Below are 125,128 nucleotides of genomic sequence, written 5' to 3'. Positions count from 1 at the left end.
TCGGATAGTAGATGGGTGTACCTGGGTCCCACTGGTTTCTGCCAGTTCTGAGCTGATGGCACTGCTTGACATCTTCCGATTTCGAAATAAGTTTGATGTGTTTTTCATCTGCTGCACTGAGTTTCCTTGGCCGACCACTGCGTCTACGATCCTCAACGTTGCACATTTCTTTGTGCTTCTTCAAAAGAGCTTGAACAGCACGTCTTTTGTCTGGGAGAGACCTTGCTGATGCAGTGTCACTACCTTGTGTCTTGTTGCTGTGCTCTTGTCATGGTGTATGACCTGTGACATGAACCTGTCTTCCACAGCCTCACCTTGGTAGCAGAGTTTGGCTGTTCCTCACCCAGCTTTAAGCCTCCTACACAGCTGTTTCTGTTTCAGTTAATGACTGTGTTTCAACCTACATGTGAAATTGATGATCATTAGCACCTGTTTGGTATAATTGGTTGATCATACACCTGACTATAATCCTATAAAATCCCTGACTTTGTGCAAGTGTGCAGTGCGGCCGCTCCCACATGTGGGATCGCACACGCGTGGGAGGGGCTACGCGGTCACTCCGGTCAGCCAATCGTGGCTAAGGTCTAACCTTTGAATGGCAAAATGGCTCGTTAAAACGAAACAAACTTTACCAACGTGGTTCAGAAACACTTTACAATAATAGAAATTGACTGCAGAGATAAAATATGTCCCCTTTAAATCAGTGAGCGGATGTGTCTCCAGTTCACATTTATCTCATGTATAACTATGTATATATTGGATTCAGATTTAATTCTCCATAAACATGAGTCAGGTTTAGTCCGTTCTTTCTGCTAATAACCTCCACTGAAATGTGACAAGGCTGGAATCTGCTCTTCAATCTTATCTGACAAGAACTACTTTGCCTACATGGGTATTTTTCTGACATTTTCCTCAATCAAAAGCCTAAAGTCTGAATAAGTCAAAGTGTTTTTTTCCTCTCATGTAAATCTCATCAATGCTGCCGGATGCCTGCTGTTTTCTCTGCGCTGTTTTGCTCCCTCTCTCCCGCTCTGCTTGGCTCTGATTCTCACATGTCAGTTTGAGTCCTCTTGACAATATTTCATTATTTGTGGCTGACTTCATCCAAGAAAACAGATCAAAGAATTGGCCTGAATTTTCCAGTTGCCTGCTGCTTTCCATCAAGTTAAATTCAGTCCAAGAGTATGGCAGAAATGTTATCAATTTTTCCTAAATAGATTTTTAGATTTCCTCTGCTATCAGTCGGAAACTCGTGGCTTCAATCACTGATGGCTGATACACTGTCCATAACTGTGCTTCTGGCAACACAAAGAAAGAGCTGTCATATCCCACCAGGATCACTTGTCCTTAATCTCTTTTTTCTTTTAAGTTACAATTAGGACAGCAGATTTTTTATTAAAGTCAGAAAATATTAAAGTCACTCGAAAGGCTTTCATTTCACAAAGGGGACAAACTCTGAAGACACTGATCGAATCAACCTCTACATACTGTAACTGTCCACACGCTAAACTTGGTACTCAGACAGCCACATGATAACACGGTGTGACTGTGCTTGATGGTCAAATGATGTCATTGTTTCCACTTCACCTGGAGCTATGGATGAGGCTGTGAGTGCGTTTCATGTGATCCCTGAGCAGTATAGAAAGGCTTTTATATCGGGGCCTCAGAAGGAGCCGTGTCTGAAGATCAGGAGCTGTCTCATGTCACTTTTACGATGCCACCGCTGCTGCACACTTCATGGGAATGAACACAGATGTTAGAGCAAAATTTAAACCAGTTACATCATTTTCTTCATCGAACACTCAAAACAACAGAGCAAATATTTATTGCAGCCATTTGTAGTGGGAATGACACATGGCAAAGGGCAGACCTCTAAGCTAAACTGGTGCCCCATGATTTTGTTATATCCAGATCAAATGACTTAAGCTTGACGTAAAACATGATGTGCCCTTATCTGTCCGGATATGTCAGGTCTCCACTTTGAGCCTAGCTTGAGTGGAAGATACACGGCTATAGGTATGGACGTTAAAAAACGTCAGTGTGACACAGTCCCCAAAATACATAATTTCATTGCTATGACATCTAAGTCCTACAGTCTTGATGGCACAAAATAAAACTTCGACTGAACTACAGAACGGAAATTGAAAAAAAGTGTAAACATGAAACATCTTCAGAGTTGGCGACCATATCCAAATCACTAAAACATCTTTAAATATTATCCCCTTATATCATTTTAATAATGCAACATATTAAACTTCATCAATAAATTATTCACCTCTGACTGTTTATTCTTCCTAAACTGAAAGTTAGGCCTGCTGAACTGAAGTTTAAGTGTCACATGGTGTCTTACAGTTATTACATCCCACATCAATACAATTCAACTTTAAAGATATAATCTCAAAGATCCTCATTTCAATAAATGTCTGTTAAGTCTCTATCTATCGCCGAATGAGGGAACACAATGGTGATTGAGCCGATGGCCCTCTGATGAAAGCCTTTGCATTTGCAGTATTACAGACTGGGTGTCTGTGGCGACTTTAGCAGAAAAAAATCACAAGCAGCGCCCAGTTAGTGACGCATTTTCCATCAGCCAGCAGTGGTTGGTCTGCCAGAGAGGGTAGGCAGATCTAAGCGGCTGCTTTTCCCATCTCTGCAAGTGTTGCGAGTAAACAGTAATTTACTATGGCTGAACAAACTAAGAAAAGATCGATGACTACAGATACAACTTCAAAAATAAGTGAAAATCCAAAGAAAAAGAAACAAACTCGACGCTCAGATGAAGCAAACAGTCTGAAAAGGAAAGCGACCGTCAGCGAGGAAAATCAAGAGTTACAAGCGGAGCCAACCGTGGACGTCACACATGCAACACTGTCTGGATATCTGGGAAGTGTGCTTCCACAATTACCGTTGATCCCCATAGGTGCCGCAAAAGAGAACAAAACTGAGATCTTCCAGATTATATTCTTAAACATTAACCAAATTCAAAAACATATATAAAATAACCCCTAAACAACACACACGTACATTAATATAACACAGGCCTTATGGTCCCTGTCACAGTCAGCACTCACACAGGACTACTAACACGCACAATAAGCATTGTAAAAGGCTTTGAAATGTTTTAGATGAAGTAGCCATTAAAATAATGTTAAAAGAATAGCTTTAGGTGCCTTAAACCACATTTAGACACTTAAACGTGCATAACAAACACTAAAGTGCTCTTTAAATGATTTTTAGTCGCAAACACGTAAATGACTTAAATTTTTGCTTTATTTACTGCAGAATCTGACCCCATTGTCTTGTCAGATCTGTTTCTGCTGTTTGAACTAATTGTGGAGTCCAACTCAGACAGTCAGGATGGCTTCTTTTATGTTCTGGAACAATGTACACATATTTCCCATACTAACCTCTGCATTCTGTGCACTCCAAAACAGCTTCAGAGATAATGATTCCCATGATAATAAGACAGCTGCTTGATTTTTTGAGACAGCTGAAGGGTCACATTGTTTCAGACTAAATTATTTATTCTACAGAACAAGAACTGTGCATTCTGTCCTCTACTGCTTAATTTGACTAACAAGTAGTTGTAAGGTACACTAAGACTAAGGTGACCATATGCCCCGATTTAATCGGGACCGTCCCGTTTTCAAGCTCCGTGTCCTGAGTCCCGACAAATATCTCTAAAACACTAATGTGTCCCGGTTTTGAACAGGCCCTGTCCCGGTTTTGACCAATTGAAATGGTAACGATGCACCATGCTTACAACAGTGATTTGTCTGTCAAGGCTGTTGCTGTTTTAACCAATAGAAATCATCACTAATGCACCACCATGTAATTACATGATGTACTTTAATTAACGTGTCTTACCTTTGCCGAAATTTCAACATCATGATGCAGATTAGTAAAAAGTAAAATTGGAGCTTTGTCAGGTCTGTCCTCAAGAGGAGAACAAAACTACTTTTAAAATGCTCGTTTGTTGAACGGAGGTCGGCTCAATATTCTGATGATGCATTCAAGGAGGTCGGGAAATCTGAACGCTGATCGGCTTTCAAATAGGCCTAAAGTTTCGGTTGATCTTGGGAGACATGATTTTTCATTTGCTGAGGCACTTTCCGTGGTGTTGAAAGGTGCACTGATGAAATATCCAATTGTACCATGAGGTCATACATGTGGGTTTGTGGTAAAATCAAAGTGTCCCTATTTGGAGGTTTGAAAATATGGTCACCCTAACTAAGACTGTGAACTTTTCCTTTAGTAAGTGAATGATTGAATGGGATTCATCAGCAGGCTCACTGTGTGTACCGGCTTTGAAAATAAAGTGCGTTTTAAACCTCGTGGCACAGAAGTTTCCAGCGCGCGCTCACAAGTGGTGACACCGTTACGCATTGTGCGCACAGGTGTGCTTTGGGAGGGAGAATCTATTACTGACATTAATATTATTTAAGTAAACCACACTCGTAAGATAATAGGACACCGTAGCATTTATTCCAAACAAATATGTCGAAAGGTGAAAAACTAGGCTGAACATCGCTGAACAAAATAAAATTATCATCGCGCAGCTTTCCTCATTTTTTTCCCAAGCAGTTATTTTTTCAGCCCAGCTGACGTTTGCGCGAGAGGAGGAGTCACCTGAAGACCCTGAGCATCACTAAGAGAAATGTTAAAGAGAGTCACAGTCTCGATTACCAGGGATACCAAAGACACTCTGTTCACCGTCACAGTGCTGGTTAGAGCAGTCTGAAGTGACAGAAGGAGCTTTGCGCAAGGGTAGGTCGGGCGGCTTCAGAGAGTGAAAAACATGAATTGTGACCGCAATATTATGATGGAGAAGGGATATGTATGGATCTCCGTGTTGGATAAGTCGCAGCCATAGAGGCAAAGAGACGCACTTTTCACCTGGACTAACGCGCCAACTCCCCGGACTGCTGTGGTGCGTAAATGTGACCGAGCAGCCAATGAGTATTTCTTTTATAAATAACGTTTCATATACCTTTTGTATGAATGACGCTTTGTGGATTTTTGACAGCCAACTTGTTGATATGCTCAACAACTAAACAACTTTTCGGGCGAGTCGACTGATTGTTTTCTATTTGGCTGTGGCGCAACGTGTGACCGTAACAGCTGAATCCTTCAAACCACCGATTAAACTATCTCTCTGTTTGGCACAGTGCTGCACTAAGATCCAACAGCTGACAATCAGACAATCATCTTAGAATCCAGACATGGATTTGACCAACAGGTCCCACCATAACCCCTCCATCCTCCATGTGGAGTTCAGCCCGCTCAATGACTTCATGGAGGAGAACGACACCAACTCCACCGCCGGAGAGCGGAACTCTTTCAGCTGTGTGCAGATCCGGATCCCTCAGGAGCTCTTCCTCGCGCTGGGGCTCATCAGCCTGGTGGAGAACATCCTGGTGGTTGTGGCCATCTTCAAGAACCGCAACCTGCACTCGCCCATGTACTACTTCATCTGCTGCCTGGCCGTTTCCGACATGCTGGTGAGTGTGAGCAACGTGGTGGAGACGATATTCATGCTGCTCAACGACCATGGCCTGCTGGACGTGCACCCCGGCATGCTGCGCCACCTGGACAACGTCATCGACGTGATGATCTGCAGCTCAGTGGTGTCCTCGCTCTCCTTTCTGTGCACGATCGCTGCGGATCGCTACATCACCATCTTTTACGCGCTGCGCTACCACAGCATCATGACCACGCAGCGCGCAATCACCATCATCGTGGTGGTGTGGCTCGCCAGCATCACCTCCAGCATCCTCTTCATCGTGTACCACACCGACAACGCCGTCATCGTGTGTCTCGTGACCTTCTTCTGCATCACGCTGGTGTTTAACGCTGTGCTCTACCTGCACATGTTCCTCCTGGCTCACCTGCACTCCCGGCGCATCGTTGCTTTCAACAAAAGCAGGCGCCAATCCACGAGCATGAAAGGCGCGATCACCCTCACCATCCTGCTGGGAGTCTTCATTTTATGCTGGGGGCCCTTCTTCCTCCACCTCATCCTCATCCTCACGTGCCCCACTAGCCCCTTCTGCAACTGTTTCTTCAGAAACTTTAACCTCTTCCTCATCCTCATCATCTGTAACTCGCTCATTGATCCGCTCATCTACGCGTACCGGAGCCAGGAGCTGCGTAAAACCCTGCAGGAGCTGGTCCTGTGCTCCTGGTGCTTCGGCGTGTGAAACTGTGTATGTACAAGGAGGAAAATGAGAGCATCAGGTTATAGACAATGTGGACTACCTCTACTTCCTGATATGTTGCAAAGGTTGTTGTAAACCTTGACTGATGCGCGCGTTTGGCAGATGGTGACCATGCGCAATACTGTACATAAGAACCTTTGAACGATGAACTCTTTTGAAGACCTCATCGTGGATTATTTCCACGCACTGTTTAATTTGTGGGTCTATTTATGGTTGCGTTGCGAAATATGTGGACAGTTAATGGCTCTCTCCCCTTAAAGAAAACCTTTATTGGAATCTTTCCATGTAAAAAGAGTCAGCATGGTTGCTTGATAACTGACAAGCATTTTATTTTTGTTGAAAACAGTACAAATCTTTGTCTCTTCCTCTGTAATTTAACTTGGATTTTCTTGTATATAAAGAGCCCCTTGTTGTTGGTCAGGTTATATCTTGTTCAACTCTGGCTTTAAAAGCTGTTGACAGTTAAATTAATGAAGGAAATAAACTGGACACATGCACTGGAAATACTGAATTTGACCGCAGAGCTAAATTTCTTCCTAAATGTAATTAAGACTGAATCTTTGTAAGTGTACTGAGGGCATGTTTTGTATCTTATTGCCCTCTGGTCTCCCTGCAGCTCGTCAAATATCAAGAAATAAACCAGGCCTATAATGAGTCACCTAACTTACTTAATCCTGTACAGATGCGTCGGCAGAATCCAGAGGATTCACCTATTTCTTAGATTTAAACTCAACTAAATTATGAGTTGAATATGCGATATGAAGCGGCTGAAACACATTATTAACTTCAGTTAGAACTGGCAGGAATGTGTTGTTGAAGCGAGGTGCAAGAAGAGATGGATGGAAGAAGATCAACGTGTTAAAATGATATAAAGCGTATCAGAAATGCTTGTTACAGACTATTTGAAAGCTCTGAGTGTGAACGACTGCACCAAAAATAAAAGTCTGGATTAAAGGAGGGAAAAAGGATCACATGCACAGCCTCGCTTAGTGGAAGGCCCGGTGCCCAGGGCATCGCAGGCCCAATGAAAGGAGGCCTATAAGTTATAGACGAGGATGTTTGTCAGGATCTCTGAAATGTGCATAGGAAGCGGTCTTTAAAAGATTGGGAAGCTGATTTCAGTTTTGTAGATCCATCAAGTGAGACTCTGATTGCCTGTGGAGGAGTTTTGAAAGATTCACTGCTGGTAGGTAGGTCAATTTATATAATTCTGTCCATGCAACTGGTGCAGATACCTGAGTCCAGAGCATAGGGCCTCTATGGAACCACCAAACAACGTATACATGGACCTGCTTTGCTTTATATTCCAAAAGATCAAACTGTCCTGAGATACTTTACTTGCTGTTATTTTATTCTTTGATGTCCTATTTCTAAGAATAAGCTGTTAACAGAGCATCACTTTAGACTCATCACCATCTCTTTCTTTTTCTGTATTTGAGCCATGAAATTCAGATTTGTCCCCCCCCTGCACCGTGGCTGAGTATCAGCATTGGGCTTTGGCACAGTTGCTTCCAAAATAGAAATAACTCAGAGACCCCATGATCAGGCTGCCTGCCCAGACAAAAGTAAGAAATTGTTCATGGTTGGATGATGGTGACCATGTTGCGTGAAATGTGCATGTGAATACTGAAAATAATGTTGACTGTTTTATACGTAAAAAATGTTTGACTGAGTTTTTGCTGCTGAGTAAAAGTTATGTGATCCCTGCTGTTATCATTAGTTATTCTGTCATCTCTCTAATGTTTCTCAGTTATAACTTACTTATGAGGCTTTTTTGTGTTTGTTTTTGATCTTCATTGCATCATTATCTGTATGTTGTTCTTGTAGCCGTGAGAGTTGTTACACTGGATTGTGTATGTACAGGTTTGCGGTCGTCTTGTATCACATATATGAATCTATCAATATAAGCTCTATTAAAGTGAATGAGACTGTGGTTCTAGGTGCTGAGTGAGGTACAGATAATTCAACACATAGTGTAATTGCTGTGAGCTTAACTTGAAAAAAATGTGTCTCTGTTGTTACTTTATAGAAGGAGCCTGTTGTATGTGTAATCCTTGGAACTGTTATCATGTTATATATTGTCTCAAATAAAGAGGCCAACACACCCTGAGTTTGTTTGTGCTAAATGAATGATCAATCGACACCCCTCCAATATGTCTCCTCTATAGATTGTTTCATTACATTATGCAGTGTTGCTTTGTTAGCAACTATCTTTGAGTATTTGGAGGCTGAACATCAACACATTTCGGCCCATCCAGTCGAGGCAGATGGCTGTTCAACATGAGTCTGGTTCTGCCTGTTTAAAGGACGTGTTTCCTCCACACTGTGCCAGATCTAAGTGCTGCTCATGGAGGATTCTTGTTGGGTCTCTCTCTAAATCCGTTGTTCTCAACTGGTGGGTCGGGACTCAAAAGTGGGTCGCCAAGCTGTTTTCAGTGGGTCGATGTGTGCTTGGAAAAACAAAAAAAAGTTGTGGCAAAAACTCAAAGCTGCGCTTTTATTTTGAAGGGCATGGGTTTCCTATGATGTGTGTGCAGCAGTAGTGTGGTTTATTCACACTCCATGTATCAGCCGATTGGGTAATCCCAGATACAGTGGTTGCATTTATTATGCACTTTTATTCTCTTGACAAAAGGCAGCTTATTGAATGATTTCTAGAGGGAATATTTTCCTCTTCTACACCGCTGGTGTTTTTTCTTGACTATTATACTGTTGTGTTGTGTGATGTTGACACACTGTCATGGTTTTGTTCTGTCTCAGGTCCAGACTGCACCCTTTTTCATTAATGAAATTTAACTGGTAGTGAAGGGTCCTGAGGCGAGGCCAGTTGAGAACCACTGCTCTTATTAATATAAACAAAGAGTACGGTCCAGACCTGGGGTCCGTTTCACAAAGAAGGTTCAACAAACTCTGAGTCTAACCCTGAACTCTGAGTTGATCAACTCTGAGATAGGAAACTCTGAGTTTTCGGTTCCAGAAGAGCTGATCAGAGTTAGTTCAATCAACTCTGAGTAGGTTCAGCCGGAGTTAAGTGCGTGCACGCTGACTGTAAAAAGCCAGCATTAATGGAGCCCCGACACCACGATTCACCATGGCAAGGGTACACAAAAAGAGGTCCTCCTACGTCACACCAGTGGAGCTCGAAATCCTCACGCGGACGTTCAGCGAATACGAGCATGTTTTTAGAAAAATAAAGTAACACGGCTGCAGCTGCAAAAGAGAGAGAAGCGGCGTGGGAAGAAACTGCTGCTCGAGTAAATGCGCAAGTTTAAACTGGTCTATTTATTTAATACTTAATCACGACCGGAAGCTAAAATTTATATTAATTTAGGAGCAATCCAGCGGGAGAAAAAAACATACATGGAAGCACTTCAATCATATTTTAAATATTAAACTAATGAAATATCATTCAGTGGCTGTTTTAATGTGCATTAGCTTTATCCCTAACATGATGCTGACTTCACATACATTATAATTCATGTTGATTAAACTGAATGTGTTAGTTTAAAAAATAAAAAAATCCAATAACTTACGGCGTCTTATTTGAGTGCTCTCGGCAGTGGTGGTGGAAAATCTAAAAATGATGACTTTGACACAAATTTGTCTTTTGATTTTTTTTTAATCATAAATATAAAAGACTTTTGCAAAGCGGTCAGAGCACCACAGAGACGCAACGTTTCTTCTTTTAATTCGGTAACCGCTCGAACACACGCGTGAGACGGGCTGAATGAATGAGGAAGTCGAAAAAGGGTTTTATATTCTAGAGGGAGGAGACAGAGAGAAACTCTGAGTTTCCTGAAGAAAACCTGCTCCCGACCAGGTTAGGTTCATAGAGTCTGTTACTACGGTAACTGACCGAGAGCTTAAGTTACCTCTCTCTGTGAAACAGGCTAGAGTTACCCCTCTTTCTCTGGTTTGAGTTACCTCCCTTTGTGAAACGGAAAAGTGAGAGTTTCCCTCATTTCAGGTTTAACAGACTCAGAGTTTTCAATAAACCTGCTTTGTGAAACGGACCCCTGCTCTTTTTGTAAAGTGTCTCGAGATAACTTGTTATGATTTGGCGCTATACAAATAAAATTTGATTGATTGGTTTGCTCACTTAATGATCAGCACCCTGTGATGTGTCATAGGGGCCAAAGAGGTAATCGATATAGGCCCTAGAGGTTATCAAATGATGGCTGCTGTTCATAATTTCAAATGTAGAGGTCTCAATGTTATTAAACCTTATCCACTGTTAAACCAAGACAGAAGACTAAACGTTATCCTTGAACTTTAAGATACATGTTGAAAAATAGAACAACATTTTCCCCCTGCAGACAGAGGAGCCTTTGACATGAATCTCAACAGAGACATGTTTGAAATGTTCAGTTTTTAAACTCATGATCACTTTCAGTCACTCTGCTGAAAATAACATAATTAAAGGCAGGGGGGATTTCCAACTCCTCATTCAGTCCTCAGGGGGAAAAAATGTAAAAATCTTAAATATTTCATGCCTTTCCATTGATCATCCACGTGGCCATCACTGGGAAAATATTAAAATGTTTCATTAGTTTTAGCAGTTTAGGAGAGAGAGAGAGCCAAAGAGCAAACCTGTTTTTATAGGTTACTTCTGTTTCTCATTCTAGTTCCTATTTGTAGTGACTGTAATGTTTGTGTTATTATCCATAATGTTGTAACTGTTTTAGCTTTTGTTGGTTGATGAAATTACGGAGGGCTTAAAAACTAAGTCATATATGAGTGAAGAACCCTATAGTGTGATGACTGTTGATCTGTGGCTTATAACCTATTTGCCCTAATGACCAAATAATAATATGTGGATGGTGTTTGCTGCAGAGATTTTTGCCCCTTTAAGTTTTCTGTTTACACTTCTTGTATATAGGCTAACTGTAGAGCCCTGGAGGTGTAATGCTAATGTGCTCTCGATTCTAAAAGTGTTCGACCTCTTTACTTCGTTCCATAACTTCAGTCTTTATTGTGTTGAAACAGCGCTTCCAGTACTTTTATGCAACGCACTCTCTTCTACATCCTGACCGGGCTGATGTACCCCCGACACTTAAAAAGAAAAAAAATAATGCAACATAGCCTTTAAATAGGCTGATTAAAAGCATCAAGTTTAATAATCAAGATATTCATCATGTATACAGATCACAACAATGCGCTCTTACATTCGTAAGATGGGGAAAATGCTGTCATGTTTTCAGCCGCATTCAAGAAAAATTGAATCGAGTTACGCAACATAGCGGTTACGGAAATTAGAACATCAGTAGCCTAATTATAATCAAATTTCAATAAAGTTACACACGATCCACCAAGTAAAGAAAAATTAGATTGACACATGCAGTGGCTCAGAAACTGATCACATGGACAAAAAGCAGATCCATTTGAGGATTTTCAAGTGAAAAATCCCACTTGATGAAATAAATACACCATTACATTTTCCTCCCATGCGCACCCCCTAGATGTAGCTCACCCCACTTTGGGAATCCCTGTGTTAGATCATAAATATTCCTTTTATCTTAACTTTGCTGCATAATCTATTTATTTGTATTTATTATTCTTTAATTGTAGCGATCACACACTACAGTGATGATCAGAATGCCCTGAGCCATCATGTACATGGATTTATAATATAACTAAAGTATGCTAATTAATACATCGTGTCTGACCTTGTAAAAGTTGATCACTAATTCCAAGAGCAGAGACCATGTGATGTGTTTAATTCAATTAAAAATGGTTGCTTATAATATTTGTACATGTAGTGAAAAAAAAACAGACCCAGGTGCAGACAGGCAGAGGGAAGTGAACATGCAGGTAATTATTGTAAAAGGTTCTGGAGTTGTAGATAAACTGAAGAGGGGGTTGACAATGGTGGTAGTCAGGTGAGCATGCAAACAGGCTGGCCGAAGAAGTTCCAATCCGAGATGGCATGTTCTCCCCGTGCATGCGTGGGTTTCCTCCAGGTACTTCCTCCCACATTTCAAAGACATGCTCGTCAGGTTCATTGGTGACTCTTAAATTGCCCGTAGGTGTGAGTGTGAAAGGTTGTCTGTCTCTATGTGTCAGCCCTGTGACTGACTGGCGATCAGTCCAGGTTGTATCCCGCCTCTCGCCCAATGACAGCTAAGACAGGCTCCAGTCCTGAACACGATAAGCAGAGGAGCACGGGGAAAGAAAACACAAGGGAAAAAGATGAGAGTCACAGCCTTGGCCTTGACAATTAACTTCCTCACATAATTTCCACTCATAAATTTGTTACACAATCTGTAATAGATGTAACAAATATTTGAAATAAAAATGTCTGAAGTTCCTTCACATGTTTTTGAGTGTTTTTTTGATTTGTTTGTCTCATAGGGAGGACTAAAACCAATCAGAATATTGAAAATCAAATGATAGATTAATGTCAAACTGTTTAACAAGTAAATCATATTATAATATTTCTTTATTCTGGTGTAATTTGCTTCCTATTATTGAATTATACTAATTGCGGTCACATTGACTGTTTTTATTACATTATTTAATACCAAAGAAGACCATAAGTCAAGGTTGTTCCTCCGTACTGGGCATGAAGTAGCAGGCTGCTAATTGATCACAGAAACCACAGAAAGTGTTGATTTTCAGTGGTGTAGAGGTAAAACCTCACTGTTAAAGACAAAGACAGACCCATTTCTGCTTCCTGATGGGCCTTCCTTAGGAGCATCAAAGATTGTACTAAATCCTGGCTTTCCTAGCTTTTTATTTAAAGAGAGACTCAGACATAGATAATGTGCGGTAACTGTTGATTAGTCCAAAGGATGTTCAAAGTGTGACAGTATTACTTGCAGGCAGCAGCACGTAATCAGTCAGGAATAGGGTTATGACTTCTTCCTTTATTAAGCGCATAAAGCAGCTCTGTTCACAGCAAAACACAGCTGCCATCCAAACAACAAACGCAGTCAAGTTAGAATGATTCACATACAGTACATATGACTAAAACCAAGGCTCTGACCCTCAGGGATACACGGAAATATCACACTATTAAAACATTACTTTGATACAAATAGCAATTAAAATACTGGATAAAAATGTTCCCCTCCGAGAAATTGTAATTACTGAAACAAATGAATAAATAAAATGAAAGACGCCAAGAGTGGCAGCTTTTGTTGACGCTGCTGTCTCTTAAAGCGGGAAAAAAACACTTACTACCACTCATGACTTTTTTACAGCTTTGTTGTCTTGTTCCTCTCTCTACTTTGTCCCAATGCTCGCTCTGAAGCAGGACGATTCCTCTTGATTTGTTTGATTTACATCGATCTTACCATTGATTTGTCTGGATTCAGGAGCTGTCTTTCACTCTACAGTAGATGTCCAGCCATAGCGGTGGTCACCCATACCCAACATGATCACAACTTCCAGGATCTGCCAGTGTTGTAGATGATAAAAGTATTTTTTAAGACATCAGAATGTTTCATGTTTTTTTTACTGTGGAAAAAACGACCCATGACAGACTGTCCTCTAGAGACTGTCAGCTGCCGATAAGGATGTTCTTACATTGCATGAACATGCAGGAAGTCCCCTGCAGCTTCCAAACTTCTGAAGTCTTTTTACTTAATTTTAGTTAAGTTATTTAGTGATATTGCACTGAATTGTTATTTTGATTAGCAAAGAGGAGAGGTGAGGAATCCAATGTGTGCACAATAGTTATTCCTAAAACATTTGAATCATAGATACTTTGTATCCTGGACATAAAATACGTTGAATCAAGACACTGAGTCGTCACTTTTCGGTCTATTTCACAAGGTTAGTAAAGTTAGTTCAAACTGAAGATACAGGAAAAGATAAACTGATGTATTGTAATGCAATTTGTACTGTATTCACTGTTTTGAGTAATTTAATATATTGATGTTCTTTCTTACAAATCACATGGCACTGTTGTTCCCAACACCAATCTGCTTGGAGGTTTGAAGAGAAATATGGCCTTTGACTCCCCTGGGACTTCTCTTCTGTGATCACATTATAAGTTTGATACTTGTGACTCTACAATCCTGTTTTTCTTGTTATTTAGTTTATTATAAGTATTAAAGATTGGAACAGGATTTTATAGGGAAGGATAATAACAAATTCACCTTAGATTAGCATTCTGTTATTCTGTTAGTACTCTGTTATATCCAAGAAGGGGAACAAAATGTTACATTAAATGTTTATGTTGTGATCAATATTACCAATGTTTATTGTTTCTATAAGGAAGGTTAAGCACCACGGTCACAAAAATGACACTTGTCAAACAAAACTCCCGTTTAGTTTGCTTTTCTCTCACCAACCACATCCACCCTAACCTCTGACCCCTGACAGGATTAGTGTGCATAAAAAAACCAAGACCAAATTACAGGGACAAACAAAAACAGAACTACAGTCTATCCATTCCTCCCAACCCCACCAAACTGCTATCCATGATTGCCATGACCATTATAGACATAAAAAAAAAAAGCATTCAACTGAGGAATTAAATGATTATGCTAATTTCCTCCATCATCGCTCTACAATCATGTCGTTAATAGTAAAGAGTTACAGTCTCTGGGAAAAAAGCAGAAGGTCTAGATTCAGTGTTGCACAACGTCCTATAAAACATACAGCAGTAATCTTTATTGTAACACAGTAATCAAGATGTATTACAATATGTGTTTATGATTTTATCTTGAATTTGCGTTTTTAATTGAGAGGGAAAGAGACCCAACATAAGGTAAGTTTATTTTCAAAGTAAAAGCATTACACACATCCATAAAAGCATATAGTTTAATAGGCAACATTAAACGAGATAATAATATCTGATAAAACACAATTTATCTTTAAGTAGACATTATTATCAAAAAATAATAATTTCAGCATATTTATCACGCAACGCTACTGCATGTTAGGCCCAAAGGTTTTTATTTTGAAAATACCAACCAGAAGTTGGCCTATTAACAACATATGACTTGACACTTCTAGCCTTGTGATGATGACAGAAGGAAAACAACACGGGGACGATTGTTTAAATTAGCCACAAGCGTTGAATTGAATTTTATCTTAGCACTGCCGTTTCATTGATGACAGATAGGGTCAACAACGGGGTAAGTTTCCGACCACACCGAGCCGTTAAATTAGCTAACGTTAGCATCTGAACACATGACTGGTTTGTTTTTAACGCCTGTTAGCTAGCTAGCGCTTAGCTGGCTGTTGACATCTGTGTATTGATGCTGATGTCCCCTTTTAACATCGATAAAAAAGATCTTCAGTTGATACTATTTATGCATGTTACAATACATGTTCGCAGTAGCGTCAGTCTCAAAGCATAATCGTGGTTACCGTTTTATAGAGGACTGTCAACAGCAGCCCTGATTGGTTAGAAGCGATGAGGTTCGCCCTCAAACTGTTCGTTGTTTATCTTAGGCTTTGCTTTGTTTTCTTCCTTCAACCCGATGGTAAAGTGCATGATAACACTTTTATGAACAGTGAATTAAATGTCTGTGTCTGGATAATTATTTAGAAACGTTATATAACATATATAACTTCCTGTTAATTAGATTTGCACCCTGCTAAGTGTTGCCCAGTGTTGTTATTGTCCATCTGGTTGGTGTAATTTGATTGTTATAGGAGGGTTTTAGTTTTAATTTAATTTATTTTCCATTTTAATTGACACCCATCCTCAAAACACACACAGCATTCTGTTAATGACACACATCCTTTTGTGAACAAAAAAATCAGGGTGAGGATTTCCCTTGTGGTTTCCTGTTATAACAATAAAAGAAACCTCAATTCCTTGATCTGATCATAAAAAAAGCCATGTTTTGTTTTAAGCTGTGGCTCAGTTCCTAAATCTCTTGACATGGCAGCTCTTGAGTGTTTTGCTGTTGAATAATCATTTAAATAATATAGTGTTAAAGTCTAATCAGTGCAGGATTAACATTGTATAGTTTCCAAACAGGGTCCAGATTAGCTTTATACAGAACATAACCCTATAAGAAGACGACGAAGTTTTAACAGAAGACTGCATTACAACAGGGCTAAGCAGCTTCATTGAATTTGAATTTGAATGGGGAAATAGCAATAACCATTCACACACATTTGCTGTCTGGCTGCCATGAAAAGATCCTAAAAGTTCCTCATTCCTTCTTCAATTCATAAACACACGAGAAGGCAAAATAATGAGTTTGACTGCAATGTGTTTTGTTTTTCTTAGATGTAGCCAATAAAAATGGCATTTGATGAGAGACCTGCACATTTCCGCCAAACCCGCCTCAATCCCTTTGATCGCAGTGAGGAAGGAGATGGTCCCCATGGAGGCAAGACGCCCCCACAGCTCGGTAAAGCTCTTCACAGTGTGGAAGATGACCTCACCTTAAGGTTGATTTGACAGGCTTAGTTCAAGGCAAATACAAATTTTGTATGGTTCCAGTGGCTAGCGAATGGGTGTAGTCTGCTTTGGCAAACATCCAGATATAGTTTCAGTATTCTGTTTAGCTTTGAAAAGATCTTCTGATGTAGACTGATGTGAAAAGAGGCCAATTAATGTAGGATTTTAGCAGCAATTGTTGTGTAAAAATTACTGATGTTCCCCCGCTTGTAGATTGTCACAAGGAAGAAAAATACTGCTCTGTCCTTTAGTTGTTTGCTGTAGGCATAAAAGGATAAACAACAAAATATTTTATTGATTTATGGTTGGAAACAGGGTGTAATAATATGCCTATCATGAAGATCTAACTATTTCTTTTACCAAACAGATTCTGCTTTTCTAAATGTCACTTACTTCAAATTTGCATGCAGGGGAAATACGGAGAGATGCTTATAAACAGGGACCCCTTATAAAACTGTTTTTATGATTTTGATCACTTCAGTCCCTCAAAAATTAACACAGCTTAATCTGTTCTCTTCCAGTCTAATGCATTGAGAACAATAACACTGGACTATTGTGAGTAACTGTAAGTGTATGGATAAGGAAGTTGGAAATGTCTCTAAACTAGAGGAATTGAAAAGCATTACTGTAAGCAGTACCCGAGTTACACTTCCTGTATTTTAGATTTAAGCTGCTTGATTAAAGTCGTTTTGACTCGCAGACCTGACACACTGTTAGCTCTGCTGATTTCTGGTGTCCTTCACTGTCCGCTTTGTGTCTGGCACTGAGACGCCGATTCGATCAACATGTTTTGTTCTGAGGTGTACGCAGGTAACAAACGTTTGTCTGCACTTTTTCAGTAAGATGGAGAGTAAGGCTGCTAAAGTTTGTGTTAATTGTGGTTTACTGTGTATTATTTGAAGTATTCGAGATGTAAAGCTTGTAAGTCGTCTCTAACTCATTTCCTTCTACGTACCTTCTGCATGCATTTTCACTTTCATACTTTAGAATTACTGCATGCAAGGTTAATACTGAGGACTTGATGAGGGTTGTGATGAGAGTTTAAATGTGGACCCAGATTCTATTTTACTAGTCTGACCATGTATTGTATATTGTGTTGCCATTTTTAATTGTGTTGTGGCCCTTTTCTATTTTAGTATTTTCTTCTAGACACACAAAACAACAAAAAAAATGTAATAACCAAACTTAACTTAATTGAAAATGAGCAGAGATTTAGCAAAGTCAGTACACTTGATTAAGTGGCGTTTATTGTGATGTTATTTTATTGTGCTAGCTGCTCAAATAAGTGGAGCATTTAGCAGCCTGAGAGCTCAATTTCTTAATAGATGCTACTTCCACTTTTATATACAGCCTATGGTTGCAGCTAATATGATCACAAACATCAGCAAGCTCATCTCCATGTGGTAACAAGGCTATGCCTCTCCTTAACCACTTCCTGCTAGTGTTATTATCTTTGACATTATGATGATATTATAATCTTAACTTAAAATATGTCTGTGAATAGTTTCACATTAGCAGAATAAAAGCGCTGTCATTATACTACACCAATGCACATAGCACTGATACTCTGTACTGCACCAGAGGTGAAACACAGAAATGGTTGATAGCATAGTTGTTCATATAAAGATGAAGAATATTAGCACTGTGGTTTCATTGATTGTGCAGCATATGAATGATTTATGAATGATTATGCAGTAGATTGTTAACATGTTCATCAGATACCAAAGTGATCAGCACTTCAGAGTTCACTCAGCTTGTTGAGCAGCAGCTTTAAAGACACAGTCGGAGTCTGTCAGCAGGCTTTGTTACACATTAACAGAACTGATAAGACAATTACCTCCATAACTGATCCCTTCAGTTGTTCATTGTGAGCTTTTGTTCTTCTTCTTCTTCTTCTTCTGGAGTGTTGACTCAGGGTGTAAGGGTTGTCTTGAGTGGCTGCAGTCATGTGTGTGAAATTAACATGTATGACTGAGTGCACTTGCCAGACCATAGTGTGTACCCTAACCAGAAGAACACTGCTTTATCCCACATTGTCCTCCTCTCAGAAGCACGGCCCGAGCTGTTCTCTGGGAACAGAACCCACAGCTCAGACCGGACCATGGACCTGGGACTAGCTGAGGATCACTTCTCAAGACCTGTGGTAAGCACCCACCTCTACTCTGAAAAACCTATTACACTAAAAGTGTTTCATGTGGTGAAACTGATAGTGCTCACATACAGAACTTTTTTGCTCTTGTTCCCTTGTTCCAGGGTTCGTTTGTGGCGTCTGACATTGAGCAGTTGAAACTGGCCATAGAGGAATGTAAAAAGCTGATCCTGGAGCTGCCAGAGCACTCGGAGAGACAGAAGGACACTGTGGTGAAACTGATCCACCTCCGTCTCAAACTGCAGGAGCTTAAGGTTGGAACTGAGGAGTGAATTAAGAAGTGGATGACATGATGTTGTTGTTGATGCTTGATCAGAAAGATTCAGAATTCATAACGGATTTATTTTACGTGCATGATTTAATTTTGTGGAATGAAGCGCTGTTCACGGTTGTTTGCAGATAAGGGTGCATTATGAAAAGCCTTTTTACTGTGTTTCAAGAGAGGCTGTTCCTCAAGCAATGTTGCATTCAAGTGCACTATGGAAGTAAAGCATTTAGGGGTTAATCAGAAATGAATGGGTTTAATAGTTTAGGAGGAATTCTATTTTAGGTGTCCGGTATCTCAGAAGTAATACGTTGGAATCAGTGTAGAAGTAATTGAGAAGACTGTTCTGCTGGGCCTATTGTGTGCCAAAAACACATTTAATTGGATCACTGTTAACCTTTTGGCCTCCGCCCTGCATGAGATAAATGAGAGCAGGCATTGCAGACATTCTTGGCGACTGATAAGTTGATAAACATGTTTGATAAACATGTGTGGAGATCGGCAACATCCTGCAAAGCTCCTTGTCTTTCACATAACACACTCAGTCTGTTGTGATTTTCTTGGTATAACAGAAATAACAGTATTATTTCCGGTCTAGTGTCTTGCAGGAGAATCCAACACATAAATGACTTAGAAGGTCAGTCAGGATTTGAATGCAGTTAATTGAAAAGAAAATGTTTATTCATTCACTGATCTTGTTTCTTAGAACCATTTTCTGCTTTCATGGATGATTTTCATAGATATTGTGACAATTTGAACCCTATCATGTGAAGCAGCTGAATATCATAAAGAACACTGCACACTATGTTATGTAAAGATGGAATCAGTATGTATAATTGCCTGATGCAAGTTGAAAACGCAGCCTGATGCTTCAGGGAGGATCACACAGCAACAGAAGGACTAAAGAAATATTGTGTAAATTATTGTATTTTGTTTATAATCAGATCACAGTTTTTAGGCAAATGCACATACTAGCTTTAAACTGACAATCTCAAAGATTTCAGTTTTGTTCTCTTGGGCGCCCCCGAATGGCAATATACGGTAATTGTAGGAGGACGCGTCCCAATTTTACCAGACGTATACTGCTGGCTCCCTTTGTAACAGTTTTAACTCTTTGATTTTCCTCGCTGACGGTCGCTTTCCCTTTCAGACTGTTTGCTTCATCTAAGCGTCCAATTTGTTTCTTTTTCTTTGGATTTTCACTTATTGTTGAAGTTGTATCTGTAGTCATCCATCTTTTCTTTGTTTGTTCAGCCATAGTAGATTACTGTTTACTCGCAACACTCGCAGAGACCGGAAAAGCAGCCGCTTAGCTCCGCCTACCCTCTCTGGCAGACCAACCACTGCTGGCTGATGGAAAACACGTCACTAACTGGGCGCCGCTTGTGATTTTTTCCGCGAATATCACCAAAGACAACCAGTCCATAATAATACTATATACTGTAAATGCAAAGGCTTTCATCAGTGGGCCATAGGCTCAATCACCATTGTGTTACCTCATTCGGAGATAAATAGTGACTTAAAAGACATTTATTTACATGACAATCTTCGAGATTATTACTTTAATTATGTATAATGTACATGTACTTTTTCTGTGTTTGTTTCCATGGTGAGTTTTTGTTTTCTGAAATGTGTCCCCTCAAAGGACCCTGAGGAGGATGAGCCTAATCTGAGAACTCTCCTGGAGCACCGTTTCTCCAAAGAAAAGAGCAAGAGTGTCAAACAGACCTGTGACAAGTGTAGCACTATCATCTGGGGCCTGATCCAGACCTGGTATACCTGCACAGGTGAGACACACTATGCAGTGTATCAGTCAGCGATAGTACTGTAGAGGTATTGTCGTCCCGAAAATTTTAAAACGTCCCATTTTCCCCCCCAACACAATTTTTTTTAATATTCAGACTTCTTTGATCAAGCCAAAGCTCTCTGTGTGCTTCTAAAGCATCACGCGCATGCTTACAATACAGTAAATTGTTTGACACCGGCAGGGAATTTATTCTCTGAACAGTGGAGCATTGGAGCGTATTTGTACAGCTCTTTGAATCTGTTAACCCAACATTCATATGGGACCAGTTAAGTATAAATATAGAGCCAAATAAAGTTTCATGCCCTGTGATTTCCCCTCCTTTTGTTTCAGGTTGCTATTATCGTTGCCATAGTAAGTGTATGAACCTGATCACCAAGCCCTGTGTCAGGTCAAAGGTCAGCCACCAGTCGGAGTACGAGCTCAGCATCTGTCCTGAGATCGGACTGGACCGGCAGGATTACCGCTGTGCAGAATGTCGCACACCTATATCACTGAGTGAGTGCAAAATACTGTGTTGTTTTATGTTAGGCAAGGTAAGTTGGGGGAAACGCTGCATCAAAAAGATAATATGTCGGCTGTTTAAAGTGATCAAACTTACAGGCATGTTGTGGAGGAGCCATCCAGATATGACAAAAAAAACATGGAACATTATTTTCTTTATTTTATACAACATATCTTATAGCCAAAATGTTTAATGAGGGTGTTGCATCTTGGTTTCAATTGTTTCAAAGTTTGATTCACTATATTTATCTTGTAGGGGGCGTGCCCAGTGAAGCCAGACAGTGCGACTACACGGGTCAGTACTACTGCAGCACATGTCACTGGAATGACACGGCCATCGTACCAGCTCGGGTCATCCACAACTGGGAGTTTGAACCACGAAAGGTACCCTCAACAGCCTCACAGAACAACATCATGTTCATCCCTTCATCCTCTTAAGTTTTTACACCTCATGACAGTGTTGTAGTCAAGTCACCAAACCTCGAGTCCGAATTGAGTCTCGAGTCCCCAGAGTTGCTGTCAATGAGCGAGTCAGAGTCCAAGTCCGAGTCATCACTGCTCGAGTCCAAGTCCAGTCGGATTCCAGTCCGAGTCCTGGACTCGAGTACTACAACACTGCTTCACAATGCATATGAATCATTTGATACTGTATTTAACTCTGCATTTGCACTGTAGCAAGGGACACAAATCTGCAACTGTACTCCTCTAAACTGCTGCACATCAGATTACATTACAGAAATCAATTTACTGGTCATGAGGTATGCTACAGCCTGTTAACACAATTTCCTTATTTCTTCTGCTGTTTGAGAGCTGCAAGCATCAATTATATATTTCACAGTCCAATCTCTGATAGAAATGTTTAATGAAAGCCATTCAGCATCGTATCAACTCTTTAGTTCATACAAGGTTGGGAAGGTTGTTTTGATTCCAGGTCAAGTGATTTACACTGATCTTACAGGCTGGTCTAACCCATGTCACTGTCTCGCTGTGAAAGTGTTATAAAGAGTGACTTCACTTTGGTATTCTCCAAACGGCAATCTGTGTTCTGACAGTGTCTCTCTTTTCCAGGTTTGTCGCTCCTCAATGCGCTACCTGGCCCTGATGATACCCCGACCTGTGCTGAAGCTGAAAGAAATCAACCCGCTGCTGTTCAACTTTGTGGAGGAACTGGTCGAGATCAGGGTTAGTACGTAGGCTTCACTTTATGTGAAGAGTAAAGATAGTCATAGTGTAAATAGAAAAGGGTACCTCGTTTTAAACCTTCATTGTAGTTACAGTTGTTACCCAAACCACCATAGCAGTTTGTCACTCTGTTATGCATTAGATGCAACTATGCTGACGATCAAATAACTATTGCTAGCACATGCAGTGAGATGTTAAATCAACAACGACTCTGTGCATTAGATGTGACTGACAGGAATGTGTATGTGTGAACTTCTCTTTACACAGAAACTCCGTCAAGATATTCTGCTGATGAAACCCTATTTTATCACCTGTAAGGAGGCCATGGAGGCTCGGCTATTACTACAGGTCAGCAGCTCTTTACATTATCTACACAAAAACAACTATTCACGGGCATGTCATGATGATACGCGACCAACAATTATTATAGTACAACAGCGCCATCATGTGGTGGAAGTGTAATATGTGTTTGTTTAGATTCTGTAAACATGCTTGTCTTTTCTTGGTAAAAGTTCAGTATCAACACAAATACTTTATATAATTTTTATTATAAATAGTTTTTAAGAACTTCACTATACATGCATCTATATTTAGTAAATTGTTAAAAATACTTTCCTTTTTTCTGTCGTAAAATTGGGCGTATAATATATTTTCTTTCATCTAAAAAGTGGGCTGCATCCTATAAACCGGTGCGATCAATATATCAGTATGAAATGCAGAGAGTGTTTTATTGTGTTGCGGTATTTTACCCAAACAATGGCGCTATAATCTAGCTAAAGCTTCGTCACAGACATGCGCCATCATGACCGCCAGTGAGGGGTACTTGGCCGCTACCCTCACAACAATCAATGTTAACGTCGGCTGCTAGCTACTGCAACAGTAGCTAACAGGATTTCAAACTCAACATGTCGAAAACAGATGTTAGGCTTTAATTTGTGTGTGTTTTGAATGTGTTTTAAATGAAAATAAGAATATTAAAAAATAGTATTGTAGTGACCTTTTTTCCTCTGGGAAACCCTCAAAATCAGACGCGTCTTAGGTGCAATGTATACTACAGGTTTTACGGTTGTAGGATTTCACAAAAAGTATTTTAGTCTATATTTTTTCTCACGGTATACTGGCTGGATATGTTTCACTCAGCAGTAATACATTGTCATAAATAGTTTTCTTTTGTGTTCCCCAGCTACAAGACCGACAGCACTTTGTGGAGAATGACGACATGTACTCACTACAGGATCTGATTGACATCTCCAGTGGCAGACTCAGCTGCTCCCTCACAGAGATCCACACCACATTCGCTAAGCACATCAAACTAGACTGTGACGTGAGTTCATACCTAAAAAGAAATCAGTAGAATTTTTATTAATGCTTGTTAGTAGATACTACAAAATTAAGTTAACGTGATTCATAACCAAGCAATAAGCTTACTTACAGCTAATATGCACTTTTGACAGCTGAATTACTAGGAATTAAGTGAGAAGAAAACATATAACCTTCTTAAACCATAACTTCCTGTCCCATTTTGTGTGTTTGTGTGTGTGTGTGTGTGTGTGTAGCGATGTCAGGCCAAAGGGTTCGTGTGTGAGCTGTGTAAGGAAGGAGACATCCTGTTCCCTTTTGACAGTCACACCTCAGTCTGCCACGACTGCTCTGCTGTCTTCCACAGGTCAGTCGGTCACAGCCAACCTGTCAGACTAATAAATACAGCAAATTATGGGATTATTAGAAGTTTAAAGATGTAATTGTGCAAACATTTGTAAAGTTTTTTTTGTGCTTTTGAAGAGCTACTGGTAATCCTCAAGCTGTCCTGTTATTTAGCTAATCTGCAAAGAAATAAAGGAATTAATTAGCTTGTTCCACTCATAGCAAAAAAGGACAATTGCACAAATATTGAAATTAAAATGAAAATCAACACAACATTAACAATGGATATATAACTATTATTGTTTGTCTCTTCAGAGATTGTTACTATGACAATTCCACGACTTGTCCACGATGTGCTCGGATGACTGATCGAAAGCAGGACGAGGAGTCAGATGTGAAAGATGCATAACTCTGCAGAGGACAGCTGGATGTTGCACTTTTCATCGTGTTGTGCTCCACTGCGATCGAAGATACAAGCTTTCTGTCTCGTCCTTGGTTTGTTTCGTGCGTATGTTTAAACTGTAGTGTCTTTCCCTTCCTGTGCACTACTTAATGAAGCAGGGTAACTACAACCCCACCTGGAAATTAATATATATATATTTTTTATCAAACTTTTTAATTCGTACTGAACTGAACACTGTGTATGTGTGTGTGTGTGTGTGTGTGTGTGTGTGTGTGTGTGTGTGTGTGTGTGTGTGTGTTTGTGTGTGTTTGTGTGTGTGTGTGTGTGTGTGTGTGTGTGTGTGTGTGTGTTTGAGTGACTGCTTGTATAAATGTACAAAATAAATAACCTATAGAGAAAAGTCACCTAAACAGTGATTGTGCATGCAGGAGTAAAATATTTACTGTTACAAGCCTCGACTACATTTGCCTATACTGCCAACTTTGCTGAATCCCAAACTTTAAGGCTGCATATACTCAATCAATAGATTTGAATTAAGAATTATAACTTCAGCTTCATAAGAACAAAATCCAAACACCCTATTAACCAACATTTTGCCTTTCAGCCGCCAGTTTTCTTTTTGAATTCTTTAAACAAGCTTAGAGCTGAGCGAGTGACCATGCACTGAGTTATCATTGTCAAGCATCAATTTATCAATTTATCTAAGTTTATATTGTGGATATTGTTTAAGAATTTACATTAAGAAATGTAATAAATCTGTTAGAGTATGAGATCATATCACCACTTTATTTTTTATATTTTTTATACACATTCTATCATCAGTTCAAACTCTTAATCTCACATTTATCTTGTGTTTCATGCGTATTTTCTTTTCATGCTTATCTTCTGTTTATGGTTTAAACAGGTTTAAAAAATATTTCCAGGTCAAGAGCAGTATTTTTATTTCATTTGCAACATATCTTGAAGTATAGGTTTGTTCATTTTCAAAAAGCCACCCTGCATAAGGAAAAACAACACATATGGCTTGCAAATGTTCAACAAGGAAGGTTGTATATATACAGCAAACTAAACCATAATGTGAAGTATACATACATATATCTGCTACAGAAACAAAGCATGCATCAGCAGTACATTTTCGTGTGAGGAGAATCATCTAAGTGAAAAAGAAAAAGTGCTTTCTTTTTGTTGAAAACTGTGAACCCATTGTAGACAGTTTAATCTGTTTAATCCTGTTCAGTTTAGTGCATAGTGTAGCAAATATTTGTGAAAACTTATGAGCATTGTGTGCCTAAGATTGTCAGGTTACCAACAGCTGTTACTCAAACGTCTTAATACACTAACCATCATGTTAATGGTTTCAGTCTTACAGTTCCTATTGCACAGACTGTCTGGAGATGACAAAGATGTTCAGTGACACCTCTGGTAATGTCTAAATGTTTAATGCTGAAGTATTTGTTTTAAAATAATCAGTTTTGGCTGTGTTATCTCTCAGCATGATGTACTGTATATTTTTTTTCAAACTAATGGACAGACACGGCTTCTGTAAGAGGCATGTCCTGTTGGAAAACATGAGGAGTAATGCATGAATAAAGTGATGAAATGCAGGAATGCAGCAGTGTTGTGTTTAAAACAAATACTGGGCCCCTTATACCAGAGTTGTGTAATCCTCTACCTTGATTTAACTAACAGCAACACAATGATATGAAATTAAATATTGTTTTGCACTAAGTATTTCAGATATTCACTGATTATGACAGCCCTGGTCTTTACTGTGCAGGACAAATGTTGATAATTTCCACTTTAAACACGGCTCACCCTCACCCCCTGACCTGACCCTTGCAACCCTACCTCTCAGGGTTGTTAGGTAATTCATCCGTGTATGTATTACAATCTATTTTTCAACTGTCAACAGAAGTAGCCCAAAATGCTATAACTTAAAGCTAGAGAACTTGCAAAACATCTTTTTGAATAAGTTTCAATGCTGTGAAATATTTTTATGAATGTTGATAAATTGCTCGAGAAAACCTTTTTTAAAGGTTTATAACAGTATAAGTAATAACTGTAAATGTCAAATACTTTATCATGGCCCCTGTTTAATAGTCTCTATAAGCGTAGGAATGTGTCGGTGTATGCGTATATAACTTTAGCTTTCAGGTGAAATCATAGGGCTATATTGATTATTTTTATTTTTGATTAATCTACTGAGTATTTTCAGAAATCCCTTGGTCCATAAAATGTCTACAAAATGGTAAGAAAACAAAACAAAAGAAACCTGTTGATCCCCTTCCCCAGATTCCAAGGTAACATGTTGTCCGGTATCAGTGTCTTGCTGTGTACAGAAAATGCACGTGTACGTAAGGATTGGTCGAGGGCTTGGACTTCCGCCAATCATTATACAACGTTATGCACAGTACAGTATGTCCTATGATTTTGGAGCCAAATTTAAAACCAGTCTTTAGGTAATGGCATTATAACACAACGCACACAGGTTACACGCAGTTAAAATTGGTTCATTAATAAATTAAACATGGTGAAAAAAAGATTGCTGCTGTGCACACTGAATCCTGTGAACCTAGTGAATGCTGGATCTTAAAAATAACAAAAACAAACACAGGCTACTCACATCCTGTCTTTTTGGACAGAATTCAAGCTCCAGGCTTTGTACTTTGCTAGTACATTCTTTTAAACAAATTTTAAAGCTTTAGTTTGGGACTCGAGCCCAGAAGTGAGAAAGAAATCAGTATTTAGGACTTAATTCATATCAGATACTTAAAACCCCCACTCGGCTCTGTTGTAACCGAAGTCTCGCGAGATGACGGGCTGTTGTTTGCACTGGGTGTATTGTTTGATACTTCTTCCAGCCGTTTAGTGAAGCAGAGGGAGAGTTGCTGAAGAGATGGGGCTCCTCTCAATTAGTGTCGGACCCTTTCGGAACCGGGTCCGGACCGTCCGGACGTGGAGCCGAGACTTATCCACGATTTCAGCCACTTTTCGCAACAGCGGAGTTCTCGCCTCGGTATGGTGACGTTTTGTTTTTGTTTTTCTTATTATGCAAACTCGCTAAAGTCTTCTCAAAATTCATCAATGCAATTTTTTTCCTTTACAACAGCCACTTGCATGTGCGTTGTTTAACAGTGTGTTGCATGAGCAGGAGTCCTGTTAGACTGAATTTTATCTTTGTGGTGTGAAAGAACACAGTGTTCCTCTGTGCATGCAATAGACCCCGAAAACCTGTAAACAAACACACTGCTGCGATGTTTATTTGTCAGTCTTTTCTGTTTGTACTCTCACGAGACGCCCATTTGATTATGTGCAATTTAAAAGTCAATTTCCTCAGTTTCATAACGTTTCACTTGAGGGGGGTGTGTCTTGGTTACTGTTGTGGGGGAGGGGGCGTGTATGGCCCATGTTCTTTCTTATTCACTCATTCAGTTGCATTTAGCCTACATTTATAATAAGATAAGTGTCTGAAGACATGCTAATAAATCATTGAATACTAGCACGAGTCGGTGGTGTGCTGGAGCTAGAATCTTGAAGTGAACCCTTTCAATGGGAGGACTGTTTTTCCCAATGACTGGAATTTATCACTGACTTTCCGTCAAAATAAGATGTTTGAGAGGTTCACTTGCAGGGTGGGCAGAGATGAGATTTTTTTTGCCTAATATTTACAGTATAAAGGGCTACCCTTTACCACTGATCAATGTCATTTGAGATAAAGTATATAGGCCTTGTATTATTTTCCATTTTGGAGGTCCATTGAAACTGAAACAGTAGCCAACACTACTCCCTATACTGTACACTTGATAGGATATTCTCCATTCTTGATAAATATAGCCCAGGCAATACATGGGTAGGCTAATTTTAGCAGACAACAATGGTTATTACATGTTGAAATACGGTCAGTATGGCGGCAGATATGGGTAAAAATGAATATAAAACCAACTGGAGAAATTAAGGTTTTATTCATTTGAATTTTATGTGTAATTAACTTCGTTTTCTCAATTTAACTGGAGGAAATCAATGTTTTGGTTTTTTATGTTGTGTCATTATGTAAAAAACATAATATTATCAAATAGTTTCCAAAGCAGGATTGTTTGTGCTGTGATAATAAATCCCAATCAACCATTTGTCAGTTGTGTGTTAGAAAGAGATTGTTAGCCTCATCAATAATTGAATCTGTGTTTATTATTAACGTGTGACAGATATGGTTGTAAACACCATGTGAGCATTACAGCCTCTGTTTGGGGTATAAGTAAACAACGGTGTTGTAATAATCTTATGAAACTAGATTAACTATAGTCACTTAAGCCATTATAGGATTACAGTAATCTAGTTAAGTATGTTGTTTGGGTTTTTTTAAGAAGAAAGCAAGAAGCGGGATGGATTTCTAACATGAAAGTTTGCCTGCATGTCTGAATCATAACAGCTGTAGATACCATGGGGCTGAAGATGATCATGTTTCATTTTTCAGTTCCTGTCTACCTTTTCAACTTGCTTAAACGTCTATCACATGCAGCATGTTGAGTTTCCTTTTCTGTCTTTATATTTCATTTCCACAGGTCTTCACTGCTTATATTCATTTCTGACTTGTATTTATTTCAGAAGTCTTCACTGATCCAAAGGAGATGTGGAGGATTATATCAACACAGTTTCCCACTCGCTCGGTTCCTCAGCTCAAACAAACCACCAAGAGGTAATGTTCCTCCTAATGCTATTACACCATGTAATGTAGCTCACTGAGTGCACACAATGACCTTAATCTGTTTAGGTCTAATTCTTTTGGTCTATGTGTTTTGCTTTTAGGTTTTGAAAAGTTTTTCCCAAAGACTGAAGAAAGCAACAAATCAGCTGAAGGTGAGGAAAGCTCAAGTATTCACAGCAAGAAACATTTTACATCCTGTGTCCTCAGCTCTTCTGCAGTGTATGATGCCATGTTCTGTCACATTAAGGTGAAAATACCAAAGAGCCAGAATCTCTTGTAAGGGACGAGCAGGACACAAGAGATGATGGGGATAAAGGAGGGAGAGGAGGAAAAAAGGATGAATGGTATTCATGGACGCGCTTTCAGGTGTGAAACAAGGCCAGAAAGTTTCAGACATTACATGTAATTACTTTAACTCAGGTTGTTAATCCATCTCACTAAAATGCACTACACGGAAGCACTTTTAATGTGGAATATATTTGATAATATGCTGGAATCTGACATCTTTAGAAGTCTTCGCCTGATTTTACTTATTTTCACATTTCTTTTTTGTGAAATTTAAAGTAACACTTAAATTGAATCAAGTTAAAAAATTTGCCATGCTATGTATACATTAAAAATATGAATGTAATATAATTTACTCATTTTGTGTCCTCTGTTTTATAACATTTCTTTTATCAAATAGGAGGATTTTCCTCTGGATGCAAAAGCAGTTCGTAATTTCGCCATCGGCGCTGCAGGCATGACCTCGGCCTTTATGTACTTTTACTTCCGAGAGACGGGGGTCCAGATCTCCTGGAAGGACTTTGTGCATCACTACTTGAACAGAGGCTTGGTAAGAGGCGCTTACTTTTGGTTTCTTCCACTTGTTGGTATCTTTATCTCTGCTTGTTTGTGTGAACAAACTGAATATTGTGCTGTCTACACAGGTGGATCACCTGGAGGTTGTCAATAAACAATATGTCAAAGTGATTCCTGCACGTGGAGTGAACTCATCAGAAGTGGTGAGCGCAATAAAAGTGCTGTCATGTGCTTTAGCTTTTTCTATGGGAAACTTTGTTTGCAGGTCATAAGTTCTAATCAGGGTTTAGTTATACTGTGCATATTACCTCTCAAAAACATGCTAGATATGGCACAGTGTAAGAAAAGCCCACCAGCCCGGCCGTTGTTGGGAAGGGATTGAAAAAAGTTCAACAGTAACACAAGCAGAGGCGTGTCGTACATTCAACATGATTTAAACTCAATGACGTCTTATTAGGTTAGCTTTAAAATCAATCCCAGATTAGGGCGATTAGACACAGTTGAAGGTTGTAGTTAATGGATTTTTAGTTAGTGGATCATCTTTTTGTAATAATCAGAATGACCTTTCATGCTGAAGAGTTTGCTAACATTAGCCACCATTAGCTGCTGGTCCTACCAGACCATGTAAGACTTTGCTTTGGGGTGATTTATTGCATATATTCAATTGTAAGGGGAAGAATTGTATAACTATTTGTAAACATTTGTTCCTTGTCCCTTCTTTAACAGGTTACATAGTCTTTCTTTGTTTGAAGTTGAGGGTATACATGTGGTATATTGAATGTTATATGTTCTCTTTTTTCAGAGTTACTTGTGGTTCAACATCGGCAGTGTTGACTCATTTGAGCATAACCTGGAGACGGCTCAGCAAGAGCTGGATTTGGAGCCCACACAGAAAGTACCCGTGTTCTACAGCAGTGAAAGTGATGGGTGAGATTTTAACTAATAAACAGCTGAAACTTGTATATAAGTGACTTTTATGCTCGTCGGATTTGCTCGTGTGGATGCTGGCTTAACGAGCTTCTTTCTCGGGCCCCACAGGACCCTCCTCTTCAGCATCCTCCCAACATTACTGCTGGTGGGTTTTTTACTTTTTGCCTCACGGCAAGGACCAATGGCAGGAGGACGAGGAGGAAAAGGGCGAGGAAACCCCTTTAGCATGAGTGAGTCTAAAGCCAAGGTCATAAAAGACAACATCAGCGTTCGGTTCAAGGACGTTGCAGGCTGTGAGGAGGCCAAACTGGAGATTTTGGAGTTTGTCAACTACTTGAAGAACCCGCGGCAGTACCAGAACCTCGGAGCCAAGATCCCAAAGGTGTGCTATACTGTTTATTATAAAGGATTTTTCCAATTTCCAGGAAGCTCGCGAGCTATAAATGAAGTTTGAATTGAATCACAAGTTGGCTTTTTGTCTGTAATCATAAATCTTTGTTTTCAGGGAGCAGTGTTATCTGGTCCTCCTGGTACTGGAAAGACATTGCTAGCTAAGGCCACTGCAGGAGAAGCAAAGGTCCCATTCATCACTGTCAACGGCTCAGAGTTCCAGGAAATGTTTGTTGGCGTCGGACCAGCCAGGGTCAGTGAATTCTGGACTCTGACAAGGAGTCTTGTTTGGATTGTTAATTTGAAGATGCCAAAAACACGGAAAAGCCTAATTTAATTTAAAGTGATATTTCTTCCTGTCTTATGATAGATAAGAGACATGTTTGCCACAGCACGGAAAAATGCCCCCTGCATCCTCTTCATCGATGAGATCGACGCGGTGGGCAGGAAGAGAGGCAATGGTAACTTTGGCAGCCAGAGCGAGCAGGAAAACACGCTCAACCAGCTGCTGGTGGAAATGGACGGTAGGCAGTTATCTCATCTTGTTCAGTTTTCTAATCTAGCTCCCATTACTTGTCAAGTATTTAACAGGAACTTTGTATGCCTTTTTGTTTTTCTTGTAACAGGGTTCAACAGCAGCTCTAACGTGGTTGTTTTAGCCGGCACCAATCGAGCTGATATCTTGGATCCAGCTTTGATGAGGCCTGGGCGCTTTGATCGACATGTTTACATAGGTAACGTGTCTGAGCTCTGCCTCTGTTACTGTCTCCTCTCTAGATTTATATTTTCCTGAGAACTTCCTGAGAAGTCATTTTTCTTTATGCACTCTCTAAATAGTTTCCATACATAATTAATTATTTTCAATGTTATCTTGTTTCTTTTCGACATTGCAGTAATAATCTTGAAGATTAATGTCTGTTTAGTCACTATCTGTCGCCGAATGAGGTAACACAATGGTGACTGAGCTTATGGCCCACTGATGAAAGCCTTTGCATTTGCAGTATTACAGACTGGGTGTCTGGGTGTGCACTGCCTGTAAGCACCAGTGTCCGGTTGCGCTTGAAGTTGTTTGTTGGCACTTAGCGACTTCGTTCCCTCCTGTCTCGATCGTTGCTTGTGTTGTATTAACTCTCAGATGTACGTCGCTTTGGACATAAGCGTCTGCTAAATGAAATTGTAACATTGTAACATTGTAAGATACAACTGCAACCGTGACATGTGACGCTGTCTGGATATCTGGGAAGTGTGCTCCCGCAATTACTGTTTTGAGAACGAATTAACTTAACAACTTAAGAATACAATTTTAAATCCATTTATATTTCTAATTTGTTAGGATGTGATGAATGCCATTGTTTGTTTCCTCAAACAACTCACCTTCATGCTCCCTTTTACCTGCATTAGATCACTTATGCCAATATGCATGCAGGTTTTCTGATTTACGTATTGCCTCTGAATTCATCCATAAAAATCACGCGGACCTGAATTCTTTCAGTGATTCTGTCGTTGTTCCGTTTCTTTGTTTCCTGTAGACAAAAAGCAAACCTGTAGTTTATTTCCTTGCTTGCCCGTGCGCCTTAGTAGCATGGTAACACATGCAGCTGCACAGCAGGCACTGTGCAACAAATTCAATTTAGTGGCAATAATGTCCATTAAAGACCCAGAATTAGCTGAGTTTCCACCTGCTTCGGATCAAATGAGGCTCTTTTCTTTGTTTGTTTTTTCTTACAAAGCAGCTTCAAGCCTCTTAGACTGGCTTATGTCCTAACAGCACGTGTTGCAGACTGTGGGCTTTTATCATGGTGGGTAAAGTTGTTAATCTTTTTCTGCCGTGCTAAGATCTAATTTGCTTTAATGCCAGCGCTGCTGGACAATGGTGGGCTGGACAGTTTTCTCTCTTGGACACAGAAAACTGGATCAAGCTGTTTCTCTACAACAGCAGGGTTAGATAACAGGAGGCCAACATGAGGGCAGCACTCATCGCTCCTCTCTGTGGTGTTGTTGACTTTCTCTGTTTCCTTTCCACTGGTCTTTTGTTGCTACATGTCAACAGCCACATCACTGATGTATGTTTAACCTCATGACTCTGCTAACACATGGAAACAGTTCTCGCCTTGTGAGTGCTCATGCTGCGGTGTGGGGATCATATCTTTCTCCCCTAATGTTGCACTTTACTGCCAAGTTTGATGCACTTCTAGCATTTCAAGACTGATTTCATTAAGCTGAAGCCATTTACCTCCTCTTTTATTAGTTTGACTTGAAGTAAAAAGTGCGTAGACAACCTTGCCAAGTGTTGGCTGCTAATACATCAAAGTTGGATGCATCATCTCTAAAGACCCCTTTTTAGCATTTATAAGTACATTCTGCATTGTAACAGGATCATGTGATCATTTTACTTCTGCAGCAACAGTTGTCCAAGTCATATTTTGCCTACTAATTATTGTACTTAAAGCTAAATGTGATGTTCTAAAACATAAATTCATAATACATTTGTTTCTTTTCTCTGCAGGCCCACCAGATATTAAAGGCAGGGCGTCCATCTTTAAGGTGCATTTAAAACCTCTGAAGTTGGACTCCAGTATAAAAGTAGAGGCTTTGTCCAGGAAGCTAGCTGCACTAACCCCAGGTTTTACTGGTAAGAACAAGAGATACACGTCCATGGCAGCATGTCTGCTCACAGCTCAGTTTTTAGGATTGCTCCACCAGGATCATACAGGTTGTCGTGTGTCTGTTCGCAGCCTGACCTAATTGTTGTGTCTCTATGTGTGTCTCAGGGGCTGATATCGCTAATGTGTGTAATGAAGCTGCTCTAATCGGTGCACGTCACCTCCACAAACATATCAGCACTAAGCACTTTGAGCAGGCGGTCGACAGAGTTATTGGAGGTAAGTTAACAAACACATTTATGCACGTGATGTTATGACTCAGAATGATTGTTGGATAAGAGTTATAGTCCTCCATCAAGTCAGTAGTGATGGAAATTATCTTAAAGTCTCATCACGCTGAGACTTCTTTCTAAGGCTCTGATTCTACAGTACTTAACAGTGTGATTTCATGCATAAATCAAAGATAAAGTCTTTGGCTCATGCACAATCTGTCCCCACTGTGTCCTTGAATGACAAATGAACACTGGGAACTTTTGGCTTGTGCAGAACATACAAAGTGCAGTTTAGTAAGACCTCATCGTTGCTCTCAGGTCTGGAGAAAAAGTCTCAGGTACTGCAGCTTCCAGAAAAGACTACTGTGGCGTATCATGAGGCTGGACATGCTGTGGTGGGCTGGTTCCTGGAACATGCAGACCCCCTGCTGAAGGTAGAGACACCATTTCCTTTTCTCTCACACTGCTGCTGTTACACTATCTAATTTCTTTTACACAATTTTAGTGCCTTCCTCACTCACTCATTAGGATTTTACCAAGTTTTCTATTGCTAATAATATTGACTTTATTCTTCTCCCTCAGGTGTCCATCGTTCCCAGAGGGAAAGGTTTGGGTTATGCACAGTATCTGCCTAAAGAACAGTACCTGTTCAACCGAGAGCAGCTGTTTGACAGAATGTGCATGATGCTGGGGGGTCGAGTGGCCGAGCAGGTTTTCTTTCGACGAATCACCACCGGGGCTCACGATGACCTCAGGAAGGTCACGCAGTCTGCATATGCACAGGTAAACACATGCAGGCATTTTACAACAAGCATTCAACTGATACACAAGGAAGCACACTACTAAGTAACAATATATTGTGTTGTATATTGTCTCAATATAAAATGATTGGGACTTAGTGTTAAGTCAAACACTGTCATATGATAAAGTTGACACCGATTAATGCCTACATGACTTGAAGTAATTGTTGCAAACCTTAATGTTGATTTAACATCACATGTGGAGTTAATAAATCAATAATAAACATGTGATATGGGCTAAAATAGCTTCTTTGATAAGGTTATTGGATCTTCAACATCATGGTTATTATGATAACCTCATGGTTACGGTTACTGACTGATTGTGTTGGTGCTTAAAAAAGGCCAGTAAGCCATTAACCTATTAAGGGCATGTTTGTATTCTAAGGCAACTTTTGCTGTGAGATAACACACTTATTTTAGCAACAAATTTAATTTCAAAATGACCCAAATTCTGGCTGGTTGGTTGAAGGTCAGAACTGATGTACATATTCTAATGGTTCGTATGGTGATCTTGGGTGAATAAGGCAATCAATATTTTTTTTATTAACTATAAAAACAGTAATTTACCAAAATATATATATATTTAAAGTGGTGCAACTTTTGACCTCCAGTTCTCACTTCTCTCCATGTTTCAGGTTGTTCAGTTTGGGATGAACGAGGCAGTGGGTCAGATGTCCTTTGACCTCCCTCAGCAGGGCGACATAGTCACAGAGAAGCCCTACAGTGAATCTACAGCCCAGCTCATAGACCAAGAGGTCCGCCTGCTTATAGATACTGCTTTCCAGAGAACACTTCAGCTCGTCACCGATAAGAAAGAAATGGTGGAGAAGGTAAGAAATGTTAACCCTAACCCTTAAGTAAGATTAGGACAAAAGGATGGAGAGGTGTAGAGATGAAGAGCCTTGCTTTCCAAAGCTGATGATGAATTGTGAGGGAGATTGCAAACCGGAGCTACCTTAAGTTAAACAGCCAGCAGGGATTTATAACCATAGTTATTAAACAATAAATACATGTTGTCCTGTGTTGTAGGTGGCAAAACGTCTTCTAGAAAAGGAGATTCTAGACAAGGCCGACATGGTGGAGCTGCTCGGAAATCGTCCTTTTCATGAGAAGTCGTCGTACGAGGAGTTTGTTGAGGGGCTGGGGGAGTATGAGGAGGACACATCTCTACCTGTAGGGCTGAAGGACTGGAACAGGAACAAAGGGGATAAAAAGCACCTGCAGAATCAGCAGAACAAATCAGCTCTGTACCTTTAGGTGGACACGCAGCCTCAAGGGAAATATTCCACTGGATTCAGGTGAATATTTAAGGCGTGCAGCGGCATCTGGTCCAGACTGCAGACTGTCACCGCTCTGGAAAAAAAACCTTCCCGAGCGAGGGATGGTGATGTGTTGCACGGGTCTGAACTGTTCTGTATGTGTAAGCAAAGGTTTCTGTGTCGCATGCAGTTTGCGGCTTACATTATATTGGAGATGCCGTCCATCCGCATTCTGATGCCGCTGTACACAGCAAACACACAACTGCAACTAATGATTATTTTCATTAGTGATTAATCGGCCGATAATTTTTGCGTTTAGTTGGTACGTTTTTTTAGCCTTAATAAAATGCTCATAAGAATTTCCCAGATATATTACATAGACTGACATGCCACAGAATAAACTAAAGTCAAGGTCAGCTAAAAAACACATAAAATAGAGCGATATGCTTTTAATAGTCAAGACTTAGATAACATCATGCGACAGCTTTCACATGAGATCAATTCTCTTCTGAAGCTCGTTCCCCTTATTCAACCTTTTCTCGATATCACCATAAAATCAATCCTTCTTTAGAGATTTCCATAAACATATGAATCTAATAACAAAGCTTTGAGTCTCAACCACCACATTATAATGTGAAAAGCTAAATATTATGAATGTGACGCCCCTGAGAGGCGAAACCAGGCTGGGTATTAGTACTGTACTTGTGACTGTTAAAAGCTTACTTCACACAGTTGTACTTAAAAGACATTCTCAGATATCTTGCTTAATATACTTAAATACTATTCAACTTTTAATAACTTGGATCTCATTGATACATATCAGTGAAGGCAGCTGTTAGAACTCAGTGTTTGTATACTCTCTTAGTGCGTATAAGAGTGATGTTACAGATATTATTGGATCACATGTACTGTAGGTTGTTTTCTTCTCCTGTTTCCTGCAGCAATACACGTCAGCACTGAAGTCTGTGCTCTAAACGCGACTTTTAACTCTTCACCCACTTACACTACCTCCGACTTTTAACTGCCTCTTAGAAACTTCTTTCATATGAAACGACTTCCAGGCTGACACTTTCTGTGCCGTACTGTAATTCATGCGTAAAAGTAAGGGCTGACTAAGGGCTCAAATCTTCCACAGATGGATTATGTGTTCTCTGAAACTCCTTCCTGAACATTTATTAACATGAAAACACATCACTGTTTTTCATCCCTTCAGCCAATTGTGGCTTTTGTCTAAATGTTTCTCTGATTGTGAGCCAACTAAGCTAGACAACTGTTCATGAAGCATTCTCAACTCATGTATGTGAGACCACTCCTAGAAGAGTTTGTTCCTCACTCTAATCATAATGATAACAGGATCTAACTTGTTCAGGCAAACACTCATTAGTTGAGTAAACAAGTTTGATGTAAGAAAATATACTTGAACTATGAATGCCTTGCAGTATGAGCAGTGTGGGACCGTTTTAAATCAGGCATTTCCTGGTTAAAGGAGCCCGAGCAGCTGACACTGGAACATGTTTGTCATCCAGATATTAAAAAGAATGAGAAGATAAAGAGCGGGCTGCTTGTATATACAGATATAGTGTGTTTTGTGCCTGCTTGACAATCTACTGTTCTTGTTTGATGTTCTTTTTACATGAAGTGATGATTGTTGGTTTTGCATTGATGCAAATGTGAATGAAGCATAAAGTGTGACGCTGCTGTGCCTCACACTGATATTAAACTGTTTTTATACCCCACTGCTCTGTGTTTTCATTTTAAATGTCTATAGTTTGTCGTATCAGCCCAGTTTATCTTTAAGGAAAATACATATTATTAAAAAAAGTCTGAGTTCAGGAGTTACCATGGAAAGATCCTCTTCATACACGCCCACTCATTGGTTATATGTCCACTGAAAGTGTAAGGGCTTTGTATCTAATATGTACAAGAAATTTCAAGTTACCAATGATGGGAGTGACCAAGGTTTGGAATTTTTATTTAAAGTCGAGATGAAACGGCATTTCGAGAGTATCTAGCTTCTGTATCGTGACGTATTTCCGAGTGAAACAGGACGTGCAGACGGGACATATCATTAGAGGGGTTTGATTTGATCGTTGAGAAGTGGGCGTAGACAGAAGAAGAAAAAAGAATGATCGGATTTTGATATAAGAATACGAAGAAATGGATTTCAGTATTTTTTTTGGCCTATATTGTCAAATAGATGCACAATATTACCGGGGATGTGATCTAAAATGACATTTTTAATTTCACCTCGACTTTAAAGAATTCGCAGGAGCCAATCAAGTGTAAAAGAGTTTGGGAAAATGTGGCACTATTGTCTCGTTATTATAACTATCAAATGATACATCTCAAATTCATTCATTGACTTTATTTAACTCCCAGGAAACACTTCCAATTCCAGCTTTGCCTCGTACCCATTTGCACGCTATGTAACTATACATGAAATGTGGGACTGTCCAGATGTGACGCACTTTTGGTCAAGAGCAACGACTGTAGTATCACATGTGCTATCGGACATTACTGGAACAAGTATTCCTTTTTTATACAATGTTTTACTCTTGAATGATGATTCTGTAACAACTGCTACCGAATCTCAGAGAAGACTTCTACTTTAGGTCTGAGAGGCGGCTGGTAAAAAATTGATAGTGTTAAGGTGGAAGCCCCCGCATGAGCTAGAGAAATCTCATTGGATGCTTTTATTAATGGACATCAGCCCCTTTGGAGCTCTCAATAGCTCGAACAAACAGCGCGAAGGGTAATTTAATAGACACTTTGTCCAAGGCGCAAGAGAAAATAAATTAACTTGTATAACACAATGTTTGCAATAGCATAATATCACTGTCTGTATCATTCATACCCTGCAATATGATATGAGATGTGATCTGCTTTATGTGTATGTATATATATTTTTTGTTATTTGTTTTGGGGGTTTTTTCCCTTCAGTTTTTTCTGTTTTTCTGCCTTTTTTTATTACTTTAAATCTTTATTTTCATTCATATGTTCACTATTGATGTCATTAGTGTTTCTTGTGCCCGTGTGTCATACGGGGAGGGACGGGGGAAGTTTAAGAAAGAGGAGCAAAAAACACATGTATGTATGTACAGGTTTATGATTTTCTTGGATAATTAATTTAACCTTAAAACATTTAAAACATTTGATCAAAGAACAAACAAACTGGATTCTATTAAACACAACTATATCTGTTTACACTGTTTCCTTTCATTCCAGCATTGGCTGTGTGGGAAATAAGCAGACTGCCGGTAAGTTATGTAGGTGATTAGTAGATTTCAGAACAATGGAACGCTGAGCACCTGCATGTGCGGTGCTGTCTGATAACACCACGCTAAAATCTATTGCAAAACAATGTCTGCCTTTGTTTTCACTGATACAGACATGAAAAACATGATTTACTCTACAACACTAAATTTGTGCAGAATGACACTGCTATTTATGAAGTACAGTTAATAAATGACACAATAAAACATTTTTCAAGACTTGTTTTATTCTTCTATCATCCCAGTGTCACTTTTGATCCATCGTGTCACAGCATTGAGAATTATTGGCACTCCTGGTAAAGACAAGCTGAACGTGAGATAAATAAATCAAGTACTCAGCTATAACTTTGCCTAGAAAGATGTGAAATATTGCATCAAATGTAAAATGCATCTTCAAAACATGATTATAAAACTGTTGGCACTTTGTTGTATTTTTGGCATTCATGCAAAGCTTGACAACTGGTGCAACTCTCCCTTTAATTCTGACCTCTTCAAGCATTACCCACCATTTGTCAGCTGTCGTCCTGCAGTCTTAATAAGAAATTGCAAAAAGTTTATTTAAACTAATTTGAAATAAAGTATAGGAGGATGTCAAAATGTGCTGCATATAGCTTGCTACTTGGTCTGTTTATCTTTTGCGTCGTCTGCACCGAATGCCAATAATTCTTGAGGGCACTGTAAATAAAGTTCAGTGAGAGAAGTGCAAATATTCATTGAGGCAACAACACGCAGTCTGCATTTAGATGGAGATGAGGAGCATGGTCTCACTGACACACACTCCCAATGATCAGGTTACCTTAAATACAAGCAAAGGAAGAAAAAAAACCCTGTAACATTTTAACACATTAAGCAGCAGCCTCGGTCATGTTTTACTTGTTTCAAATCATATCCTGTTAATTCAATGTGAATCCCAGAGTCTGAACTTCAGCACAATTTAGGATCCAATCTCGCTGTGCTGGCTGTTCACCCCCTGAGAGGCTGTGAGGATGGAAGCTGACTTTATACCCTGTCTGTCACTCAGAAACAAAGCGTTAAATCATCAGGCAGCTCAGAGTGCATTAAGAGCCCCTTTCATTAAAACAAAATGACTGTGTGTGTTTGTGTGTGTAAAGAGGGAGACAGGAGAGTGTGTGTATTGCACATCTCATAATCTTAAGTTAGAGCACAGAGTTCATTGTCCAGGGTTCAGTCTGAACTGGTCTGTTGAGCACCATGAAACGTTATGTGAGTGCACAGTGGCAGATGGGAGGCCTCTTGGTCCGCGTTGTGTTCCCGCTCTGGCTCTGCCCGTCTGGCTCTGCTCGCTTCTCTCCCTCCCTCTGCAGTCCGGTTGGTTCACATCAAATATCACGGCTGCTTCGGCCTCTCCAGCTTCATTAAGGGCTCTGCGGTGTCTGAGTCGCTGTGGTGCTTTCTCTCTCGCGGGGTCTCCACTTTGCTGCAGCGTGTCCACGAGGGGGAGCGCATGTACCCACCTCGGGGCAGCATGGGCTGATGGGAACCTGGGAGCCAAACGCACACACAAACATGTTACCAGCAGGAATTTAAAGTCTTAGCAGATATAAATACAGAGGAAACAGACATGAGGAAGCTACTCTGCAAAGGCCTTACACAGCTCTACACCTGCTTTAAGCATGTTCACAACTGTCCCCAGAGCTCAGCTGTTTGCTCTTCTTATGATCATTTAAAGCCTTGAATCTATGCAGCATATACACAGCACGTACATTTCAAAACAGGCCACACAATAATACAAGGTTGCTGGTGTGAAACTGATTACATTTTCAGAAATTCTTACAGGATGTAAAAGTGAGAAATAACTAGCGAAGATGGTGTGAGAAACTGATTTTATGTCATTTGAGGCATCTAAAAACAAGTATTCCTCACACAAAAGCAGCTTTCTCTCTTTAAAAACAAGTTATTATAAGAACACCATAGTAATTTAAATAATCTGTAGAATAATCATCATGTTTCAGTTCTGCTTTACACCACTGGGTGGTGGTGTCCAACCAAGCAGCAGGACAACAAAGCAATGGGAACGAACAGAGAGCAGACGACCTGCTCTGCCTCACACTGCCCATATCAGTGTTACAGAAGGTGTCTTAAGTGAAGGTCACACTCAGTACCTGGCTCATATATCTTGTCAAAAACACATCCATAAACTCACACACACTATGAGCAGAGAGAAAAAGAAAAAGAAAGAAGGGGGAGGAAGAAAACATGTATTGATCTCAGAAGATTGATGGCGTCTCGGCTGGATTCTAATGACCTCCTGAGCAGCACGAAGGAGCCTGCTGCAGCGGGCACCACAAACACCTGCTTGTGCTGATACATGTGTGTTATTTTTTTATACACACATACTGTATAATGTGAGTGTGTGGGTCAGGATGTTTTTTATTCCTCGTGTGGCGTTTTTGACATCTAATTTAAGACTGATGGACATGAACTAAAGCAAATAACTGAAACAGACCTCCCCACAACATGCGCTGATTAACTGTGTTTCTCTCTCTTGCTGTCACACACACACACACACACACACACACATACAGTCCCCTGAGCTTTGTATTCTGTCCTGTGTTCCTTCTGTGCTGCTGGCTAGAAACTATTAGATTCTTCTGTCAGCATGTTGCAGCATTACTTCATGTTTCTGAAGCACCAGACTCTCCTACATAAAACCTGTGAAGGCACACGGAAAGCAACTGTTGTAGAAAACCACATTTGTGTTACTGTGTACACATGCTTGTGTGTGTGCCCTTCTCTTTAAACCACCTCAGAGAAACACCACTTTTTCTGTGCGTGCTAATCCTAGCACAGTGCAATCAATGTTGGTAAAGTAGGGCAAGAATTTTTAAACTAATCTGTAATGTCTTGAAACACCAGGAGCAACCCCAAGGGCAACGAATGAGCTTCAATTTAACCTTTTATATTAAAAGGAGCTTTTATAGATGCTCCATAAAATGTGGCTCCTATAGAACAAGATGCCAGTGACTGACCTCAGACTAAAAGCTGCTGCTGCCTCTCCTCTCTATGGAGTTTCTCTCTGGCTCCAGCCCAAGCAATGACATCACTGCAGGTGCCTTGTCTGTGACAGCAGATTGGAAACACCTGCTGTGACATCATTGATTAGGGTGTGGCCGGCTGTATATTTGCTTGTTGTACAGATGTGTTTCCATGGAGATCTTTTTTGTCCTCCACTTCAGAAAGCCAATATAAGCTGTGAAGAGTTGGCCCCCTGATGAAACACTAATTACTGCATGTTCTCCGCTCTCTGGATTCTACATAAGAAGAACAGCTGATCGTGTTTTACTAATGTTAGTGAAACTGAACATGAGAGAATGTTAATCTGAAGTGAAGGAGAGGAACGTGGGATTGGATGACATAAAAATGGGGAAAGATAAACAGCAGGGTTAAAAAAAATAAACAAGACACGAGCATGTATAAATAATGTGCTTGTGTGGCTCCCAGGTTATGATAACTGTTTAAATGGCTTTGAAGGCCCGGCCTTGTTGCCAGCAGGAAGAGTGAATTATTCAGGAGCCTACATTTAGCATGAACTTGCTAACCCATCTTCTTCGATCCTGTCCTCTCCTCTTCTTCCCTTTTCTCTCCTCTCCTCTCTCTACTTCTTTTAACCTCTCTCTCTCTCTCTCCTCCACCCTCACCACTCTCTGGCACACACACAGCACTTTCTCATAGAGTCTAACGCTCACACAGCACAGCTCAGCTCAGGTCAATACCAGCACATTTGCAATGCAAACTTTGACACAAGATAATTAAATTACAGTCCGTCTCTTTGTCCCTCACCCTGAACTCACTGATGACTTTATGCACAATACACCTGCTTTCATTACAGTGTCATTACGATATGCAACTATTATAGTTTTATCAGAGTTGTTAAGAGTTTTTAAAATGACCTGCATGAAATAAAAGAACAGAATACTGAAGAGGGGTTTAGGGGATCCAAATGAAACAGAACAGCTGTTTCTCACAGCTCAGATTTTTGCAAAAAAGTTGCTGCTCCGATAAATCCTTTTCGCTCACACACACCAATGTCATTGTCTGTCAGCACAACATCTGCAAGCAATAATAAGGTATCCGTTATCTTCCCAACCAACTCCAGTCTAATCCAGAGCGCTGAGAGATTAAATATCTTTGTTCAGTGGGAAACTGTTTTGCGGTTTATGATAATTTAAAGCATTGTTGCATGATTAGGAAAATTGACTTTTATAGAAAGAAAATTTGAATTTTCAAATGACAAAATGACAAATAGGAGCAAAAACTCTATGGCGGAAAACACATGAGCAAATTAAGCATTAGCATCCAAGAGTGTCTCCTGCACAATGTGTAAGAGGTCTTTTGACTGACATTCAAACAACAATGAGTTACATCACCAAAACTTTATGCAAAAACTCATATTAACGACCTTGGCAGCCCAAGGCAGCATTTAACACTTGACACCACTCCTACTCCGAGTTATATTTTTATTCTATTAGCTGACTAGTTTACCGTGTTTTACACGTGCATCGCTTCAGTAATATCAGTTAGTTTCCTACTGTCTGTTTTGTTAACCTGTCATAAATGCTAATGTGAACAGCAGCTCGGTGCTGTACTCTACCTGCCGAGCAACACACGACACTATTCTTTCAATATGAATTAAACTAAGACACTTGTGCTCTACTGATAAGGATAAGTGCTCAGTGAAGAAACCCCTCCCCTTGTGCCCTCATCCCAATACTTATAATTAACCTACTACTGACAGCATTGCCACCTTCAACAGACCCAGGCTCCGTTAATGCAAGCTCCAGGTATTGACAATGCCAAAATTACAATAATGGTTTTCAATTAATTAGAGAGAGAAGGACAGAGAGAAGAGTTTGTAGAGAGAGGTGTGTTAGAAAGACGACGGGGGAAGGCAGAGCCAGGGTGAGGCGCCCTGTTCGCAGCTAGCACTCAACCCCGCCGGATAAGGCTGTAGCCTACACTTTACCTCCCCCTATTCCCTCACTTTCATGAGAGAAGAGAGGAGAGAAGAGAGAGCAAGGAAGATGGGGGGTTAAGGTTAGGGTAGGGGATGACCTTAACCCTAAGCTGGTACTACCTACCCTACCACATGGTTTCTAACAGCCTCCACAACTCAAACTTGTAGTTAGATGGCAGCGAGAGCCAGCACATCAACAGGGTTATCAAGTGAGCAACTCCCTTCACCGGTGTTTTCAAATAAAACTTTAAATAATTCTTAATACCAGGAAACATAAAGCAGAAACACCTGTGTTCATGTCTTTCATGAGCATATCACTTCTTGTGTCTCCCTATGAGCTGAACTCTTGTATTTGTTCGACAGTATCTTCCTGCAGACGCTCTACATCATGAGCATCAACGTCAGTGGCTGCCTCTATCTGGGATTGTTATCCGTCCTCTGTATGAGCTCTATCTGTAGCAGACATGGATACAGAGAGAGCGAGATTGTGAAAGAAGGATAAAGGCGAGCTGAGAGACAGAGCATGACGGAGAGGGAGGATTGCATATGTGTTGAGTGATAGACAAAAACAGCTCACAGGTGGAGAAGGGAGAGGTTTTTGAAGAAAAGGAGCTGCACAGAATGAAGCATCTCATGTTTAAAGGTTAAAGACTTTCAACAGGGGAGAAAAGTTTGCCGCGTTCCCAGATGACGGATATATTTTTATTCATGATTGTTACAGGTAAAAATACCGGAGTGACTGACACACACTGCTCAATGTGCGGTCGTTACATCGGGAATCTGAATGTCATTCTGTGTACGCCAACATTAAATCATAGTTGGGATTTCTGAGGCTGTCTAAATGAAATTATTTAACATCTTAACAGCCACATACAGCTGTGCCTCTCCTGGCAGCAGGACTTCATCTTGATTAGCTGAAAGCAGAACAGCGGATGTGAGACCTTGGACTGGAAGCCTTGGCTATTGCTTCTCGTGCACCTGGATAAAAGCAGCTGGGGCCTGTGACTAACAAGGAGGAAACTCGAGGCGGTGATGTCAGACAGGAAAGAGTTATCAGGCTGTAAGTGTTTAGTCTGCACAGCTGTGGGCACATGGATGGAGAATATAAGGAGGTACATAAACATGTTATAAAGAGGTATAACTTCTCTTCTTGTTCTTTGAGGCTTTGTAATAAAAATAATTCGAGTTATTTGAGAGTTTTGAAATCTAACACATCAAATCTGAATGTTGAAACAAACTAGAATTACTGAATTTAATAACAGGTATTAAGTATATTTCCTTGCAAAACGTGGATGCTTCACACACATCTTCGACCCGGCAGCACAGAGGATCCCTGCAATCACCACAGTTTCAAGGTGGACACCAAAGATTAGTGTCACTAATTCAGTATCTGACCAAGTGTGAAATATGGTCACAGTGTCCCCTTCTGTTCCTGAGTTACGGTGTTGAATGATGGCTAGAAAAGTGTTTTTGCAGAACATTATGTTGTCACAGTGAAGTTGACCCTTGACCTTTTGGGTATAAAGTGTCATCACTTTATCATCTTATCCTATTTTGTCATTTGTCATTCAGTAATTAGTGTATGAAGTGTTATAGCTAAAAATGTGTTATGTGTAGTCACAGTGACCTTGACCTTTGACCTTTGACCACCAAAATCTAATCAGATCATCCTTGAGTCCAAGAGGACGTTTGTGCCAACTTGTATTATAATTAGCGTAGGAATTCTTGAGTTATAACCAAAAACGTGTTTTGTGAGGTCACAGTGACCTTGACCTTTGACTGCCAAAATCAAAATCAGTTCATCTGTGACTCCAAGTGAACATTTGTGCAAAATGTGAAGAAATTCCCTCCAGCCGTTTCTGAGATATTGTGCTCGCAAGAATGGGATGGACGATGGACAGGCGTACGTACAGATGCACAAACAACCCAAAACACAATGCCTCCGGCCACGGCTGTCGCGGCGCGGAGGCATAAAAACTGTTGGAAGGGCACTTTTCTGGTCTTCAGACCACTTAAAGCGCTTTTACACTACATGTCACATTTACCCTTTCACACACACAATTAATTCACTGATGGCAGAGGCCTAAGTGCCAATCTCCTATCAGCATCTAACACATTCACATACTGGTGGCTGTGAATTCGGGAGCAATTTGTGTTTCGGTGTCTTGCCCAACACTTCAACATGTGACTGTAGCAGTCAGGGATCGAACCGCCAACCTTCTGATTGAGAGATAACCAACTCTACCACTGAGCCACAGCTGGACAAGGATTTAGAGCACGCTCTGCAGGAGAATAAATACGTGATGACACCATTTCTAAAAGCGTTGTTTTCTGTATTATATGTTCTGTAAAAAAGTTATTCTATCGGCACATAAGGGAAAACATGCAGAAATACCAATATATAAGTAGTAGTCCCACATCAGCAGAGAATATCTAGTAAACAATATACTGATCAGGCTCTTCCAAATACTCAGTTCACTACACCTGTTACACACCAAAGAGCAGACAGACACAGGCTGCTAAACAAGCTCATAAACACAGTGGAGCATAAACAGCTAAAGAGCCAGATATTTCCCTCCAAAAAACACCAAACACAGAGCTCACAGAGAGTGAGTATCGGACTAATTATCCACCAGATTGTTTGGAAACTCCACATCAATGAAAGTGTTGCTCTGTATTGATGCTGGATATGCACAAAAGTTGCTGTTCACTAACAAGTTCCACATTTCAAATTATGGTAATAATGTGTCAGAAATAAAAAATCTGTTGTGGCAGTTTGAACATCTTTGATGTAAATAATTGGCTGAGAAGCTGCAGACAGCAGCGTGCAGCACAGATGGCCCACAGCAACCATAACTCACATGTAACAAGCTGTGCCATGAAACAGAGCATTAGTGATAAACAGAAAAGAGAGGGGAAGGAGAGAAAGCTTTTATCGAGGAAGGAGTGGATGATGTAATTAGAAATCGGCTCTACCCTGAGTGATAATAATCTGTTTTGAACCTGTTATTATTCTCAGACAAACACAGCACAAAAAGTAGTTACACCCCTCCAGTATCCAAATTGAGAGTCTGACGTTTTTATCAAGAAATGATGATGTAAACTTTCTGATAACACAGTCCACGCACAGAATATACATGACATTTTCAGTGGACCTTTTGAATCTTGAGCTGGCATGAAATCCTGTGCATGCTGGGAGGCTGAGTGTTGGAGGAGGAGGAGGGAGTTCACCGTCCGCATGCAGGATGAGGCTCCCGGGTCATGAATAAAACATGGCAAAGATTTTGTGCTTCCTTTTTGGAAACTGGAGGAAAGACATGCTAACCTTTATCTCGTACCTGCTGCTGTGACACGCACGTCTCTTTTACATGCAAAAGAGCATCTGGTCCATCTACTGAATTTGAATAATTTGACTTGTATGTAACTGGTTTCAGTATGAAATAATCCCTAATTGTGTCTCTAAATGTTATCATTTGACAGGATATACATAAAATCCTTTCTCATAAGAATGAATGAGAGAGCAAGTGTAAAAAAGGAAGCTTAACCTTTTTACTTTAGGGGCCCTTTATCCATGACACTGTGAAATATGTTTCTTATGAGTCCCTGAAGGAGCCATTACAGCTCAGCAGCCCCTTTAAGGACCTGCTGTGCCTTAATGATATAAAAAGCTCTTTCCCTTTTCTCTCTCTCTATGTACCTCTCTCACACACTCAAGATATGAATAAAAGGACTGCAGGGACAAATTTAATTTGGCTAAAGCTTCCCTCAGCAATCAAAGGATACGAGTAACACACTGACCCAACCAAGCTTTTTTTAAATAAAGCTATAGAGAGCAGAGAAAATGCGCTCGTACAGGAAGTCTTGCATACATAAGAATCTGTGCACGGCTATGGGCCAGCAGATCTGCCTGCACACTTTTAACCTCTTTTCTTACAGTACTTTACGCACATCGTTGTTTACATCTCTGTGATTTACAGCTTGAAATTACAACATTGTCTCATCCCCACCATGCTCTAAGTAAATATAAATTATTACCAGCAAACCAGAGATACAGGGTTACATGTTTGAATAAAGTCAGACTGAAGCATTCTTTAGTACACCTGTCAATCCTGAAATAAAAATTGAGCCTAATCCCAGATCAAAAGATTTTACATAAAAATGTAGAATCTGTAGGCAGGGATAATGATTTTTAGTGTCCTGGTTTCCGTATGTAGTACGCTTGTAGTCCGAGTAGTATTGACCAATCACGTATCAGCAAGCTGCGATGTATGCAGGAAAAACAGTCCGTGTGGAGAGCAAAAGCAGGCGGAACGAAATCCGCTGTAATGACATCCTGGCTCCCATCAGCGGCTACTGAATCTGAATCTTATTCATCTCAATAAACAGACATCTGCAGCAAGTTCAGTTAATCAGTTCTAGATCTAAAATTCAACTTGAGATAAATTCCCTTGACGCTGTGTCACGAAAGCCGTGCCACGAAAGCCGTGCCACGAAAGCCGTGCCACGAAAGCCGTGCCATGACTTCCTTGAATGCATCAGAAATGATCAATCCGACCTCCGTTCAACAAACCAGCAATTTGAATGTAGTTTTCTTCTCCTTTTGAGGACAGACCTGACAAAGCTTCATTTTGACTTTTTACAAATCTGCATCAATCTCATGATGTTGAATTTTCGGCAAAGATAAGACCCGTTAATTAAAGTAAATCACAAGAACAGAACAGTTTCTTTTTCGGGTTCATACGGCTGCATTTAGCCAGAGTGCAGCCTCTGGGTAACTTACTATTTACAGTGAAAGTGAGACCAGAAACAGATGAACGAGCGCTCCTCCGGGGGTTTTAATGAACCATGAAATTGATTGATCCGAATACACGCTCACTTCTCAAGTTGCTAACTGGACTGTAAACAATGCAGCGCACAGAAAATTAAGTGTTGGCTGGAAGTCGTTTATCACTAACTGCTGGCTAAACTGGATATGCCCGACATGTTCACCATTGTCCCCAGAGGCTATATCGTCGTCAGACTATAGCTGTTGGGTTGTGGGATTGATGTGATTGTAATGTTATGTCAAATGTTTGTGTCTTTACATCTTTTGTGTCTGTAAAAATGAAGGTTACAGGAAAAACAGTCTGACAGAAGGTAAAGGTGTTTTGAATTCTGTGTGAATGTACCATTTATTTCTGATATTCTTAAACATTATTATTATTGATTTTACCTGCTGGGGACTCGTTGTGGTTCTCCTCGTCAGAGTCAGCAAAGACTTCAGCCAGCTCCTGGTCCGACATGTCAGTCAGCTCCGTCAGATCCAGGAGATCAAAGTGCACCTCCAGTGAAGACACACTACTCAGTGGTTCTACGAGGCAGAGAGAGAGGGAGCACAGGAGAAGTTTAGAGATTAAAGAGATGATCTACTGGTGTTTGCTGACAGTGCAGACGAAAAGTGGCTCTTTAAAGAGGGAGCTGCATATATTCTGAACACCCCCTCCCCAGTCGCTCTTGAATCTACACTGTACTTATAAACTGATCAATAGCTGGCACTTGTGGTACTATTGCATAATCGATTTCAACAAAGAACATATTTACTCTTTACTAGAACAGCTCTTGTGTGTTAAGTGTTTGTGCTCAGGTGCAGTACATTTCTCATCTACCTCCAAGTTGGGCACCATGCAGCGAGTGTCTCTGCCTCAGCATGAAGAAACAAGAGCTGAAATAAGTGGAGATGAAAATAGCCGGTTCTTTTACGCATTGTGATCTCCATCTTTCTCCTGGGAGTGTTGCACCTGTTCATTTCTGCACGAGCTACTGCTGCAACCGGCAGGGTCATATTCACATGTGGTGAGCATCAACGTGCCCGGCTCAGCATTCCAATCAGGCTCCTCCAAAGCTGACATTTTTAATGGTATGTATGTATTCGACCTTTCTGTATACATAAGCCTAGCAAGGATGCAGGAACAGCTGCTTGCCTAAGCATCACCCGAGTTATGAACCAATTCTGTGCAGTAGGGCTGAACCAACCTAGCATTACAGATCATCATAGTGAGAAATGTTGGGAGATTGCACTAAAGCAGATGGAGGTGAGTTTGTGCTTCCTTATGAAGCAGTGGATTCCTGCCTGCCATGCAACGTCAAGTCTGAATGAAGCATTCTACAGGGTATTCGTGGGTGTGACTTTAAGAGAAAATGATGGGTTGTGTGACAGGCTGAAAGCTTGTTATTAACCTATGTTGTTTGCCTGCTGTTTTACAGGCTGCTGGAGAAAATGCTCGAGCTGCCTCAGAGGCAGAGCTACTCTGCGGCGGCTCTTTGTCTGCTGCTACATTTAATTCCCTGCATCGTCCTTCTGATAGAGCACTTATTGATTTTAAGAGTGATCATCAAGCTCAAGCAGTGTCTGATCTGTTTGCCACGTTTCATTAAAAACACTCATCACCAGAAATGCCAACAGAAACGTGGAAGGAAAAATAAGGAGGCAGTGAAGACACAAGAATACAAATAAAAACTTAGCATGAACATTTTGAGACTTGGGAGTTTAAAGTCCATCTTTAAATGTATTAGTCAAGGCGATCAAAGACACAGAACCACCTCACCTATATTTTACCCATAGACTGTATATAAGTCAATGTAACCACTGTGGTGCCTTAAATCTGCATTCTTTTAAATAGGAAGCAAGGGGAGACTCCTGCATTGCAAGAAACAAGACAAGAAAATGAGCCCACTTCTTAGATGATTTATTTACCCAGTAAACCTTTTCCTTATGCACTTACGGTTTCAATTGCTAGTTTCAAGTCTTCTTCAATATAGCACGATATTCTATTACGGCATATTTAGGGTCAAATTGACAATAAAGCAGGGTGCATTAGGGGCTGTGATTGACATAATACTACCACGCCAACCTGTCAACCAGGATAAGGATGTAGACATGCGCATCCGTCTTATGGTCCTAATATGTTCACGTCACGTCTGGCTCCAAGAAGGCTATGGCCAAAATGCCAAAGTGGAGGCTTCAGAACAATAGTCCACAAAGCAATGGGTGACGTCACAGTGGACCTCTTCTCTTATTATGCGTATACAGTCCATGATTTTACCCCACTCTTTCTGCTCTGTTCCAAATGTAACGTCCTGCCCAGTTTTACCGTCCTATTCAGAAGCAAGACTGTGTCACGAGGCCGCCATGACCCAGGCAGATATGACATGCATGAACCTTGACAAAAACAGTGACCATTATATACATTCTCGATATAAAATTATACTAGAAACCATAAAGTCTACAGAAGGAAAGAAATAGGGAATTAAACTTAAAATGTTTAAGATAGATATTCACTAAATTGATGCATGTCAGCTACGAATTTACCTCTGAATAAATATATACCCTTAAAATAAGGGATGTATCATCATCTGTGGGATCCCTCAGGGCTCCATTCTAGTGCCCCATGTCTTATATAGAAATAATCATTGCATACACTTTCCATTTCTACTCTGACTTTAATTCCCACATAAAAATTCAGCCCCACATTCTGACATAAGGTATCTGAGGACATAGTAAAGCAAATTAGTCATCATCCTATTTGGCTTTCCTACAGCTCCAGCTATAGCTAGAGCGTGAAACAAGAAACCTCAAGGGATCTCACTTTCAGTTATATGTTATATCACAGGTTACCACTCATACATTGAATAAGGTAAAGATTGTATTGACTACACTTGAGGCTTAAGCTAGGTCAAATACCCATCTTCAATATCAGACAGTGGAAAGAGCAGCCTGAGGCTTGACTTATATATAAATAATATATTATTCCTTTGAAGGCTCTGGAGCTACATGGCCCTTTAAATAATTGTTCAGCTAACCACCATTATTGCACCACAAACCACTGCACTACATGTAATTAAACAGCCGCAGTAGCTCAGCATTCAACAGAACTACTTTAAATCCAAAGCTTCGCCCATTTTTCTGTCTGCTGTCTGATAAAGGTTTGCTACACTCAATGGAGAAACAATAATGGCCATGCTCTGGACAGTTATTGGTCGACAAAGATAATAAAGAAGCATTTTTTATGCATCATATTTCACATCACGTCAGCTTGCATCTTGACTGTGCTTGTGAATATATTTTACTTTTTCCCACAGGCAGGAGGCTGTCTGCTCACAGCTATCAGTGGCTTTAACCTCCTTTTTCAGGGCGAGGGAGAGAACTGGAGGCAGTAAATCAGAGAGGCTGAAAATTGTGGAGGAGTAGATGAAGAGAAAAAAGGGAGAGGCAGCATGATGGGAGAATAAGGGATAAGAAAGACAAAGATGAAGAGGAAAGTCGGCGTTATGTAAAGCAGAACACTGCATTATTTGCTGCCATTATTTCCAGTAGGTTACAAGCTTCTTCCCATTCAGCTGCAGTTGTTTTTTTTAACCACCTCTCCCCAATTTCTTTTTTCTTCTCCCACACCCTTTCTCCTTGAATAATTGATCAGTAGGTTTTCTCTCCCAGGCAGACACACTGAAACAACTGCCTCCGTCTCACAGGCCAATCAGGGAAGCTCTGAGTCGCCAGCAGGGATGACTGACAATGAAGAATTCACGCTGAGACTAAAGGAAAAAAACTGAGGAGTTTGCGTCTGAAGCAGAAAGATGATGTAATGGACCACTGTCTCTTCTCACAGCAAACGCATACAGCTTGATGGCCCTTAATATTAGAAGTGCGTCTCAGATCCATTTATAATCCTTCTTGACATATTGTTATTTTTCCAGCATGCCCGTTATGTCACACTTTATAATCGTGCCTTTACTTAATGTGTCCCTAAATTCACTGAAAAGCAAAATGACGTTTCTTAAACTCAGAAAAATTATTACTTTAATGCCGTCAATTTATTGTTCTATATAAAGCTTTTCCTTTAATTTCCTCTCATTCTTCTTCCTGCAAGTAGAAATGTAGATGTAATGAACTAAAGGAACAAAGAACAGGGAGGATCTTTAAGAGGGCGGGGTTCGCATTTGGGAGAAAGGATAAAGGGATAAGGGATGTGCATTGCATTGCATGCTGGATCTGTTTAATCCCACTTCTCTGAGATCATCAGTGCAGTTTTAGCAGCTTGTAATGATGGAGTCAAGACGATAGGAAAAAGATATTAAGCATGCAATATATTTCCTATATTAATATTCTGTTGCAGGTGTTTCATCTTTAAAAGACTGAGCCTACAGGCACTACACCATTTCATAGTTTTAGCCAGGTTCAGTTATTTCTGTTGGAGGTTAATAAGCTGTATTTTCTAACTTTGACAACACACACACACACACATAGGAGAGTGCAGACCAGTGAACATGTCACAGAACCCCTCTCCGGTACATCATGGTTTATTCAGCACCCCCTGATGAAGGCAAGTTAGCACAAAATGTTTGATGAATAAAGCATACTGGGGAAGAGTTGTGGGATGTGCTTTAATTTAGGCTGCTAAATAAGCTGTTTTAACTCCAAAATGTGTCTGTTCTGATCTTCGACAGCTGGTTTCTGTTATAAAAGATCAATGGAAATGGAGAAACACCTTTATTCTCTGAGATTTCACAGCAGTTGTCATCAATTTTTAATCTTGAATTCCTTCACATCCAACCAAACACAATAACAGTAAACAATCCGCACTGCAGCTTTATATGGGTTTGTATGTATTGCCTGGTGCAGAAGGACTGCATGTCATTTGCTGTTACTTGGCTGCAACAAGCCAACTCACAACTTGCTCTTTCCTGGGATGTTATTAGGAGGTTTGTCTTTTTAAGGCTGATTGCTCCAGGCGTAAAAATAAATGTTTGCAGCTGACACAGGAGCAACTGTGGTCTCCCCGTTTTGGAGATAAACTGCAGCATTTTTTTCTGTGCCTTTGAAGATGAAGCTGCCATGTGGCTCTGTCGCACTGGGGAAAACACTGAAGAATCTTCTTTAACATTTAATAGCCTTCATTTTAGTTTGACTCCTTATCTGTCAGTGATATGAGTGAGAGTTAATACTGTAATATAAGGGACAATCATTTTATTAAAGGAGCAGTTCGCCCCTGGAAAAAGCCACTGTCAGTCAAAGCTGGTGTTCTCTGTAATCGATAGAAGCAATAAATATTTGAAATTGGCGCCATAGCTGTGGAGAAAGTTGTACAAATGTGGTTTCGCCCATTCTACATTCCTACAACACCCAGTGTACATTGCGCCCCTCCCTCTGAACGTAACGGATCAGCGAGAGACGCTGGAGTGAAATATTACCATTTTCGCTGCAGGCAATGGCTCAGAGCGGAACAGAAACTGAAATACGACAGAATATACCGGTGGATCGTCTAAAAAATCTTCAGGTCTGCAGTCTACATTTCAAACCTGATGATTTTGAATGAGACATGACATCGGAGGCGGGCGTCCTAGACTGAGGAAGTGTAGTTTAGTGAGCTCCCTGGCCTCCGCCAGATGACCATTTCTTTACGTTGTCTGGTGGAGGTTTTCCAGGGCCCATTGGAGAAGCAGATAGCGTCCTCCAAAGGCACAGAGCGAAACTGCATTTTTTTCCTACCATAATGGCATTAGCTCCACATAATAGCATGACAGGACTGAGGTTGAAAATCGGCGAATTGGCCCTTTAAGTGATTTCTATGTAAGGGATTTGAAGAGCATTAGAGAATATGTGAAGCAGCAGGGATCTCTTCTCGCTTCCCTCTTGCCCTACATACTATAAGTTGACCTACCAGGTGGCCTGGCTAGTTAGTAGGTCACATTCAATCACACAGACACAGACATTAGCCTCTGGGTGAGCTGTCTCTCTGAAAAAGTGTCTAGTTAGTGAAGCAGATAAAGGCTGCCTTGTCACCCTTGTAGCCCGAGTATCCGTCTCCGTGGTTCTGAGCCCTTGGCCCCGAGTCTGGCACGTACAGGGAAGCCTCTGTACGGGACGGATGCACAATGAGTCCTTTCAACCAGGGCTAAGCTGCACTGGTCTCTGAGAATGTGGGACCAGAATACCTCAAAGAGGCTGTGATCATTCAGAGAGGGTTTCAAGATAAAAGAAGATCAAACTGGACTTGAGTGAAATGTTACATATGTGCAACTAATGCATTAGTTCTCGACAGGCCTTTGATATGAGATTCCTAATTTTACTTTCAATCAATCCACTAGTGACTGTCACTGATAAGCAACTCTTTAACAGAAGCAGGATATCCTCGCCTACTTATTTAACCTTCCTCATATCCTTCTTTACTGGCAACACTTGAGGAATTTTCCACCCACAATTATCCCGTAACACCTCTTGAACAATGAATATTCATCACCGTCTGTTTCACATTCTTAATATCACCCTCTCTTCGCCCCTGCCCCCGGTACTCACGTCTCTTCTCGGTGATGTGCAGCAGGCTAGCAGTGTGCCCTGATAGGCTACCCTCCTCCTCCCCCCCTGCTGGGTGCTGGAACAGCTCCTTGGACAGGTCACCTGAGCTGGAGGGCTTCAGCAGCTTCTGGATGTCTTTATTGGGCTCTGTGGACACAAAGAGACACAGGAACAGAGTGAGCATATGGAATAAAAAGGAGGAGATATTGATTATGGGTGTTGGGATATTAAATAATAGGTGTTGCAGGGTACTTAAACTTCCTAACTTTCTGTAGATTTCTCAGGACTATTTCAAGCCCAAAACAATCTAATTTACACATTTACACATCTTGGACCAAGAGGAAGAAAGAGATGCGTAGTACAGAAAGAAGTCACTCCAGTGTGTGTCAGTCATGTTCAGTGATTAAATGTTTGCCCACTCAATTACCAAAGTCATAACTGTAGTGACTCCCCGGGTAACTGTGCTGTACTGCTGAAATATCTGCTAGCCAGCGGAAGGAGCAGCTAGCAGGGTCATGTGTTTGTTTACGTCATGACATTCTCTGTAACGTGAGTGAGATGACGGTTGACCTTGGTTTTACGTTTTGCTGTTTGATTGGTTGCACTGCAGGCTAACGTTAACATACCAACGTTTTTCTTACAGTTTCTAGTCTTTCTGTGCTGTGAGTGAAATGCAATAAGTTCAGTGTTCAAGCTAACTAGCTTATAATCGCACGCTTAATGTTTGTTTGCTCGCAACAAAACAAGGTCAAGTGGGTAATGTCGGTGGCGACAATTCACAGACTGCTAACTCCAGATGCTAACTGCTAACATGATAAGTATAGTGATGCCAAACATGGAGGATAAAAAGGAGGATGAATAAGAATGTAAGAGCTTCATTGCTATTGTAGATTTAGCTTCAGGGGCTTTATTAAAGCCACTGCTGGCATGTGCTGTGTAAGCTCTCGCTAACAGTAGCTACAGCTAGCAGGTAGCATTTAGCTAGCAGGTACTAATTGCTGTTTGGATATAAAGGCAAGTTGAATCTGCTTTACACTCTAGATGTACCATATCCAACTCTAGCCAGTCACTGTTATTCAAAGCTAAAGAATAATGTAAACCAACAGGTGCTTTTTGGGGTGACTATAGGTTGTTACTGTTCATGACTGTTGCTGCAAACATTTTGTGTGCATTTGATATGTACCCGGATATATGAAACTGTGTGTGTGCATGTGTGTAGACGTTGTTTTCTAACTGTGTGAATCTTTACTTGGAAGCAGGCTGGCTTAAATTCAACAGTTGTAACATTATTGTAATGTTTGCCCAACACGCTCCTCACTGACGCCAGCTGAAAAACATCTCAAACATCCATTCAAAAATAGAAAAACAAGTCCACACAGGGTGTTAACAAAGTCTGAAAATAGGGGGTACTCAAAATAGCATCCCTTTGAATGCAGGAGTCTGCACAAACTCTGCTGGCCTGCTCGACACAGCTGAAAACACAGCAGGGTGTGTGATGAGGCTCAGTGAGGTAAGGGCAGGAGAACTGGAGATTAGCATATCTAACTGAGAAAATGCAGGGAATTATAATTGCAACATAAACCACCTTAATAACCAAATTGCAGGAGGCTGAAAATCATGTAATGATGAAATAAAGTTTTACTGCATTTAAATAATTGACATTTATACCAAAGGCAGGCTCTTCTGTGAGTGAATGAGCAAAAATAATGGCAGTATGGAGTTTTAATAATAACATGCAGGGCTGTTAGACAGCAGATGGCTGCTGAAGCTATTCCTACTTGCAGTATGTTCCTCAATAGTTAGATAGCCAAGGACGACGCAGAAAATGAGAGATTCTGAATTCACCCTCAGCGGCCGACTGTTCATTGTCGGGTATTGATTTATTTTACCCAGCGAGGAGCCACACAAACTGAAGGAGTATAGTATTACCTCTGCTGCTATAATGAAATGTTTGTTCAATATTTGGACAAGCTTCGGTTTCCATTTCCTTCACCTTATTCAGCAAACACTCACTGTTGAACTCATTACAGTCTCTGACCTTTGTGCCATTGCTGTGAGGCAGTTTATCATCCACCCATCCAGCCAAGCTCTAATTTATCCATTAAAAAATCAGGGAAATGTCATCTCAAGGGCAGTGGGCTGTTGGAGCAGCTCATTCAGGGGAAAAAGGAACATATTTGCCATGTTTTAATGAGCTTTTTGTGCATTATAAGAAAATGTACAAACATTTGGTATCCTGTTAGAGGATGAGTAAGGCTCTCAGTGGATGTTAACAGAAAAAGAGCTTATAATAAAGTCCAAGTATTGTCCTCATGTAAAGAAAGACATTTTACCCAAATGGTGTGATCTAGCCACCACCTGTCAGAAACCAGAGTAAATAACAAGTATATCTGAGATCCTGCTGGTAAAAGACAGTCCGCTATCAGAAATATGGTCTTTGCAGGCGATGTCTGACCCTTACTCAAGCTGTCAGCCATGACTGTCTGTGAATCAGCCCACCCTACGCACACAGACAGATGGAGAGAGAGGGAGGCTGAGAGTGATGTTTTGTACGCTTGCCAGAAGTTGAATCAAACTCAGTGTCTCGGTTCAATAAATCAATCGTTGTTCGCCGCGCAGGCAGAAGGAATTAAAATCCTCTCTCAACACCCTTTCAGCTCGGTCAATCATTGTACCTGCTGATTGCTCTCTATTTATAGTAATGCTTTTTTATTTTACTATATACTATGCAATGAGCCTTTCTTAAAGAAAACATGACTTCATATCTGTGCAGAGGTAATGAGCTGGAACATTTTCAACAGTTTGTAATGTAGTATTAGTCCTTACAAGCAGGGCTACAAATGTCTTAATTCAGGCCGGTTATCTTTCAGAAAAGCCGCTTTTTCTACTACATTAAACACCAATCAGCCATAACATTATAACCACTGACAGGTCGAGTGAATAACATTGATTATCTTGTTACAATGGCCCCTGTCAGTGGTGGGATATGTTAGGCAGCAAGTGAACATTTAGTCCTCGTATTTGATGTGTTGGAAGCAGGAAAAATGAGAGAGGATCGTGAGGATGTGAATGACTTTGACAGGGGCCAAAATTGTGATGGCTCGACGACTCGGTCTCCAAAACTGCAACAATGGGCATGTGAGCATCAGAACTGGACCACGGAGCAATGGAAGAAGGAGGCCTGGAGGAACACGACGAGTTCAAGGTGTTGACTTGGCCTCCAAATTCCCCAGGTCTCAATCCAATCAAGCATCTGTGGGATGTGCTGGACAAACAAGTCCGATCCATGGAGGCCCCACCTCGCCACTTACAGGACTTAAAGGATCTGCTGCTAACGTCTTGGTGCCAGATACCTCAGCACACCTTCAGAGGTCTAGTGGAGTCCATGCCTCGATGGGTCAGGGCTGTTTTGGTGGCAAAAGGGGGACCTACACAATATTAGGCAGGTGGTCATAATGTTATGGCTCTACAAGTCACACTTTGCAACCCTGTGTTGTGTACATCATAATAATGATGTTTGCTGTAATACAATCTCATCATAATGAACAAATAATAAACCAATTTGTCATGGGCCGGTTATTCTGGCTGTCAGCATCAACATGTCGTGTTCAGATGAATATAAATATGGAGGAGTGGAACAAAGCCAGGGCGGGGAAAACAGCAACATCCAATGATTGCAGAAGCATTAAACCCTCCTTTGATTTTTCCAGATTTGAGAGTTTTACAACCTTTTTTGGTGCTTTTTACTGTTTGATTACCAAAAAAACCCAGACATTTTGGATGCACGAGTGAACATGAAGCTAAAAGGTAATAATTTTGAAAGCCATGTAACATTCTGCCTCCCCAACTTTATAAATATGGACAAATATGTGTTGTTGCATGACATACAACTACAATATAAATACATTTTAATTTGCAGTTTATCATGATAACATATGGAAAAGTTCAAGGGAGGTAAATACTCATTAAAGGCACTGTAGTGGGCCTTTACCCAGGGCGCAACCAAGTATAAAAGCACTATTTAAATAGAGGATGAATGCACAATGTTATACTATTTATACTATGTTTCAGGGGCAGCTATTGTAGACACACAAACTAACCTTCTACTGCTCTGTCTAACTTTGTACATCATGACATGCATCTTTTTGTGGTATGTTATAATCATCCCCACATCTCATTCAGACCTACATATATACCTCATTATACTCTATACGTAACCTCTACATAAACAGTTACATGAGGAGCCCTTTGTAGGTTCAGATGTTACAGTGCTCTAATGGCACTGAGGCATTGTGCAGTGCTACCACACAGTGCAGGCTTCTCTGGATGGACTTCACACAAAGGACCGTATGCGTCCACTATTGTTGTGCAACTTCATCACCAGCCCTGCTTTTGTGTGGTTGACCTGCAGTGTGCGGATATAAAAAGACCTGGACTGCCTGGGCAACAGATTAAACATGAAGCTTCATTGTAAAAAAAGAGAAGCTTTTATAAACTTGATCAGACCTTTGTGTCATGAACAGGAAAGATTAAAGAGCAGCTCCTCTGACCCATATTGTTCAGCTCCACCATGTTGAAAGTGTCTATACATTTAAAAGCACCATAAACATGCTGCATAAAGAGATACATTCACTATCAGAATGCAGCCTCAAAGGACAAAGACACCCTGCATGAACCATGCTCCTTTAGAGTGACAAAAGCTGCAGCGCAGAGAAAAGAGAGAATAGAAAATGGCTCTTACCTGGGCTCCCTGCCCCTCCCTGAGCCTCCATGCAGCTCAGCCGAGAGCGTCCTGCTGCTCACCACACCAGCATCGGAGAGCGGAGGAGACGAACGGGGAGGGAGGAAGGGAGAGGCGAGGGGAGAGTGTGTCTGAGTGTGAGCATGTGAGAGAGAGAGAGAGAGAGAGAGAGCAAGGGCAGGGTGGGATGGGTAGACACACAGCGAGACCTCAGCTCTCTGAAGACTCTGCTCCTCCTTCTTTTATTGTCCTCCGTTTGCTCTAGATTTCCCAAACAGGTGATGTTGGTCTCTCGTCTCGTGCAGTTTGACCGCCCCGCTCTGCCATCAGAGCTGTGTGAGAGCTGCACCGCCTCACAGAGAGAGTCCGCCACAGAGAGGGAGGTCTGGGAACAGCGACATCACAGTGAATTTCAGAGCCACTTGGTTCAGTAAACGCAGCACTGAAAGGCTTGGTATGTACAGAATACACAGAGAGATCCAGGGCAGTAGAGGGAGAGAGAGAGAGAGAGGGAGGGAGGGGGGAGTTGAGCTGGCAGCCTGCCCAGGCTGACAGACAGAGAATGGGGTGACAGGGAGGTTTATGGACCAGTGGAGGGGGGAAATTACTGTGTGTCAATGAGTATGTATGTGCATGAATGTGGTACAACAATGTGTGAATGTACTGGGAGGCAAACTGTTAAACCTGATGATGGGTCAGTTCATGTCAAACACACAGAAGTCAGGCATGCTGCTGGGAGGACAGCGAGGCGGACATTTGGTAATCAAACAGGCTGATAATAAATACACCCATCATGGAACTACTTTTCTGTGACACTTAATGGAAACATGAAACCCACCTGAGGATTTGTGTCAAATTAAAGGTTGTGATATTTTTGTGAAAGCTTTAGCTACAGCACAGATGTTTTTCTGCAATCATCAAATAGAGTTTTATTGTACTTCCCTCCATCTCAATATGTGATAGCATATGCATTATGCTTATGTAATTGCCTTAGTAAATAGATGTGGATGAATACTGCAATGCCAGCACAGCATCCCAGTTACTTGATTTCCATATGTAATGTCTTTTCCACAATGAATTCAAAAGAGTAAAATAGATAATCATATAAAAACTTGGTGACTAAATGAAAAAGGTAACGAACGAGAAGACAATGGTGAACTTTTCTGAATCTCTTGGTAGAGCTCACCCTCTAGTGGTGGGATATGTTGCATGCAGGTTATCTTGTGACTGTGTTGTAACGCCAGACAACATCCAGAAACCAACAGGATGGGCTCATATCTCTCCTCTGACAAGAGTCTCAAACCAGAGTTTAAAAAGAAACCATTAAAAGCTAAGAGGATATTCAAAGCTTAATCCAAAAGGCAACTGGACTTGGTTGGAGTTCTTGAAGACGTTTCACCTCTCATACTACTACTCCTTCAGTTCAAAGAAAAAGTCCTTTTGGATTAAGCTTCGAATTACCATGACCTGGATGAATGAGAACCTTCACAGACGTTAGGGAGGATAGTTTAAATTCAGCAAATTTCAACTGAATCAACTAGTCTGGTCAAAAGTTCACAATGATAAATAACAAAAGAGACATATGACATCTATGTATCCATTATCTACACCTGTTGAGGGTCACAGGGGTCATCTGTCATTGGGCGAGAGGCATTTGGACTGTGGGAGGAAGCCGGAGTACCAGGAGGAAACCCAAGCATGCACGTGGAGAACATGCAAACTCTACACAGAAAGGCCCACTATGGCCGAAACCAGGATTCAAACAAGGCTAGCTGTGAGGCGTCAGTGCTTACCGTTGCACCGCACCGTGCATTAAATTTCAGTCATTAATAATTACTGAAAAAACGTATATAAATATATACTGGATATTTTTGTATAAATATAATTACTAATTATATTATCTTGCATGACCGGGAAGAGTTTTATAAGGGTAGGGGGTGGGGGCCTGCCAAGCAACTCAATTTAAAACAATGTAAATATTTGATCTCTTAATTGAAGGGGGTTATCCAGGACCCTCAACAAGTGAGTCAAAATGTTTTTAGATCTTTTGGCCACGCAGACAAAGATGTGGATCATAAAGGACAAAGATCTGGGTTATCCAACAGCTAACAAAGTAAGGCTTGACCTTACCGTTATGAAACAAGCAGGATGGATCTCTTAGCTGTATATGTGGTAACAGACCAGCGTGTTCAGATAACAAACTGTGAGAACGTGAGACAGATACTCTTGTGAAACCCTTCAGAGAACACAACAGTTTTATGTTTACTCCTGTGTGCTGCCGAGTGGGCCACCAGGTTTTTGTTTATGCTCTCTTGCACTGAAGTGGCATGAACTTTTCCACACTGACCAACATCTTTGCTTTTTATGTGGCGTATCTTGACAACTAAGGGATGGGAGGGATTTATATTCATAGAGGTTTGTATAAATATCCATGGTGCCCAGAGGATCAGTCCTGCTGACTTTGGCGATTCTCAGACTTTTCCTGTAGTTATCAATTGTGGTTTTAACTAAAATGTCTAAACAACTATTAGATGGATTGCCATGAAGTTTGGCACGGACTTCCATATTCCCCTCAAGAGGAAATATAATTACTTTGATGATTTTTTACGTTTTTATCAAGAACATTCACCAAGTCTTATATTGTTGTCCAAAACTTTGGTTTAGGACCAAAAAGATGCAAAAATAATCACATTTCAATCAAGTATTTATTGCTGATTTGCAAAAGTTAACATGTTAAAATGCTTAACTACAGTAGTGACCTGCATGGTAAACATTACCTGCATAACTCTGCAACTGTAAACATTGACTTTTTGAACATGTAAAGTTAGCTCAGAGCACACAGCCACCCAGAGCTGCTAGCATGACTGAATTTTGTTCCTGTTAACATTTTCTCAATTTAAGTTTTACACGTTGCATGTAGTATTTAAATATAGACAACTAACAGGCCTTTTTCACAGAAGAGATACTGACATGTCAGTTGAATTGTGCTTCAGGATCTTGTGTTGTGCATGTTTGCTTACCGTCATGGCTTACTGGCACACCTGAAGTGAACTGCACCCTCATTAATGTTATGAGTAACACCTGTGTTTGTCCGGGGATGACATGTCAAAATGTTGGCTCTGAAGAATACCATATTGAGACAATATCTTTCTAAGCTTGTTCATGCCACAGGAAAAAAAATATGTACAAACAACAGGGGTTAAAATTACAACTTCATTATCTTTTTTTGACCACTTCAATTTCTATAATTTCTTTCTCTGTGGACCCACATGTCTTTCAGTATTTGGAATTATTTTAACTTTTTAAGTATAATGTTTTTCCCCCGCTTGTCCTCCCTTCTGAAAGCTCCTTGTATAGAAGATGTGCTCACTGACAGTGGAGACTTTCCTCAGTTTCTCAATATCTGGGGGAAGACTGTGAAGCAGTCCTTCTTTCGTCACAGGAATATTTCAGACCATCTGCAACTACTTCAATACGCCCACATACACAACCAGCTCCTAGAATTTCTCTGTAAAGAACCAGAGGGTTACGGGAAGCACGACTTGAGCAACATGAGGGCTCTTTTGCAGAGATTTAAAATCAGGGAGGTAAAGTACAGTGTGTTGAGATGGGGTTCTTTTAGGATGCAGTGAACAGATATACAAACATCATGGAATAAATATACAATTAATACCTGTGCAATGCCTATAAAACGGACGACTAATGAAGATAACTCCACATATAGTAAAAGATAATTGTCTTGCTATGGATTGGGATCTGACATGACACTTCATCTAGGTCTGACCAGCATAATACCTGATATGAATGTTAGGGATCAGCTTCAAAAGACTATCTTAAATAGTTTATTTTATTTTTATTTTTTTGAGAAATAAAAAAAACCCTGATTTTTAAATATAGTCTACATATAGCTGTTTTGTAATTCTATGCAGCTAACGGTGGTAATGCTAACTGCACAGGTCTGCTATCACTACTAAAAGAAGCATCCAGATTCTGCAAATCTCAATCGCCTGTTTATGTCTCACCTAAAGCCCCTAGTTGTGATAAAGGTGAACAACAAATAAACCTACATTGCTGAGCCTAGAAGTCGATTGAAGAGGATGGAGTAGTAAAAAACAGACAAGAAATACTCACGTACAAACAGAAGTAGTTCAAAACTAAGCTGCTTTAAAACAGTGTTTTGGAAACGTACTTCAGTATGGGTCCCTGGCAGGCCCTTGCAAAATGACGCTTTCGTTTTCGCGTTTGGTTAAGATTGAACTCCCTGGGCCGCCGTAGCAATGATAAACACTGACAAGCAGCTGTTCCTTCAGTATTATGTTACAGAGCTCACGTGTAAGATTTTACGTCGTGTAGTGTAACCGAGTGTTGTACGAGAAGCTAATTTGTGTCACTAACTAACAATGGAGCCTGTAATACAAATAAAACCTGGTAGGTAAAATGTTCGTGACGCGTGTTTGGTCGTTAAAAATGAATGTCGATGCATGCTAATGTGCAGCCGTTGTAAGTTAAACGTGTGGCTATTGCTGCTTCGTTTCGCTACTCTTTAGATGTGTCTAAAAACCTGATGTGTTTTCTCTCCAGGGACGACGAAATGGGACATTCGTCAGAAAGTTTGGGACTACATCGAAGAAAAGAACCTGGCTAACTTCCCAAGGCCTGTTCACAACAGGATCCCAAATTTCAAGGCAGGTTTAAGCAACTTAGTGAAGGAGTAGTTTAGCATGTTGTAAAATAATTCACCGTTAATTCAGATGCACGGTGGCATTAAAGTCATAATTGTGGTGAAGGCTGTTAAAAGGCTTATGTAAGTTATCTGCTTTTTCATTCATTCAAGTTGTGCTCACTGTGACTCGTTAAATGTCTCCGCATGAGACCACGTGCGCGGACAATGAAATAAGTGATTGGTGTAACAAATATACAAGCTGATATTTAACCTAGAGTTTTAAACAGGCAAAAAAAGTAAAGAGAAAACCAGTCTTAAATAACAGTACTACGTTATGAAATTACATAGAAATACATGCTGGGAAGAATCACTCGTATAGTAGATGGTACAGTACAGATAATGGAAACTTGATGGATTGTAATTAAATCAAGTAGTCCTATAATTCAGGCAAACTTCATTTAAAGACAAACAGAAATTTCTGGACTAACGCATTAAGAAATGACCGCCTGGCAGTGATTGTAACCTGCACGCTGCGATTACTAAAAATGTGTAGAAAATCAAGTTAAAGAAAAATGATCAAGTGTTGATAACACTTGCTTAAGGAAGAAAATGCCTGTATAGCTATATCTTTGGCACCAGGGTATCATGTTTGCACTACAGCTGATGACTAATTTTGAAACTTGAATGATTGATGGCTGTCATGTCTCTGCATCTATACATCTCTTTAACTGTGCACTTACTGGCCAGGGGGCAACCCAAGCATGCGACAGGCTGGCAGACCTGCAGGAGTTCAAGTCCAGCCAGACAGTCAAAGTTAACCCAGACAGACCCCAGCAGCAGGCACGCTTTGTCACTCTGGAAGTAAGTTGTTGATCATTAGCCCTTATGCCTTCCTCTTCTTTCAACCAGGGTGCTTTCACAGCCTGCACCAAGGTGTCTGAGCTGCAGGTGTTCACCAAGACAAGTGAGGTGAAGGTGGATCCTGATAAAACACTGGAGGGTGTCCGGATGGCAGTGCTGCAGGTAGCCCTGGAAAAAGGAAGAAAATGTAGTCGCTGTTTTATCTGTGTTGTAACTATGTCAAAATGACCTAAGTGTAAGGCTCTGCTACACAAAATGTGTTAGAATTTTTACATAAAGGGTTACGAATCCTCTGTAAGACTGCAGAACTTGCTAAATAAGATTATAAGTTTCTATTTCATCATCAACATCAATTAATTTTATTTCTGCATTTCGGTCTATGCAAATGTCTGATGTCAAATTTTTTTTATAATCTTCACAGGCTAGGAAAACTTTATTGGTCCCAACTCCTCGTCTTCGTACCGGGCTTTTCAATAAGATCACTCCACCTCAGGGGGCCACCAAAGAACAGCTGCGCATATGCTCCTCTGCTCAGGTTTAACTTGCTGAATCAACATATTTACATTTGTACTCAATTTCACAATGGTTCAAAAATCCCCCCAGATTTTACCCTGTTCTTATTATTCTTCTCTTCCTGTCTCGTGAACCTCTTTCTACAGGGCGTGAAAGACTTCAGTGTTCCTGTTGGCTTGGATGCGAAGGTGAAGGTAGACCTGGTGGTGGTTGGCTCTGTGGCGGTGTCAGAGAAAGGTAACTATTATCCTTTTCATTTGAATAGATAGTGGGAGTTGGAATAAGTTATAGATGATCATTATCATAAATATCAGCCTTAAATGTATCTATTAACTCATGGAGCTTTGTGGTCTTTTATTATCATGGTAGATCAACTGTGCTGTGAGCCTAAGATCAAATTCACCATACGAACTGTAAAATGTATAGAAATCCTGATTGAAACACACTCCTCGTCTGTAAAAACAGTGGTTAAAGCTGCATTTGTGCCTGGTGTTGCTGCTGATTTAGAGAACATATTATTGAAGTTCAAGTTGCAACGACTCTACTTTTGTATTGTGCAGTGTAATTGTTACATTCCCCGGAGGTGGTTAGGAGATGAGGGAAACAACATTACATTTATAACCAGGAAGAAAAAGTGTGTCCGGGACAAGGTAAAAGGTGTGACATTTAATATGAATCAAAAAGCAAAATACATGGAACGACTCAAAACAAGCTTCTGTCAGGACAAAACTGAAGAAAATCAAAGCTGATCGCTCGATTTAACTACGTGTAGCAACAGTGGAAGTACTCGATCAATAAACAGAAAATAAGGTGCCGAGAAGACGTTCACTCTCCTTCCACTGAAGGAGTAACAAGGGTCCGCACTGCAGTCTGACCACCAGCACACACACACACACGTCCGAATGATCAATACAGTTCCTCACACAGTCTTCTCTTACACTCAGAATCAGGATTGTTAGCCTGCAACAGGTGAGCTTAATCAAACAGCAGCAGGGTGAGCACCTCCTGAAGAGCATGCGAGAGAGAGAGTGACACAGAGAAACACATACGGCTCCACAGCTCGTAACAGTAACGAACATCACAGCGTTTGGTAGCAGATTTGACTCGTCTTGTGAAACGTCTTCAGTGATAGTACAGTGTTTTGATCTTGCCTGTGTTTCTAGCCCACTGAGGCGCCGTGACACTCTGTCAGGGAGACTTACAGAAGAGCAGAAATGAGGATGGCTTCAGATGTGCACAATCAGATCCATTTCGCTCCTTGTGGGTTCTGCTGTGCTCCACCAATATAAATTGCCCCATCACTCACGATGCATTTTGATCCTCATTTTCAAAATGCCTGAGATAACTGATTCAGCTCTGCAGTGGAACAGACATGTTTACAATAATGCATACATTTCCAAATGGCTCCAAACGTAGAACACCACATGGTTCTCATAAAGTGTTGCACACGGTCTATCCATGTTCCCATCAGTCTACATTTCATTACGTTGTTTCTATGATCTGAAAGCAGCACTACAGTGGCCCTCAACATGTACGTCTCTGTCTTAGTTTTTTAGATTATAATCAGCAGGGGTTTTTAAAAGATGATGAATTTGATGCAGATGCTGGTTATCTCTAATTTATACACCCTAAGTTGATCTGTGATACAGTCAAAGAAATAAAATGCAGCAGCAAAGATTTAGGGTATACTCGCATCACCGACCTTTTAAACATTTCTTTTTGCTCCCGTCTGCTCGTGCAGGCCTTCGGATTGGAAAAGGAGAGGGCTTTGCAGACATGGAGTTCGGCATGATGGCCTCAATGGGAGCTGTGAACGAGTCAACTGTGGTGGTTACTGTTGTCCATGACTGCCAGGTTAGCTAACTTATTCTATCTATCATCATTTTATAATCTTCTTCTGCACTAATGTCATATAACTTCATATGTACTTAATCTTTACCAGAGCAGGTGATGTCAGTACTTAATTAACATCATCAAACAGAAACCTGATGAGCATCGAGATGTCACTTTTCACCATCGAAAATAAATAATTTAACCTGAAAGTCTGATTTTAAAGAAATAACTTTCAAATTCATAATTTCCTCATTAGACTTTCTGTCGATAAAACACGTGACGTGTAGTTTTGGTGCTAAATGGACTATTTGTGCTTTCAGGTGGTTGACATTCCAGAGGAGATAATAGAGAGTCACGACCTGACTGTGGACTACATCCTCACACCCACCAGAGTTATTAAAACAGATTGCCAGTTCCCCAAACCACTGGGCATCATCTGGACTAAGGTAAACTCAGTGAATTTTGTTGTGTGAGACTTAACTTTTTATTTAATCTTAAGGTTTAATAAAAAGTATTATTTCAAGGAAAGGAAACAGCATAAAGTTCGGTGGCATTTACTAAAAGCAATGCATCAGCAAAGCATTCACTATGTAGTGTTTTAATTGAAAAAAGGATCATTTAAATGATTTGCATTAAATTAAATGAAGACCAGTATTGGGGCAGATAGTTTCTACTTCAAACTGTGGATGTAGGCATCTGGCACATATAAGATAATAATAATAAATTGATGTAGATGTTAAATAATCTTTCCAGAGCCGTTGTTGAGCTGTATATGAAGCTCTTAGATATTTACATTGTAAAAAAATACAATGGAATATTATCACTCTATGCTACAGCATGTGTTATAATCATCACAATGTTTATGACTGTTTGACCTGAGCAGTTATCCTTGTCTGGAGTGCCTTAACAAATATTTAGCATTCTGCTTAGCAACACTGCCCTCTAATGGACGTGTAGCGACACCACACAATGTCCGAGAACTCGCTCATTCTGCTTCAATTACCTATGTTACTGTGTTACTCTCTTTGTCTTATTATCTGTTCACTCTTTAATTATATACTCAGTACAATACTGTGCAATTATATGTAGTGTAAATAAAGTATATACTCCACAGACGCATAACATCCAGCTACAAACACAGAAGACTAAAAGACAGTCAGCCAAACAATGATGAATAAATAATGAATTAACTGTGCATGTTTGATTTTAAAAATTGTACTTTATCATTTATTTTGCTCTAATTGCCTCACTTGAGTGTGAGTCTGGGCTTAATATGTTTAAGTGGCAGATAATTTGTCTTGAATTATACCTGAAGGGGGCATTATTCTTACATGTGCACAGTCTGTGTGAAACCTCTGGGTTCCTTGAGACAGGCCTGTAAGTAAACAGGACCCAGTGACCTCACTGGCAGGAAGGCCATGTCTGATCATCAAAGGCTCCTTTGCCCAGCCAGCTTGGCTCTGCAGGGGCAGGGGAACGACGGGTCACACAGGCCAGTGTAAAAACAATAGCCCCGTATATCCTTTACAGGACTGGTCCGCATCAAAGGCTGCCAAGACACTTACAGGCCCAACAAATCAGGAGAGCTGGCTTTATTTTTAACTGCTGGGGAAGTGAAATGTCCTGCTCCTATAAAGAGAGTTATTACTTTAGCATGAGCTGTGGGCAGGATGGAATAATACCAATCAATTTGTCAGCTTTGTTATAAATTGAACTTATCCGTTGGTATGAAGCATTGACAGATCAGGGCTATTTGTTTGCTGAATGTGACACCCTTCCCTTTCAGCCTCAATGAACCTTTTTGTTTCTTCAGCTGAACTCAGAAAAGCTGGAGAAGATCCCCATCCTGAAGAAGCTGCGTGATCTGGAGGAACAGGGCGGAAAGGATGTAACACTGGGGGCGCCGCCTGTTGCAGAAGAACCGGGTTTTCAGACCAGTCGACCTGCGAGGCAACCCAGACGGAGGCCGAGGCAGAACATGCAGGGGGATGCTGAAGAAGAATCCAAAGACGAGAAGAGAGCAGAGTTCGAAAAGAAAGCCAGACAGCGCCCAGCACGAGTGAGGAGAGAGAGCAGAGGAGATGGAGGTAAAGAGGGGGAAAATCAAGAGAGACGAAGGGTAAAAAGTGGGGGGAACATGAGGGAGAAGGGTCCAGAGGAGGGTGGGAGTGAAGTCGGGTCTCAACGTAAGCTCCCTCCAACTGTCACCACGGTTTACCTGGGAGGAATCCCTGCTGGGCTGCGTGTGAGTGAGCTGAAAACTGCTCTCAGAGAGAGGGAGGCGGCCCCGCTGAGGCTCACCTGGCAGGGAGCTCAGCACAGGGCCTTCCTGGACTACATCGACCCCCAGGCTGCAGAGCAGGCCCTGGAGGCTCTGCAGGGTCTCAGTCTGAACGGCAGCAGTCTGCAGGCTGAGCTGGCCAAGAGCCAGCGGGGAGGCAAGAGGTCCGGACAGTCCAACAGGAGACCGAGACCGTCAGCAGCACCGTGGTCTAAACCAGCACAGGCAGATGCTAAGAGTGAGCCCAAGGAGGTGACGGAGCAGTAAACGCAACACATAGCAGTAGTTGTGCAGCAAAGTTAAATGCCTTAAGAAGAGTTTAGTTTGTTTTTTAATATTTCTGGAGTTATTAGAAGTTATGAGTTATATGGACTTTTGACATTTAAAAAAGTGAATATTAAGGCTAATGAGTTCAACAAAGTATGAATAAATATGCAGTTTCTGAATCCAGCATCATAAATCTTTACATAAAGTATTATTATCATTTCACAATATTTAACTAAACACCTCTGTGCCTTGTTAATCCACACACACGCCTCCTGGTCTGTGTGTCCTGAGAGCCCTTGTTCTTTGAAGGTGCTTTTTTGAGTTATTTATAGTGTTCGACTGGAGATCTTTTTCCTTTAAACACAGACGGTATGCACTCTTTTGTTCACATACCAGGATTGAATCAGTTTGTTTCTACATCCAGTTTATAGTATTACATCCTCCAAGAAGGTCATGTTTTTAGAAGTGTTTGTTTAAACTAAGGCCACAGAGCAAAAGAAGAACTGGTTAGTTAGGTTGCAGATAGCGCCACCATGTGGTCATTTATATGGTTTAATCCTGATTATTCCTGACTGCTTAGTACAGCTAAGAGTTCAGTCTAACATGAATATATCCCTATAGTCCACGCCAACGTTTCACCACACAGATTTTCCATCATTTTTCACAGCTTCTCTGTACAAATGTCATGAAATCTTCACAACCCTACAAAGGTTTTTCTATTTCATTGCTAAGAGCTGAGTTTGATGTGGTCCATTTGACACAAATTGCCATAAACCTTGAGCTTATTCTGCAACCAAACGATTCAGGAACTTACTGGTAAATTGTTATTTTATTATTAATACAGCCTTCTGCAAACAATGTGTTTAAATGGTCAAAATTTCACCTGGACAATCCTGACTCATTTAAAAAAGTGCACATACTTCAACACATCTAAATCCATCAATAACTGATTAAGAGCCTCATTGAAGCTGTGCTTTTTATTTCTACTTGCTTACTGTGCTTTATATTTGCGTAGGTTTTTTTATTTTGAAAATAGAAACTGTACATTTAAAACAATAATATTTGTACCTCTTATTAATAAGAATAACATATTTAAAGCGTTTTGTCTGCTTAGGTCAGTTTCAGTATGAAGGAAGCCTCACCATGTCTGACTGTTATAGCTGTTATAGTTAATACATCTGTTTGTAAGACATTACATCATTCTCTACTAAAGCATTTGACTTTACATTTTCTTGCTTACTGTCTTTTTTTCTATTTACGGGATGATGCATTTAAGTGTTATTTTGTAGCGTGTAAAAAAACAGACTGATTGTGGTGCTAAAAAAACTCCAATGTTTTGTGCAATTGTAAAACTTCCCTGACATTGTTCTGCAGAAGAGGCCCAATTAAAGATCAAGATTTAAGCATGATGTGCCACAGGACTGATCGAATATACGCGTATACAAACATCATAACGCGTCAGCTCTTAAACTTTAAATAGTTTTAACTGTTACATCAGCGATTTTGGGCAAATTCTGGACTATGCTGGTGTTTACTTGTGAAACTACAGTGAAAAATCACCGTTGCCTTGCTTTGAAAATGTCTGCAGTAGTCCTGTTTGGACAAGACATGAGCTCAAACAGAAATACCCAGAGTTTCATACATATAAAAGCCCCTCATCCAGACGCAAGCACCCGGAAACCTGCATCTTGTGCCCTGTAATGATTTAATTGTACCTTCCTGTTTTCCAGCACAGACTGTTACCTGATAACGCTCACTCTCCTATCTCCACACAAGGGTCCTGTTTTCTCTAAAGTCTTGTCACATTGAGCCACATGCACACAGCGTGTCTGTCTGCACAGAGCACAGAGCTTTTTATGGAGCTGTCATCCAGGCCTGGCGAGGGGAACAGCTGTGGAGCCCCATCTCCCTCCCTGAGCCTCGCCAGAGCGCTGAACCTCAGCAAATGTCATCGGTTTGTTAATGTGCTGTTCCACTGCTGCTGAGCCTGCTAACCCTGCACTCTGTGGCACGCTCATTTTACTGAGTTCAGGCAGTGGTCATGCTGTGAGGGTAAAACGCAGCATGTACACGGCCTGAAGTTCACACGTATGCACTTATTAATTTAAAATACAGGTACTCTAACTCACAAGAACCGTGCAGCGATTGTATGAGTTAATGTGGACGCTCAAAAAATAGACAATAACCACCATGTTGTTCTACACTTGGAGCACCTTTTATTACTTTCAACACTACAGACTTCCTGAAACTGAAATATTTTCAGTTCCTTAGTTAATTCCAGAGAAATAAACTAAGAAACGTTGATTTCGCAAGTGCTATATTCAACAAATATAAGGCATCTCAATAAGAGCATTTAAATTAAAAGGCTCTATGCGTTTGTTATATAACTAATGGCTATGCAGTATGTCCATGTTGTGATGAGACTCTTTTTAATTAGGCGTGTGCACATTTTGTTGCGTATTACTCCTGTACATATATGCTTCACACTTTAAGGTGGATATTTTGGTAATAGAGAGTTTTTTTTAACAGGGGAAACGAGGCTTTTGACTGCTCGGCATTCTATTATATTTTCTGTAAAACCCAATCAACCATTTTCTTTCTCTTTAGAAGTTGTTTCTGTTGGATTTTTAAACGACCCCAAGATATTCAGCAGGCAGACAACTGAATGCACCAGAGCAAAAGTGTTGCTGCAGATTTTCACGCTGGGACAGAACGCGGGTGAGATCTATACAATGATTAGTCACGTCTTAATTCCTACGTACACTCTTGTTACATGGAGGGAATAATAAAATTAACTTTGAAAAACATTTTTTTGTTTATAGTCAATGACTATTTTGTGGAAAATTGGATTTGTTCATTTAATGTCAGTTAACAGTAAGAGTCAGACTTTGGCCTCAATCATGACCTGTATTATAACAAGACACCAATGTGAGAGTCTTTTAACATGTTTCTAGTGAAGCAGTACAATTAAAACCGTTGCCCAGTTTATCCTCCCTGTTCAAATAGATTTAACAATCTGCTGTAAACTTTACATTTGTGTAAGAATCCTGTTCCATATTAATTCACATTCTGATTTTTTTTTTTTAGGGAAAACCAGAAATTGCCTAACTCACCAAGTTCTGTAAATGTTCTCTATTGTGTAATGATGATCACTGACTTTAATTCTTCACAGATGTGCAGTTTTCGTGGGATATTAATTTGCAATGCCCCCCAGAAATGACCATGAATTATTGGTGCGTGATGAAATCAAAATATATTTTTGTGGATTTGGGCTGAAACAGCCCAACAGATATATATTTTTATTTCTTACAAATGATTTGTTGTAATAAAGCCTAAAGATTAGCCCTCACTGATGGAACCTTGCTAATTGTCCTAACAACATATACATATACAGTGCTGAAAGTAAAGGTCTACATATATCTAACACAAACGACAGAACAGTGCTTACAATATATCCTCCATTTTCATTTTAAAACAAATAACAAGCGCTCTGACAAATATTGCCAATAAAGCAGACACTTCCTTTGCCAATTCGCCTGAAATTAAAATATGTCGGCCAACAGAATAAATAAAAAGTCGCGCTTATAGGCTATTCAAAAAGTGCCTTCATCGTTTGTACACAGTAAATATGGACATAAATATACCATGTCCAAAAAGGTTCAGTTCAAAAGTCAACGCTGGTATAAAAGTCCAAAAAGAAAAAAGGGCCTCAGCCTAATTTGGCAAAGAAAAACTTAAAAACGTTCAGAGGGAGAAAATGGACGTGTGCATTTTTACATGGGCCTACTTTAACACGAAGAATACACAAGGTGTGAAGTGGTAGTCATCCGCTCTGCAGGACTTAGTACCAAACAGCAGCAGGGATTCATACACCCAGTCTGTACCCCGCTGCTCGTTGCTGATGGCATTAAAATGTTTTATTATTATATATTATTATTAGTATTATTATTTTGTGGTTGCTTTGTGGTTGTCCTGCCTCCGCGTCTTTGTCGCTGTGTGAAACAGTACAGAGAAAAAGTAGTCCGGTGAGCTCTCTCCATGCAGGGCCGAGGCGAGCATTTCTCTCTCTCAGTGGTTTGTTCTCATCTAGGTTCGCTGGCCCGAGTCCGTGACACCGTCCCCCTCGGTCTGCAGAGTGTCCGTGAAGGCATCACATGACGCACGGCTTGATGTCCTGGTAGGAGACCTGCTGGTGGTGGTAGTATGAGCTGCTGCTCGGTGAGTGCATCGCTGAGGATGTCATGGCGTTGAACGAGAAGACGAACTCCTTCCGGTCACACATGCTGGGAGACTGGGAATGGTACCGAGGAATACCTGACAGGGAAAAATGTGGGTTTTAAATAATTAAGATCGGTTATGTCACATCAGCGAGATTTAACGAGACTTTGACTACTCCTGAGAGTCACGTTTGAAGCTCTGAAAAAACATCTGAACATAATAGAAAATTATAACATTTATAATGAGACTCCAGAGTTTCTTATGTTGTTTAAAGCTCTGAAAAATATCTTCAAAATAAGAGGTTTTTAGATTATATAAACTTCTAGGCCTAGCTGTAAATGAATTGGCGATTGCCCATTGCAGTTAAATAGAGTATCCTTTGATTTAATGGACCCTTGGAAATACAAGAGGTCTCAACATATTTAAAAATAATAATAAAAACAACATGTAATCTTTGTCGTATAGTAAGTGGACAACTGTGTTTAATTAAATGTGTGGAGTGTATATCCTAACATACGCCTAACATTTTTCCACACCTGTTCTTTAGTGTTGTTTAGAGAAATTGCATTTTATCGTATTTGTATAATAATAACATTTCAAGATAAAATACATTTTAAATATACTTAAATAGATATAGAGCACTGGCTACATGTGTTTATTCCTCATAGACCAGAAGTCCATTTAGCAAGCACGATTAAGATTGTCAAAGGGGGGGAGGCGGGCTTGCAGGGCTAATTGACAGTGGCCCTCTTGCACGCCAGTCCCGGAGGACTCAGGGCCTCGGGGCGAGGCAGGCTGTTCCTAACCGCGCTTGTTTTTCTTGCCCGGAGATTGGCACGGCTCTAAACTGTCCGAGCAGACTCCAGTGCATGTTTTTTTTCTTTCTTTCTTTTTATCCTTTATAACTTCCAGAAACCAAAACCGTCCGATTGCAAACCCCCTGATATCTGGCTTTTATTGTGGAGCACTGTGTTGTGTTTAATTGGGAGCAGAACAGTGACTAAGCTTAATTTTCGTGGGAGATTTACGCATTTTTCTTTTAGTTGCGTAATTTCCCTGAATGTTCTTGAATTGAATTATTCTTCTGTATTGAGCAAGAGAGATAAGCCTGTTTTTAGAGACACCTAAGTAAAAACAGTGATATTATAATGAGGTAATGCGAGGTTGTTGGATATTTCCACTCGGCCCTCGTGTGGCATAAATCACAAATCTGGTCTTACCTTGCGTGGAAAAATATTCAACTGTTTGCGTTTTATATAAGGAAATATTCCTGCACCATCTGTATTCCAGTTATTTAACTTTTTACGCACCTTCTCTTATAAAATCTGCTGCACTTTTACGCACACTGAGACAGTTTCAAGGTGAAATAGAAGCATTGATCTTACCTTGTAAATCGGTAGTGCTGTGCCCGTTCTGGTGCAGGTACGGCTGCTCCAGTGAGTGTGTGGGCAGGCTCGGCTGCAGCGGGTTGGCCCCTGGATTACAGGGAGACAGAGGCTGCTGCTTGATGTAGGAGGCCCCGTTATTCAGAGAGGCCGAGGGCGCCGGGGCCCACGCGGAGGTTGAGCTCGAGTAGACAGGATGAGGCTCCATGACCCCTCCGCTGGTCAGCAGAGGGGAGCCGGAATTATCGTGGTGGGGATAATCACTCCCAGCGGATCCTGTACAACTTCCCATGTAGGAATGTCCTCCGTTGGTCGACAAGTGAGACATGGTGTGTCCGGACAGACCCATCCCCTCCATGTTACCTGCCAAGTGTCCGTTCATCATCCCGATCCCGCTGTCCAGAGACAGGCTGTTGGGCGGACAGGACAGACCCCCGCCGCTGCCCTGGAAGTTGTAGGACTCTGGGATGTGGTTGAATCCCAGGCCGTTCATCATGCTGTACATGGGCTTCAGCGCCTGGCACTTGCGCCTGAAACCACGGGGTCTTCTTCTGAAGGAGCCCTCCTCGAACATAAACTCACTAGCCGGGTCGATAGTCCAGTAGTGGCCCTTCCCTGGCCGCCCGAGGCCCTTGGGCAGCTTTATGAAGCACTCGTTCAGGGACAAGTTGTGACGCACGGAGTTCTTCCATCCCTGGTACGAGCCTCTGAAAAACGGGAAGCGGCTCTGGAGGAACTGGTAGATTTCACTGAGCGTCAGGCGCTTTGTGGGAGAGCTCTGGATAGCCATGACTATTAACGCAATGTATGAATACGGGGGTTTCTCTGGTCTGCGGATCCCTGCGTTTGTCTTTTTGGTTTTGGTAGTGGAGGAGGCGGTTTCCATCACCGCCGTCTGTCCGTGCGGCTTCTCCGGAGCAGACATCGGACTGCTCTGGGCAGGAGGCTGCGCTGGGGGCTGCTGAACCTCTGCCGTCATTAGTTAAATTTCGTCTTCGAGATGGCAAACAAAAATGTTTTTCTTCCTCTTTTCCAGATATAAACACTACAAAGTTTGATGCTAAATCACTGGCATACAGCGAAAAAGAAGCGTAGGCAGACTGAAGGCAAACTTAACGCACAAGCTAAAGGCGAGGCTGTCTTCTTAACTTCTTCCTTCTGACTGAGTCCTGCAGCAGGCTGAAGCCGCACCGCCTTGTACGCAGCGTCCGAAATGGGATAAGGAGCAGAACAGGAGCCGCTTTCCACTTCAGTTGGTGTGTTGTCGTGCGTCCGAGGAGCTCACTTTTTACTTATCTGTTGCCATCAGCGCATTGGAAGCTGGATGTCTTGGCCATCCTAATGTTGGGACCCGCCCAGTTCCCTCCTACTCCAGTGGTGGGCTGTGAGCATGCACATCTGTGTGCGTTCACTTTTTAGGGAAATGTTTTTTTCCCCTTTTCTTACACCGAAATAGGGAATATATCTAAAATATAGCCAGAAATATTCCATATGTTATAATATGCTGTGGAAACGAACGAATTGCGAAGCGCTCGAATAACTAGATCGAGCATTACGAGTAGCTTTGCTGTTTGGGGCCTTCAGAGATCATATTTGATCACTTTTTTTTTCCTGGAATGACTTTATTTTATTTAATTCTTACTTGGAACACTAACTTTTGTGCAGATTCATAAACCAGTGCGGTTTTAATAGCTGCCTTTCTCTCACTTTTAGACCACATGGATTTGCAGCAGCACGGCAAACAGGTCATGCCTCCCTTCTTTAAAAGTTAATGAAATATTTTATAAAACCTTTTTAGTATACGAAAAGCATTTAGCAGAGCTCGTGCCACTCATATTCAAAGCCACCCTCCCGATTTCTGTAAAAGATAGACAGGAACATGGGCAGGATGTTTATACAGCAGAATGTAAACATTTTCCCTGGCCTTCTTTAAATAAAAAATCAAGCAAAAGCCCCGTTAGATCAGCTAATACTCAATCTGATGCGTCTGTTCGCTGCGTCTTGTGTCGATGTCGGACGTTTTTGCACATGAATATTGTTTGTGTAATGAAGTCATAATATTTACGCAGGGACGCAGGAGGAGTGAGGTGGAAGCTCTGCCGAACTGTGAGCGCACAAACTCGGACGAGGACTTGAGATCGACTCCTGCAGAGAGTTTGCCATCAAAGGATTCAATAAGGTAAAGTGGATTTAAAACTTTTCAATTACAGTGTCACGAGCAGAACTGTGGCCGCAGTTACTCAGTGACACAGTGGAAAAACAGGGATGTTTTTGTTTGACATGATCTCTTATATGATAATTAGAAAAACGAAGCCCAAATGATGCCTTTAGGTCTGCAGAATGTTTTGCTTTAACTGTAATTCGCGGAGAACAAAGCGCGCTCCAGTCTGTTTATCTGTTTGTGTTTCCAACGTATAAAATCTTATCCTTGCTCCTTTTACTGCCTATCATAAAGCTGTGAGCAAAAGCTACTGAAAGACGATCAGTCTATAACCTAAAACTGTTGACAGTGGGTTTCTTATTGTTCCCCGGAGAGGTCGATAGCTGTGCAGCCTGCAACCTTTTTCCTCTCCGTGGGTTCAGTTAGTTGTGCTTCTGATCCCTGCCGGCGTTACTGTTTTTAGTGTATGTTTATGGTGACTGTTGGTTTTGGCAGAATGGAAAATTACACCGGATAAAAAAAAAGTGCATGAACGTTTTTGCAATTTTTCCCCTGTGCGTAAAGCCAGAAAATGTTTGGAGACTTTGTTGCCTGTGCGTAAAAGTCACCAGTAGCTCCTTTAATATTTGTTCCTTTGATACTTTTGAATAATGTGGCAGTATGTTTATTATCTCAATATGAGGAAATTTATTAAAATACAAATCCGGTACATTAATGAAATATTAGATAGTAAACTGACGTCTCCCGGAACTGTTTGTTCCCAAAACAGGAGTCGCTGCCTTCTTGTGTCAGGCGCTTTGGCACAGGAAAAAAGAGAAATCAAACCTTTGTCAAATGTTCTTTGTCAACCCAAAGGTGACAGATGTGACACTGTTAGTTTGTGCTGTTGCAGTGGAGATTTAAACCTGTGGATAAATGAATGTACGTATTGTTTTAACCGGTGCCTGCTCGGCCACTCTGCCTGCAGTGAGGGCCACACATTTATCAGCGCAGCGGACCACCCAGCGCGCACCAGGGGCACGCGCGCTCTCGTCCTCTCTCTGCCCACTGCGTTTAATTACCGCTGATGACTTCATTCCATTAGGGCGTTTTTTTCTCCCATACTCTCTTTCGCACGATGTCATGTTATTCTTTCTTTGTTATGTATAGGCCTATATATAGATATATGCATTTTAAAACACTTTGCATCTCCACTGAAAGCCAGTGTCCGCGGATAAATGTTTAGGCACAGCATCAGTGTTGGAGGGTGATGCGCTCCAACTGCGTTCTTCTTTTACCAGTAAAAACTTTCAAAATCTGTTATTTTTTATTTCCAAAGGTTGTTCACGTTGATTTTTTAATATAGGCTATTAGTGATAACACAATAATCAATAGGAAAGAGTCCAAATATCATACACATTTGCTTTAGAATAAAAATCGATATATTTGTATCTATCCAGAATGTAAGAATATTTCACTGGCTCACAGGAAATCGTTGGCATAACAGCGTCGGTGGCGGATTATGTTCATTACAGAGGCTTTAGTCCCGAGGTCAGAGCTTCCCTGTTGCTCCATCGCAGGCGCAGTCATGCACTTTTCCATGACGTCCCATCATGAAATATTTGACAGCGCTGCATCCTCAGGAATGCTCGGCCACTTAGGTGGAGGTACACCGCAGAGAGCGCAGTCCTGACAGGCTTTCCGGACTGTCTTACGGTTATTTAGTGCCCTCAAACCAGTACTGGACCCTTTTTAAAATCCAGTTGTTGCAGAATTATACAGAAGTACACAAATTATGTTTTTTATTGGTTGCATTCTTCCTGCCTGAACTCTTACTCGTACAGTGACCCACATCGCCAGGTCAAAAATGCGTAATTTAGGCCCTCTCCTTAAACAGAGTATTTTAATATTCACTGTACCTTCAGTTTTGTTTGTTGTCTTACTTTGAAGGTAAGTTTCGTCATTACATATTAAAATCTTGAGAATACATCTTGACACTACAAGGCCACATTATGCCAAATCATGTGAGAAAATCACGACATTTTGGATTATTCCACAAGTTCTGATATTATTATACCAGTTGTGCAAACGCACTAGCCGGATTATTGATCCATCCAGCATTATAAATTCACTTTGCCTCACAGAATCAGATGAAACTGTTGGAGAAATGAACCAGAGTGATTCAGAGAAGTTTAAATGTTAAACGTATAGATTACATTTTCTTCAGAAACGTCCTTTCTGGAGAAATAAGTCCGTTTGTCTGCTCCGTGCTGAGAGTTGGGGCCGCGGAGGGTCACCGAGGGGCCGCAGGGACTTTGTTTGGACTACAGCGCGACAGAGTGATCGATCAGGTGGCCCTAAGTTCATCCGCCTTGAACTTGAGTCAGGTTTTGATGTAACAGTTATAATACTTAGGCCTACATGTGAGCAGACAGCCTTATTATTTACTTTCTAATAATTCATAGGCCGCTGTGTGCTTTTGATGCCATTAAAATGGTTCTCTTTAAATTATATAATCAGAAAAAATGATGCTATAAATTAACACTAGTAAAACAAATGAATGAAATAAATACATACAAGATTAAGAAATAAAAATCCATGAGCACAAGGTTTTTCTTTGTAAAAAACAATAGTTTATCAGTCAGAGGGCATGGGTTGAAGTTTGATAACAGAAATTTGTTTTAATGACACATTTGTCCTATTTCATTTATTTTCTTGTTTAGTGTCGTATGTCTTTGAGGCGGTATAATGACAAGGAAGCAAATACAGTAACTATATGACGCACAGAAAAAAGGGACACGCTTGTTTTGCGCGGAAATAATCCAGATAAAAAAGTAGTGCGTTTTAAAAATAAACCTGCTGCTGGTTTATCTCTTATTATAACTCTGAAATAAACACTTTATATTATTTTATTTAAATTCGCATTTAGAATATATTTTTTAAGATTAAAATATGAATTTAAAGTTATTGAAATGACATATTTTAATGTGCACAAAAGACCTTTTACCATCGCAAAGATTGTTTCTGATGCACCCTAATTTGTGCTCTGACTCTTGGTCTCCTCGGTGTCGCCTGTAGTTCACTCAGCAGGATTGTCGCTTTAATTGAAAACAGTGTAAAGTGGAGGTGGGCACCCCCTCATCACTTTCCCCGCGCAGTAGGTGGCCGTGTATATTTTCCTTTAAGTGCTGTTTATGTGAACGAGAAAGGACAGGATTGCTAGCAGACCGCTGATTGCGCGCGCCGGCTCTCTACATAGATCTGAAGTGTATTTGATGGGCACCACCCTCTCATGTTGGCTAATCAGCTGCAGCACGAGTGCGCTCGATGACTTTTTAATTTCCTCGACGATTATATCTGCTCCGCGCCCCGTTGTTTGTGAAGGCGCAGGAGAAAGTAGTCCCCTGGCACAGCATCCCTTACAGAATAGGATGACGAATTAAATGTTTGTGTTGAAACTTTTCACGGCAATTTCACGGCGATGTCCAAAACTAATCCGCCCCGCTGAAGCGACCTTGTGCTGCAGAATATCATCACCTGTTTTCGGCTCGTTTGTCCTGCTGCAGGTGTTACAGTCTGATTGGAGTTGTTAGGCTTCTGTCTGATCACAGGCGCATTTAGTGCAGGGCTGTCGGCGAATTCATTTTATTAATTGAGTCACGCCTGAATCAAGCGGATCATAATCCTACACGCGTCATTGTAATTCAATACATTTTATTCAATCAAGTATAATAGACTTTATTATTAGAGGGCAACGAATGTCACCTTTCCAGTATGATAGAATATACTTTGTTCATTATTTCTAACCCAGAAGTGTTTGAACCGCGGAGTTAAATTCACCACGGCGAGCATTCTTTAATAATCCTTTCATATATCGCAGTAAAAATACTTTAACACAGAAAATATCCAAGCCATAAATTCACAGAGTAATAAATAGTTGGCTGGAGCCCCTTTTGTTATTTTGGCTTTGCATAACGCACGTGTCACATAAACACACGCGCTACACCTGCAGACACACACAAGATATCAGGAATGGAAGATATCAGCTGCAGTTAATAAATGAGCGTGGACGATGTGTTAAACTTTAATACCATTTAATTTAAGTGTTCACATAGAAAGAAAATATCTGGCCGAATATAAAGCGACACATTCCTTGTTTCAGCACAAACCGTATAACAATTTTTCAGAACAGACGCTAGTTGTCAGCAGGAACGCTGAGCGTTTCTATTTTTTTGTCATTATATTAACGTAGTTTACTGACATTACCATTGTGCATCATGGAACATTCAGCACAAAGGAGTTATTTATTTTGTTAAAAGCAGTGGTTGCTCTGCAGATAAAGAGCTCATCATGAGTCACTCAGATCATTGTGAGAACGCTGACCTCCTCCCTGCAGAGCTCCCTGGTGAGCTGTCAAATCAAACATGATATCCACTCAGCGTTAGAATCACATTTCCTTGTTGCAGTATTTTGTCTTGTGTTAAAGCACATTTTGGTTTTATTCATAACCGTCTCCTGTAAGAAATCCTTCCTGCCAGACAAAAATAATGATAAAAAAAAAGAATAAAGGCATGTATAATATTTCCTCTGGTTGATCACCGCATAATTTGACGTGAAGGACAGCAGTGTGGAGGATTTGGCAGCTCCAGAGGTTTTATAAACACCAAACTTTCCAAATGTGGTCGACGCTGAGGACGAAAGAAGGTTTTCAAAATACCTGTTGGTAGCTTAGGCATTTCAGCGAGTTGAAAAGCAGTTTTCTTTTATCTAAATTATAAATAAATGCATGTTAAGTATGAACATATTGTACTTACTTTAAGGTTGAATTTATGGTTAATGCATAAAGAAAACATTGGGTTTGGGGTTCTGTTAATATGCCCGACTCATAAACATATTTAATTTACACAGCAAAATTAGAAATTAGAATTTACCAATATTTGTGATTGTATTGTAAAAGTAAAATAAAATTATTATTTTGGTTTGGTTTATTGACAACAAGGTATATATAAATACTTCTTCAGGGATAGAATGATCATTTCCATTACTGTCGCTATGTTCCTCAAATAAAATCCAAGTTACAGACACAAAGTAATGTCCCCTGGTTTTGGTTCCTCTCTTGTGTTTGTGTGTGTTCTTTAAAAATCATTTTAAGTGAGGAATGTTTAACAGATTGATTTTTTTAAATGGAAACTACTGCAAAAGTTTCATTTTCCTTTAAACATGTAAAATAGGAAACTCTGTGACTGCTGAAGAATAGTGTCAGTGATGTTTTAAGAGTCATTTGGGATCATGTTTCATAATTTCTTTTTCCCCGAGCGAGGTGATTTCAGAATGAAACAAATGTAGTTTTTAAAAAACGATTTCACTTATTACAACAAGCATACATCTGATTTCTTTCTTATGCATGTAGAGTTAAAGCAGACATGATTTCTGCACCTGTGGCTACAGCTTTCCCAAAGCATTAACAGTCAATAATAAGAGAATATTGTGCTTTTCTATTTAGTTCTGTTTTCACAGTTTCCTGCACCGCTTCACCGCTCCCTGTGCTCTGCTGCCGCCTTTCTAGGCAGACTCCGTCCCCCGCAGTGAGTGGAGGCCTGCTCGGCGCCCCACCCTGCAGCCCTGCTCACCTCCCAGGGTCCATCGCTGTGTGTCTGATGCAGGCAGAGACATCAATAACACGAGCTGAAGCAGAAACCACAGAGGAGCACACAAAGCAGAGAGGGAGGGCAGGCGCAGGCCGCAGCCGGCTCTGCTGCAGGTTAGCTGCTTTGATGCTGCTTTAACGTCACTGTGATGGGTGCACACGGGGCGACAGGGCTTTTATATGTCCGTGTTTACATGCACGTTTACATAATATCTATGCTGTTTACGCACAGCCCACCTACTCCTTTTTTCTGTACTCTGAAGGGGGATTTTCCTGTGGCAGGCTGCTTCGGAAAAAGCAATTAAGAATTCCCAAACAGCACACCACAATGGGAGATATCATTCGTGCAATGTGTGCTCCATGTCTCTTCAGTTCTTGTCTGGAATGGGTTGGCTATTTTTAATCTGCGCACGAAAGAACCCACCTACAGACAAACCACAAATTGAATGTAGGGGAGGGGGATGAGTGGGAATGGTAATTGCCTATTGTGGAGCTCAAACTCCTCTGTTCTGCCATAAACAGCTCTGCTAGTTCACAACCTGATACCGGGCGCTCCGGCCGGGTTGAAATTACAGCGTGTCCTCGTTGTCTGTGGGAACCCAGAGCCAGGCAGCGGTTGGAATCAGTCAGGAATGCTCCGGGATGGTAACTGGATTTGGTTGTAATGCCCGGCTCTCCACAGAGGAACACTAGGGTGGGAAAAAGGCCGAGAGCATTTCCTGAGTGGAGGGGGGTCCCAGCGAAGCATTACACGCGTGGGCATCATGTGACGGTGATGCTGCCAGGCTTTGGCCTTTGTGATCCACAGTGGAGGAGAAGAGTTCAGCTGTGGGGGGGGGAGGAAGTGTGGAGGGTGCAGAGGGCAGTGCCAGGAAGAGAAAGGAGAGGCACAAATTCTGCAGCTGGGAAAATGAAACCTGTGGAGGATGAGGACGAGCGGGAGGGAAAAATGAGTGGTGCAACACAAAGCTGCTGTCTGTGTCTGTTTCACAAAATGATAATTAATTCCTCCAGTAGCACGGCATGCACCAGAAGTTAGAAATCATCTATGCGGTTTGAATTTGTTGTGTTGGATGATTTTCTTTTGCTGCTCAGCACACATACATGATGACGTTTAGGTGCTAGTAAAATATAGAAAATAAAATAAATATAAAATCAAACAGTGAGGCATGTTTCGAGTTGAAACCCCACCTTCAAAACAAATAAATGTGGATTAAAAATGAAAGAGGAAACACAAGAGGAGATTTTAACAGCTGGAACATACAGGCCCTAATCACTTTGGGTAATATTGCAAGTATTTTCCCTGAAAGAAAGAAGCAGGGATTAAAAATAAAGTTGGTCTAAAGTGTCTCGGATTACAAAAAACATCAGTTTGTCAGTTTCCTGTCTAATTTCATGTTATGTCATGCACAAGATGCCAGGCTGCATAGCAGATGATGAGGTGAAATTGACTCCAGCAGTAGCTTTATTCTGCCCAGCAGAACTGTTGTGATTCATACTGATGTACACTCATTGAGGACGATCTTTATGGCATGTCTGAGACTCCAATTTATAACTATATATATCTCCCTGAGCTGAACTGAGTCTGCTCCTGAACTAGCACTTCCTGTCAACACTGTGAAGATAAAAATCACCCTTTATACTAAAATACAAATTCCAGTCTAACCAATCGAGCCACGATCAGACGTTTCTTTGTGAATGGGTTTCTCGTTGTAAAGTTTCACTCACGGTGCGTTGTGTCTGTGAGAGAGAGAGAACAATGTCTGTGGCAAATTCTGTGCATCATGTGACAAGAGAAACAAACAAACATTACTGCCATATTCAGCACGCACCTGTTTAGAAAACAGCGTATGCTCCTGCTCACGTTCACACCACATTTTAACAAAGCAATCCAGCAAAAAAAATCATCATGAAGTAGACAGTTTGTGTAGTTTTCTACAGATGATTATTTTGGCCATGTTTGCCTTTATTGATAGGACAGCTGGAGACAGACAGGAAGTATTGGGAGAAGGGAGTGCGGGGATGACATGCAGCAAAGGGCCGAGGGCAGGAGACGAACCTGCAGCCGCTGTGTCGAGGACTGTAGCCTCCATACATGGGGCGCCTGCTCGACCAAAGGAGCTAAACCAGCGCCCCAGTTTGTGTCGTTTTAGTAACAACTGTCGCAGGAACCATGTCTTTGTTTCTGTGTTGTCTGTGCACATGTATGTCCACGGCTGCATCATGTGCACATACAGATGAAAACACTGTAACTGTGGTTTCTGTGACTCTGCCTTTGTTTGTGTGTGCCCGTGCAGGCTGTTCGCGGCCTCCTGTGTTCATGTCTCAGTGCCTGTAAGAATGCTGCTGACTGCATATCTGTGTGTCCAGACTGCTGCTGGCAGCCAGACGTGGCTCCCTTTGGCTTGTGTAAATGTTGTGACGATCTCGGGGAGGAATCTTAGCCTATGGTTGTCAAAGGGCTTTTAATTTCCACCTGCTACCGGCCTCTTTCCGCTCGGTCTGCTCTATAACAATGGTACAGGGAGAGCTGCGGAGTGCAAAGTGATTGATGTTGGGCTGTATTTGGCCCTTCTTCAGACTGGGGGCCTGACAGGAAGTGGCTTACCCTCCCTTCCACCCCGACTACCATGTAATAATGTAGGAGCTGAGGAGGGCAAAGTGCTGATCAGGACTTTCTTAGACATCCCATCAGCCCGAAAGACAAGCTGGCAGGCGCATGTAAACATGGTTTCAGAAATTGTAAATCAATTTGCCACTTGAAGAATGGACTTTTTGCCGCACAATTGAACCCAACTTTATCCCCTCTATCATGTCTCCAACCGCCGCTCTTTCTCTTGTCTTGGCTGGAAAGAGATACAGGCTCATCACGGCTGCATTCTTTCCATTTTGCTAAAGAGCACTGGGCAGAGAAGGTAATCCATCACCCAAATATTCTGTCCTGGCTCCCCGTTTCTAACCGTGTTTCTCCCTCTCCTTCCTGCAGGCTGCAGCGGGGCGGCGGCGGCGGCGTGCGGCTTTGGCCACAGGAAGCCGTGAATTCTTGGGAGAATGGAAGATGTCTTACGGAGGAGACATACTGGCCCCCCGACCCCACCCACTCACCACCCCGACGTGACACCTGACCCCTTCATGTGTTTATATCAGAGCGTGGAAGTGAGAAATAGTGATGAGTCACTCTGGCTGAGTGTTTACACTCCGGAGTCACGCAAGGAAGGAAATCAGCCACGGTCTGCTAAAAGTGGCGAGGTGAGAGAGAATAGCTGCAGTCCCCCAGAGCTGCACTGATTTACCTCGAACGGACTGAATTTATTTCACCTCATCTCGGCCGCAGAGACTTTCAACCAGCAGAAAACAACAACATTAGCATCGCAATGTGGAGGAATAGATGACTCTGATTGCAGCACGGGCCAAACCAGAGGTAGTTACAGAGGGTAGTGTGACCAGTTTGTTTGTATGTGTGCACGTTTAGTCTGCCGCTGCCGTGCTGATTATTGTAAGATAAGAGACAAAACACGTATTAAAAATCCAGCAACAGAAGATTTGTAAAATAGAAAAAAAAAAACAATTAGTCATAGCTTGAAAACTTTTATTTCCTCACATTTGTTGTTCTTAAACTCGCAGAAATGATTCAGCCTGATGACATATCACTGAGTAATTCCACTTCAAGTGCTTTCAGAAAACATTATCTCCCCCAAGACTTGCTCAATTTTAATTACAGGAGGAAAACATTGAAAGTGGAGTTACAGTGTTTTTCACTCGACAGAAATGCTGTGCAGCTGTGCAACAATGGAGAAGAGTCCAACAAAAATATTAAACGTTTCTATTTTTTCTTAATATCACTGAAAATTGTCATCAAGATGAAACTTTTCAATCACAATTTAAATTTAAGAGACCTCTCCAAATGTTCCTTAAATCAGCATCTCTCTCTTCATGTCATGACCAGCCCAATCCAGATCTGAACCCCACTGAAAACCTCCTGAATGTGATCAAGAGGAAGATGGATGGTCACAAGCCATCGAGCAAAGCAGAGCTGCTCCAAGAGAGGCCCAACGTCACCCAACAGCACTGTGACAGACTTACAAGATGTATGAAGACTGTAATTAAAAACCAGCTCACTCCACCAAATATTGATTTCTGAACTCTTTCTGAGTTAAAGGAGGAGTTCGGTATTTGTTAAATGTGGGCCCTAGTTTTGTTATTTTTTTACAAATCCGGGTGTCGAAATGACTCATAGGAACAAAAACTTCTGGAATGGGTCCAGCAGATGTCCTCTGTCGTAACTGCGATACGGCCGCAATGGCTACAACATAATCCTCTGAAACAGAAGTCTCGCTCTGAAATCCCGCAGGTTTCTGGTTACACAAAAAGATTCTTACTCTTTAAAAAAAGGACGATCTTTGTAGGGATCATTTCCGTAATGTTGTCGGACACCTGGAGTAACAATCTGAGCCTGTCAGCGGCAAAAACAAGCACTTTTAGTGGACATACTTTGATCGGGCGCAGTTGCCCCAGGGGATTATGTTGCAGCCATTGCAGCCGTATCGCGGCTACGGCGGAGGCCGTCTACCGGACCGATTCCAAAATGTTTTTGTTCCTATGAGTCATTTCGACACCCGGATTTGTAAAACTGGGGCACAGGTTTAAAATTACCGAACTTCTCCTTTAAAACATGAATATTCTGTTGTTTAAACATGAACATGAACTTGTTTTCTTTGCATTATCCGAGGTCTGAAAATCATGTTTTTTCGTCTCAGTCTCATCCCAGTCGTCATTTTCTGCTAATAAAAGACCTCAGTGAGGATGTTTTATTTGGAAGTAGGAGAAATGTTGTTTACAATAAAACAAAAGTTAATTTTACACAAACACAGACCGATAAACAGAAGAACCAGAGAAAAAACGATTTTTGCAGTGGTCTCTTTTTTTTTCTGCAGCTGAATAAAGCTGATATATTCTCTATCACAGGTTATTTTTCAGGTTGCACAAATGTGAGAAAAAGGTTTGCGTTCTTATTCTACAAGTTTAATTATCATATATTTTGAGTCATGCTTGCATTATTATGACTGCAAGAGTGCCGATGGTCCCAGAGATATCTGTGTTTGAGTAAAAATACCACATGAATAAATGTTTGCATCGATCCTCAGATGTCCAGTAAGTGTATGGGCTCTGACTCTAATAAAACAGGTTAAAGATTAAATAATTAAAGATGTAGACGTGGTGCTTTGGTCTTTAAACTCGTCCCTAACTCACTTTGTTGCGTGCATCAACTGCTAGGCCTTACGTTGCAGTATATGTTTGACGGCCTTTGAAATACAATATTACGATGAGAATTATGTCACTGTTTATTTTATTTGCGACTCTTACAGTATTATTGTCGTATGTTAAAGGCGTTGCAGGACTGTATGCTCACTGTACCGTACGGTGTGTTTACTGTGGCGAGCACCAGTGTTTCCAGCAGAGCGACACCGAGCGACTTTCGATGTCACATTGCACAATGGTTGTTTTGCACACAGCTGTAGTTACTGTATTTGTGCTGTGTAAATAAGACACTTTATGTCTTTCCGTCATTACACTGGTGAGAGTAACTTCATTGCTGAAGCAGCCGGTATATCCTGTTACACACGCCCCCACACACACCGCCACAATGAGAGAGTCAGCAGCTCTTATTTTGGCTGATCTCTCCTGAATTGTAAGTCCTGTCAGAGGCTTTGATTGATAGTTGTGTTTATCACCATATTATTAAGTAATCAGGCTCACCACAGCCGGGCCTGAAGCTCCTTAATTCCAGCTGAAGCACACAGCTTCATGCTAATTAAAGGTTTGGCCAAAGTGTTTATTTTTGTGAATTTTTAAAATATAGTTGTCTGTGTTTTTATGCGAGTGTGCGCTGATTGTTGCATCCTCTGTGCAGCGTTTAGAGTCGTATCTTCAGGAGTCGGATCACGATTACTCGCAGGGACAGAGCTGCAAACGCTGCATGCAGAGTGTAAAAAATCCTGCTTTCACTGCATAACAACACACTGGTTTACTTTACTGTGAAACCTGCAACATGACAAATGGAGTGCGCACAGTGCAGTACATCCATATATAACATGAGAGGGTCAATCAGTCTGTGTTGTGTGTGTGAGCGCAGGTTTGCTCTCGCTCCGTTAATAGAGCCCGCGGCAGGCTGCGTTTGTGTATCGCTCAGGTAAACACAGTCATGGCAAAGTGGACGTGCTGCTGAGTGTGTCCTGACTGGAGACAGAGAGCTCTGTGGCACTGTACAGCCACTCCAGAGGGTTAATGTGATGAATGGCCGTTCGGTAATGGGCCATGTATTAGGGTGAAACAGCTCTTCTAAAAGCCCGAGCTCGAGCCGCGGCTACGGGCGACTTGATTCAGGAATCATTCAGGTGGCAGATGTTTCATGTTGGATCAGTCAGCTCCGTCTCGCTCTCTCTTTCAACCAACTGGAGGAAGAACGGCTTTAATGGCTGCTTGTAGAAATGAAATGACATCATCTGCGGTGCGATTGTGTCAGGAACAGTATGCAGGAAGTGATTGATCTTTAAACAAGGTGAAAAATGTTACTGTACGCTCTCTGAAGTACCCACAGCCGACAGATTGTATGAGCTGCCTAGTTATCAATGAGTTCCTGCACTGCTTATTTCTTCACATTGTCCAAATGATTGTACAGATGCTAGATTTCTAATCATGCAAAGGCCTTAATGTGTATTTCTTTAACTACCACAAAGTGAAAGGAGCAAAGTGAGAAGTGAACATTTTCCTTGTGAAAATATTTGTATGTCACTGAGGAGGTTTGTGGATAATTATGAGGGTGTTTTGTGCAGCGATTGTTCCCATTTTCTGACATCATATTTTACTGTATCCCTGTCATCCCTGTCCATGTCCCTTACTCCAGAAGAAGAAGAAGTCTATCTTCTCTTCTTCTTTTTCTTCCTTTAAGAAAAGTTCTTTTACCTGTTTTACAAGTAGGAACTCCGACTTTGAAGCTTTAAATCACCTTGCTCTTCCCTTCATCAGAGATCTTTCTTTAAATGTTCCAGCCAGATCACTGAGGTCCTCGAATGCTCCTCTTTTAAATGTTCCTCATGTGTCCCACACAAGCACCAGAGAGAGCTTTCTGTTTTTATGCCCCTAAAGCAGAGGTTCTCGAGGGCCGGGTACCCTTACACGGGAGAACATTTTCCAAAGACCCCCTCATAATCGTAACACTGATTAAGTATATGCTTTCTACCATTTGCTCTCTTAGATGCCATTGGAACTATTTGTATTGTAAAACTTATCAACCTAAATACTTTTGTGATAGTGATAAACAGAAAAACTGAATCTGAATCATGTTAATACCACTTACAGACTTTAAAACAGAGGCTCATTTTATTCAAACTGCTTGTGGACTCAACTCGACAGCATTTATACTTTTCAAGTCATTGATCTTAAACGCATTCAGAAAATGAACAGCAGCAAGACAGCTGCAGGAACGGTTCGCTGTGACCTGTGTGAAGTGATGTGTCACAATCATATCAGTTTCTATTGGTCCAAAGCTAACGTGGGCAGGCGTCATGGACACGATATGCTTGTTTCAAATGGTCCTCATCCGTAGACATGCAGGTTTTAATGATACAGCACAATTTTGTAATTTATTATAAATGTATTATAATTATTTTGCAGACCCCCAGACTATGGTTTGTGGACCCCCAGGGGTCCGAGGACCCCACTTTTAGAACCACTGCCCTAAACTATGAAACTCACTGCCTCAAAATGACACGCCCCGTCTCTATTTCTAACAGGGCATTAAAGACTCAAGTTTTATTTCTGGTACTTTTTACTGTTTTTAATTTATTGATTACTTACATTTTATTGGTTTAACTGTAGTGATTTATTTCTTATTCATATATTTTTTTAATTATTTTTATTATTTTCTACTTCCTTGTTTTAGTCTTTTAAAATTGTATTTGTTGTTGTCAGTTTCTGTTCTGTTTTTCTGTTTGTTTCTTTGTGATGCACTTTGGGTTTCATGCTTGTATATATGAAAGGTGCTATATAAATAAAGTTGAGCTGAGTTCTTCTTCTTCTTCTTCTTCTGTGTAGACTGATGTTTAATTTCCATTCACATACCTTTAAAATAAAACAAATTTTATTTTGAAAGTTTTTGAATGGAAACAATGACTGTATGTGGAAATTAAACATCAATATACACAGAAGAAGAAGAAGAAAACGTATATCTTAAATAATATAAATATAAATTGAGGTTTAATTTTTATTCAAATACTTTCAAAATAAAATACGTTTCATGTACTTCCTATTGTTGTTGAGTCAGTACATTCTGCTGCTACACTGTTTTGGACACGATGTTAGTGTTGAACAAAATTAATATGTGTTGTGTTTATATTACAGAGACATATTTTCACTTAACAAAAGTTTGAATTATTGGTGCTTGTTTATATGTCCTGTGGTCGTGTTTGAGCAGGCTTTTCCTCTGATGTACTGTATGCTTGCTTCGCTTTTGCAACTTCCCTTAGGCACCGTCATCGTCCCTTATTCTTATCTAAAAGCTGCGTTTTAAATGGGCTACTGCAGCTTTCCTTGTGAGGACACTTTCTTTGAGTAAAAGTGAGAATAATGCTAACGAATGATATTAAAAATACATTAGAGGGGTACAGAACTAAATAAAATGTCTCTTTTTTAATAAACTATTCATTCTTTTGCGTGTGAAAGCACTGTGTTAGGGTTCACTTTAGCCTCAAAGTCTTGCTCTTTGGCCAAATTCAAGTGCAGAACCACTTGAAGTCCTGATGATGAATTCCTTGTTTTTCTGTGGTGCTGCTGAGACTCGTCTGATAAACACAGAGAGGATGAATCCGGCTATATCGAAGCTGTTGGTGGTCCTGTTGTTTACTGCGATGTTGCACGATTTTTCCAACAAGCAAAGGGTTATAGATCACTGTTCATGATGTCTACATATCTGAGTAAGAAGCCACTACAACTCAGAGATGATCATCCTTAATGACCCCGGTCTGATCTATGAGGGCCTAAAATGCTGGAGCCGTGTTATCTCTGTTTGACCCCGGATTTATGCCTGCCAGTTCATCAGGTTTTCTGACCAGGTCGTGTGAACCAGAGGAGCTTAAAAAAGAAAGTGGAGCTGATCGTGTGCTTACATTTCTGTCTCTTATGGCAGGATCTGAGCATTTTATTGGTTTGGCACCGCAGAGATGGAAAGATATTAAAACTCAATCAAGGAAATGAACAAGACACTTCGCCTTTTTGGTAAGATAGGAGGTGAACTTTCATTGGGCCATGGTTAATATGTGGATAAGCTGAGCCAATGATACGCCTCCCCTGCGTGTCCAAAGAGGCTTATCACAGGTGTCGGTAAGGACGGACAGACAGCCACATGGTTCCACTTTGACGTCTGCTAATTCCAGGGAATCAATCCTAAATGACACCTATGGGATACACAGAGTGGATTTCCCTCTGATGCAGATTGGTGGTGGTTTGCAGATGAAAGACAGTAAAATAAATAAAGCTGTGGCGAGCAGGCAGAGCTCTTCTGTCCGCACTGTACGACCATAATGGGATACATACTGACATGAGAGGAGAAGAGGAGGCCTGCTCCTGTTTTCACCGCTGTAACCATTGAAATGCTGATGATGAACCACTGCAGCTACAGTCCAGAATATCTCTAATGATGTTTGTTGTGAGAAGTATATTTAAGTTTTATTCCAAAGGGTTCAAATATGTGACCTCACAAGTGGAATAATACAGATTAGCAGGAAGCTGTTCCTTCTCAGACGCCCGGAGTTTTAATCCTGAAACACGTCGTTAAATTAAACTCAACAGTATCAAATGACTCTTTAACCTCCTCCAATCAATCTTTTCATCAGCTGCGGTGTGTGCAGGCGGCCTGGAGTAAGAATAGTAATGGTAAGACAATACAGGCCTGTCTCATCCTGGCTGGGATCGTGCTTGTTACTCCTACAAGTTACACTGACCTCCTACTCACCGCTGTGCCAGGGAAACTTCAGCTTTGTGTTGTGCAACATTGCAGGAGTGCAGGAAAGCTCCTCCAATTGTCTTTGCATGTTGTTGTCCACGATATATGTTTGCAGTTTTTTAATTTACACATAAAAATGTGTTTAAAGGGGCCGTACCTTTTCAATGGATATTCTCATATTTTTATTTGTTTCACATTTTTGGGTGTTTATTGTTCACAGGGAAAAAGTGAAAACTGCATAATCTCGTGTTTTTCCAGAATTACATTTTTAAAAAAGTCGCCTCTGAAATGGGCCGTTCAGAACAGCTGCATGTAGAACCTTGCTTTCACTGAAATCAACAATCGTCATTCACCTCAGGCTGCCTTCTTGCACTAGCTTGGAGTCCAGTCGTTGTCAAGATTTCAGCCTACAATACCGATACCTCCTGGTGATCCTGGCTCGTACATATTAAGCCCAGCTCAGATCAATGGTTTGCAACAAAACAGTTTTAGAACGTTGCAGAGAAAATTGCAGCGGTGTGAACTGGTTAGTTGCAGAGCGTCTGAAGCCGTTGCGTTGAGTTGCAAAACATTTGACTTGTCAGATCTCCAAATGCAGTTTTAGAACTGAATGATGTTGCTATGTCACTTCAGCCAATCAGGAAACAGCATAAATTGGTGTAGGCAGCCTGTCTCTGGCGCTGCAGTGGCCAAAGACGGCTCCAGATCCTCTCTTTCCAAACTCTCTGTCTTCGACATTTATTTTTAAATGTTGCAGCTAACATTATGAGCATGTCACTGTCATCCACTTCTTTTTAAAACGATAACAGAAATCCAGCTAGATAATTCATGTAAGCAAGGCCTAATACTAAAGTTATAGTATTAACGCAGAAGTAGTGGGGTATGTCAGTGCGTCATTGCTATGGAGACGGTCAGCTGTGTCTGTGTGCATTGTGTTGCTTTGATGTGAACGGCCCAGTTTTAAAACGTTTCTTTTGGCAGTTGAATCCAGTCTCGTTGCGAATCATTGATCTGAACTGGCATTAAGGCCGAATAACCGATCCCAGAGCAGCCATGTTTTCTACATCGTTGGAGTGACAGTGCAGTGGGGCTATGCAGTCACTCCAAATACTATCAGCCAATCGAGGTTAATGCTGCGTTCCAGACAAGTGGGATTGGGAAATTTCCAACTTCCAACCTCAGAGCGTTTCAGGTGCATGACAACAAACGTAAGTAAAAGACATGGCCGACAGTGACAAAGTGTTTCTTTCTTTCAGAGATTATTTATAGTAACCACCTACCTTATCACATTAGCAACATTTTTTATAAACATTTTCATGCAGAACATGTGTTACGGTATGATAGTGGTGGTTATGTCAATTAAATGCAGCCAAATATATGTATGTTGCTTTTAGTTGATGGTTTACCGTTAATGATGTGCTTCTCTATGGGTGCGGCCATTGTTGTGTGTCATCAGACATCTGATTCTCATGAAGTCGGGGTAGATGAATCTGCTCCGAGTTTACTAGTAGGAACTCCGACTTTGAATGCCGTTCCAGAGCAATTTGTCTAGTCGAGGTCGGAAAAACTCGACTTCCGAGTTGTCTGGAACGCAGCATGAGGTCTGACCTTTAAAGGGCAAAACGGCTTGTTCGTTTGAGGATGAAGGAGAGGCTCCGAAAATAATTAAATTAAAATATTTATACTATTTTTAAAATCAAACAAACATTACCAACGATATTCAGAAACACATTGGAATAATAGAAAATTGATTGCACAGCCAAAATATGTGCCCTTTAAGACGATTGTAATGTGAGGGAGAATTCCCTCTAAAAACCCTCCAGGGGCCTGCAGAGTGGGATTCTCAAGGCAATACATAAAAGAGATAATTACAGCAATGAATACATAATTTGTACACAATATTTATGTTTCTACTAATAATTTGGACATAAAAATCAGACTGTTTAGCACAGCGCTTGACAGCAATGTATCGCTTCATAGCCATCTATTGCACAAGTGTAATGAATAATAGTCATGAGTCAAATACGAACACAACAAGAAACTCATCTGCTGAAGCTTGAGCTGAACACGTGAGGCCTCCAATACACGCAAACTAAGAATGGACTTTTGGACATATTGTAGACATCAGTCAGAGGGGGAAAAGTACAATAGATTAAACTAGGGAAAATGTAAGTTTTTGATACTTAAATTGAACCTTTTCATAGAGAAAAAAACAGAATATTATCAGAATGTTATTTCAAGACAATATGCCTTAAAACATGTCTTTAAAATAAAAAAGTTACTCTTCTTCTTAAGTAGATTAAAGCAATTACTTTTGCCCCACTTATTAGCTCCCATTAATGACTGCCTGTTTAGAGTTGCACACATGCATTTAAAATAGGAGCATTATCAAGGTTTTGTCACTGGTGCCACTGAGGTGATTTATTCAGATTCTGGTCGACTCCCGTCTGATGCACTTCAACAAATCACAGCCTGAGGTCTGGCTAACCCCACAACACACTCATCTCTGTCTCCCTCTGTGACCCCCACACAGCTCACTCTGACCGTGTGCATGTAGCACCCAACACAGATAGCACCCAGGGGCCATTTTTAAAGCTCAGCTGAGCAGTCGAGTCATCCTGTCCTGAAGGCTCCCTGCGAGGACAGCCAATTGTGACAGTGGTAATTAATGAGAAGTTATGTCATATAAAAAAGTAAGATAAAGATATATGCTTTTAATTTTCATCTTACAAGCATATTTACAGTTCGTTTTTACCCTCCTAAAGGACCTAAATTATAGTTATCTCCTCACATAAACTCACTCCTGTTTGCAGAGTGGAGCTGTGAGTTTTCACAATGATTAAGAGGCCTGTGACCACCAGCAGTGCGGCGTGACCCGGGGGCTCAGGGTGATAAGACCTCCATAACTCTACTTTATCCCCCTGCTCATTATCAACCTCAATCCCAGATCTGCCCCGAGCCCTCGGGCTGCAGAGGGACAGGCTGCTCTGCACCTTTACACAGCCCTCTGCAGCTGAAGATTAACAGGGAGACACGCAGGCTCGGTTTGACTGACCCCAAACACTCCACAGCTTATTAGTGGGAGGCAGGGTTAAATGTTATTTTGGACTCTTGGTTTCTCATGGTAAAATGTATGAAGGATGTTTTTATGTTTGTGTATTCACTCCTGTAACATTAACTTTATTTAATATACTGTCTTTGTACTGATCTGTCCTGATGTGGTAAACCCCCTGCCTATTTTGTGTGAATATTTTATTCATGTCCAAGAAGGGAAACGTGAACAAATCCTCAAATCAAATCATCCGTCATTTATGTCTCATTTGAGACAGGTTGAACGATTCCAGAGCCGCAGGTCTGGCCTGAGGCCTGACCAGCGTGGGCTCCTGAGGCCGTCAGGTTGTCGGCCAGGCTGCTGCTTTCCTCAAATTTGGCTTTTTGAAGGGAAACTTACGGCCGTCAGTAGCCGAGGCCTGCCCTGAGATGTGTTAATACATGAATATGAAAGCTTTCTTTTTAACCTCAGGCTGTTATTCCTGGCCTCCGGTATCTGCCGCGCGGCCACATAGTTTTCATCACGTTCTTTGAACGGCAAAACACAGGACTGTTTTCATTTGTTTAACTTTCATGTGCGTGTAAGAGGGTTTTTATGAAGTGAGCCGCTATCCCATCACAGTCACATGATTGATTTCTTCTCACCAAAGAATCATTGAACATTTTTTTCTGAATAATTAAAGAAGAGTTGTTTGTGTGTTCTTGGAATCCTACAGTTGCATCCTGAATGAAATTATGTAAGTATGTAAGTGTTATCCAAGGCTCGTATAATTCAGTTCTCTCTAAGTGCTGTGTGTCTGTTCCTTCAGCCATCCAGCTGCTTGTTTATGCATCAGTGTTTATGAGTGTTTATGTGTATGTGAAGGAGTGATCCTGTCGGCATGCAAGTGTGTGTGTGTGTGTGTGTGTGTGTGTGTGTGTGTCTGTGCTTTATGTGTGGTGTGAAGCGTCTGATGATGGACATGACCAAAGCTAATGAAGCTCAGTTCACATAAACACATGAGATTGCAAACGTTCTGATAACTAGAGCAGCATTAATGAATCTGATAACAGGGAGACTATGATCTTACATACATACTGTGGTCTGTTTGTCATGTTGGGAAATTTTTCTTATGATGTGTTTTATTTATATTAAAGAAAATATAGATTTTTGTATTGATATTTGATCTATATATAGATGTTAATGTAAATCTTAAAGCTGTTTGACTCTTACTGTTATAATTAATGTTATCAGTCTTTAATCATTACTACGCTGTTCTTGCTAATATTACACATTTGTGTCATCGTAATTGGCCTTGTAGCCATAAGTCTGTATTATCTGTTGTTGTTGTTGCTATTGCTCTGTTTGCCTTTCTCTATCCTGCATCTCCCTCTATCCCACTTTCTCAACCCGCCCAGTAGAGGCAGATAGCTGTTCAACATGAGTCCGGTTCTGCTCGAGGTTTCTGCCTGTTAAAGGAAGTTTTCCCTCTTCTCAGCTCATCATTTCCTCTTCCTCTTCTCGGCTCATGGTGGATTCATGTTGGGTCTCTCTCTAAATAACATAAAATACAAATGATGTTATTGTGGTATTGTATGTTCATTTGTTGTGCGTGTGCCTGTGTACAGTGTCCTACAGTCAATTCGTGGAGGGTGAGACAATCAGTGATAATTGGTCATGGGATTGATACTGATGATGCTGGTAATTATTGTCAAAAATGTGAAACAAGTTGAAATAATAATGGCGATGTCAGTAAAGATCAATCAATATCAATGCTATTTCTATTACAAATCTAGTCATAAAGTGAAGTGTTTGTTCACACTCCATTGAAGCTTGCTGTGCCCGACAGTGGTTGCATTTATGTTGCACTTTTTTAGTTCATTTCTGTGGAAAAAAGGCTGCTAATTAAATGAATTGTAGAGGGAATATTTTCCTCGCACTGCTACCTGCTGGTCAGGTCGCCGTCTCTACAAACTGCACCATTTCATATTCAATAAACTTGAGTGGTTGAGAAATTTGGGTTGCGATTTGTCATTAAGGAGGTGGTGATAGGTCCTGAGGCTAGACCACTGGTCTAGACCTGCTCTTTCTGCTCTATCCTGAGATAACTTTGGTTTTAATTTGGTGTTATAGAAATAGAAAATGATTGATTGATTGATAATTCACCTTAAAATATCCATATTATATCTTATATTATATGTTTTTGTTTTGTCAAACTTGTCATGAATGAATAAACCATTTTTTATAGAGACTGAAACTTTTCTTTAGTTCCTTAGAAGTGAGTTTGGAAATTGTGTCACTGAGTAAAATGTTGTTTTGTAGTGTTAACATGCCTCGTCAGTCATTAAGGAGATGTTGCAAGATGTTGTGGTGTTAAACTACAATTCATGTAGAAAAAAGTCATATTATTTTATTTTTAAACTGCTAAACTGAAGAAAGAATTTGGACAGCTTTACTGTCAAATCAAAAGACTAAATTATGATAGTATTTACTTTGGAGTAACTTGAAATGATCAAGCCATGCAACATCAATAAGACAAACTGTGTTTCAGTGACTTGTATAATAAAAGCAGAATGAATAGACTCACTGTTACTGCTTTCATATTACAGTTTGCTGTTATATTAATGAAGAGACGGTGTCAGACTAACTGTCAGGCTGCCACATGTGTAACTGGAGGAGAATTACTAGAAAGAGCTTGGCAGGCTCTGCATTGCCAAGTTAAAACCCTGGACAATATTCCTGCTTCAAGCCTGAAAATCAATAACCCAGACCCCGGTGGTGAACGCACGCGAGGTGGACCCCACACAGTGGTGAGCTATTCCCCGTCCGCTCCCCCTCACACTCCTCGATTTTCCCTTCCTCTACATTACGCCAGAAAAACCCCAAACTCAGCTGTGTGTGTCCGGTGTTGGGGGGGAAAACCTTCTTTATTCCTCTCTTCAATCCAGTTTTCTCTTCTCATTTACCGTCTCTGGGTTGCAGGACAGCAGTGAGGGATACTGGGAAATAGCTGTAAAATGATTCATCATCTGGCTGACCTTTAAAACATGCATGCATTTTTGTGCCTGCGAGTGTAAGAGAGAGGAGCGAGGAGCAGGGGAGGAGGCGGAGGTTGAGGCGGGGGCGTGCAAATTTCTTGTTTTAATTTCTCAATTGGCTCTTAACCAGGGGTCAAAGGTCGGCTTAGCACAACAGCTTTGACAAGATAAGCACCTGTTTCTCTGGTGTTGCAGGCCAGAGTTATCCTATTACCCTCAATATGTAAACCTCTCAGAGGACCTGTACACACATGTGTAAATACTGACGTAAATATGGGAAAACACCAGCGCTGCTCTCTCAGGGAAAACACTAACACTGTCAGCACCTTCCACCCCCGTAACGTCGGACACATCCAGCATTACCTGGATACAAACTCCTCATCTAGAGCTTTGTTTTGAGCTGCGTTTGATGCTTTGTTTACCTCGTTAGTAGGAAATCTGTAATTGGATGTTTCAGGATGCTCATTACACTTCACGAGTCAGGAGAAGATGCTTTATATAATAGATGCTGGCACTGATGCATCTGTAGGCACGTGGTTCTTTTGGTTGGCATTGTTCTATTTTTAGACGCTTAATAGGCACAAAGAAACCACCTTTCTCCGCCACATTTTAGCACCCATAATTTAGCCCACCCCTTGTTTACACTGGGGCTGATCTATTTGTTTTCCTGCTGAGGGGTCACCCCTAACTGGACACCACTCTCAGAGGCAGATAAACAAAGAAGTCCTCCTACGTCTTCACAGCATGTTTTCTCCACTCTCTCCGTGTTAATCAGTCATAGGGAGGCAGGAATAGCTTCATTAAGTTAGCTATAATCAGACATTGCCAGCTGCTGCATACGAGCTCTGAGCAACAGAGCTATAAAAAGTTGCAGTGATTGATTTTGGTTTCTAACTGTGTCTTTCAGAGCAGACGCCGATTTGGAGGGACTCACTGTACTAAGCTAATGAGGCTGAATCTGTTTTCTGGGCTGCTCTGCAGTCTCATTAGACCACGTCTGGCTTCTTATGGCACCTTTTATTTAAGCACTTAATGATGAGGTTTGGTAAAGCCTCTGGCAATTTGCTCCAAATATTAAAAAAACATTTCGCTTTATATTATTACATATCTTATCAGGCATTTACATAAATCTGATTAAAGATAAACTATTTGGAAAACCTACTTTCAAAAAGCTCATTTTCTGTTTAGAGACCAAGTTCTCAACACTGTGGAGGATCATCGTTTGATTGACATCTGCCTTGTTCGACACACAACAACAGCACATGTTTTTGATCAGACCATCAGATACCACAGCAGTTTTGCAGCTTTAAACATTATGTATTAAAGGGGGGGGGGGGTTATGCTAATTACAAGCTTCATACTTCCCTCTGTGATACCTGTGGAGTAGCTTAGCATAATTTAGAGTAAAAAAAAACTCACCCCACACTGGTGCTCTGTGCAGGCCCTCATACAGCCTCTGCCTGAAACGACTCAGTCAGCTCTGTCCCTTTAAGAAACCCCGCCCCCTACAAGCCCACTTTCTTCTGATTGGCCAGCTCTCCGTAGCCTGCTGAGGCTGCACTTTGTGAAGTCACAAAGTGCAGCGTGTAAAAAAAAAACTGTGTGAAACCTGGCGTTCACAGCAGCCTGCAGACTGAGCTGAGAAGCCCGGGGATTACTCCAACATACTTTTACCTACAGATTGAAACATTGTAGCATATATATATATATATATATATATATATATATGTCTTAAAATGTGAAACAGCATAATACTCCCTCTTTAAGGACCTGAACTCCCCCCTGCTATCGCCAAACAAATACCACCAAAAATAGATCATCAGCGGCACAAACTAAACTTCCGTAGCCCTAAATAGCCAACTGCGGTCGACACTAATAATCCCCCTCGGACGATGCTAATGCTGGGTGTGAACAGCCAAACAGCTGCCATGTTTGTGGAATTAATTGTGTAATTTTATTCATACATATCTAAGATGTACAACAACTGATTAAAACCTGTTATCAGGAAAGTTTCCCACTCCTTAAATGACCATATTTAAAATTTGGATTGATTTTCAAATACTTTTTAGATGCTAACTTTTGCTCATGCAACGCCTAAATTGCTAATTAGAAGGCTATTGTGGATTTGGATTTCCATTGGCTTTAAAACCCCAAAGCTCCAGGGCACAGACAGAGCGAGGTCTATTGAGGTGAAACTTGTCAACACGCTGCAGTGCAGACAGGCTGTCATTACAGTGTCAGGAAGATGTCTCTACCTCTTTCATTCTCACCCTTTCCCCAATCATAAGCCTTCCAAAATGAAATCCGACTTTTGAGTAGTTATCGGCTTTGTGGAAATCTTTACCTGCTATAGTTGTTTCTACATTTTCTTTATCATTCTCTCTCTCTAATGACTCCCTCTGTATTGTGCCCTCCTGCAGAGTGTGTGTATAAGCAGTCACTGAGCGAGTGGTCACTGTGTGTGGTTCCTGGCCTGAATGCAGATGTGTGTTTCTGACGGGCAGCACTGTTAATCCATACATGAGTAAGGGGTCAGATTGCTCAGGAGTGTGTGCGTGTGTGTTGTTTTTCCAGCTGAGTATGTACTGTACTTACCATTGCGTGTTGGGGTGTGTGTAAGTGTCTCCTCTCACCATTCGTTGTTAATTAGGAACGGTGATGTGAGTATGTTGCAGGCTCGCATGATCAAAAGCGGCGGTTTGAATGTGAAACCGTACAGGGACCAGAGGAAGCAGTCATGAAAGCTGTCTTGGCAGTATGTGTGTGTATGTGTGTGTGTGGCTGGAATGCTGCGTGGATGCTGTGGCCATTCACTAAGCCGGGCTTTCTGCTGTATTAATCACCCTCCGTAACGTCTGATTTCTTGGCCTTGCGCTGATTCTGAGGCCTTGACACTCGACTCTGCGAACATGGAGTCAGCTTGGTTTCCCACAGCGTGCGGTTTCAGATGTGTGTGAACGCATGAGAAGGAAACAAGAGAGATTTGACATGTGTATGGTGGAGGGAGAGCGGAGGAGGTGAGGAGGAGAGGGGAGGAAGGGCTGGTTACATGCATCTGTGCGCGACAGCCAAAACTGGCAGACCTGATAAGAAGGGTCGGTCCAAATGAATGGGGGTCAGGTCTGGAGTGGCATAGTGGGGATCCAGTGCGGGTAGGAGAGGCAATGAGCGGGACAGGGGTCACAGAGGTCACGCAGTCACACAGACTGGGTGTGTAGCCGTACATTGTTCTGAGGCAGCCCGGCCGTTTGAATGACGGTGTGTCACGATGAAAACACTTTCTCACAATTGTCTGTAAGAATGTGCATGCTCATGAATTTTAAGCTCCTGTATACTACAGTGTTACCACTCTGTCGTAATACATGGCCTTGGACGGACAATGATTTATTGCTCGATTTAGAAAGAAAGAAGAAAAGGATAGACATGTCAGCTAGTGTCACTGAGTTCTCATAAAGCACAGCACAGAGCTTTGATTTCATATACTTAACGCTATGACTGTGCTTATAGGGCTGAAGTAGCCTGCTAGACTTTCTCAACTCATAATACATATTTGGAATAAGAATATAATTTGAATATAAACTTTTATAATGTGAAAAAAAAGTGAAGGTATAGAAAATCCAGGAGAACACAGAGGTGAGGAAAGTCATCAAAATGGCTACAAATCATGGGATGCTAACCTGCTAGCTAGGTCAAAGGTCCTGACTTCCGATCAGTAGAATATACACCGATCAGCCACAACACTGTGACCACTGCCAGGTGAAGTGAATGACATTGACTATCTTGTTACAATGGGATCTGTCAGTGGGTCACACAGTGCATCACAGTTTGTTGTGTATGGGGCTGCGTAGCCACAGACCGGTCAGGGTGCCCATGCTGACCCCTGACCACAAAAGCGCCCACAATGAGCATGTGAGCATCAGAACTGGACCACAGAGCAATGGCAGAAAGTGGCCTGGTCTGATCAGACCATCAGATACCACAGCAGACCTTCAGAGGTCTACTGAAGTCCATGCTTTGACAGATCAGGGCTGTTTTTGCTGCAAAAGGGGGACCTGCACAATATTAGGCAGGTGGTCATAATGTTGTGGCTGATCGGTATATAGTCATGGGCTCGGGACATAATAACAAGAGACAGTTTCATTGGGCATAATTTTATTTCCCCTGACTGCAGTCAACATTTTTGACTTTAACCATCATACAGTTAAAGTTCGTCCAAATTAGTCATTTCTCTAACAGTGTCATTCTGTTACTACTACAGTTATTCAGTCGGCTGGGTACATTACCGGGGATCCTTTTCTCTGTTGCTCTTTCGGGGATTTTATCTGTTCTTCCCCCAAATGAACATGTTTTCTTTTTTGTATGCTAACCAAAGGTCTGTTGATGCCTCTAGTGATATGTGCTGCACAGATTCTTAAGGCCTTTGTGATTGTGGGCTGTATCCTCAAGAGTTATTAAGTGAACCGTCACACCACCACTGCATCTACTTTGGGGGGTTGATGACAAACGATGTGTCACATTAACTCTCCTTTTGCTCATTTCCTCTCACATTAGGCAAAGTGACGAATGTTGGCTCTAAAGTAAGGCAATTTTTTGATGGCACCTACTACTAGTGACAACACTTGAATATAAATATAGTAGATTTAAACTTTCAAAGAGGACAAGACAGGACATTGCACTGATATGGCTGCTTTTAGTTGCACAAAAAACAATGAAGTGTAATCCGTTCAACTAGCTTACATGGAATTGTAAATTCAGGGCAAGATAACCACTGTGGAAATTCTGCAAAACCAGATGTAATTTAGTAATTCTCCAGATCTACAGAAGCTCTTTGTGTGTGCGTGTGTTGTAAGCTCTGCGTTGGCAGTGCCACTTTAATGACCTGGAGCTCCTCAGTCTTAAGCCTGCTCTGCTTTACCATTAAACCCGTGTGTCTCTCTCTCACACAGGACCTCTGCCTGAGTGCTCTTGTTACTGGTGGGAGTCTGTCGATGTGACGCAGCATTGGTTTGTCTTGGCGGCCACTCCACTGCTATGGGATACAGATGTTAACGGTCTGTGTGTGTTTCCCAATTAAAGCATTAATCCAAATCAACCCAAATGATCGCACGGGGCGTAACGACGAGCAGGGAGGCCCCTCTTACTCTCTTTCTACTTCTCCTTCCCGCCCGGCCTCTCTTTCCTCCCTTCCTTTTCTTCTTTAATGTCCATCTTTTCTCGCCCTGTGGCCTCTTTAATTGTCTCCATCACCTCCTCAGTTCATCAGTGTAATCCACCTCTCTCCTCCCCCCCTCCTCCCTCTCCCCCTTCTGATTACTCACCCTGCATTCCTTTAGCATGCATCAAAGCAGCCAATGCTAAATGTGGAAAAAGTGAATGTGGAGAAAAGACGGAAGACAATAGCGCAATGAGGCTCCGCTCTGTCGACCGTTTCATTTTTCCACTATTTTCTAAGATTCAAACGTGTTTATTTTCCTCTCAGTGCAGCGGCTCTGGTTTACCGTATATTACCAACTATAGGAGGCATGTAATTTAGCACAATGACAGATCTCCTCAACGAGAGCCTTTAATTCAGACGGATAACAAGACTTTTAAGGGCATATGCAAACTCTCATGGTATAACGTCTGGGTGCAAACGCATACACACAGCGACCATCCACCCACAGACACACGCTGATGTGAACTCTCACACATGTTCAGATCCTAAACATCCTGCTGCAGCTTACACTAACTCATCATGTGTACAAACAAATGTCTCGAGGAGGCAGGACGCACTTCGCAGAATAACATACACCTGCGCAGGTCAGACAGTTCACAAGTTAACGTCCTTACAGAAATGTTTGCACACCGAGCACTTGCAGGTTTATGACCTGACGCTTATTCGAAACACTTTTGCTTTCAATGAAAGCCTGCGTGCACACACACACATATGCTGTAGTCTTTAGCCAAAGGCACATACAGCATACTCCCAAATGTATGCAAAGAGCCAAGCACCCTCAACAATGGCCAGATATATAGAAAATATGAGTCAAGTATGACTTCTGGCAGGGAGAGGATGAGCTCCATCTGGAGAAGCTGATTCCACATTTGCGAGTATGTGAGCATGTGAAATGGCAGCTCTGCAGATGAAGATGTCAATGTCCCTGTGTATGTGTGTGCCTTGCAGGGCGTCTGTATGTGTGTGTTCCCCTGTCCTCCCAAACCAAACACAGTTAACAGTAGCCTGCTGTCATAACACCCTGCCAGTCTACAATGGAGGCCGCTGTTCATTCTAAACAGGCCGAGAGGAGAGAGGGGAACAAGGACAGACGAAGAGGCTGAGGACACAGCAGCGAGGAGGAAGACGCAATAAGAGAGGGGACGGGAAAATGTAGAGATAAGGTAGGAGTGAGATAAAGACTATGTGTGTAAAACCAGGGTGATTGTTCTATTGTGAGCAGGAGGCAGGTTACTGAGCGGTGCCAACAGGAAGTTCAACACATGTAAGGGGATGAGAACAGCATCAATACGCTCGCTGAGGTCATAAAGTATATTTGAGTGCATCTTGATATGGTGTGTATGTGTTTGTGTTTTCCTGAAGTGTGTATTCATCCATGTCTGTGTTATACTGTGTGTGTGTGTGTGTGTGTGTGTGTGTGTGTGTGTGTGTGTGTGTGTGTGTGTGTGCGTGTGTGTGTAAGTGTATGTGTGGATTTGTGTGTATATGCCTGGCACATCCTCATCGTGCACAGATTATTGTTGTCAGTAAATGATCTAAATAATATGTTCACAAATGACATTGAAATACAATTTTTCCTTTATATTTTTTTACTTAGCTGTCTCATAATTTGAATAAATTTAATTGTTTTGATTAATACATTTAAATACTCACTAAATGTACTGTAGAGTTTTAAAAAAAACTTAGTTTTTAAGCACAAAAACAATTCTCATGTAAATTTGCATGAGAACACAGGACACAAAAACACTGTGCAGCAAAGAAGCTCTAAATTGGTCTCTGATGGTGAATTTCATAATTTCCTTTGAGGCCGCCTCACAATAACACGCAGCCTAAACAGTGAAAATGGTGGAACACACACAGACACGCACACACGCCTTCAGTTAGAGGAGTTCAGAGTAAACAACAGTGATATGATTTTATTTTTCTCATTTCCAGTGCTCAGTAAAACAACTTTTCACGCTTGTGCTTTCTTTCTTTCCATTCGTCCTGTTTTCAACAAGTACGAGGAGGAGGACATAAAAAGGCTTGTTATCCACTTTTACAGTGAAATCTCCTTGTATAAATGCTAAAGCGGCACTCTAATAAAAGATAACAGAGATTAATTCAGCTATCAACAACTTGTCTTTACAGGAATATAAACAGCTCTTCTTTTAAACGTGTCAAACTTTTATTCTGCCCCATAATAGACAAAACTTTGGAACTAAGTAACATAAAAGCATTAGAGAGCTCTAATTTATCTCTGTTTGTTTCTGGGCCCAAGCTCAATTACGAACATCACTGTAACTGCCTCTCATTGTCTCTATTTTTTAGATGCCAGCTTTTGTATTTTCGATTTCCTACCTGTTTTAATTGAGGCGGAACTAATTAGACCTGATTGTATGTTCCGCACGTCGCATTTAATCAACGCACCTTTGGCAAAGTGCCAGAGAAGACGAGCGATGAGTGAAGTTAGAGAATGAATTATATACTACATATTATTTATTAAGAAGAGAAGAAAGGACAAAGTCAAGGAAATGCGAATAATTAGCCCCTCTTAAGTAATAACAAGTATGTTTAAGTCCAAGTATATCACTATATGGTGACGATGTATGCTAACTAGCCTAGCCACGTCTTAATTAGTAATTAGCATGTAAATTACGATCGTATTCATATGTAAATCGACACATAATAGTCGCGTTATTGATATGTATTTTATCTCAAGTGCATACATTATAAATGTTCTATATGAAGTATATAATTAAGTCTTTGCTAAACAGGTGGGCAATTTATTTAAACGGTGCTCCTGCTTGTACTAACGTGTATGTTGGCGATATTCTATGCTATTGTTGACTTAAGATGCCATATGGTATAGCTAAAGGGCTTGGATTGTAAAGACAAGACAAACATATTATTTCATTACATTTATTGTATTCTGTACAATATATATACTGTATTTATTTTCTCTCTCTCAACCCAATTCTCACGGGTTGGCCTGAAGCTGGAATTAAACCCTGATTTTTAGTCTTGATCATGTGTCTTTTACTGGAGGAAGCCACAGTCATAATTAGGAATATGTCACACATTTTGTTTAGTTTATTAACAGGATGAGTTATCACACTCAAACAGCTGCAGCAGCATAACTGAACTGTAACAGCATGTTTTATACTGAAAACAAACTTATGTCATAGATTTTTGAACTAGCCATCATCGATTTTAGATTAGAGAATAAGAGTTTTGTGCAAAATGAGCGCTTCTAAACCCTCACAAAGCCTCTAATTCCCATGAGTCATATAAACCTTAAATTACATCAATCTAAATTACAGGTCCACTGTAGAGAAAAGGGGGATTTCCACTGAAATTACAGAACAACCATAGAAAACATCTCAGGTTCCCGTATATTACATAATTTAGAAATTCAGGGAATAACTGAATATTTTTAATATTTGACATTGACATTTCTATTTTCTATAGGGTGTTTGATTTTATAAACTTTGTGCCTCTTATACCTAAATTTGTCTGATTATGTTGCATGCGTACAGATATAAACCTCATGACTGTGTGAGGTACTTCTGTCGCTCATCCTCTCTAACCCATCACTGTGGTGTTCTGCTGGATTACAGGGTTCAAAGCGCCACCTAATAACAGGGTGCACCATGAGTCCTGCTGCAGACCCATTTTGCGGACGGATACCTGATACCTTCACTCATTCTATCATTGTCATCTAAGATGCATGGCTCTAATTAACGGTAAATATAGGTGATTTTTTTTCCTTCCAAATTATGCACATGGCGCTCTCTCATTTGAGCTGCAGTGAAAAAATTGAAACACACCGTGAAAGATACTTAAATATAAAAAGAAATCAGCTCAAATTATCAGAGTAATATTGATCAAAGTGCAACCTGCTAGTAAACAAACTTATGGATCCCAGAGGTTGGATTTTTTTCTGTCTTTCTCTGGTCAGGCTGAACTTGGCAGCATTATCGGCGGACATTTTTCTCTGTCAGGCCGCAGGAGTCAGTACAGCAGAGCCAGCTGCCGAGGCTCACAGCCTGGCCTCTAATTAAAACAGTGGAAAATGAGATAACTCCACAGATCCATCATGGCCGCCGTTGGCTGTCAGAGCGCTCGGGGGCTGCCACCCACCGTATGTTTACACCAGGGCCACTCGGCCTCTCTGCTCTCAGGGTGTTTTTAGAGTCCCGGCCTGATTTCTCTAATGGGCCGAGAGGTTTTTTTAGCCTCCTTCCACCCTTGCTTTGCTACAAACCTCCCTCTACTCCCACCCCTCCTTCAAGTGTTCCTGATGGGGGGGACCGAAGCTTAGAGTGGCAGGACACCCCCCCTCAGTCCCCCTCCTCCCATATTTCCCACCCACTCTGCCTCGTTAGCCCTTCATTTATTAGGCCTTAATGGAAGCTGGGAGTGCTGTGATGTCATGCAGCGGTGCACGGAGAGGACAGCTTTTCTCTGTTTTTTTTCTCCCCTCATCCTTTAGCTGAGCCTCTGCTTCTTCATTTATGTCCAACAATTTTCCATTTCACCCATGTCTCCTTAAAGCATCCTTCTTGCTAATGTTTCCTCTCCTTTTTGTCTTGAAATCCTTTTCGCTTGAGTCAGGTGTTCTCCAAAACTCTGCACATAGGAAAGCAAGGCCGGTCTTGCAGATGTGTTGCAAGGTCGTGCACAGGGTGTGAGCGAGGGCGCAGAGGACTAAAACAATTTATCTACAGGGCAGAGACTTGAAACAGGCCCGAGTCGCCCAACTATTTCGTTTTAAAGTTCCTATTTTGACAGCTGCCATTTAAAAGAGAATAAAACTGCCGCTGTGATTACAGTCAGGCAAAAGCTGTCTTCATTCTTGCTGAATAATGGCAGAGTGTTAGCAGATCTCCGTCGACCTCCCGTGCCAGCCTCACTAATGATCTTAAGGCCTCTTCCACAGCTCCTGCCAGCACGCCGCTGCAGAGGAATCCAGCTACCAGCTCTGTTTCCCCTCCACGGACTGAAAAACAGCAGACCTTTACGCTGGAAGGAATGTGGAGGTAGAGTTGAAGGACTCGTCACAGCTGGAGACATGTTAGCACCCTGTTAGCTAAAATTAATCCGCAAGCATTAGCCTTTCTACTACAGTCATGACATCGGAAATGTTTTCTGCGTGACTGAGAATGTAATGATTTAACAGTTGGTTTAATAATATACCCCCTTATATATCTGATGACAGGTATCTCCAAAATACATGAATTACATGACTGATGTGTTTCCCTTTTATGGCACACAGCTGCTGATAGGTTTAAAATAATATCTATTACTAGGAAGTGATTTGACCCCTTAGATTTTGATTTTAGATCAAGTTTAAAAACCAGCATTTACTGCACAGACTGTTTTTATTGATCATGACAGAAAACACAAATAAAAGCTTGGAAGATGAGCAAGATGTGTAAGTGTGTGTGTGTCCAGTAGACCACCCAGCGCCGAAGCCGAAGCTCGTTCGTTTCAGCAACGCGTCCCTTCATGTTCCAGGCTGAATATCATCACACAAAGCTCATTGATCAAGCCGCTGTGATTGCAGCTAACCTGATGACAAAGCTGTGATACTTTTTCCTGTAACTGGATCTGTGTTTTTGTTCTCATTTCAGAGGCGTGCGCACACAGCTCGCTCAGCGGCGTGTGCCTCATTTAGAAATCAAGCAGGGCTCATTACAACACCACCCTCTCTCTCTCTCTCTCTCTCTCTCTCTCTCTGTCTCTCTCTCTCTAGTAGCTAACACGCTTTCAGACGTCAACAGATGTCAAATTACTCCACAATTAGCCCAATAGGCCGCCTTGCACGACTGCATTGTGTGCTTTTGCCAAAAGAGGGCTTGTTGGATTGCGCTTTAGATTTTTATAAGATGACAACTCATCCATCACTCCCTCTCCTCCTTCTCTCTTATTACACCTCTCCCTGTAAAGCTTTCTCCCTGCTCCCTCTCTCGTCCCCTGACCTCCCTCCACGCTCACTTGCTCTTTCTCTGCCCCCTCCTGACTCCTCGTCCCCTCCCTCCTGTCACTCAGTCAGGATGAAAAAAGGTCAGTGCGAGAGAAAGAACAGGAGAGTAAACAGAGGAGAGAGATCAAGAGCGTTTTACACCCGGTATAAATATTTGCAGAAATGTGGCTGCAACACGTGGAACACACATGAAGAAAAAGGAGCGAGGGGAGAAGATCGCCGCAGTCGGAGTTCTGCACACATGCACACGAGAGCCACATGCAGGCATATACACAAATCGACAACAAAGCTTTGTCTTAAATCTGCCTCTATTGATGGCAGTCAGGCTGGCAGAGTGGTGCAGTGAGCGGAGGGACCACCCTTCAACCAGAGGGCTTCTGGTTCAAACCCTCGTGTCAGTAATAATCCGCCCTGTCGTAGTGTCCTTGAGCACAGTATCAAATTCTTGCTGCTGCAGCTGACCATGTGCTTCATATAAAAAACATCCCTCGTGCATTTGATTTCAGCTCCAGTCGTTATTCATACAAGAGGCAGAATATAATTTTAGTAGTGCCCATGTGAAATTTGCCGACATGTTGAAGAGGTCTAACTGGCTCGCTGTCGACGGCTCCCTGTCAGCTGACTGAACGCCGAGCGCAGCTGGTTTCAGTCTCAACACCTCCCCCGTAATTACTGATAAACACGCAAACACCCAGCGAGCGCGACGGCCGTGATGGATGGACAGGTGAGGAGAACCTGTCAGAGAGAGTGCGATAGCTTAGATGAAGCAGCCGGGTGCTGACAGAGAGATAAGTCTCCATCGGCGGATGATAGATAACATGACAGATGATCAGAATCACACCTGATCTCCCGTGTTAGCGGTACTGACAGAGAGTGACATGGAAAGGTGAAGAGGTCTACTTGTGTGTGAGTTAATTTTGACCACTGCTCATAAGGACCTGCATAAGTTTAACTGATAATTCCTGATGTGTTTAAGACCTTTAACGCTGTAAACAATCAAAAACATGGAGGAATTAAAAAGTAGGTTTTTGTGTGTGTTTGTGAAAGGACAATGTTGATTTCAGAGATGAGAAGAGCTATGATATTTGAGATGTAGCTCCTTGGACATAAGTGTAATCCTGCTACATTGTTCTCTGCTGAAGAAAGCAGAACATCACCGCTGCCTTAAAAGGAGGGAAACAGCCTGCAGACACAGACGTGACAAAAGATGGCGGCTCTCCATGCAGTCCGCTCCTCTTCATTAGCCGCAGTCACATTGTCTCAATCCCACTTCTGTTTCCATTTCTCTATCACTGTGAAGGAGGCAGACCTCTTGATTAGACCAACCCTGGGGTACAACAACTACAGTAATGTTCTAATTATTAACCAATGCAAATTGTAATAGTTAAGGATCATGTCTTTATTGTCAGTGTTAGCTGAAGCAAGGAGGAGTAAGTGCAACTTGTAAGACATCCCTCACAAACATGGATCTACCAAATGTCAGCTCAACATGGAACATGATGAAGTTATCATCAGCTTTGCTCCGTTAACTTACACAACATTTGAGCGGCTACATCCCCTTCAGTCATCAGTTATCTCCCAGTAAGGAAGGTTAAAAGGCCGTCAGCAGCCTGCGCCCCCTCCCAGTTCAGCCTGGTCCGAGGCTTCAGATGCCCTATGCAGCGCGGGGTAATTGAGTGGTGAACAGATAAGGAAACTGGCTGAGCTCATCTGCTGGTATGAGCAGGGAGGGGTAGAGGGGGTCCCAGGAGCACGAGGGTCATTTGGCTGCTCTCTCTGGATTGGCAGAGGAATGTCAGAAAACATTTTATAGACCTACTGACTGGAAAGAAGAGAGATTCTGGAAAAATTAAAATAAAACTGATAGTACGCATGACTACTGAGATCTGTTTCCACTGATATTTCTTTAAAATGTTTCATATTTTTTTTGTTTCTTATGGAAAAACAAGCTTAATACAAGTAGTTGAATATTTGTATTGTACATATTAGTATATTGTGTCCAGATGGTAAGAAAATAAGTAAGCAAAATTTGAATAGTAAACTTATTCACATTCTTGTACAGAGAAGATAACCAAGATAACCATACGACAACCATGTTTGTAGGCTAAGCTACAACAAGAAGCTAGCTAGCTAGCTTAGTAGCTACAAACACGGGGTACAGAGTAACAGCTAGCTTGGCTCTGTCCAAAAGATACAAAATGTGCCTACACATCATTTTTTGTGGGCTGTTTACTGGGGTAAAAAAAGAAGTGACATGTTAACGCGAGTTTTAAACATGCCATGTTAGCTATTTTGAGTTGTTTCTAGCTAAGCTAACCAGCAGCTTGCAGTAGCCTAGCTTCATATTTAGCCTACCGTACAGATTTATGTGTGGTATCAATCTACTTATCTAACTCTCCACATGCAAGACAGTGAATTGGCATATTTCCCGAAATGTAGCGTCAAACAAAACAGGTAAAACAAATAGATCCAAGCATTTCTGTAGGCTAACTAGGCTAACAGTAATGTAAAGGCTAAATGGCAAAAAAAAAAGACAATCTGACTCATAACATGCTGTGAAATAATCACTACTACTTTTTCTCCCCATGTTTCCTTCATTGATGTTTCTGTGCTGCGCTCTGTCTGTTAGCCTGCTGAGAGCTACATGTTGCTGCTCTCCTCTGGTGCTGCTGTCATGTCCAGCTGCTCTCTCTCTATCAGCTGTCATCACTTCCACGAGACCACCTCCGCCAATTAATTCTCTGCATCCCCACGCTACTATTCGAGAGCGGCAGCAGCTTCGTGTTTTTGGTTACTATTCTTGGGAGCTACATCAGCGGTGCTCGAGGCTGTGACGTCACCTCGGAGGCAGCTGTTTTTATTCTTATGTCCTCCTCGCACCCACTCACAGGGGCTGGCAGAGTGCTGAGTAATAGCTCAGTGCTGAGGAACTTGTAATTTTCCTTCTACTTGTTAACAAGTAAAGTATCTAACTAGGTATTTTTCTTCCTTCTACTCTCCTGGAAAAGTCTTAGAATAGTTTGCTGAAACTCACGTTAGACGCTTCTTGTGTGTGTTAGCAAAAGTATCGTCTTTAAGCTGTTTCAATCTAGCCTTGTTCCGTGCATCCGATCGTCCCACATCCAGAGTTTTAGTGATTAAGAAGCGATATCATCTGTAGAGACAATGGCAATTCATCCAGCCTGTGAGGCACATGTTTCTCCATTATCAAATGCACAATTCCTGCAAGTTCCAACCCAGAACTTGCATGTGAATAATAAGCCAGCACAGATTGAACATATAATGAGTTTGAGGTGTGTTCAGGATTGTTTTTTTTTTGCTGCAGTCACAGAGTGAGATTAGGAGGAGGGGGGTAATGAACCCTGGGGTCCTGTGCTGGCCCAGTAATGGCCCAGTTTTTATCATCCTACGACTTCCTGTTGCCTCCTCTCCTGGGAAGGCCTGCTGGAGCTCTGCTGGAAGCCCTCTGATAAAAAACCCTGGCTAATGTTCACATGCTGCTGGGAACAAGAGAGAGAGAGAGGGAGATACAGAGAAAAGGGCGAGAGAAGACATTTTTATAGTCACACAAACAGATAAAAAGAATCTGCCATGCTGTGGGTTTAACATGATGTGATAAAATGTGGGTGTTTGGGTCACGCTGACCAGCCCATGAGAGAAATGACTTGTCACATGTGGGTAGCTGTAGGACAGTGAAAAAGTGACCAGAGTGTAAGAGTGAGCGGATGAGGGGAGGGAAGATTGTTATTTTGGTGTTTTTGGCCCCAGATGAGAGTGAGTCCAGTCAGAGGATAGGCATGCTGGACACCAGGCATGAAAAAGCATGGGAGAGAGAGCGATGATGATGATCACACAGCCTCAGATGATCCCTGGGCACCACGCGGGCTTCCTGTGTTGGGAAATGGACAAAGACATTTAGAAATGGGTAAGAGGTGAAGGGAAAGGTACAGTAAAAGGCCATGAGAGGAGGGATGCAACAGCGGTAATCAAGCTGAAAGAAATGGAAATTCACTGGAGTGTAGAGGAAGAAGGAGGCGGAAAGACACTGCAGATAGACTGATAAGCACTCAGCAGGACATACAGAGCTTTGTATGCATGTGAATGTGTGTTATAAGTGACCTTACACTGACAGAGGTTGAAGTGTCACAGCAACGTTAGTAAATCTTCTGGCAGATTCTCTGTTTGTGGATGTGACACTTTCTCACATGTCTGAGGAGTATCTGCTTTTCTTTAAGATGAACTGCTGTCACACAATCCATCATATCCCTTTAAAGCTACGTGATTTGGACTTAACACATTTACACAACTTTGTATCTGGCCTTAACAAATTAACTTAAGTGGCCTGTTTCTGCCCACTCACATTTATATGGGGCAGATTCCTGACAACATTAAGCCCGGCAAGTTCATCTGCCAGCAGAGTTTTCCATGCACGGGCAAACTGACATTTAGCTGATTGTTTCCTGCCGTCATTCCATGCTGGCCTGTTGTGTTGTTTTGTTCTTCTTATATTGAAGTAATCTTTTCATTAGCCTAAAACCTTTTGATACAGCCCACTGTAGAAGGTCAAAATAGATTATTATTAGGCTTCAATGTGCGATCAGTAATACTAAACCTTTCACCCTTAAATCACCACTAAAGTCACTTCAATTTTTGAGTTTTCAAACTCCCAGGCACCCTGAACTACCCATCTTGTGTTCTGCATTTTGTTTGGTTTCTCACCGTACTAAATATCAGTGCAACTTCTCAAAAGTGAAGAGAGCTACTGTTTTGTACATCTTCTGTACTCATATGAAGTTTATATCTGTGAAACAGTCGAGGAGCTAATTATGAAGCTAACATTAGCAGTACAAACTGGTTTGCTGCTTGGCGATAGATCATAGACTAGTGCCTCTCATTGTGTCTTGTCTTGCTAGCTGTTTGACACATAAATTAGCTGTTAACTAGATAGTGTGACTTTTAATGTGTGTTATGTTAACTTTAGCTTCAAGTTAATATGTCTATGTCATGCAATCATGAGTCTTATCTCAGCCAGGTTAGCCACGTCTACAGAGGACAGTTTGGTAAGCTTGTGATGCTAGCTTGTGTTACGCTAGCTTTTGTTTCTCATGAATGTTTTTCCTCTCACTTCTTTTATGAAAAGCTTAAACAAGAAGGCAGGGTTATATAATTTAACATAGATAGATGCTCTTGAGAATAATTTGAGCAACATCCTATTCTGAATAATCATTTTTTGTTAGCATCACTAATAACTTGCTCCCATGAGTATCATAGCCACTTGTGCTTTCAAAACTTACCTGAGCTGAAATTGATGCAAAACAAAACAAACATATTTTTTCATGTGTAGAGAAGATCCTTTTTAGCTGATAAGAACATAAATTAGGAGTTCTAAGATAAATCCAAAAGGCAACTGGACTTGGTTGAAGTTCTTGAAGACGCCTCGGTTGCCTTTTGGATTAAGCCTAGAATTACCCTGACCTGGATGACTGAGAACCTTCACAGACATAAATTAGGAGTGTTGGACTGATGAAAGAAACAGTCCATGGGATAAAACATGTTCATACAGAGGCTAGTGAGAGGCTAGCCTGCAAAAAGGGGATGATATCTGGCTCCCAGCATGCTTCATCATGTAGAATAATATTTAATTTCATTAGAGATAAAAGGCTTTCTTGATGTGCGACACAGGAAGAGCGGCCTCTCCACAGTGCCGTCTGGGTGGGGCAGACACACAATGTTGAATGAATTCCATTAGGGTCTAAATTACCTTTAATAATAAAACAACAGGCAATTACTGGGGCGCCATTAGCATGGTATTGAGGTGTTTGCTGGTGCGTGTGGCGTGGGCCGAACATATGGTTCGGCTCACGGCGAGCCCAGCGTTATAAAGCTAACATTGTCATGACTGATGTATGGCGGCGCGGTAGTGGGCTCTGAAAGATCCATTTGTCTTCTCAATTAAAGCTGAGAGGGGGAAGAGAGGAACGGGATATGGGGGCAGGGAGGTTAGGGGGCTACCCCCTGTGCGGTCCGCTCTCAGGAACATGTGGTGGGGGCGAAGCTGTGTGTATTTGTGTGTTTGTAAGAGAGAGAACAAGTGTGTGTCGGACAGTTGGATGCAGGCCAGATGAAGCCTGGGAGTTGTTTTGGCAGCTCCTTTTCACCTAAATGCCCCCACCCTCCCACTTTACTCCCCTCTCCCATATCTTTTCCTCGCTGTAGTCCCCACCCCTCTCCATTTTGCCGTGCAGTCAGGAATCTCTTCCCTTAGGCAGAGGCCACTTTAATGTGGGAAGCCTAGCAGAAGCAATCAGAGACCCAGACTCCTCTACGCCATACACACAGACACACACACACACACACACACACACACACGTAAACTTGCACTTAAGCATAGACGCACACTCTGAGTAGTCTCTTATCTGACTTGACGACATGGCATGCATGTTCTCTATTTGCCTCTATGATCTAACAGTGTCTCACCATCAAGCACTACAACACAGATAAGACTGAATAAAGAGGCAGAGGGGCTGAGTAAGAGCTATTATTGAGACTTGAAACTCCACAGATCAGGTTTTTATCCATTGGGGTACCATTTTCAACAACTCAATAATTAGACTATCTACAAAGACATTCTTTGATGCTTGTCAGCTTATCCGGTCGACGGTTTTCGTCTTACGTTATCTTTAAAATTAACTTAAGTACACCACCACTTAAGATGGGCTATTATCTACTTTTGAGAGTGTATTAATTAGGCGAGCTGATGAATCAGTTACTGTGACTTTCTGTGTGAACATAATCAAAACACTATCATGAAGTTTTGTACTGAGAGAGAACTGTGATCTTAGGCTCATGATGTCCACTATCGTGTATAAGGGTCTGTGTCCACCTCAATTTCAGAGCTCTTCTCACCGGCACTTACTGTTGCTAGGTTACAAAAGTTGTCTTGCCGCACTCCCGCTTCCTTTGGTGACCATTACGTCTGTTGTAAATTGGTCTGTATGCTTAAAATACATATATAAGGAAGTATTACAAAGAAAACAAAGCAATGGAAAGGAATCATGTGCTGGCACTAGCAGCAGCTCTGCACCTGTAAATTGTACCCTCGAAAAAACAAAGGATTAACTTCTCTGTCGCCATTGTTGTTGACAAAGTTGATATCACAAGTCCCGCCCCTTTTTGATTTTGATTGGTCGGTGAAGGAAAAGTGATACTGACGAGCTCAGTGGTGTTCCAAAAGTTGAACTATTTCAATTGAGAGCAGTGTGAGCGCAGTGACAAAAAACAGCTGATGCCGAGGGCGTTTTTGCGCTTATGACCTTGAGTGCTTAAAAAGCTGAACTGCATTGTTTTTGTAAAGAAAACGCTGTTAGTGGACACAGGCCCCAATGCAACATAAACTGTCTCATTGATGCCTTGTGTTTGCTACCACATTGCAATCTGTTGACCAAATCCTGTTCATTTTTCTTACTATGAGACACATAGTAGATTATTAATAAATACTGAAACAAACCATCAGACTGCTCTTTATGACGAGGTTGTTATCTGCCACAGGTGACCGTACAGGCAGAAGAAAACACTCCAAACCAAACCTGTGTGTGTGTCTGTCATTCAGGGCCTGAGGTGGTCCGCACTAAACAACCGCTGAGACTAAACAAAGCTCTGTAATGTCTCAATGGTTCTGTGAAGTAGCCTTTCATTAGCATGGCAGCTCAAAAAAGCTAACATTTTCTTGCACCTCCATCTTGGTTACATAATAGGTATCTTTTATGTAAGATAAAACGGTTTCTTTCTGCAAACTTTGAAACGTTTAACACACACCAACAAAAACATGTAACATAAATATAGACACGTGGGCAAATCATGCTTTAAACTTACAAATATTTCTATCCATTGCTGTACCTGAGGGGAGTTTATTTTGTCCATTATTCTTATAAGCAGCAATCGGTTATCCAGTATTTTATAAACTGATTATGTGTTTTGTATATAAATCCTGTAAATCTGCAAAGTTACTGTCGATGAGAAAATATGTCATAAGGTAAAAGGACAGTCTTTTCTTCTGAAATATAAAAGAGTGGAAAAATAAAATGGAAATACCCAACAAAAACTTCAGAGTAGCTTAGTATAGCCCTTTTCCCACTAGTCAAAAACCCGTTAACACCCGGCTTGTTTGCTTAGTGGGAAAGATTACAATCAGCATTCAGACCCGGGTCGAATGACTCTGCAGTAGAACCGGATAATTATCGCCTCGGCTCTGATCGGCATTGATGGGACCACAAAACCTGTCTCGACACGCTAATCTCTGCCCCCTTTCCGGCGCGATGCTATGCTCTGTCGCTAACTTCTGCGACTCCTCGTCATCTCAGCTACAAATTCCAACCGTCTCCGTCCGAGCAGCGCTCAAACATCGTTCCAAATTTGTCAGTGCAGAGTTCAATAAATAAACTTAATAATAATAATAGATACAATAAAAGATCTAACCACTGTTACATCTTCACTGTTTACTGACCCTGTCGCTGGCACGTTTGTGACGTCAGACGGTGACGCAGCAGAAAAGAGACCGAAAGGAGTATACTTCACTGGCAATGGGAAAATAGACAATCGGCATCTATAAGCGGGTCTTCCTGGGTCTGAAAACCCTGCGTCAATGCATTAATTTCAGTGGGAAAGAGGTATAATTGTACTGAGTTCTTTTACACGACTGCAGAAGACACAGCGCTCTTGGTTAGCATGTGGAACCCATACATACGATAAAGTGAATTACCTCTGATCAGAATTCAGATTTCCCCCTTTTTATAGTAAATAATAAACGCTAAAACAGAATTATTTCATTGGTGAATCCATCCAAAAAGCAGACTTAAATAATACACACCCTGGCTGTGCTAATGCTACTGATCACAATAAAGGCTGTATTGTTCTGAAACGTCTCATCCCGTCTAACAGCTCCTAATTGGCCCTTCTCACTCCCCGGCCTCAGCGGTGCGCTGTTGGTGGTATGCAGTGAAATGGAATCGCACTTCTAAGGGGCACAGGGGAAGTGCTCTACATGCTCAGTGTGTGATGCTTTTTAATTCAAGGTCTCATCCAATTCCCTGCTGCAGCTTGTGCCTGAACATCTGGAGCAGGCGTTAGCCCTCCGTCTGTGTGTCTAACGACTCCTGGCAGCCCGGAGAGTGCAGAGAGGCCGTACTCCTCCCAGCAGGTTGGTGATCTTTTCCGAAGATATACCTGTAACAGTACGCAGCACTTTCAGTCACCTTATTTCAACTTGTGCAGCTGCCAGAGCCCTGACACTGTAGATACATGCGCTAAAGAAGGACTGTGTCAACACATGACACTGCAGCAACAGTTGCGGGTTGACGTGGCTTTACAGCTAACCTCCTCTAATGAGACGCCGGCCGCATTTCCCTTCGTATTTATTGTGAAAATGTATAATAACTTAAGCGAGCGGTTTACGGCGGAAATGGTTTGAGCGCGGCCCTCTCGCGTGAAACTGAATCCTCCGCTGCATTATGGAAATGTGAAGCTGGGAGCGAGTGCAAAGCAAACTGAGGCGGCTCTAATAGTGTGGTGCACTCTAATGAAATCAGCAACCCCAGGCCTCAGGAATGAGATCCATGCACGCCGTTTTCATTCCCTACATCCTCACCCAAGAAGCCTTTTCAATTGAGCGTTCCAGCGCTGGTTTTTAAGGAGAAGAGGCCTCATGTCTCATCGGGCTAAAAGGATGGCGGGCTATCTCGGAATCAGCAGCACTTAAGTGTGTTTCAGAGGCCCGGGTCAGATTGAGAACAGAGAGGGAAGAGAGGTATAATGCTCTGAATCATAGGCTACTGTAGTTGTGTACTAAACACACAGGCCGGGCTGGAGTTAGTGACAATGCCAAGAGTCGTAATTTGAACTTTATATGGATCGTCTGGTGAGAAACAGGACAGAATGACAGAAAAAGTAAAGGGTTGTCTCTGGTCAGATGGTTGTCTGTGTCTTTCTTTTCCGTCTCACCGCAGTGGCAACACTCTTTAAATACAGGGTTTCATCTTTGAGGCAGCTGTGTGAGAACGCAGCATGTTGCTTTCCCTGCTCTGTATTTTAATAATCTCATATTTATATTAAAACTGAGTTGGTTCAAGCAATTTCCTGGATTGGAGTGTGAATCCGCGACACTTTACGAGCCAATTTCAGAACTTGCAATCAGCATTTCTTCCTCTGAATAATTCCTCCTCAGCTCCTCCAAAAGAAACACACTTAAGTGACTGATTGATGCATCAAGGTTTGAGTGGCTTAAATGAGGAGTCAGACCCTTTTAGGGAGGTGAATTGGCGATGTAAGAGACACCCACGCAGCCCCGCAGACGGAGGAACCCTGAGGAAGTTCTGGGTTAATTAGATTTGTCCTACAACGCAGCGCAGCCCCTTCCACTTCAAATATTTATGGATCACACGTCAGGAAAACAGACATTTGAGACCTCTCTGAGAGCTGACTAACATGAATTCTCCTCATGCTGCGCTGCTCCCCCACCGCCTGCACACACACACACACATGCACACACCATGGAAGCACAACACAAACAGAAGACTAGGATTTAAGCTCTTGAATGCTCACTCACATAAGCATTAATCCACTTTCTGCCTGTAATGAGTGCACAGGAATTTAGATTCAGACGTAATGGCTGTGATTCTTAATTCATCTTACTTCTGAGAGCTGTTGCATGTGAAGAAAAACTCTTATTTGGAAACTGTGAAATCGTATCTGTTTACCTTGATCGTGAAGCGACGTGCGGCACACATTTCAGCCTTTGATTTATTTTCAACATCGTTTTAATTGCATGTTAACACTCCATAATTTCTGATCCTGACGTCAATCTGTGTATTTGTTTGCATGCAGACGTATGCGTGTTTGCATGTGTGTTTATGTCGTCTCTAAAGGGAAGCTGGAAGAAGAACAAATAAAGTTTGGACGGTAAAGTTTTTGCTCCAGCCGACGACATATGTGGTGCCAACAGATGCTAAGGAGAAACATGTCTCCTGTCTTTGCATGCATGTTCGTGTGTGTGTGTGTGAGTGTGCAGAAGTTGATTTGTGAATGACAGTGCGGTGTGATAAGAACTCCCTGTCGACTGCTCTGCTCCGTGATGGGTCACAGAAGACCCCCGATTCTCTGTGACCCCATCCGACACTTCAGGGACACTCTCTGGTTACTGTCTCCCCAGACTTCTGCCTTAACCCCCTCCAATACACACACATGCATACCCTTAAATAGCCCTGTCAGACATCATGCTGCAGGGATTCTTTCTACAACAAGGAAAGCAGACAAAAGAAAGACTCAGAAAGGCGACACTGAAGGAAAGCTAAGGTAAAGAAGAGAGTAAAAAAGAGAAAGAAAGAGAAAGTGAGAAAAGAAAGAGCAGGACGCGAAGAGAAAGAGAGGGAGAGACACCGAGCTGTCTTGAAGGCAGCCAGACGCCTGTTTGCAGCCTGAGAACAGGCCTGTGCGACTATCTCTCTTTGTCCTTTAAAGCTCTACAAGGCCTGGGAGACGTTTTATAGTAGCAATCACTCAGATCCCTTTTGGCTTTTATTCCGTCTCTGGATGCCTCGGGATTGTATTCCATTACTGCTTCTATATATAGATGAAGGGAAAACGCGGACACACAAGGAACACCAGCAATTAACAAATTCTTTCCAAAATTAAACACTGAAAAAGGTCCTTTCATTTCATTTCAGTTTCATAATAAACTGATTGAAAAGATAATAAAATATGGGTGACCTCCTCTCTCGCTGTGGACGTGTTTCTGTGGCTCTGACCTTGTAAGTTGTCTAAATGCTCGTCTCTGTTTGATATTGAGTGACACAACAGTTCTTTTGTGCCGTAGTGAGATCTGATGTCGACGGGAGTGTTGCGCTGCTATTTGATCCACAGAGTGAATGTTGTTTCTGTCCCAGAGGGGGGCTACTTTTCACTGAGCCCGCTGTGTCTGCTCAGGACCACACAGCCGTGCAGCCCGGGACCCTGGGACCCCAAATCATTAGATATAAGGGCTCTGTGAGACTCTGCTGTATGCACCCCTCCTCTTCTCTCCTCGCTGGACTGTTTTAGCCCAATCATGGGCCGCCAGCTGACCGACAGATGCATCAATTATGAGCATTTAGTGCAGCAGATATGTGAAAATATGTGAAAGGGCAACAGGCACGCCAAAGTGTCTCTAAGTGATGACCCGGTCAATGTGTGTGTGCGCGTGTGTGTGTGGAGAGATGCTCCAGATTCTCTAGTTTGTCCACAAGTTTAAAGTATTATTCTCCAGTCATTTCTTTTTGCATTTTTAACTCATATTTTCATTGCATGTCCCTGTATTATTTTCCTATGAATCACATTTTAGCTGCACTTGTGCGCTCAAAATAACTTTTGTCAACAAGCAACTTATCAGCTGCTGCCTGAGCCAAACACGTTCTGTGAACATCACTGACACTAAAGAATGAAATAAGGATGAACTGATTTTTATGAAGTAGTTTGACAAATAACTGAGCGTTAATATGATTTTTACTAAAGTGTATTTTCAGATCATTTCCCACAGAGCCTCAAAGCCTGTTAACGCCATCTAGAGGGGCCTGTTAGTAAACCTACACTCACTTACACACTCCCTGCTCTCTCTCTCTCTCTCTCTCTGTGTGTGTGTGTGTGTGTGTGTGTTATTATATTGATAACTGAACACTGAATGTCTTCAGTTCTGTGAAAGCCTCTCTTCCTTTTCCAACATTGTCTGTCAGAAAGTTTAAAATGGAAACTTTGCACTTTGCTTCAGAAAAATTAGTGTGCTACATTTATGAAACAGACCAAAAAGTTAAACCGGGCTCTGTGGGACACATTTTTGGGGGTTATGTGAGATGAAAAATATCATTGTTACTACGCTATACAGTTTGTAGTTTACAATAGAAAAAAATCTTGACATTAAAAGAAAACTTTAAACTTTCTTTTGGATTTAATAATGTCTTTGTTTGTGATTTTCAGGCCGGACCCTGGATGAGCATTTTTTTCCCCGAGTGGTAAAGTCAGTGTGAGCTCAAGTCTAAGGTTAAACTCCACCTGCAGACTGAATGCACACACGTTTATCTCAGGTGTGATGTTTATCAATTTGTATGCAGACTTTTCAAATATAACAGAAATACTTCACCTGACGTCTTCAACTAATTCCTCTTCTCCTATTTGCCATTTAAATTTACAGACTGCTCACAGCCACAGGAGGGTAGTCCCCAATGACTGATAGTGTTATTCTGTGGTCACATCACTGTGATAAATAAATGGATAAAGAGCAGCAAAACTGCTGCATCCTAGTCGGACCAGCTGCTCCCTGATCTAACTTTTTTATTCTATTTTGGTAATAGATAAATACATTTAGGCTCAGACATACGAGGGGCATGTTTCAGTCACTTCTCACTCTGAGAAACAGACGTCGCGCAGGAGC

The 125,128-nt window shown here is 41.3% G+C and overlaps 6 protein-coding genes across 8 annotated transcripts; 4 read left to right on the top strand and 2 right to left on the bottom strand.

Annotated features, from left to right (window-relative positions):
- Positions 1 to 5,222: 5,222 nt before the first annotated feature.
- Positions 5,223 to 6,200, top strand: mc1r (melanocortin 1 receptor). The gene has a single exon (XM_069657252.1). The coding sequence runs from the start codon at positions 5,223 to 5,225 to the stop codon at positions 6,198 to 6,200; it is 978 nt and encodes a 325-aa protein (XP_069513353.1).
- Positions 6,201 to 15,174: 8,974 nt separating this feature from the next.
- Positions 15,175 to 26,142, top strand: def8 (differentially expressed in FDCP 8 homolog). Of its 2 annotated transcripts, XM_069676338.1 has the most exons (12): positions 15,175 to 15,304; positions 16,414 to 16,537; positions 18,636 to 18,730; positions 18,841 to 18,990; positions 20,647 to 20,788; positions 21,139 to 21,303; positions 21,566 to 21,693; positions 22,378 to 22,491; positions 22,759 to 22,839; positions 23,675 to 23,815; positions 24,048 to 24,157; positions 24,451 to 26,142. In XM_069676338.1, the coding sequence occupies exons 2-12, from the start codon at positions 16,429 to 16,431 to the stop codon at positions 24,542 to 24,544; spliced, it is 1,329 nt and encodes a 442-aa protein (XP_069532439.1). In that variant the 5' UTR covers positions 15,175 to 15,304; positions 16,414 to 16,428; the 3' UTR covers positions 24,545 to 26,142. The 2 variants fall into 2 exon arrangements, with proteins under 2 accessions (XP_069532439.1, XP_069532517.1); XM_069676416.1 differs by lacking the exons at positions 15,175 to 15,304; positions 16,414 to 16,537 and adding an exon at positions 17,332 to 17,397.
- Positions 26,143 to 27,434: 1,292 nt separating this feature from the next.
- Positions 27,435 to 38,024, top strand: LOC138604286 (mitochondrial inner membrane m-AAA protease component AFG3L1-like). The gene is made up of 17 exons (XM_069676222.1): positions 27,435 to 27,554; positions 29,141 to 29,231; positions 29,342 to 29,407; positions 29,488 to 29,606; positions 29,926 to 30,075; positions 30,170 to 30,244; positions 30,844 to 30,968; positions 31,080 to 31,353; positions 31,477 to 31,614; positions 31,732 to 31,885; positions 31,988 to 32,095; positions 33,868 to 33,993; positions 34,133 to 34,243; positions 34,555 to 34,670; positions 34,819 to 35,019; positions 35,672 to 35,866; positions 36,066 to 38,024. Exons 1-17 carry the CDS (start codon positions 27,435 to 27,437, stop codon positions 36,291 to 36,293), a joined length of 2,397 nt encoding a protein of 798 aa, XP_069532323.1. The 3' UTR covers positions 36,294 to 38,024.
- Positions 38,025 to 39,761: 1,737 nt separating this feature from the next.
- Positions 39,762 to 60,953, bottom strand: dbndd1 (dysbindin domain containing 1). The gene is made up of 4 exons (XM_069676512.1): positions 60,616 to 60,953; positions 55,875 to 56,021; positions 49,755 to 49,892; positions 39,762 to 41,069 (listed from the first exon to the last, which is right to left on the bottom strand). Exons 1-4 carry the CDS (start codon positions 60,644 to 60,646, stop codon positions 40,915 to 40,917), a joined length of 471 nt encoding a protein of 156 aa, XP_069532613.1. The 5' UTR covers positions 60,647 to 60,953; the 3' UTR covers positions 39,762 to 40,914.
- Positions 60,954 to 64,914: 3,961 nt separating this feature from the next.
- On the top strand, positions 64,915 to 72,258 carry mthfsd (methenyltetrahydrofolate synthetase domain containing). 2 transcript variants are annotated; one of them, XM_069658014.1, is made up of 9 exons: positions 64,915 to 65,043; positions 65,197 to 65,300; positions 66,026 to 66,139; positions 66,188 to 66,301; positions 66,561 to 66,674; positions 66,799 to 66,889; positions 68,394 to 68,506; positions 68,806 to 68,931; positions 70,299 to 72,258. In XM_069658014.1, exons 1-9 carry the CDS (start codon positions 65,016 to 65,018, stop codon positions 71,031 to 71,033), a joined length of 1,539 nt encoding a protein of 512 aa, XP_069514115.1. In that variant the 5' UTR covers positions 64,915 to 65,015; the 3' UTR covers positions 71,034 to 72,258. The 2 variants fall into 2 exon arrangements, with proteins under 2 accessions (XP_069514115.1, XP_069514114.1); XM_069658013.1 differs by lacking the exon at positions 66,026 to 66,139.
- A 2,031-nt stretch (positions 72,259 to 74,289) lies between these two features.
- Positions 74,290 to 77,907, bottom strand: foxf1 (forkhead box F1). Its single transcript, XM_069664765.1, has 2 exons — positions 76,637 to 77,907; positions 74,290 to 75,347 (listed from the first exon to the last, which is right to left on the bottom strand). The coding sequence occupies exons 1-2, from the start codon at positions 77,613 to 77,615 to the stop codon at positions 75,184 to 75,186; spliced, it is 1,143 nt and encodes a 380-aa protein (XP_069520866.1). The 5' UTR covers positions 77,616 to 77,907; the 3' UTR covers positions 74,290 to 75,183.
- Positions 77,908 to 125,128: the final 47,221 nt, after the last annotated feature.

This window comes from Semicossyphus pulcher, unplaced genomic scaffold (assembly GCF_022749685.1).
Source record: "Semicossyphus pulcher isolate SPU_LCO1_2020_fin unplaced genomic scaffold, fSemPul1.0.p SCAF_1, whole genome shotgun sequence".
In the NCBI taxonomy this organism is placed as follows: Eukaryota; Metazoa; Chordata; class Actinopteri; order Labriformes; family Labridae; genus Semicossyphus; species Semicossyphus pulcher.
Note: the sequence above shows the minus strand (reverse complement) of the source record. Positions and strands in the feature narration are given on the sequence as shown.

What these genes read in the sequence shown, in the direction of transcription:
- LOC138604286 (XM_069676222.1), top strand. Translation starts at nt 27,435, where the DNA reads ATGGGGCTCCTCTCAATTAGTGTCGGACCCTTTCGGAACCGGGTCCGG. An exon ending in CTCAAACAAACCACCAAGAG is followed by an intron (nt 29,232 to 29,341) that starts GTAATGTTCCTC and finishes TTTTGCTTTTAG; the next exon opens with GTTTTGAAAAGTTTTTCCCA. An exon ending in GGTCGACAGAGTTATTGGAG is followed by an intron (nt 34,244 to 34,554) that starts GTAAGTTAACAA and finishes CGTTGCTCTCAG; the next exon opens with GTCTGGAGAAAAAGTCTCAG.
- foxf1 (XM_069664765.1), bottom strand. Translation starts at nt 77,615, where the DNA reads ATGACGGCAGAGGTTCAGCAGCCCCCAGCGCAGCCTCCTGCCCAGAGC. An exon ending in CAGCACTACCGATTTACAAG is followed by an intron (nt 75,348 to 76,636) that starts GTAAGATCAATG and finishes TTTCCCTGTCAG; the next exon opens with GTATTCCTCGGTACCATTCC.
- mthfsd (XM_069658014.1), top strand. Translation starts at nt 65,016, where the DNA reads ATGGAGCCTGTAATACAAATAAAACCTG. An exon ending in TGTAATACAAATAAAACCTG is followed by an intron (nt 65,044 to 65,196) that starts GTAGGTAAAATG and finishes TTTTCTCTCCAG; the next exon opens with GGACGACGAAATGGGACATT. An exon ending in TGGGCATCATCTGGACTAAG is followed by an intron (nt 68,932 to 70,298) that starts GTAAACTCAGTG and finishes TTGTTTCTTCAG; the next exon opens with CTGAACTCAGAAAAGCTGGA.
- mc1r (XM_069657252.1), top strand. Translation starts at nt 5,223, where the DNA reads ATGGATTTGACCAACAGGTCCCACCATAACCCCTCCATCCTCCATGTG.
- def8 (XM_069676338.1), top strand. Translation starts at nt 16,429, where the DNA reads ATGGCATTTGATGAGAGACCTGCACATTTCCGCCAAACCCGCCTCAAT. An exon ending in TCAAACTGCAGGAGCTTAAG is followed by an intron (nt 18,991 to 20,646) that starts GTTGGAACTGAG and finishes GTCCCCTCAAAG; the next exon opens with GACCCTGAGGAGGATGAGCC. An exon ending in GACCTGGTATACCTGCACAG is followed by an intron (nt 20,789 to 21,138) that starts GTGAGACACACT and finishes CTTTTGTTTCAG; the next exon opens with GTTGCTATTATCGTTGCCAT.
- dbndd1 (XM_069676512.1), bottom strand. Translation starts at nt 60,646, where the DNA reads ATGGAGGCTCAGGGAGGGGCAGGGAGCCCAG. An exon ending in GGGAGGGGCAGGGAGCCCAG is followed by an intron (nt 56,022 to 60,615) that starts GTAAGAGCCATT and finishes TTGTGTCCACAG; the next exon opens with AGCCCAATAAAGACATCCAG. An exon ending in GCACATCACCGAGAAGAGAC is followed by an intron (nt 49,893 to 55,874) that starts GTGAGTACCGGG and finishes TCTGCCTCGTAG; the next exon opens with AACCACTGAGTAGTGTGTCT.